The sequence below is a fragment of the Protopterus annectens genome, chromosome 11.part0 (assembly GCF_019279795.1).
Source record: "Protopterus annectens isolate FY-2018-M chromosome 11.part0, PAN1.0, whole genome shotgun sequence".
NCBI lineage: Eukaryota > Metazoa > Chordata > Ceratodontiformes > Protopteridae > Protopterus > Protopterus annectens.
The window spans coordinates 472,857,248-473,001,426 of record NC_056745.1 but is presented as its reverse complement, the minus strand read 5'-3'; positions in this window follow the sequence as shown (position 1 = coordinate 473,001,426).

The window sequence follows — 144,179 nt, the reverse complement described above, 5'->3', positions numbered from 1 at the left end:
GAGAGGTGCCTTACTGAGTTATCTTATGGGTTTTCTGGAAAAAGCTTTGCACTATTTTGTTTTTGTTTTAATAAACTGTTGGAGCATTTCTGCATTTAGTTACTTTTTGCATTTTCTGGATATATAGCAGCACAGATTCATCAAAGGAAGATCTACTCTTACAAATCTATTAGAGTTTTACAATCAAATTAGTATGGCAAATAACTGATATTTTTCAACAGGTGTGATCTTTTTAGATGCTACCATGGCTTTTGATTGTCTGTCTTTTCCTGCTATATCTCTCTCACTGCCCCCCCCCTCTATATATATATATATATATATATATATATATATATATATATATATATATATATATATATAGCCATGCACATTAACAAAGTAAATGCTTATATAATAAAATGGATCATGTCATGACTCTCAGGAGGATCTCAAGCTGTGATTATCCATGGGCATAAATCTAATTATCTGAAAATTAATTCATGAGTACCATAGGGATCAGTTTTGGGCCCTTTATTGTTTAATATGGTATTCTCAACAATTCCAAAAGATCAGAAATGTTGGTAAAGTGAAGACGCTGACAACAGCAAGCTAGGGTTTATTATTACAGACAGTAATGATTACAACACTATAAACTTGTATATGTTCAAAACTTTACTTGGGCTAATAATGTTGGACTATGGTTCAGTCCTGATAAGTGAAATGTTATGTATTTTAAAATTCCATCTATACTAAAACCAATTCATATATCTATCTCTCTCTCTCTCTATATATATATATATATATATATATATATATATATATATATATATATATATACACCAAGGGAATTACAGGTATTGAAACATTATAAGCATCTTGGGATAAATATAATTAATAGCTTTTCTTCAACAGTAATGCTGATACAATCAACATGAAACAATTGGGTATTATCATTAAGAATGTGAAGCCTTGCTTCTTGCTATAAGCTCTACATATAACAATTTTAATTCTCTTAAACAGTTCTTAAACTAGTAGAAACTTTAACAAACTTTGTAAAATTCTCCTTTAGTCATTTTTTTCAAGATAAGTTTATTTGTATTAGTGTTTTCATCTTACAAACTTCATCAGGTAGAAAAAGTTAGCTAATCCCTTTAGTTTTTTGTTGTTCATCCTGATGGTGGTCTCTAAACTACACAAGGTTGGCTTAACTTGCTTTAACTACCACTTCATGTTAACTGTAATTACATTTAAGAAATTGGTAATAAGGAATCAATTTATTATAACTTTACTATATGAATATTATTGTAGACCTATACTGAAGTACAATAATATTTTTGTTTTTATACAAAGTAAATTTACAAAGAGAATTTGGCAGCCCATAAGTATGACATGTAATGAACAGTGTAAACATATTAATTTATATTCATTGATAGATATATCAGGAGCAACTTTATTTCTACCTGAAAGTTACTTCATAATAAATATTTACAATCTTTGCTGGCTATTGGAATATGTCATAGTAAACCCAAAATTACATTCAGTAAGTTAACATCCAATATATCCAGATACAATACCACTTTAATTTTATTGTTCCTATCAATTAGAACTGCCGTTATTTGGAATAAACTGGCAATTGTTATAAGCCAACAGATAATATAATAAAATTTAATTTGAATTTAGACAATTGGGTAGGTGACATAGTATATGATTCTTGTATATCTGAATGAATATTCCTTGATGGTTGTATGATGTAAACAATGTAAATCAACTTATGAACTTAAGTCAAGGTTGCAGTAGCCTAAGCTATTTGAGTTCTACCCTAGTGACCTGCCAACTTTCAAAGCTTAAGGTTATTTCGCACATGCCCTAAGAGTCAGGAGCTTGAGGGAGCTCCAATAGAAAGTCAGTTAGAGCACCAAATCAGTAAGAGTTTTTTTTCCCTACTTTTCTTTGGCAGGCCCCATGGAACTGTTGATAAGCTAGCAATCATTCATGGCTGGGCAGATAAGTCTGTTGTTGGGGAAAATCTTTCAGTACAATTCTTTTTTTGTAGAAAACTTTTTTTCCTGATTAAAATGTGTTTGCTAGGAAACTGGATCCTTATGAGACTTTCAATTAATTTCTGAGGGAGTTATAAATACAGAAAAGAAAGAAATGAAGGAAGAAAAATAAAGAAGAAAGTGTGAGCATGGCATACAAGATGATACAGAAACAAAAAGAAATGAAATTTATTTAGAAAGGGTATTTTGGGTTATGAATTATGGTGGCCGCGTTGGTGCAGTGGTTAGCGTTGTCACCTCGCAGCAAGAGGTTCTCCGGTTTGATCCTCGGCTGGGGTGCCTTCTGTGCGGAGTCTGCATGTCCTCCCTGTGGTTGCGTGGGTTTCCTCCAGGTGCTCCGGTTTCCTCCCACATCCCAAAGACATGCTGTAGGTGGATTGGACACTCTAAATTGGCCCTAGGCATGAGTGTGTGCATGTGTGTACCTTCTGTGGAAGGTTGGGCGCTGGGCTGGCAACTCGACACTGTAAAACTTCACTGCCAATCATGAGCGGACAGGTGATCCGCTGTGGCGACCCCTAACCAGGAAAAGCCGAAAGAAGAAGAAGAATTTTGGGTTATGAATTAAAGCTGGCATATCTTCTGAATAGGGACTTGTTCCATTGTGATAAATATTAAATGATTTGCTGCATCTCTTATAGTTACACTTGATTTTACAACATACCACTTCAGAATCAGTGAAAATGGACTGAGCATGGACATGAAACATGATTCACCACTGAAGAGGCATAAAGCTACAAATCTTTTTGTTGCCATCGCTAAAAACTCTTAAGATAAGTCAAAAGACAGATAACTATTTGAGTAGTTGTCATTGCAAAGATAACATGAGATCAGTGGAAGTATACCAGAGTTGTACACTGTGTAATTAACCAGTTTCACATGTACTGGTGTTTCTAACAGAAGTGCCTTCACACTTATCAGACACAATAGGTTTCTGTTCTTATTGGTGGCTACATTATAGTTTACGTGGCTTGAACTCTAATAGCACATGAAACTGACTACCACAACATACAGCTCAATCTCTCTGGTGTCCCACATCCACATCTCCGTCTTTGCTCCATTACCAGAAGTATTACTTTATCCCTAACCTTAGCAGCTGAAAGAAAGGTGTTACTGCAAAACTATAAAGGAGATAATTAGTTCTTGTTACAGTTCACATGCTCACCCCAAAGCCATATTGGTGTTAAACTTGGTAGAGCTAATGGGAATGTTTACAACCATTTGTAACATGACATGGGGAGTACAAGTATAAAAGACTAAAAAGGCTACAAGTATGCAAGTGTACCTACAGTGAGGTTGCAGGCATTTGAAGTTGTGTGCTATTGTTGCCCTTCTCAGAAAAAGTAACAAATGTATGACAACTACCCTAGCATTGTCATCTTTCTGCCCTGCCTCTGTAAAAGTCACACTACAGGCCTATCAAAGCCCTCTGCAAGCGATCTTTATTTTGGAGCAGACTACATAAACCAGGGTTATAGTAACTATGAATACATTGCACTAATAAGCACAGTGCACATTAAACTGGAAGAGTCAGGGGGTGAGGGTTCAGATCTCACATCCACTGTTATCTTTTTCATAGTGAACTGGACTGTATTATCCCCACTGTGTAATGACATTTATAGAAAAATGTGTATAAATATACTTAAATAGTTATGGCTGGTAGTAGGCATAATTCAGTATTAGAAGCAGCATGAGGAATAAACCAACGGGGTAGGAAAGTAATGCAAATGCAGTATCCTGTTGAACCTGTTGTACTGATTTGTTAATTATATAGTGTAAATTACATTGGTGTACATAAGAAAAATAGCATCAGCTGATAACTTTGGGATCATTGCTTTAGGCCTGTACTGGACAACTGTATGATAGAAAAGTATAAAATATATTTATGAATTTGCTCCAAATTCACTCTTTTAGCATGTGCTAATCATGATGTCAAGTAGACAAGTACAGTTTTCTGCATGAGAGATGTTTATCTAAGAAACAGAACAAAACCAAATTGTATGGCTGAAACAAGTTTCCAGAAGGGCTGTATTTAATTTTACTACATTTGCTCTTCTGAATAATCTGATACAAAATATATGACTAGAAGTGAACCCTTTGCCATTGAAAGATTCAGAAGTACACCATAAGGCTTATCTCAGCTCATGAGAATAGTAAACTGCATCTCTAAGTGTCAGTGTGCCAATTCTACTTCAATTATGTGAGAAAACAAACAAGACTTAATCAGGGTATATATATCATTTACAAATATTTCAGGATTTCACATCTGTCATATATGCTTAGCAGCAATTAAATTAAGTGGAACTTACTTTTTTAATAAATTACTTTTCAGATTATACTTCTGCAACTTCCGAAAAAGAAATGTTTTTTTCATAAGCTTCTTTTCTTCTCTTCTCTTAGCCAGATACAATCCTTTTAATAAGACATTTATTTTTTTTAATGATGACCTAAGAATTCTAACCTGGTTAATAACTTTGCTGTTTGAAGATGAGGAAATCAAACCATTTGTTATTGGGACACTCACTAAACTATTACATAAATAAAAAGCTACTGTTAATTGCAGGATTTATATGACAATACTGTACTATAATGGTGGTTCATTTTTTCAAATATTTAGAAGCAGAACTTGACTGGTATCATTGAAGCAGAAATGAGAACTGTCAGATCAATGCTTATCCCCAGGTCTGTAAAAAACAGAAACAAGCCATGCATGCCCCTAGACCTGAAGGCCTTAGCTACTCAACCATTCACTGTTAAAATTTTTCATAGAGAAATGTGGCAGTAAAAATGCCTTAAAGGACTGTTTCTCAGATGAAGAATATCAAACTGATATGGTAAGAGAAATTCATAGCAATAATGCTAGCCTAGCAAAATATATCATCTCTAAGCAGTCAGCCTCAGCCTAAGTAGAATTTCTGTGCTATCACTGCAACTGTATAGGAGGTGCTCCCGTTTCCTTAACAGTTCCACATGCATGTGTTCAGTTTGACTGGCTTCTCTAATATTGCCCCAGGTTTTACATTCTGATTTTACTTGGGATTATACCTATAAGTTTTTTTTTTCTGTCTCTGACTGATCTAATTAACAAAATGAAAAAAACAAACAAATAAGAAAACCCATACACACAAATCAGTGTAGACAAGTACAGTGCACTGCACGAGAAGGTGATACATTTTTAGAATATGTAAAAAAAGGTGAAAGCCAAAGCTGTGAAGAAGGTGTCAAAATAAAATTTCTCATTCTTGGCTTATAGGGCACTAAGATGGATCAAGCAGTCATCTATGCTCTGTCATTTTTAAAGCCCAGCCATTTTCTCAGGGTTATATTTGTGATGTCAAACATGTACACATTACCCTCTGATGACTGCTTGCAGTAAAAAAAAAACACAATCAAAGCTTTTCATCCTCAAGCACCTATATTAGGTACACAGGCAACATATTCAAAAGAAAATAGTTAAGTAACCAAGCCAAAGCAGAGAATGGGAAGATAGCTTAATCAGAAATAATATAGCATCTATGTGCTCTTATTAGAGAGAGAGAGAGAGAGAAAGAGAGACAGAGATGCATGGGATTCCACAGAGTATTACCATGTCAATCATATCTTTACTCTCTTTCAGAATGATTTACCTGATAGTCTTCAACATGAAAATGGTGAAAGAATGAATCAATGCATTTTAGCTATACAAGTAAAAGAAATCATATCTGTTGGGTTGCCTGCTTTACTTGAAATAAAGTGAGTACAGCCTGGAAATTTATGGCCATAATAATTACTCTTGAGTGCAGTGAGTATGGGGAAGTGTTCAGTTTTATATACAGGCAAGATCTGTTATTGAAATGGTATGATTGTTTCCTAATATGTACCAGGTATCTTGCTTATAGGAGAAAGGATGAGATGCTACATATCCTCCATTGTGGAACTGGTGTGGCAGTCTTTAACCAGGTTGAAGTGAATGCATACTATAGTATTTGCAATTGCCATTTTCTATAATGTGATATTCAGTTAGTAGGACTGTAGAACTAAGAATATTCAGCATGCCTTTATCATGTATTCTACAACTATAAGAACTAGTGAACACGTTTCTTGGTCCTTGTCTATCACAGAAGACTATAGGAGGTGCATGCTCCTTTGATACAGTGGACCTTATGGTTTTAATCTATTACTGCTAGCACAACAGTTCCAGAATATGAAATAATAGTTTGTGTTCCAATGTTGTATAGGCTCTTTTATTCTTAAAAACAGTGTGAGTTTTTTTTTCTCAAATATTTTTTTTATTTTCAATTAAAACAACATTTACATAATATTTTTAAATACCATTTTAAACAACTATATACAATATTTACAATAGCCTGACTTTCAATTATATACACTGTATATTATTAACTATAGAATTAACAGATCAGTTATTAGAGATGCAATATTGATTATTGCGGAGTGTCCAACAACGATATAACTTTCTTCCAAGGATTATTTACAAATGGCCTGGGATAGATTCGTAGTTCTTTGATTTTTATTTCCATCAATGCAGTTGTCTTCAGTAAAGTGTAGAATCGGTCGGGAGTGTATTTGAATTCCACCTTCTGGTTACGCATTTCCTAGATATAGCAAGTATTGTCCATAACAAATACATATTTGTCTTATTCAGGTAGGGACCTTCATTTACATTTAGAATTATCAATACTTTAGTTAAGGTAAAGGATTCATTAAATAAGGCGTGTAAAAAATTATTGATTCCATTCCAATATGATTTAATTGTATTACATTCATTAAAAATATGAATACAGTCTGCTTTATTTGACTTTTCACATCTCCAGAAAAAAACATTTGTAGTAGTACTGATCTTTTTAATTCTATCTGGTGTTAAAAATGCTCTATGTAAGTATTTCCAGTTAAATATTTTCCTGTACTATGTGTTAGAGGTGTAATTAACTGATAGCAAGATGTTAGTTTTAATTTCTTCTGTTAACTGCAATGACTGACCTTTTGTTAAGAACTGCCAGTATGATGGTTTGGGAATTGTTTTATATGTTATTAACTCTTCATATAGATTTGAAATTGATTTTTTCTTTTCACAACTATTATATATAAATTCACACAGAGAACTGATTAGATTTGGAATATCTTTAAATGAGGAATTGCTAATTAATCTGCATAAATATTGAGTGTCCGTTAGAATGCTTTGTAAGGTTAACCAGTCCTGTGTTGGAATATTATAAGCAGTTTTTTTCATATGTATATCTAAAACATTTAATTTATTTACATATTGAAACCAGCATAAGAATCCATTTTGTTCCCAGGAGGTTATTGTTTCCCTATGTATTTTGTGAGGAAAGTTCTTAGTGATGATAAATGGGGTTAAAAGTCAAACCAAAGTTTTAGATCTATGTTTGTAGTGATAAGTTTCCTAAAGGAATTGATGTAACAATTAAAAAGTATTGTTTTGTTATATTATATTGTATACTTATGCATAGTATGTACAGGGTTTGTTTGATTTGTCTACTATTAAATTTTTTTAACAGATTAAATTCCTTTGTTAATATAGCCATTGTTAATTCTTTCCAGTTGGCAAAATAATTTGGGTTTATCCAGTCTATTGTAGTTTTAAGCACAGATGCTTTTATATATGTTTCTATTTCTGGGAAGTTCAGTCCTCCTTGTTTCCAGGGTCTAATGTGATGAGTTAGAGCAACTCTATTCTTTTTGGGATACCATAAAATGTTATTAAACATAAGTTTATTTCTTTAAGAATGCATCTTTCAGGAATTAACTGTATTGCTAATGCTACATATAGTATTTTGGCAATAAGACCATTTTTATTAATTGCATCTGTCTTCAAAAGTTAATATAATTTTGTTCCACTTTTCTATATTTTTTTATTATTTCAATAATGTTTTTATGATTTATTAATATTGTTTTGTTTATATTTTTGCATAACACTATTCCTAAATAATTTAGCATAAGTTCTTGTTTTCCTATGATGGATTTATCTGTAACTTGTAGTTTTTTTTTCTTATTTAAAAATATAAATTTTGATTTTGATCTATTAAAGTGTAGACCTGAAATCCTATAAAATTTCTCCATTATTTCTTCTAGCTCTCCTAATGACTCTCTGGGGTTTGATAGGGTTAATAAAATATCATCAGCAAAAAGCATTATTTTAGATATGTACTGGTCATAGACTTCTATTCCTTTTATTCTTGGATTATTGTGTATTATTTCTGCAAGTATTTCTATAGCCAAAGCAAATAAAATAGGAGAAAGGGGGCATCCTTGTATAGTACCTTTTGTTATATGGATAGATTCTGAGGTGAAAGGACCTAATGTAATGTTGGCTAAGTTATCAATGTATATGTTTTTTAGTAATAAGATGAAGGGAGGAGGAAATTCAAATAATGCTAAAGTTTTAAATAGATATTCCCAGTTGAGGGAATCAAAGGCTTTTTCTGTGTCTAATCCTATTTTAAGTGTTTCTCTATCTTCTTTTAATATTATCATGTGTATGCCTGTTATATAAAAATCCAGTCTGATCATTATTAATTGTCTTTGAAAGTGGGATTTTCATTCTGTTAGCTAGTATTGACATGAATATTTTGTAATCATTATTCAGTAATTATATAGGTCTGTATGAGGTGCAAAGGTCTGATGGTTTATTATCTTTTAGAATTGGTGTTATGAGAGAATATTTCCATGACGATGGTATTTTTGCTTCTGTCTGGACTTCTAGCAAAGTTTTATGAAAAAGAGAGATTACTGTTGAAGAGAAGAGTTTGTAAATTTCCGTAATTATACCATCTATCCCTGGAGCTTTGTTAGATTTACTTTATTTTATCTTGCCAACAATTTCTTTGTAGGATATAGGTTTTTGTAGGTCTAGTTTTAAGTTTTTGGGATTTTTTTTATATTGATAAGGTTTATATCTAAGTTTATTTGGTTGGTATCTAAATCTTCTGTTTTGAAGTGTTCCATATAATGGAACCAAAATGCTTCAAGGATGTCTCCGATATCTGATACTTTTTCCCCTTTCTTTTCATGATATATACTACTAATGTTATTTGCTTTAGATTGTATTTTAATTCTTATAGATAAGTTATGCAGATATCTGGGGGGGGGGGCTAATGAGTTTATTTTTAATTTTTCCAAGGCTAGACAAGTTTTTTTGTGTTAAAATGTCATTATATATTTTTTATTTAATTCCTCTATTTCTTTGTTGACTTCTGGACAATTCTGAATTTTTTAGATTTTGCTGTCAAGAGTCTGGTTTGCAAGTCTAATGATTCAGATTCCAACTCTCTAACTTTGTTTTTGTACCAGCTAAGGGTCTTACCAAATAAATACGCTTTTAATGAGTCCCAAACCATGACTCTACTGATTTCTGTTGTATTATTAATTTCAAGAAATAATTGTAGTTCTGACAACATCCAGGGTCTGAATTCTTTAATTTTTGTGATATATGTTGAAATTCTATTTAAGAGGATTAAAGGTTTAAACTCTATTTGGAGCTTCATTATCAGAGAGTCATGATCTGAGAAGGGGCATGGAACTATTGAGAAGTTGAGGATTTTTGTTTGGAAATCTTGAACTACGAATAATTTGTCTTTTTTGGATTGTGTTCCAAATCTATGGTCTTTATGGGAAAATAACAAGGATTTATCATCTTTTACTTTAAAAGTGACAATTAAATGAAATGAATCAATCCATTTTTTTAAGGATTTTGAAATAGTTGCTATGCAAAAAAACTTCATGGTGGTTTCAGAAGCTTCTAAGGTACAATTAAAGTCTCCTCACAGTATAAGATTTCCTTTATAATTGTTGGAAATAAAAATCTAGGTGTTTTTAACCGTTCCTGCTCCAATTCTTGGGAACCAATAAAGATTAGCTAAGGTCAATATTCTGTTATTAAATTTAATTATAACAAATGCTAGTAGACCTTCTTTGTCTTCATAATTATAAATAACTTTTGGAGTGATTATGTTTTTCTTCCAGAGAATTGATACTCCTTTTGTCTTTGTTCTATAGGAGGATTGAGCTAAGACTGTATAGTCCTTAGGGTTCAAAATAAAGCTATCATTAGTCTTAAAATTAATTTCCTGGAAAAATACCACTTGCGCCTTATTTAGATTTAAATATTTTAGTAAGATTGATCTTTTATTTGCATTATTTAAGCCATTAGTATTTAATGATAAGAATGTTAAATCCATTTCAAGTTATTGTTGGAAGAAACTTTTTGCTTCTTTTTTTATTTTAATTATAGTAGTTATATCATATTCTCTGATAACATTGGATGTTATTTTTATGTGTGTAAACTTGGGAGTATAATTTAATGTTCTTTTTTCTTTAAATATAAGTAGGGTAAAATTCTGGTCAGGCTTTAAAAAAGTACTTCTATAAAACATTAATTCTAAAGCATCAGATACAAGTAAATATGCATTTCCCCATTAAACATGGAATTAAAATCATTCCTAATCCAATAGATAAAGATAGAGCTATTGGATTATCACTCATACCTTTAACCAACAATATCAACTGAGCTCCATAGGTTAAATTGTTATATGGAGAATTTTCTTAAAAGAGAGATGAAATTCTATATTATTCTATTAATTTTCTATAGAATTTTATATATCAGGATGGAATGTTAGTAGTGTAAACAATTATTATGTTGACTTAGAAAATATCCAATATTTAGTTACCCTTAAGAGATCCCAAACATGTCAGACATGTCATTTTGGATAAATTAAATGCAACAGAGGAGCATACACTAAATAAGCCAACAACAAATAGATTATTACTAAAGTAATTTGACTAAAATGACTCTACAGGAGACAATGAGTAATTACCAATGAAATATGAATTTACTGTAGGTGTACTGTCTTCCTTTACTTTCCCACTCTTCAGCTCACCAACTTCAACTTACACTTATGAAAAGACATGGCTTATCAGTGGTATCCTGACTCAAAGTAGAGGCACCCTACATTCTAGTGTGCAGTGCTTTTACATATTTATAGATTTACAAAGCAGAGTCTAAGAATGAACTATGATCACCCTGACAATTCCCATCCTGCATAGGACACCTCCTGCTTCCAGAATGGGTAATCACATCAAGTCTAGAATGAATGTGAAGGTACCTATAGGTAATCAAGACTTACCTTAGGTAAGTATTAATCAAATAATATTTAGGGCATCTTAGAGAGTTCTCGGGGCAGTTAGAATACTCTTAAGCCTCTCCTCCCTTGACGAAAAACAGAGATTTCCCTTCCCTTGTTTTAAATCAGTACTAATAAAAGAAATTCAGCAAACACAGGTAAACAGAAATAACATTCAGTAGTCCATTTTATAATAGAAAAAAAAAGAAAAAAATTCAATGTTAAAAGCCAGAAATCCACCAATGAAATGACCATGATTCCTGTATAAAATTCAAACTTCTTTATTGCTTCACAAACCATGTTAAGCGCCTTCACCCACTGAATGTGGGCTTCTTCAGAACAATTGGCTGATGAAAATTACCATTTAAATAGTGAATTAGGTGCCAAGAAATGACTGTGTAATCCACCCTTAATGTGAAAACACTCATTTCAAATGCCATTCCAAACTTAAAAATACATTTCATAAACCTAATAACAAAAACTTGTAAAATGATCATATTTATAAATATAAAACATTTACATAATGTATGTATCAAAAAGCTTTTTTTTTAAAACTTTTATTTGTTTAAAATAAATATTCTCTAAAAAACTTTTACCTAAAATAAAACCACCCATAAATAAATAAACTCTATACACAAAAACATACTTGATGTTGACTAGTGTGATACATACTACTCAAACAACTAAACAGTTACAGCGAAATTATTGTTTTATAACTAAAATTGGTTTGATTGTTATATGATCATTCAAACCTGGTGGTGTTGAAGCATGCATAAAGAGTTGCCACCACACTTCTTTATATCCGAGAGTGGCCTTATAATTGCCTCCCCTCGGATTGAGTTTGAAACAGGAGAGCCATCACCTGTGACATCCATGGCTGACAACAACAGAATGTGAAAAACATTGAAAAAGCAACAATGTAATAGAAAAAAAAGAGAAAAATGCAACGTTAGTAGCCACAACTCCGCCAATGAAATGACCAAGATTCCTGTATAAAATCCAAACTTCTTTATTGCTTCACAAACAACTTTAAGCGCTTTCACCCACTGAATGTGGGCTTCTTCAGAACAATTGGCTGATAAAAATTATCATTTAAATAGTGAATTAGATGCCAAGAAATGACTGTGCAATCCACCCTTAAAGTGAAAACACTCATTCCAAATGCCATTCCAAACTTAAAAATACATTTCATAAACCTAATAACAAAAACTTGTAAAATGGTCATATTTATAAATATAAAACCTATTTACATAATGTATGTATCAAAAATTTAAAAAAAAAAAAATTTTTTTTAATTTGTTTAAAATAAATATTCTCTAAAAAACTTTTACCTAAAATAAAACCAGCCATAAATAAATAAACTCTATACACAAAAAAATACTTGATGTTGACTAGTGTGATACATACTACTCAAACTACCAGTTAGAGCAAAATTATTGTTTTATAACTAAAATTGGTTTGATTGTTATATGATCATTCAAACCTGGTGGTGTTGAAGCATTTGTAAAGAGTTGCCACCACACTTCCTTATATCCCAGTTGTAGAGATTATGACAGACAACTATCAGTGTGCATGTATTCTTGAATATGGTCCTCAGGTACACAAAATTAAGAGAATAATAATCAACAATTGGAATATACTATTGGCGGACCAAGATATAATAGATACTGTGGGTACAAAGCCAACATTTGTGTATAAAATGGGTTGTAATTTAAAGAAGCATTTAGAACAAGGTAGTGTAAGAAGGGATTTGAATATTATTAACAATAATAAACACACCACTAAGTGTGGGGCTTGCAGACAATGCTATCTCATAATGGAAGCTGAAACTATTATATTGGATAATGTTAATAATATCATTATTAGGTTTAGACAAAGCAATTGTAACTCTAAATTGGTGATATATTTGGCAAAGTGCACTGCATGTTCTGGATACTATATAGGTAAGACAGAAAGATGCTTTAAAAAATGCATCTATGATCACCTATATAGTATAAAAAGGAAAGATTCCAACAATGCTTTGTACAGGCATATAGATAAATGTGGTGAGATGCACACCTTTAGGTTTGCCATTTTAGAAAATATTAAACTCGATCGGGGGGGGGGGGCAATTATAAGGCCACTCTTGGATATAGGGAAGTGTGGTGGCAACTCTTTATGGATGCTTCAACACCACTGGGTTTGAATGATCATACAACAATCAAACAAATTTTAGTTATAAAACAATAATTTTGCTGTAACTGCTTGGTTGTTTGAGTAGTATGTATCACACTAGTCAACATCAAGTATTTTTTTGTGTATAGAGTTTATTTATTCATGGATGGTTTTATTTTAGGTAAAAGTTTTTTAGAGAATATTTATTTTAAACAAATAAAAAAAAGTTTTTTTAAAAAAAACATTTTTGATACATTATGTAAATAGGTTTTAGATGTATAAATATGATCATTTTACAAGGTTTTGTTATTAGGTTTATGAAATGTATTTTTAAGTTCAGAATGGCATTTAGAATGAGTGTTTTCATGGATTACACAGTCATTTCTTAGCACCTAATTCACTATTTAAATGGTCATTTTTATCAGCCAATTGTTCTGAAGAAGCCCACATTCAGTGGGTGAAAGCGCTTAACGTTGTTTGTAAAGCAATAAAGAAGTTTGGATTTTATACAGGAATCTTGGTCATTTCATCAGCTGATTTGTGGCTTCTAACATTGAATTTTCTCTTTTTTTTTTCTATTACACTGTTGCTTTTTCAACGTTTTTCGTAGTGTTTTGTACATGACTCGCAATCCATTAAACAAGTCAGTGACTAACATCACTTTAGTAAACATTATAAAGTCAAATTAGAAATAATTTCCTAGCTCTTTAAATTTTCTGATAAAGCAAAAAGTTAACAATAAGCTATTTTAACTAAAAGTATAAAGCATTCCATTTTTTTCCTTGCATGCATACATTTCTACTTATACTGTAGTGTCAGTAGCTGTCTTTGAAATCTGTACAATACTTCACTTCTTCAAATCATTCCTTTTTCAATTCAGGTTTTGTTTTGTCAAAATGGCAACAATACTTCAAGAACACAATTAATATTTAGACTGATGTTTCAAATAAATAACTTGTCAGTTGCCAATTGAGTTAGTTTAGAATGTATGAGTGCAAATATAGCATGTTGCAAAAATAATATGTATTTGTTCGTGTGCTCTAGAGACTGTCATATGCAAGTGACATATATAATGTAGCATATATAGAGCAGATAGCTTATGGATTCAGGTTGTTAAAGTAAATTATGGTTATTAATCAGGCAGTTTCATTTAAACTCACAAGTAATTTGGGAACATTTCAGTTGAGTTTCCAGGAATGTGTAGTCCAATATGAGTAATTGAGTCCACTTTTCCTCCTAAACGTATGTCATAATTCATTAAACTAAGCAGAGTCTAACATCTGTCTAATAATCATTATAAAGACAAATTCTAGCTCTTCAAACTTTCTGATATCGCAAAATGTTGACAGTAAGCTATTTTTAACTGGAAGACTAAAAAATTTCAATACTTCCTTGTGAATATATATTTTTACTTTTACTGTAGTGTCAAGAACTGTCTTTGAAATCTATGCATTACTTCACTTCTTTCAAGTCATTCATTTTACAGTTCATATTTTGTCAAAATGTCAATAGCATTTCAAGGGTACATTTAATATTTAAACTGATATTTTAAACAAATAGCTATCAGTTACCAAGTGAGTTTGTACAGAGTGTGAGGTAACTGCAAAGATAACATGTTGCAAAAAGTAATATGCATCTTTTCATGTGCTCTAGAGACTGACAATTTCAAGTAACACATAAAATGTAACCTTTACAGTGCGGACAGCTTGTGAAATCAGCATGTTGAAGTGAGTAATACTTTTTAATTAAGCAGCTACATTTCAGTGAACATGTAGTTTGGGAACATTTCAGTTGTGTTTCCAGGAATATGTAATCCTGTGAGGATAAATCATAAAATATTTACAAATAATCCTATTATGTATTTATTTTACCTTGTTTAGGTTGTTTTTCATTTTAATAACTAAACAACATTACTTTTTCTTATTATTTGTTATCTGTGAAGCTAAATGCACTTCGCAGATTGACAGTGTCCTTAGAAACTGCAGCAATTGTTTACTGTTGCTATGGCAACACACATAGAATGCGAAGAAAGCTTCACTTCTCTAAACCAACAGTACATTTTTCCCCTCCTTTTTTTTATTTGTTAATACTAAAAGGAAATAATTCAAAGGACATATGTACATGAATGGAACATTTCAGAATTAATCACAAACATGTCCCCAATCCCAGTAAGCATAACAGTGACTATCATTAATCTAATAAATACTTGTAATAACAATTAATTAAGTTCACTATTCCAATTAGTCTACCTTAAAACTAGATTATTTTAGACTATTATTCATCTATGTATAATAGTGAGTTATTAAATATATACAGACTATATTAGTATAGTAAATAGGAGAGAATTTAGAAAGGGAGACAAGATGCAGTTAAAATAAATAATGAGAAAAGAGAGAAGAGAGAAAGAAAAGAGAAAATTAAGATAAAATACACATATACTATGTATGTTGATTTACAGTATAAATATTGTATGTGCTATATAACCCTCCTTCTGTGAAAGAAAAGTACCCTGTTTTACATACCTGAGGTAATGTGAAAACTCTCGTGTCATCTATTTTCAAAAAATATAGATAAAGATTCCAGTAGTTAGTTACCTTTGTTTTAAAATTCCAAGCAGTAAAATTGGTCCTTTAAAGTAATGTTAAAACATTTCATATCATAGTAGATGCTTTGAGAGATTTGGCTGTAACAGTATCAGTCTTTTGCTTCTTCTTTTTGACATCTGTCCAGACATTTGTTTCTTTTGTTCTCTTGAGAGAAGGTGACATCCAATCCATATCTTCTGGTAAAGTAATCACATTATTAGTTTTAATAAATGAAGAGGCTTCCTCTAAGTCAATAAAAGGGGTCTATATTAGATCACCAAATGCTTAGGTTAGCGAACGGGGATTAATCAACCCCATGTAAGCGAAAGCTTACAAAACCGAACTGTCAGAACAGCAATTTTTTTCCAAGGAAAAAAAATCGCTGTTCCAACAAAAAAAAAAAAAAAAAAAAAAAAAGAAAGAAAAAAAAAAAGAAAACACTTTAATACATGATATTAAGTGGGGGGCTTTGCCCCCTAGACCCCCCTACTTAAACATACCAACTCCAAGACCGCACTACAGTGCTGAAAATGGCAAACTACTGAAAAGGCCAAGCAAATTCTTTCCCAGGGAAAGAATTTGCTTACATGCCGCTTCAATATTTTGCCATTTCGCATTTACAGCTCGACCAAGTCACATTCGCTAAGCTGCGTCTTTGGTCAGGTGATAGGAACCCCAATAAAAGTCCTCATCTCATTGGCATACAGTATTCTCATTTTAGCTGGATATGCAAGTTGTGCCTTGATGTTATTTTGTTTCAGAAACGTTATCATTGGCCACACTTTTTTCCTTTGTTCCATTATTCTAAATGAATAGTCGTTATTAAATCTTATTAGGCTCTGTTTATATTTTAGAGGTGCCTTCCTCCAAGCAGATCTTAAAATCAGTTCCTTGTCCAAGTATGAAAGAAATTTGATAATTATTGACCTAGGAGGAGAGTTTGAGTTAGTGGCAGGTTTCCCAAGAGCTATGTGTGCCCTTTCAATGCCAAAGGAAAGTCCTTCTTTTAAATTTAAAAAGTCAGGGATCCAGCTTGATAAAAAGGAAATAATATTCTCACCTTCTGTGTTTTCAGGTAATCCAAAAATCCTGATGTTATTTCTCCTCTCCCTATTTTCCAAGTCATCTACTTTATTAACCAACCATGTGTTTTGTTTAAGAAGCAGTTATTTCTGTGTTTCCTCTTCCTTAAGTCTGATTTCTAAGTCATTTAGAGAAACCTCTATTCCTGTTATCCTTGTCTGGTGTTGTAATATTTCCTTGAGGGTGTCAGCCTGTTTTTGTCCGCTTGTTTTAAGATTTTCCAGGTTCTCTTTAAAATCATCCATCTTCAAAGGCAACTCCTGCAGGGTAGATGCCATCTGTTGTAATTCCTTCTTTAAGGCAGCATCCTGGTGAGAATTCTTTGAGTTGCTCATTTTAACAAGTGAATATATCTCCAAGCTTTTTGGCAGGAAATTATTTGTAAAACTTCACCAATGTTTCTAATTATGTAAATCAGTCCTTTATCTATAAGATTTTATACTTTGAAGAAAAAAAATAATATTTTTTCCTGTCTTATTTAACTAGTTATATGGAGGTCTAAAATACTGCTGCTTTCAGTTAGCCATTCAGGCTCGGCCCCCATGAGTTTTTCTTGTATACTTGTTGACTACTTTGTGGACCAGTTTTTTTGTTACTCATGGGAAAATGTAATAAAAAGAAAGCTGACAAAAGAAGATTTAGGTCTGTTCCTTTAATTTACGATTTGATATCTGGGTGATTTGACTGAACAAGATGGTCTATTTTCCTGGGCTATGGGAAAAGATATAAATAAAGAGCATGAGCAGTATATCACAAAGCATTCTTCACAAGGAAATAAAAATACAGAAAAAAAGTATACAAGCACTGGTGCCGATCCTCAGAATCCTTATTTTAGCAAATATATTCATACTTACAAAATACTTATTTTAACTAGAAAAAAACAATTTTGGTAACTTGGCAGCTGTAGACAGCATTTTGCAACTGGTTCCATAGTTTTATAACATGGATCCCGTTGTGGGTGGTTGATTCAGAGTTATTGTGCTGCATGAAGAACAAAAAACTAAGAAAAAGGCAATACAGATGGTGAAGGAAACTTTAATCACAAACAAAGACTTAATACTTTCGCCCTTAACATTACATAGGGCTTCTTCAGAGTAAAAAACAAAAACTACACAGTTTAATATAATTGCATCAATTATATAGCAGCCAACCAAATGTCTTAATCAATTAACTTAATCAAGAATTATTGTTTCAAATTTTAAAACAACACATGGCTGTAGTAAAATTCACGAACATATTTTAACACAAAAGATAGATATTAAAAACATCAAAAACGATACATGTTCTTTTAAAAGGAAAAACAATTAAAATCAAATTGGCATTGTTCACAATTTTAAAATCCCTGTAAAAGAACAACATGTTTGGGCAAAACTGTTAGGAGACTGAAGGAGTGTATTGGAAAATATATTAGGGACATCAAAAATAAAAAAAGACAGTACTGTTTTATATAGACATTCATAGAGATGTGATTGTTTCAAAAGGTTTTAATTCTTTGTCACTGACAAAATTGAAAGTAATGACAGAGGTGGGGACAGTGGCAGATTACCTGAATACAGGGGAATGCTATGGCAACTGAGGCTAAATGCTATAGTTAAACCAGGAATCAATGATTGTTATTTTCTTACAGGGATTTTAAAATTGCGAGCAAAGCTAATTTGATTTTAACTGTTTTTTTTTCCTTTTACAAGAACGTGTATAATTTTTGGTGTTTTTAATATGTTTTTTTTGTGTTAAAATATGTTTGTGAATTTTATTACATTGTGTGTTGTTTTAACATTTTAAACAATAATACTTGATTAAGTTATTTGATCAAGACATTCAGTTGGCTGCTATATAATTCATGCAATTATATTAAACTGCGTAGTTTTTGTTTTTACTCTGAAGAAGCCCTATGTAATGTTAAGGGCAAAAGTGCTAAATCTTTGTGATTAAAGTTTCCTTCACTCTCTGTATTGCCTTTTTCTTAGTTTTTTGTTTTTGAGTTGTTGGTAGCTTGACCTTCATGTCAGGTACTGGTGGTTACATCGTGCAGCATGGCACAATGGAAATGTGACAGGAGCTACTCTGCATAAAGCACAGAATGGCCATGACCACATAAAGAGAGAAAGGGGAAATGAGGTCAACCAAAAGCATATTGTATATAAGAAAAATGGGGAACTAAGGCAACAATCCAAAGTATAGGCAGCCAGGCAACGTGGGGAGTAAGCTATACATGAGCTAATATAGTTCATAATTCACATACCTAATAAGAGATGAAGTAATATCCAGTACTATTCACCAGAAGCCACAGCTATAGCAATGTAATACTACTATGTGTAGACTGTCTATTACAGGCATCACAGCAAATGTAAGTGTTACACATGTGAAAAAAACAGGAAATCAGAACTCAGTATGAGCCAGACCTAAAAGAGACATATATGTAGAAGCATATTGTTTTAATGGAACTCCACTGTAATATGTATATACACAGTTACACTCTAATCCATATTGTCATGAAAGAAATCACAGCAGCACAATTAAAATTTGCAAGTGAAAAGAACAGCATAGCATTTTGTGAAACCAAGTCAGATACAAAGGCAAGCATAGGCACACAATCAGACATCGCCACATTGCCACCATCAAGGAGCAATCAAGCAATCAAGCAGTCAAAGCACACAGCCAGTTTAGATGCACAAGCATTATGCAGTATTACAACAGGGGTACAAAACAAAAATAGACTGGAGCACACCATGCAGCAATGGCATGCAGCAATGCAAGATAAAATGTGCAGCAATGGCATACAACATTGCTATGTGTTAGGTATTCTGCCAAATATGCAGTCTCTGTACCATTCCTTCCACATCCTTTAGGACACACTACATAGCCAAATAAAGACATGGAATGGAGCAGTTGCAGTGTACAGGATCATATACTGTCATGGTGTTTGTTATATAGACTGTTCAGCAGGCATGGAGTGCCAGTGTGCATATGACAGATAGAGGACTCCTAAAGGATGTAGAAGTAGTGCTACAGAGACTGCATCCACAAACTCCTGGAAGTTAACTGAAGATAGCCTTCTGTGACATAAAAAGTGCTACAAAGTTGAGGAAACTGAGCAGCCCTATGCAATGGACACAGTCACAGTGAGGAGTGGGACACAGCAGTAAAGTTTATGGAAAGCAGGATACATGTCTGATACTACAAAACTTGCAGTGGCATCAGGGCACAATCTTCTATCAGTAGCAGAAGCCAATTAAAATAATAAGTGTTAGGATATTAGAACAAACTCTGCAGAAAGACTGGAAAACCTAGAATGTTATAGACATTTATAATTAGAATTTACTATTCAGTTTTATTTACATTACAAGGAATGTATCAGTTTATTCTGTTAGCATTGGCTTACACCCCTGATGTACCTTTTTAACTATTAAAGTTGACAGAAAGAAGAAGAACTTAGAAGTGTGAACCTCTTTGATATGAAGATTAATAAAACAAGGTCTACAATTACTTCTAATAGTGATATAGAATAATATAGTTATAAAATTGGACATAATGGAAATGATGTAATCCATGGGTTTGCTTTGCTAACAAAAGCAGGAGGTTCAGTGAATGATCATTTTAGAATAACAAAGGAGTTAAGTAAGGTATGTGATTCAGAGGAAAAAGTAAGGCCAGAGAATGAAGATTACCATCAATCTTGGGTATTAAATGTAGGAAAGCATAGTTTCCGTAGTATTATGAGACATACATGCAAACAGTAAAGATGTTGAAAATACCTGAAGCAGATAGATTTACTGTATAAATAGATTGTCCAGGTATGCAACTGTACCTGTGTGGATAGAAGACCAAAAGGAAGTCAATGTTGGTGTTATGTGTTGAGAAAAAAAATGAATACAGTAGGTACATTAAAAATTGGATTAAAATAGAATTCACCGGAATTACAATTTGATGATAATACCAAAGCTATCTTACAGATGAATGGTAAAAGCTGGAGGAAAGTAAGAGCTGTATCACAGTTTTTGCTGATTACTACATAAAAGGTATGTACGCATAATGGTTTCTGGTGGAAAGACTCCATGGAGTGTTTTAGTGCTGTTGGTGATGGGTGTAATCATGACTGTTTTGTAATTAGTGCATCGACATATTGGTTTTCCAGTAAAGATCTATTTATCTATCCATCTATTTAGCTAGCTATAATTTATTTTTATTTTTATTTAATTTTATTTAGGATTTTTTTACTGAGAAAGTTTGACTGGGCAGTTAAAGCCTATCCTTTTTAGTGGAGGCCAGGAGAGAAAAGCTCCACACATTACGATATGATACAGTCAAAAGAAAATGACAGTTAACATCATTAATCACAGACACAAGAAGCCCCTTACATTAAGATATGATACAATAAATATGTATGCTTATAGGCAGCTTATACCTATGTATATGCATACCTACTGTATATATATATATATATACACACACACACACACACACACACACACACACACACACACACACACACACACACACACACACACACACACACACACACACGCACACACACACACACATATATATCTCAGACCTCTGAAAGCCCAAACACAACAAGACCACATTTTTGAAGGAAGCAATCCCCCCTGCACTCTCCATGTTAGCTGCTGTGCCCCCTTACCCACTGCTAATTATATATACCTACTCTAGGATCTTACTACAGCCATGAAAGGGCAAAACCCCAATCCTCACTGTACCATAATCTCACACAACCAGCCACTGCCATGCGCTATTTTGCCATTTAACAATATGATTTCTCTGTTGGGAATTTCGCTCTTGTGCACTGTTGATCATATATATATGTGTGTGTAGGTATGTGTGTGTATGATTCACTTCATAACACTGAAAGCTCAAAACACTGAAACTCAAAACACTGATACCAAAACACTGAAACTTCAAAATCTTGAAAACTCAAAACACTGAAACTCAAAACACTGAAAACACATATACAAATATTGAGTTTAAACAACATAAATCATAGCACTTTCCACCAAGTGTAAGCAGGGGGGCAACTAAACTAAGTGCAACCTTGGAGTTGATATATTTAAGTAGCAGGGGGTGTGGGGGGTGCAGGGGGGCTTGCCCCCCTACTTATACTTGGTGGAAAGTGCTGCGATTTATGTTGTTTAAACTCAGTATATGTATGATATGTGTTTTCAGTGTTTTGAGTTTCATTGTTTTGAGTTTTCAGTGTTTTGAAGTTTCAGTGTTTTGGTCTTCTATATTATGAAGCTTTCTCATTTTCAATGTTTTGAGTTTTCAGTGTTATGAAGTCAATATATATATATATATATATATATATATATATATATATATATACATAGAGAGAGAGAGAGAGACATATCTATAGCTATATCTATATTGTAATACACAGACACACACACACGCACACACACACACACACACACACACACACACACACACACACACACACGCACACACACACACACACACACACATACACGCACACACATACACACATATGACATAGATGCACTTACATAGAAATAATAGTTAAGGAAAGGCAGCCAGTCATACTACTGATTGCCTTTGCATTAAATATAATTTATCTACCCTAAAAGAATTATTTACAACACTAACTACATAACTGATGCATTAATGGCCAGAGCTGCTGCCAAAAGGGCTGTTTCCACCATTGTGAAAAGTATAGCTCAAATACAAATTAGCTGCAATGAAGAAACACCTCATTATCAGCTAATTCACATGTCACTAAATCTTGTGGCATTACCTCCTGTACTAATCAGCACTTTACTATGGTAATTACCTCTGGTGACCCATTAATCATGTTGGCACAGGCATCCTGCTCATTCACTCTGCCACACACATAACACATTTAAACACACACACACACACACACACACACACACACACACACACACACACACACACACACACACACACACACACACATATACATACACACACACACACACACACACACACACACACACACACACACACACACACACACACACACACACACACACACACAGATATATCCCACATACCTCCAACTGTCCCTTAGTTTACAGAGTAGCCCTGCTGTACCCTCTTATTATTTCCCTGTTCCTTATAAATCATGGCTGATAACAGTCAGACAGTAATCCCAGCTATTAGAACTACATGCTTCTTAGTGTTAAGAAAATGCATCATGATAGAAGACCTGTAGCTTTATTAACTTTTTAGATTACTCAGAATAATGTATAAAATGTCTCCTTGCTTTTATCTATTATTCCTTCCAACTTTGTTCAGTTGCCATATAGAGATATGTCAGCCCCCCACATGGACAGCCCCCATCATTCTCAACTGTTTCTGATTTTACAGAATGCTCATGATTTTGCCTCTTATACCTGCCCTGTCGCTCTTAACTCACAGATCATTATGGTCAGTCAATAATACCTAACATAATTTCAAATATATTACCATTCAGAAAATACTTCAGGATGCATGATGTAGCCTTTAGCAAAGTCTTTAGCAGGTGCAGTGGACTACATATAATTTATCTAAACATGTTTTTACATCATGTGAACTTAAAGTCTTGTCAAAGGGTTTTACATTTATTCCTTGTCATAGAGCCTCTTATACTAACCTGATTGTTGATTGATGTTAATTTACCACATGAAGAAAATGAAATTAAAAAACAAGTCTTTATAATCCTCTTTTAAATAACACTTTAAGCATATTTCCTAAGTCCTGTGAATTTGAGTTTAATAATTTAATGAATGGAAAACCCAGACAACTTAGATTTTAATGAACAGACAGCCCTTAAGCAGCTTCACCAGTACAAGGATTTAAGGTATATGAAAGCTGACAAAGGGTGTAGTATTGTTATAGTTGAACAGGATGATTATGTCAAAGAGATGTATTTTCTGTTGTCAAACAGAAAGCACTATTGGATTGTCAGCAAAGACTTTGTTAAAAATGTTATAATGCAATAGATCAGGGGTACATTAAATTAAGAACATATGAATTTTTAACAGTTGATGAACCAGAATTTGGGAAGATTTTTGGGATTCCAAAAATCCATAAGAATAAAGTGAGACCTTCATATAGACCAATTGTTTCTTCCCCAAGAAACAAAACAGTATGTATTTCAGTATTTTTAGATCACTTACTTAACCTTATAGTACAAGCCAGTAAGTATTTTCTTAAGGATTCATCATCCTTTTTGAACAGTCTAAGGGAATATACATTTACAGGTGGGGAGACCATGCTTGCCACAATAGATGTGAATTTGTTATATATGACCATTGACCAAGAAAAACGGTCACAGTTTGTAAGAAAGTATTTTGAAAATTATTGTCAAATGGAACAGGTTGATATTACTGTTATAATAGTGTTGATGGATATGGTACTTAAAAATAATTTCTTTTTATTTAACCATCACATTTACCAGCAATTAACTGGAGTGGCCATGGGGGCCAAAATTGCCCTAACTTTTGGGAAGAAAGTATGCTTAAGAATGTTCCTTTGCTCCAATATGTGAAATACTATAAGAGATACATTGATCATTTAATTTTTATTTGGGGAAATAATGAAGAATTATTTTATGAATTTGTTGATCAACTCAATAACAGTGTCCCTTGGTTAAAATTTACTATTAGTGGAATTGATTCTACTATTAATTATTTGGATGTTAGAGTTACTATGGATTCCAAAAATTCTAAGTTTGACAGTGGTTTAAATAGGAAGGATAATTTTATAAATAATTATCTCCACTATTGTAGCCACGATCCAAAGAAAATGAAATTGAACATTTTCCGTGGGCAACTTATTAAATTATATCACTTGATTAGCAATGAAAATGAGTTATATAGGGAAGTTGAAGTTTTAATCAGTTTCCTTTTAGAAAGAGGCTACCTTATTCAAGAACTTCACAAAATTAAAAATTAAGTCCTTAGTAAAGGGAGTCTTCTTTTCATTCAGTTTTGGCTAAGGGAATTTTGATAAAGCAATCAAATTATGTTAAAGTGAATGATGAAATGAGAACCAAAAAAACAGACTGGAAGATGCAGAAGAACAGAGTAAAATCCATACAATGTTAGCTTAATGAAAACTTTTAATCCACGCTTTTGTAACCAAACTTCTTCAGAATACAATGTACATTCTCAACATCACATTTAAAAGCAGTTTTGAAAAAAGTCTGCACCAATAAACACATCTTTCCACTTAAACAATTATACTATTAATCAGCAAAATTTCAAAACTCAGGAAGTTATTTCCTTATATAGACTCTACGGTCTTTCAAAAAACATTTAATGTTGACAGCATCATTTATACCAGGTTTTTTATCTGAATTTAATCTGATTTGCCATAAAGCCTCCTTTTTGTTCAAGATTTGTTTTGTAATTGCCACCCCTAAAATCATGACTTCCTTGCTCCAGCAGAGAAAACAATTTTTTTTGTACATAGGACAGATGATAGAATGCTTATAAAAAGCATTTGTCTTATCATGTTTTCTAATATTGTAATAATGTTATTTTATTCTGGTGCATAGGGCTCTGGTAGCTATACCAATGTAGAATGCACTACAATATGCACACATACCAATGTATACAACTCCTTTACTCTTACATTTAAAATGTCCTGGAACTGTCAAAGTATAAGGCACATGTTCTAAATTAACTAAGGGACCTTCAGAAATGTATCTACATATATTACAGTTTCCATACTTATACATGCCCCACCTTTTCTGTGTGATGTTAGACAAATATACACATTTGTTTCTCTCTCTTTTTAAAATATTTTTTAAATTATTTTGATTTTCGTATACAAACCTTGGTTGGTTCCCCACTATAGACTGTAAGTCTTTGTTTCCCTCTATAATTTTCCATTTATCAGAAATAATATTTCTGATAATACAACTGTCTACTGACATGTCCAAGCAAAAGAAATTACCAACATCAAATGTGATCCTGTCATGGTTCTGTTTTGTATTGATGTTGGAAAACCCATGCTCAAGGATGGCTGGAAAGAGACTGTCCCTTTTCTGTATAACATATTCAGCCTGCTCTTTCAACAGGATCACATTTGTTGTTGGTAATTTCTTTTGCTTGGACATGTCAGTAATCAGTGGTATTATCAGAAATATTATTTCTGATAACTGGAAAATTCTAGAGGGAAACAAAGACTTACAATCTATAGTGGGGACTCAACCAAGGTTTGTATACAAAAATCAATATATATATATATATATATATATATATATATATATATATATATATATATATATATATATATAGTGGATAGGGACCTCCTACAGCAAATTGTTGAGCTGTTCTGGCCACACCTCACACATAGAACCAACAGAGGGGAACCCATCCCCGTGGATACCAAGGTATGTGTAGGCCTAAGAATACTAGCCACAGGTACCTTCCAAAGGCCAACTGGGGATATCATGGAGATCTCACAGGCATCGGCATCCAGGGTACTCCACCATTTCCTGGATGCCATGTCAGCACATGCCGGTGAGCATGTATATATCCACAACAGCCATGATGCATTGACCAGCAATATGCGTCTCTTCCACCAAATAGCAGAATATCCTGAGGTAGTGGGTGCTATAGACTGCATGCACATATGCATCAAAGCACCACCTGGTGAGCAGGGTAGGGTCTACATCAACTCCAAGGGCTTCCCCTCCATCAACTGCCAGGTCATGTGCAATTTATAATGAATGTGTGTACTGGCTGCCCTGGAAGCTATCATGACTCCCACATCTGGCATATGACGCAGCTGTACCAGAGATTTGCCAATGGGGACATCACTTATGGCCACCTAGAGGGGGATGCTGGTTACGCACTGGAGCCGTGGCTGATGACACCCATCAGAAATGCACATACACCCGAACAAGTACTCCATAATGAGGCACACACACAGACCAGAATTATAATAGAGTGTGTGTTTGGGATGCTCAAGTCATGGTTCTGGTGCCTGGACACATCCTGTGGAGCCTTGCAGTACTCACCAGCTACATGTAGCCAAATTCTCATCGTATATGCCGTGCTACACAATATGATCCTGCAGAAACAGCTGCAGCAGGAACAGCATGGGGCAGAACCACACAGCCCCCCACCATTGCCAAGGCCTGCACAGGCACAGAGTGAATCATAGGAGGAACAACCTGAGCCTGCCCCAGTAGGCAGAAGGAGGCATGCCCAGTATGCCCAGGCCATGACAAAGAGGTAACGCATAGCACATACTCTGACACGGTAGGAACCCATGGAATGACACCTCTCTCTGACTCACGCATACAGTAAAAGGGATGCCAAACATGACACTACCTGTGCTTAACCATGTATAGGGAGTGTACTATGTGCATCGGACATAGTCAGACATCCAGCACCATCCTCAATACTTGTACAACCACAAGGTAAGTCACTCTCCCTATCAATTGCTGATTGGAGTAGTATGCTTTGTTACTTGTATCTATGGTATGGATGTGAGCATGCAAGGGAATCGGGTGGCTGAATGGGATGCCAGCAGATAGTATACACCTATAGTGGCAGCATGAGATCTGTAATAAATACTGGTGTCACCACAGTAGCCAGTACTAGACAAGGTAACAAAACTCACTGCAGGAAATGTGGTGGGCCACATGTGTGTCCATAGGACACACACATGCCAGTCAGGGAGGCTCACATACCCAACAACAGTCTCTGCCAGCAGGGCAGGTGTAGACAAACACAAACAAAGGCTGTGCTAAGGCCTCTGATTGATGGCTATGGAGTACAGCCCCCCTCCAGACCTACACAAACAGACTACAACAGGGCAGGCAGTGGGATGTCAGTTCTGAAGGGTAAGAAGTTAGAAACTGAAATGTAGGTCAGTCAAACCTAAGACCTGTAGTACACTGATATGCCTCTAGTCAGCATGATAGGTCAGAATGCAGAATGAAATGGAGTATCTGAAATACCAGTACAGTCATAGCAAATGTGTACAAGTGTCAGGTGTGCCCCCCCCAATCCTATGTAGAAATGTAGCAACAGTCAGGTGTGCCCCCCCCAATCCTATGTAGAAATGTAGTAGCAGTCAGGTGTGCCCCCCCAATCATATGTAGAAATGCAGTAACATGTATGTGTAGGTATAATAACATTGGAGCACAGATTGCCTGAGCTGGCCAAGGAAGCAGGATAGATTGTAGCATGTGTACAATATGCCGAGCTGTGTGTGTTAGATTAGTGTGTGTTGTATATTATGTGAGAGTGGTCAGTATGAATAGATGGTGAGGTTTGTCCTGGTGGCCATTGGCCTGTACTGCCGATGACAGGGCCAAGTTCTCACAACTGCAGTGCCAAAAACAATGCTTCCCAGCAAAACATATTCCAGCAGTAAGCCATAGTAAATGTTTGGAAGTAATATGTGTCACCATCTGAAAGATGGACATGGCATGAATGTGGGTCCAGACATACAAGCAGTACACAGGGGGAAGTACCCCAGACAGACAGTGTATAATATGTAACTGTCAAATGGACACACCTTTGGGATTGTACATACAGGTTATCAGCACATTATTTGGGCTTGTAGTAGGGAATACCGATGTCGTCTGGCCAAACACTGGCAGACCACAAAGGTCACAGGTATGAAGCATCGAGAAACAGCTGATGTCCCTGCACAAGCCAGCATAAGTGGAATGCCCCATGCATATCTGCGAGTCAGATGCAAGTAGTGTCCATAGCACACATGCACCCAGCTCACCCCACCATCACCCACAGGTACCTCTCAGGTCTTATCCCTGCTGTTGGGAATGAGTACAATATGACCCCCACCTCTCTATGGCAATAGCTAAAGAATGCAGCATGCACAACCGGTGTCCCATGCAGGTGTGTCCCTAGCTGTAAACAGCAGCCTGCCAGCATCTACACCACTGGATCAATAATGACAGAAAGTATTGGCATGAACACCTTGCACACCTACACTGTCACCTCAGGGGAATATAGTGTATTGCAGTCTGGGACTGTAGGAGTGACAGAATGCAACGGCCTGCTACAGCTGGCCTGCATCACTACCAAATGGCGTACAGTCCTCTGCCATTTACAGTCTACTGCCAATGTATGTTATGTCATGGACTCCCAAATAACAACATAACACAGTCCACAGAACCCAAATGTAAGGCCATGTGGACAAATCCCAGTAACACGTCCACAGTATCCTACTGCATGAACTGTGAACGAACACCAAATTACTGCTGGGATGAGGTGATAACTGTAGGGAACATATCAGATAATGTTTGCATAATGTTTGGAAGAGGATAGAATAATAGGGTGGTAGGAGCATGGGTGGCATGGAGTGTGTGAAGTCCAAAACTCAGCCATGTGCATATACTATCCCTGGTTGCAAACACAGGGATGGGTGGCTACAAACCTGCTCGTAAATCACAATGTGAAGGAGTAATGTCCAGAATTATGACTCCTGCCTCTGATTAACCTGTGTGAATCTGTACAGCTGTGAGATATGTCCACAGCAGGATATGGCCATACTGTCACGTCGATGGATGTACAAGCATGGGATCCTCAGCCACCACTGTACCAAGGTTCTGAACCATTTACACAGACACAGCATCAAGTGTCTGCAGCTTCCCCTCCAGAATGGCATAATTGTGCAAGAATATGTAGGCTGCTGACCACAATACTGGACATAGCTGCATTCACCATGTGTTCCCCAGGACATCACTGCAAGCAAATATGTATACCTGACAGTACTTGATGACATAAAACATCACAGTGTAAAACAGTACATATGTCTGAATATCTGTGCTAACACCAAGACCATGTAGCAGAAGCAACACAGACACAGTTACCTACAGTACCCACTATCCTTTGCCCATTTTGACCCCATATTGTCAACCTGCAGAAACAGGTTGCTAGCTGTAGGCGTAGAACACAAACGTCTGCACTGGAGTACAATCTACCTGGAATGGATTCACAAATTCAATACAGAAGGTCATACTGGGCATGCTCCCACACTTAGAGAAATGAAGGCCATGTCAGACAACAAAATACTGAAAGGTCATACTGGGCATGCTCACACACTTACAGAAATGAAGCCCATGTCTGGCAACAGCAGTAGACCATAGATATCTGACAGTTGCAGATGTTAGTGCACACACACTCCTCAGTACACACCAGTCATGCTTTGCACACACATTGGATAGGAATACACACATATATCCAAGGACAACACACTATAATAGGCCAAAATTACACATACATAGATGTGTGGAAGAGAGTGACAGACAGTGACAAAGAGCCTTACATCATGAGGCCTGTCCCACCCAGCACACATCCAGTTGGCTAAAACCACATGATGTGCAAATATCAATTACTGTAGACATTTGCCTCTGGTATCCCTCAGCACTATAGTGTCTGGTGCTTGTACTAACTGCGCAACATGACTGTATAAGTCAATAGTCATCTAGCAGTTGTATACACATACCTGTGGAATATAAACCTGTGTGTGTCTGAGTGTTGTGTGTCTGCCTCTAGATGAAAGGGATATGGCCCATGCACACACACTGCACTCCCCATTGCCCTACTTTGGCAGGGCTGCTGATGTCTTCACCGTGAAATACACCTTTGGGGAAGTAGTAGCCCAGTAATCTCTGTGGCATGCCCTATAACTGCATAATGCTGTAGTGTGATGTACTAGTTAGGTAGGAGTTCTAATCCCACACATGGCAACTGTGTGTGTGTTTGTCTGTGTAGGGATCAGTGCTTTTGAGGCCATTCACACTTACTACAATTTCAAATGCCCTACTTTGGCAGAGCTGCTGATGTCATTCACTTTGAAATACACCTTTGGGGAAGAAGTAGCTCACTAATCTCTGTGGTGCACCCTATAACTGTGTAATGCTATATTGTGATGTACTAGTTAGGTAGGAGCTCTAATCCCAGACATGGCAAATGTGTGTGTTTTTCTAGGTTCATAGGTTCATACTAGGTTATCTGCCCTAGGGCATTTATAAGCCTAGCCAGAGTATGTTTGGCTTTTGCCACCCATTTTAAATTAATTTTGCTATGCCCTTTTTAGAGGTTAGTGTACTGTGCCTCTGTCTAACAGTGACACAGAAGTGATACCTGGGGTAAACCTACGATCTCCCATCCACTCATCAAGATTCCTCTTGAAGAGAGTCAATGAGGGACTCTGCCTAACCTGGACTGGGATTTTATTCCAGAGTGAAGGGAGCCTCTGGGTTATGAATCTGTCCCTCCAGCATGTCCTATTTATTTCAGTGCTGAGGTGCAAGTCTCTCAAGCATGTAGCTCGATGGGATTTGGATTTTCTGAGGTGCAGCATGTCCATTAATTCTGGGTTGGACATGGCTTTATATGTCAGGCATAGATCGCCTCTGAGCAGGCGGTATGCCACTGAGTAGAGCTGGAGTTTCTTTAACCGGGCAGCATATGGCATCTGTTTGAGCCCTTTGATCCTCTTGGTGAGGTACTTTTGGGGTCTTTCCAGTTGCTGCAGGTGTCTGGTAAGGTACATCCCAAAAGGGGCATTGTACTCAATTATGGGCCTGATGAGGGATGAGTAAAGAGGCACGATGACCTCCCCTGATCTAGATGTGAATCCCTTCATGATTAGGTGGGCTATATAAAATGTTTTTCTAACCACTTTGGCCACGTGGTTGTCAAATGAGAGATTGCTATCAACTTGGGTCCCCAGGTCCCTAATTACTTCTTCTGTACTTAATGGATTACCACCTATGTAGTAATTTGTGGGCACTTTGTTTTTGCCAAAGGGGATGACTATACACTTTTTTGACGTTTAGCTTGAGGCCATGGCTCTGGCACCAGTTGTCTGTTTCTATGAGGCCCTTTTGGAGGATGCTTGTGTCGGTTGGAGAGTCGATTATGGTGCCCAGTTTGCAGTCATCTGCGAACTTGGTCAGCCACAGTCTTTCCGTGTTGGCCTGTACCTCCAAGAAATATATACCGAACAAGAGAGGTCCCAGGACTGAGCCTTGTGGGATGCCACTTGTAACTGGTTTGGAGTCTGACATGGCTCCCGCAATTCTAACCATGTAGGTTCTGTCCTTGAGCCAGTTTGCAACCCATCTAGTGACATAGGGGTTTATATTTAAGCTGGTGAGCTTATCTATAATGCCCGAGTGGGGTACTGTATCAAAGGCTCTTGCGAGGTCCAGGTAGGCTGTGTGGACCACCTTCCCCTCGTCAATGGCCTTGGTGACTGTTTCAGAGAAATCGACCAGGTTTAAGAGGCAGGATCTGCCCTTAACAAAGCTGAACTGGGTAGGATCCAGTGTCTGTAGGTCCCCAATATCTTTATTTATGAGGTCCATGATGATCCTTTCCATAGCTTTGCAGACCAAGCTAGTCAGGCTTATGGGGCGATAGTTTCCAGGATCTGTTGAGGCACCACCTTTGTGGAGAGGGACCACTGTTGCTGTACGCCACTCTTTGGGTACATATCCTGTAGTAAGGCTGAAATTAAACAGTAGTTTTATGTTTGGGTTTAGCTCTTCTTGGAGTTCATGTAGGACGCAGCCCGGGACACCGTCTGGTCCCATTAATGCTGTGTTTTTTGCTTTGGAGAGGGCGGCTCTTACCTGAGCATCTGAGATGTCAAGGGGGCAGCACTCTGCTGGGATAGATATTTGCCCTTTTGGTGGGAGGGGGGGGGAGAAGTTTGCGCTGAACCTGTCAGCTAGGATGTTGGCAATGTCTGTGGGTTCGGTGTATTTTTTGTCATTTTGGACTAATTCTGAGCATATCTGGGAATTCCCACCCAGGTTCCTAATATAACTAAAGAAAGCCTTTTGATTATCCTTAGTGTCCTGCGCAATTTTTCTCTCAAAGCTGGCCTTAGACGATTTTATGAGTGCCCGTAGTTTTTTGCTAATACTGATCAGAGATGCCTTCCCTTTTTGGAATTTTGCTCTATTATGTAGTAGCTTCCTCCTTCTATTGTATAGTTTGTTTATGGCTGGGGTCCACCCGACAGGACGTCTGCCTTTGGAGGATTGGGTCTTGGTTTTATTTGGGATTGCATGATCCATGCATTCCTGAAGGTGTTCATAGAATGCATTTATAAGGGATTCTGTGGTCTGGGCCCTATTTTCCACAGGCCTGGGGCTTTGAAGGATTCCACCTCGGTTTTGAGGAGTGTGAAATTTGCTTTAGGGAAGTTTTTCACTGTGGTTTTCTGGGCAGGGGGTGGGGTCCGGATGTGAATATCCAGTGAGATTAGTTTATGGTCTGATCTTACCAGTGAGGGATACACTTCTGGTCTGGAGCATAGAGTCCCCATGTTGGTGATGATCAGGTCCAGTATGTTTTCCCCTCTTGTGGGAGTGGTAACAATTTGTTCCATAGCATTTGAGTTTATAAATTCTAGGAACCTTTGGGCTAGGGTGTTGGAGCTAGAGTAATGCTCCCAGTCTATGTTTGGGTAGTTGAAGTCGCCCAATATAATGGTGTTTGGAGAGACCTTCATATTTTCCAGTATTCTCAGGAAGGCCGAGTGGGGTTCCTGGGCTTGGGAGGGTGGTCTGTAGTAGGTATAAACTGGAAGGCAGTTTTACCCACTGTTAGTTGCACATGGATAGTCTCTGATGCTACGTGCTGTGCCACCAACCTGGAGGTGTGGGTATCTTTGATGAATGTTGATACTCCCCCTCCTTTTGTGGTTCAGTCCAAGTTTTGGGGCCAAAAAGCATGGTATGAGGTATAACCTGGTAGTGCTGGGGTGCTCTCGGTAGCCTTGAACCAGGTTTCTGTTACTACACAGATATCGATGTTCTCCATGCTAAGGAGAGTTTTGAGTGCGTGCATCTTGAGGTTTAGACTTCTGGCGTTGAGTAGCATTACTCTTAGTTTCTTATCCCTTGTGATACCTATGGTGGTGGATTTGTCTTTTGAGCCTTGCCTAAAAAAGGCACTATGGGGGTAGCAAGAGCCTTTGCCAATATCCGAAAGCCCAGGGGTGACAGGTGCAAGCCATCCCTAGCGTAGCTTCGTGGCTTGTCGAGCATGTCATCCCAGGCTGACAGGCATTGGCTCCCCTTTGAATGACACCAATACTTAAGCCAATTGTTGAAATTGATCATCTTGTCTTCATATTGTGGCATCATTCTTGGTGAGGGTAAGATGTTACTCAAGGTCAGGGTCATACCGGCCTGGGCTACATGCTCAGAGAGCTCCTCTATGTCTCTTTTCATGTAGTCCAGGGAGGTACGTCTCAGGCCATTCACACCAGCATGGACAATGACTGAGTCATATTTGTACTTGCCTTGGAGTGACCTGAGTGCTTGTGTTATGTGGTGGATCCTAGCGCCCGACAGGCAGCTCACCATGACCTTCTCCTTGTTCAGCCTGGTGAGTGGGACATCAGTGTGCCTGACGATAGAGTCACCTATTACAAGTGTATCAGGTGTGTTGTTTAGCCTTAAGGGCTGTGACTGTTCGGCACACTGGCTTTGTGAGCTATGTGTTTCACGTGTTTTGTTTTGGGGTAGTGGTTGTTTGGGTGTCTGCTTTGGAGGTCTCTGCTGCTCAGGCAGATTTTTATTTAGAGCCTCCGAGTATGTTTTTGTGTGTTTATGTGTTTGGTTTGCTGTCGTGGTAGGTCTATGTGAGACTGGAATTGTAGTGAGTGTGGTTTCCTTCTCCTCCTGACTGGTTACGCCAGTACTGAGTTGAGAGAGCTTAGCCTCCAGTTTGGCTATATGGTTGCATCTCTCACATGTGTTGGAATTTGTTGGGAGGAGGAGAGTGTTGTCTGTGTACATGAGGCAGTTGTAACATTGCCTCAAGATTCCCAGATTCACCAGCTGGACCGGAGAGGAGATTGACAACTGACCTTTGGACATGCTAGAATAGTATTGGGAATTCCTTTATAATTGAAAAAAAGGGCCAATGGGGAACAAGGTACTTAAGGGGAGTTTGTGAGGGTGTAGTGCTTTTAATTTTTTAGTGCTGACTTAGTGAGCAAGTGCCAGGTAACTTAAATGCAATGTGTTACAGGTAACTTAAATGCAAAAACGACAAACAGTAACTTTCTTTCAAGTGAAACAAGGAAATAAATACAGTAAGCAATGCAGATATCACTAGGGATCCACAGAAGCACTGAAAAGCCGCGTTTTAGGTGGAATTAGTGTTTCAGGGAAATAAGCAAACAAACAACAAGCATACAAACAAAGCTAGATTCAGCAGGCCTTGATCTAGTCTATGCTACAGCAAACAAGGTGTACCAATTTCAGTAAGAAACAGTTCAAATATGCAGGCACTATAAGCCTTTAACCAGAAATTCCCAGCTCAGAAGAGCAGAGTCCAGCCTCTCCTCCCACAAGAGTGCAGACCACGAACCCTCTTAATGTAAAATAACTGGCCTGAAGCCCAAGTGCATAAACCAGAACTAATACACTTTTAGAATAACAGACACTGAGCCCTCAATCAGCAGTTCCCAACTTAGAAGGATGTAAGCTACCTGTCCTGCCACCATAGTGCAGGCCACAAACCTTCCTAATGTAAAACAACTGGTCTGAAGCCCAAGTGCTTAATCCAAAAGACTTAGAATGATAGCTACTCTTTAATGAAGTTACTACCAAGCAGTAATAAATACAATGGAATACTTTAAAGAATGCCTGGATCTATGTATGGATCAATGCTTTTTAGACCATTCACACTCATTACAATTTCAAATGCCCTACTTTGGCAGGGCTGCTGATGTCATTCACTTTGAAATACACCTTTGGGAAGGAATATCCCAGTAAGCTCTGTGGCGCATGCTATAACTGTGTAATGCTTTAGTGTGATATGCTACTTAGGTAGGAGTTCTATTCACAGACATGGCAATTTTGAAACTCTGTGTGTGTGTAGGGATCAATTGTTTTGGCCATTCACAGTCACTACACACACATAAAAATGGAGAACATTGATAACAATGTAACAGTAATAGAGACCTGATTCAAGGCTCCAGAGAACACCCCTGCAATACCAGGTACAGCTCTCACCACACCTATTGGCCAACAAACCAGGACCAAAACAATAAAGGTGGAGGAATGTCCATATTCACCAAGGATATTCACACCACCAGGCTACTTGCCCAACAGAATGTGTCTGAAATACCCCTGGTGCAACTAACAGTAGGTTAGACTGTATTCCAAATTGTATAGCTTGCTACAGATCCCCCACCATGCCCTATGATTCCCACTACAGTTTTTGAAACATACTGTGAAATATTATGATACAAGCAAACACCCTAATACTGGGTGACTTACACAACCCTGCCATTAACTGGGAAAACTACTTGTGTACCAATACATGTGCCCAATGGTTCTTGGAAGTCATAATTCCCAATGCCCTGGATCAAGTAACCCATAGTCCCACCAGGGGCTCAAATATCCTAGACCTGGTTATTACCAACATGGGAAATCAATGCTCCACACCTATGGTCACCCCATCGGTGGTCAGGTCTGCCCATGAGCTAATCACCCTTAACATCAACATCCCACCCCCACACCTCAGTAAGGAAACCTCCATAACACACATTACCAAAGCCAATGTCATGCTACACATGTCAGATGTGACTAACGTCATGACACCCATGCAGATGGGAACTGAAAGGATGACTGCTGAATCCGACATGAAGGCAATGTATGAGCACATCCCCTAGTGCATGAATTGTGTCATCCAATATAGAACCAAGATGCTCCTCACCAAGAAAAGGAAGCCAATGTGGTGGCCCCCTGCCATAAACATACTGTAAAACAAAAGGAGGAAACTGTTGCAGAAATGGGGGAATTTCCAGGATGCAAAATACTCCCTTATCAGCCACAGTAAGAAGCAGAGATCCCTCATAACATCTACCAAAGCTAGTTACGAACATATTATAGCCAAAGATGTCAAAGATAACTGCAAGCCATTCCATAGTTATGTGAAGAATCTAAATGGCAATGTTCAGATCTGCTCTGAGCTACAACAGGATGGTATTAAATATAATGCTCCCAGGGATATTGCCAATATCCTGGAAGATCAATTTAGTGCCAACTGCACCCTCCCCCCCAAAGGGCCCATCTCAACATGGAAAGATTGCCAGATTCTGGTAATAACGGCCACATAGGTAGAAACCACACTCTCCAGAGCTATGACAACAGCAGCCATGGGACCAGTCAACATCCCTGACTGTGTACTACATGAGCTACTAACTGAACTGGCACCTCACCTACATGTCATGTTTAATCATAGCCACACCCCAGGCTTCATGCCCACTATGTGGTGCACAGCTACAGTTATCCCAGTCAACAAGGGGGGATCCACAGCTACAGTTATCCCAGTCAACAAGGGGGGATCCACCTTAGATCCTGGGAACTACAGCCCCAGCAGTATGACAAGGCCATGGAATGTATTATCATGGAAATTAAAACAAAGACATTGGCAACCTGGAAACACTGGACCCCAACCATGTTGGGTTTGTGAAGGGCTGATCATGTCACCTCAACCTGATTGACAACTGTGAATCCATCTCCAGAGCTATTGATGAGGGTAAGGTGGTTCACACAGCCTATCCGGACCTCGTCAAGGCCTTCAACACCATCCCCCAGTCTGGAATCATAGATAAATGTATCAAGCTGGCCATTAATCCCTATGTCACCTGATGGGCTGCCAACGTACTGACAGAACCCACACTGTAAATGTAGGTGACACCAACCCCAGTCCCAGACAAGTGACAGTTGGAGTACCTTAGGGTTCCGTTCTGGCACTGCCCTTGTTTGGCATCTACTGCTCTTAAGTACAGTCCAACAGTAAGGGACTCTGGCAAACAAAGGTTGCAGATGACTGCACACTGGGAGCCAATATTGAATCCCCACATGATGTGGATATTCTACAGAAGGGCCTTACAGAAAGATATACTTGGTGCCTGAGCCATTGCCTCAAGATCAATGCCAAGGAATATATAGTTATCCCCTTTGGGAAGGGACATGCACCTGTGATGTGAAGTGCCACATAGGTGGCAGTACACTAAACACCTAAAGTATGATAACAGACTTAGGGACACAGGTGGACAGTGTTCTCACCTTTGATAACCACATCGCCACAACAGTCAGGAAAACCACCTATGCAGCACACCTCACCACTAAGGGCTTTACATCGAGGAAAAGGAGGCCATTGTCCCACTGTAGTCATCTCTCAGTAGACTCAGTACAGACTACAGTGGCCCATTATGTATGTACCTCACAAGACATCTGCAACAACTAGAAAGGCTGCAGACCTACCTCATGAAATGAATCACAGGCCTAAACCAGATGCCCTATGCTGACTGTCTGAAAATCATCCAGCTATACTCTGTCACATATTGTGTTCTCAGAGGTGATCTCTGCTTAGCATACCATACCATGTCAAACCCACAGCTGTTGGACATGCTACACTTAAAGAATTCCAAACCCTCACAGCCACATGCTCCAGGGATTGAACTCTTGTCATCACAATGAACAATATATGCTGTTCCTGACCCAGAGACTCCCCAGACTCTGGAATAGACTGCCCATACATGTCAAGCAGAGTGCCTCTTTGGCCTTCTTCAAAAGGAACCTGGATGATTGGATGGGAGATAGGAAATTGACCCCGGGGATCATGTCAGCTGCCCTGCTAGACAGGGGTCCAGAGAAGTAAATATTGTGGGAAGACATAGCTAGGGAATTGTCATGTCTAGGAATGTATAGGCCCTAGGTCCGATAGCCTAGTATCAACCTATGAACCTATGAACCTATGAACTACACTTTCCATTGCCCAACCTTGGCAAGGTTGCTGTTGTCATTCACTTTGAAATACACCTTTAGGTAAGAACTAGCCCAGTAATCTCCATGACACACACTATAACTGCATAATGCTGTAGTGTGATGTACTAGTTAAGTTGGAGTTCTATTCCCAGACACGGCAAGTGTAAGAGTTTGCGTGGGTGTGTTAGTTTGTCTGTATAAGGATCAATGCTTTTGAGGCCATTCACAGTCACTACAACTTCCATTGCCCTACTTTGGCAAGCCTGCTGATGTCATTCACTTTAGGGAAAGAGTAGCCGAGTAATCTCCATGGCGTGTTCTATAACTGTGTAATGCTGTAGCATGATATATTAGTTAGGTAGGAGTTCTATTCCCAGACATATCAAGTATAAAAGTTTGTGTGTGTTTGTTTGTCTGTGTAGGGATCAATGATTTTGAGGCCATTCACAGTCACTACAACTTCCATTGCCCTAATTTGGCAAGCCTGCTGATGTCATTCACTTTGAAATACACCTTTGGGGAGGAAGTAGCCCAGTAATCTCTGTGGTGCATTCTATAACTGCATAATGCTGTAGTGCGATATACTAGTTAGGTGGGAGTTCTATTCCCAGACATGGCAAGTCTAAAATTTTGTGTGTATTTGTTTGTCTGTGTAGGGATCAATGCTTTTGAGGCCATTCACAGTCACTACAACTTCCATTGCCCTACATTGGCAAGCCTGCTAATGTCATTCACTTTGAAATACATCTTTGGGGGAGGAGTAGGCCAGTAATCTCCGTGGCATGTCCTATAACTGCGTACTGCTATAGTGTGATATACTAGTTAAGTATGAGTTCTCTTCCCAGACATAACAAGTGTAAAACTTTGTGTGTTTGTTTGCCTGTGTAGAGATTGATGTTTTTGAGGCAATTCACAGTCACTACAACTTCCATTGCCCTACTTTGGCAAGCCTGCTGATGTCATTCACTTTGAAATACACCTTTGGTGAAGAAGTAGCCCAATAATCTCCGAGGAGTGTGCTATAACTGCATAATGATGTAGTGGGATGTACTAGTTAGGTAGGAATTCTAATCCCAGACACAGCAATTGTGAGACTTGGTGTGTGTGTGTGTGTGTGTGTGTGTGTGTGTGTGTGTGTGTGTGTGTGTGTGTGTGTGTGTCTGTGTGTGTGTGTGTGTGTGCATATGCTTGTCATTCGTATCCTGTGTGGAGGTAGCTGTAAGTGTGTAACAACTGGACTCATTGTAGAGTGGCTTTTACAGATTACCTATATGGTGGTCCTATTATATGTCACAATGTCCACCTTATAAGGATAACAGATGTCAAACAGCAGAGAGGCTGGGGTAGACAATCCATACCCCTACATGTGACATCATGGCTTGGCGAACAATATAGGCAACCTTTGTATTATCCACAGAACACACTCCACCCATGTCTCATACACAAAAACACTTGGCTAGGCAACAACCACTATGTTGGTAGTTCCCTGCATATTGCCCACAGATAGTAACCATGGTGTGATTGCAGTGGACTACAGAGGGCATGGCACCCTGTCCCATCCCTACAATAGGCAAATCATTTCATACAGTGTTCCTTCACTATGTTCCCCACTGGATGCCTGCAACAACTGTAGAGCCAGCAAATGTAACCCACAAAGGACATACCATGCTTTATAGACATGCTCTGTATGGACAGATGCCACTGACACCAGGGAATACCTGTTTTATGCTGTCAATGTAGGCGCAGGGTCAACCTGGTGTCCATTGCCAGTTCTCACCACATGAGGCAGGGAATGGCACATCTGATGATAATCTGTTTACACAACATGCCCCAGACACCCCAGGTACACTTCCACATGTCACAGAACATGCAGGTGGGAAGTGTGCACATCCCAGACACTGTCCATGTCATGGACTATAGGACACATACATGGCAAGCATTGCACAGCACTGGCCACCCACAATAGTAAACCAGATGACTGGATGGTAAATGGTGAATACAATACCCACCTGTGTGGGGCAATCCAGACACTGCACCCCTGAGCCACACTGCAGACCATTGGCATGTGGCCTGATGCCAATGTATACCCTTTACCTAGCCTTGTACAGCCTTCTGGCCCAGTCAACCACTAAACACCTGTGAAGCAATGCACCTATGCATGTCAGTACTGGCAACCTGTGTCTATGTGTGTGTGGAGTATAAAGATTTGGAAGCCATTCACACTCACTACGCCTCCCATTGGCCTACTGAAGCATGCATTCTGATGTCAGACACTTTGACATACCCTTTGCCCATATATCATCCTGATAACCTTTGTGGTGCATGTGATACCTGCATATTACTGTATTGTGGCAAACTAGCTAGTTAGGAAGTCTAATCCTGACCCTGCCAACTGTGATAATGTGTGTGAGTCCCTGAGAGAGTGTGGCTGTGTCAACAGTGACACCTGTTCATGTGGACAGGCACGTGTACTACACCTACCTTATCCCTCCTTTATCACTGTTGCAGATGTCACTCACCATCGAATATACCTTTGGACACCTCTCCACCATGTAAGCTCAGTGGCGCATGCAATAACTGCATAGACATGTAATAGCAGTACATAGTCAAGCAGGGGTTTGGAACCCTGTACTGGAAAGTGTGTGGCACAAACATGCTTAGGTTTTACTCTCCCACCCCCTCCCTGTCTTACATTGTCTCTGTCTGTCTCTCTCACTCCCTCTCTGGTGGATGTGGAGAAGTACACCTGCTTTGCTTAGGCAGCAGCTTGCATTTTGTAAGTGATGTTCATTATCAGCTAATGGCCTCTGCACGAATTGCAGTCCCGCACTAGCTGATTGCATGTGGAACAGCTAAGGTAACATTCTCATAGCCAATTGCATGGAAACACATTCTTATAACTAGGAACATCATGTGGGCGTTGGCCCTTTTTTTCATTGTGAGCAGTACTTCATGTCGGTGTTTGGCAAACAGCATCAAAGATGGTAATGGAATATACCTCGAACAACATACACTGTGGAGACAGGCCAACAAAAAGGAGGGATATGTTCCAGACATGACTACAGAATGTAAGTGTGGCTCTTCTGCATTTGGAGTAATGTTGGTTTAACAGGGTTTGTGTGGATATGGCTGGTCTACATGATTTAATACCTGTCATGACAGTGTTATGTGTTTGGGGAAACTCCGACCTGTAGGGTTATCGGCTAACTGGCCAGTGTTTGGAGTCTTATGTTTCTTGTGTTACTCACAGATCACCTATCTTAGAACTTCAGAAGCATAGTCTGATGATTGCAGTCAGTACATGGTGATAGCCATGAGAGTTATTGACTTCATATCCCTCATAAGACATATGTCACAACAAATTGTAAATGTATGAGGGTATCACAGCAACATGCCAATATTGGCCCAGTGTTTGTGGCTCCAGCCACAAGTCTGTCAACCTTTGTACATATGTCATGCAGTAAGAGGTGCATATGTTCTGTACACCATTATTTATTGACATCATACCTGATAACAAGCCAGTCAGAAATCAGACTGCTAGACATGTTATGTAAAGTAGGGTTTATTTCTGAGGACATAACCTGGGCATTCTGTGGTTGGGTGTACAGTAGTGTGGTCTGTGTACTACTGGGTAGTATGTGGTCATGTCACCTCTGCACCACCAGTTATTATGTGTCAATACAGACAGGAGTGTGTGAATGCATAAACTGTGTAGGCATATGTAGTCCAGTATTTATGTAATATACCCATGTACATGGCTGTTAACATCCACATTGTCAAGCTTGGACCACATGTTTCACACTAAGGGGATCTGTGTATACCTCTGGACTGACCAGAGTGTGCTAGACTGTCCACATATATTGGTCATATATCTGATGTAGTCCACAGGATCATTAATGTGCTATCAGTGGTACTGTACTATGATGTCCTTAGGATGTCTGTCAGTAATTGATGACATACATGTCAATAGCAGATGTGACCTCCCACTCACAACATGTCTGTTAAGACAACCCCTGTTACAGTAGCAACAGTCTATGTTTATACCTGCAATACATACATAACATCCCCTTGCACTAAGAGGTTGAGACTATTGGTGCTGAGGTATGACTCCACTCCATGTTCTGGACATATGGTAAACATATATGTATATATATATATATATATATATATATATATATATATATATATATATATATAGATATAGATATCCATATATCTATATAGATAAATACACATATACATATCTATATACATATATAGATATATGTGTGTGTATATATATATATATATATATATATATATATATATATATATATATATATAGATATACATACACATATACATATACACATCTATATATGTCTACACACACACACACATATATATATATATATATATATATATATATATATATATATATATACACATATAGTTATAGATATCTGCGTATATAACTGATATATATATATATATATATATATATATATACATAAATATATATATATATATATATATATATATATATATATATATACAGAGGGATCTATATATGGCCATATATATGATGCACTATACAGATGTGTATAAATACATATATATGACTATATATGTGTAAGTACATGTAGACATATATCTACATATGTATATGTATATATCCATATCATTGTCATGTGTAAACATTACTGTTGTGTATACCTTCCCAGATGTATCACACCATATGTATCTGATATATGTATATTTAGATATAACAACATATGTAATGCAACAGTAATATCACTAACAAGTACTATACAATTGTAAGAGTCACAGCAATTGTTCAATAGTATTCAATATGTGTACTGACAGATATATTGGAAAAACAACAACTGTCTTCACAGCTGTTATGATATAGTGATTAACTGTTGTGACTATAATGTACAGTGTCCTGGGTTCAAGACCTGCAAGGGCTGTTTATTTTGTTGTTGGGCAGAACAAGGGCTGTGGGATACAGAGTGGTTAAGGCAGTTTTGAGCAGCTTTGAGCGCGTTTGCGTGGGTTTGCATGAAGCTAAGCGGTTCTAATGTACGGTTAAATGTATGGGAGCTTACACCTTGTAGGCTTTGCTTACCAGTACACAAATGTGCTTAGCTGTAGTATTGCAGCAACACTGAAACCTGCTAAGCATGGCTCAGCCCTGGTAACCAGTGCTCACATCCCAGTCTGATAACACAGCTGACATTTGTAATAAGTGTATGTAATGCCATGTACATAACATGCATCTATGTGCTGTCATTACAGTAGCATGGGGTGTGAGTCTACTGTCTGGGACACTTGAATATATATGTCTTGTACAACACTCTTATCCATGTGAATGTGTTGCATACAAGGGCAGTATCCCAGGTTATATACAGTCACACTGGCATGTAGTGTATCATTATATTACTACTGTTGACAGTGCTTTCCCAAGCAAGAGTAGATTGATAATTGTAGTACTGGAAACAAACACCCCTACATGCAGAGATGGATTCTGAGTCCTCACTGTCATGTTCCTGGTGTGTGACCTATGTCACATTATATATTTCCTACTAGATAATGATCTGAAATATGGAAAATAACTGTAGACTACTGTCCATATAGCTCATGTCAGTGAGGGCTGCCATCATGTAGTGATGGCATACCTATTGCTGTGAGACATCTATCTGTCAACACATTCATCCTACTGCATAGCTAGTTGGTGAGCAGATGTCTGTCAGTCCCTGTACAGATGTGCAGATGTCAGGTATCTATCTTGGATATGTACAGGTAATCTATGCTTCCATGACACTGACATGTCTGCCCAGCTGTGTTATACATGGCACAGATAGGACTCAACACCCTGTATGCACCACATGCCATGGATACCTCCACTACACTACCACAGTCAACAGAACATTCTTGGGTACAGGTCAAGAAGGCAGACACTAACCATGTTATGTAATACATGTTGCATACTGTCAACTGGAGCACCTCACCAGCCCTCTGCAGAAGGCACCCAGAGGATGGGCTGATGCATGCCACTCTTACCCTGAGGGTCACCACAGTGGTGTCTGTAGAGAGATGGCCTGCTGGCACATGGCAGGTGGCATGATACTACTGTACACACATCCCCTACACTTCCAATCTCTCCATGGACAATAGCCAGGTACACACCTATGAACACCTGCACCAATGCACCCCAGTACTGACAAATGTGTACATGTACATTACTGAGAATATCAATGTCTGTGTGTTAGTAGACCTGTAGTTAGGAATACCCTGAGGCCCTTCACACCTACCGCACCACCCATTGCCATAGTTAGATGTGGCTGCTGCTGTACAAGACATTAAATGTACCTTGTTATGCTCCTGTTCCTAAGGGATACCTGGGCCTTGCAGTACCAGCACAACACTGTTGTACAAATGGGTTGATAGGCATGGGATACCTACTGAGTTCTGGCAAGTGTGTGTATGTGTGCATGCGTGTATATATATATATATATATATATATATATATATATATATATATATGTAGGGTACAGCATTCCGAGGCCATATACTCCTATTACAATACGCATTGCCACACAGTATTAGGGATAGGGATGTTGCTGCCCATAGGAGAGACATGACAATGCATCACCGTACTATGCCTGTGGCATGTGCATTAGATGCATATCCCTGTAGTAGCACTGTTGGGATAGACAAGGGGTTGTATTGCAGTCCTGATTAATGTGTGATGGTTGGTATGTCCAAGTGTCATCATGGGTTCCAGTGCATACAATATCCACAGTGGGGTGTGGGTGCTGGGTATACTGTCATTGCACCATGGTACCCCCGTTACATGTCCCATGTACCTCTGTATGGTGACCAATGTCACCATCAACCATACAGGTAACTGACAACACTATCCAGCCCAGTTATGCATGTGCTGTGTGCAGCCTACCTGTAACACATTGGACACACTGACAAGGTAGTTAGCACTGATAGGCCCAGGTCTCTAGGATGTGTGTCTGACTGTTATGTGTTTGTCAATGTGTATAAGATGGTATGTCACACTATGTATTGTCCATATGCAACCATTACATTCCCCCATTACCATACTGTACATACCTGGGGATGTTCTGCATAGAACATGTAACCTGGAACAAACCTCATCCTAAAAGCTGTGTGGTGTGTGCAATTACAGCCACACACATCAGTAACACTACATACCTAGGTAGGGGTCTAGTCCCAGTGTTGCCAAGTAAGAGTGTGCATGTATGTGGAGGGATCTACTTCAGGTTGCTGAATATACATGTTCCAGGGAGTCATCTATCCAAGAACTGTGTGGCATATGCTAACATGTCACAGGTATCATCCTGTGGACATACATTCCATCACAACTACTGTTAGCTGTGTAAATGGTCTCCTCCTCACTGTATAGGTGTGCAGCAATGCTGGGGTTGATATATATAGCTAGGTGTGGATGTTGTGGACACAGCCAACATCATTGCGGTTACTGTTGAGTGTACCCCCCCCCCCCATGTAGATGGCTGTAATACTGTACAGTTTATGTTAACAGGTTATGTATTTGTCTATCACACTATCTGTGGTTCTACAGCACCTCTCACCCTCCAAAAGGTAGGGGTGTGCCACCCACACCAGCAGACATATGTTTACCGTGTTGAGGATTGTACTACATTGGGGCAGGGGACATATACCCTGCTGGTACCATCATCAATTACCTCAAACTAGAGGACTGTTTATTCCACAATGTGTTGTTCTGCATAGTCTGGCTTGCTGGAATTACATAGGCTATGATGGGTTCCTTGCACAGGTACATACATCAATGTGTGCAGTATTTTCTGTGTAGTGCATCAACACCTATGCCTCTGTGTGTGTTATACACAAACATGTGGTGTGTACCATCCAGTACAACTACCATTGTCCACTGTAGAAGGGCTGCTAACAGCAGCCACCATGCACTCACCTGTATACACCCCCCAGACCTATCGGCCATGTGGCACAGGCAGTAACTGTTATACAGACCTGTGACATGTGTTTAATCGTACCCAGGATATGGCACAGCCATGGTGTCACCACAGTGCCATACCCCTTGTGAGATATGACAGCAGACCATCCTCCTGCTGACACATAGACACCTACAACACAAATGGATAACATTATGGGGATCACAATCACTCAGTGTTACTAACAGCTATAATACATCATGGCTAGACAGCTGCACTACCTGACATGCAAGCATTAAACATTACTGCTAACAACATGTTACAAAGCAGTACATTGGTACACTGTAGTACAGTCACCGTGTGCATCAGAACCATATTAGCCTGTCCCTGAATTGATGTTATGGATGACAGGGATGTGGCACAGGTATCTTCATATGCACAGGGTGTGTTGTTGGTTTGCCAGAGACCTAGGGTGGGCCATACGTTTGATACCATGTGTGTGAGTGAGGGGTTTAAATTACTGATATGGCCGTGGTGATGTGGTGTGTGTAGGTATGGGGTTGCCCTTGGTGTGTTTGTATTGGGTGTGGGTATGCATGCACACAGTTCTGCCATGTGGCTGCCCTATACAGGTGCTTGTTGGACAGCTGCAGACCATACCAGGGTGTGTAGTTCACCACCTCCAGCCACGGACACAAGAACTGTGCCTGCCAGGGGTTCCATGGGCATGTCCAGGTACAAGCCTCGATATGCTACTCTCCCCTGATGATGACATATGTCCGCTGGAACCAAGTCCCTGCTGTGACTGGCCAGGGCCATGTGCATGTGGCCTGCTTTGGTGTGGTGTGGCTAGCACTCCCCCTGCCATGCTGGGGCTGGTATTGCCACAACAGGAGTGGCTTGGTGTCCTTGCACATCCACGTCGTCCTCCAGATGTTGGTGTTGCTGGTCTATGTCCACATGGCCATCGCACCACTCCCACCACATGCTCTAGCATGTACAATCCACAGTTGCGGAGACCCACTATGTCACCCCACTGTCTATCCATGACCTCTGTATAATAACGGAGGGAACCTGCAAGATCATGGATGTTGTCACAGTGAAAAAGCAGCATTCTGCAGCCTTAGACCATGTCTGGTGTACCGTTCCATACGTGCCTGTGCCTCCATGACAGCCTGAAACATGCATCTGGTGGTACCAGATGTGGCACTTCTGCCAAGGGCATGATGACCAGTGGCCCTCCCACAAACACCCCTGTACATCTGCCTATGTGGTACCCTGCCGGACACTCGGCTATGGCTGCTGTGTCCAGACAGAGCAGCCATAGATGCCACACTGTCCTGTACACTGCCACCAACCACCAACTGTCCCTCTGCTATGGCCACTGGTGATAGGGTATTTATAGGCACTGTGACTGTGTGCGGGGATGGGGTGGATAACAGGGGGATGTCAAAAGATGGAGCAGTTTCGGCCTCTGACAACCCCACCTGTGCCTCAACACACCTATCATCATTTTCTGTGTCTATATGGACACCAACATCAGATTACATGCAGGAGGGACCCTGACCCACCTCACCACCTGTGAGGGGAAAGCAAGAAATGCACTTTAAGACCTGTACATCATTGCTTAACAGTACACACACACATATATATATATATATATATATATATATATATATATATATATATACACACACACACACACACACACACACACACACACACACACACACACACACACACTGACATTCCACCATAATACCTACCTGTCCCTGAGTTTACAGACTGTCCCAGGTTTATTCTCTTAAGTTCCCCATCCTGCATCACACTTGGAAACTTACACTCATTAATACCAATCATTAATGTATCATTCATCTAATTGCCTAGACAAGTGACCACAAAACATGACCTGCTACTCCATTACCTCTTTGACTTGATTGGAGTCAGTTTTACAAGGACTCACTTCTGTCATCCAGTGTTCACCCTGGGTTTGTCCAGACATCATGAGCATGGCCCCCATATGTTAGGGGCTACTACAGTCACTCAATAATGTCACGCACTGGTGTTGTCTAGTAATTCCCCAATGCATCTGTAGTGCTGCATACGTGGGTATTCATTCACCTTTCTGCTGACTGCAGTTTTAATAGTATAACTGGTGTCTAGTTTCCCTCCCAATGCATATTCCATGCTACAGACCTTATTATACTATCAGCTGTCCTGCGATTACATATCAGACAAGTATTCCTGGTGTCTCATGTGTTAGTCCATGTCCATGTAGTGCAAGATTCCGAAGGGAAGTTGAGACGTATGAACAACCCCACATTCACACATGTGCATACATGGACACACACACACACACACACACACATCCTGCCTGCATCAACCCCCTCCACTCCACCAGATTGCGCTTACAGACAGAATAACCCCCCACACACACACACTTACAGGTGAGGTTGCACGAAGATATTACACTCAGACCTCCCATTACCCATCTGTCAATATGCATAACATATGGTAATCAACAGCATGCAGTGCAGGTAGAGTAAATCCATGCTAGCAACAGTATATGTGTGTGTGGTGCATGGGCTGTGTTAGTAGGTGATGGTCCTTATCTGGAAAACACTGCACCCATATACACAGTATTGCTGTGCACCTGTTCAGCACCCTGCCATGTACTGTGCACCATACCTCACAGGTGTACACACCATTGCTGAATGTGTATTACTGTGTTAGTTATGTCTGCTCTGCTGCTCACAGCCCTTATGTGTTTGTGTGACACATACCTGGGATGATATGTGGACAGATGTCATTTGTGAATGCCTGCTGTTTGATTTACAGATGTAATGTAAGTGCTTTCGCTGGAAAAATGTTCCAGCTTCTTCAGACTGCAAACAGTAAAATACTTAGAAAACACACCTTTTAAAACAATTCAAAAAACAAACTGCCAATAGAGTTCGTTACCCCTCCTGATGTCGTACACAAGCATTTAAGAATTAAAGCTACAGGGGGTTACTCAAACGTAAAACACACTAGGATGCTTAAGCAACCTCACAGCACCATCATTAAAGAAAATAATGAATTTTTTTAAAAATACATTTTTTAAAAAATAAAAATAATAATGACAATACTGAATTTGTGTACTATAAATAACACCTTAAAATTATATTCTTTACATGGTCGAGATACGGCTATGTTAAGTCGCTCACAGATCTAATATACTATATTTTTATGAAGTAGACTATGATATGTGAGACCAACAACTTGGTCTTTAAAATAATTTTTTGAAGAACTACTAGAACAATAACAAAGGCTTTGCCAATGTATACAAACCATACCCACTTAAAGACCTCATTACAACACAGTTTAAATCACCAACATTTAGGCACATATGAGATATTACACATTGTTGATACTGTGGACTAAGCAGGTAATATTAACAGACTACAAACCTACGTGATGGATCATGTATGCTTTAAGTCCACCTATTCTCCTAACACTAAACTATTCACCTAGCCAAAGCCTTCTTTTTAAGCAGGCACTTAATGGACAGGGCTTCATTTAACCCCGGTAGGGTGTGCTCACCTGTCCGAATTTGCCAGGTAAGTTCAGCATCTTCTAATGCCAGCTCCCAGGGGCCCCCTCTTAAATTTCTTTTTATTTTTTCTAACACTAAAAACAAAAGCCTATGTGTTGGGCAATCCATGATATGTTTAGCTAGGGCATTCGTGATGACAGAATTATTGATACTATATACATATTCATAGATTCTTTGTTTAATTTTCCTTTCGGTTTTCTCCATATAGAAAGCCTCACAGTGGTCACAGACAGCTGCGTAGACCACCCCTTGAGAATTACAATTGAATTTAGCATCCAATATATATTCTCTATCTCTAATAATTATCTTTCTTGTAACTTTAACATAGTTACATTGATGGCATCTACCACATTTAAACATGCCTGTGTGTATACCTTCACTATTTTTTGGGATTCTCTACTAAATTTTTCAAGTTTAAACCTCTTCTATAAGTAAAATGGGGTACTTTACCAAAAGGTCTTCTTAATGAATGGTCATCTAAAATAAACCCCCAGTTTTTAATTATGATTTCCTTGATAAAATGAGAATCCAAAGAGAAGGTTGTCAAGAATCTAATGACCTGCCTATCAGTGGGAACTTAGGAAGAATTAATCTCCATCTCCAATTGTGGCTCATCAAAACGGACATCATAACCTTTCGAAACCAAAGGGGAAAAGTAGCCTGTGCGTCTTTTGTTAATAACTTTATTGAAAATGAGTTCAGTGAACGTCTGAGGGTAACCCCTTTTGTTAAACATAGATTTTAACAAATCACATTCCTTAATGAAATCATCAAAATTAGAAACCATTCTTGCTGCCCTTACTGCTTTCCCCTTGACTACTGCTTTCTTTTGATGCAAGGGGTGGCAGCTTGAAAAATGTAGGAATGCATTAGAATAGGTGGGCTTACGGAAAATGGTGGTGCTAAATCTGTTATTCAGGGTATCTTTGGAAAGGTGGATGTCGAGATAATCTATCTCATTATAACCTATTTGATAGGTGAATTCAAGAAAATTTGTAAACTTTGTGATCTCATCTATAAATACTTGAATTAAAACTGCTTCACCTTTCCAAATGAGGAACATGTCATCGTGTTAACAGTATTGGTTCTTGACTCAATTTTACCTCCACAAATATACCTGATATCCTTCCCCAAATTCCCAATCCCACCTTTACAAACAAGGGCAATGTGTTCCCAACATGAGCTTCACATGTGGCATAACCGTCCATGTTGCACACACTTACTGCTCTATATACATATATATGTGTGTGTGTGTGTGTGTGTGTGTGTGTGTGTGTGTGTGTGTGTGTGTGTGTGTGTGTGTGTGTGTGTGTGTATTGATATGTGTGATGTTCCCTTACACATAGCATGCAGCACTGTGATGCAAAACTAGGGGACATGTATTTATATACATATGTGTGTGCGTGTTTGTATATATGTAGACATACACACATTTTATATATATATATATATATATATATATATATATATGTGTGTGTGTGTGTGTGTGTGTGTGTGTGTGTGTGTGTGTGTGTGTAGATATTTATTATGAGTTGTGTGTGTGTGTGTGTATATATATATATATATATATATATATATATATGTGTGTGTATATATATATATATATATATATATGTGTGTGTGTGTGTGTGTGTGTGTGTATATATATATATATATATATATATATATATATATATATATATATATATATACATATATATATATATATATATATATATATATATATATATATATATATGTACACACACACACACACACACACACACCTATATATATATATATATATATATATATATATATATATATATATATATATATATATATATATATATATATAGGGTGCATTCAGACATCAGGTCCATACTCTCTTACTCTCCTTCCTGCACAGCTGTACTGTTCTACCTTGCTACAACACAGACAGGTGCCACATGTGGACACAGCCTAACATTAGGGGGTTATATATAGGGACAGATTGCAGGTAAGCCTATTACACTCCTATGGCATTTCTGCATGCTACATTACATGCTAACTTGACTGTCCTGCAATTGGTGGGCTCTGGCACCCATGTGTCCATCATAATGGCATTACTTCCACCACCAGCTATCGACCACATTAATATACATGTTCTGCATGACACAACACACACTATGATGTCTTACATCTTGTCAGTCATTGCTGATCTGCACAGTTGATGGGTATGGCTCACTACCCACAGGGACAGATTCTATTGTCCATAGTGGTTGCTCAGCTGGACATCATTACAACAACAACACCCAGTGGCACATATAAATCATTCCACATCATCTATCCCTTTATTATGGACCAAGTACTAAATTCAGTTACATGCATATATACTTCACATACCTGTTGTGGGAATGATGTCTGTTCTGGATAGTTTGCTGGATGGATGTTTTTTTTGTTGTGTTTTGTTTTTGGCTTTGGCTTTCACTCTCTCTCTCTCTCTCTCTCTCTCTCTCTCTCTATCTATCTTGGTTTCTCTCCAGTAAATTGATTGAGCTGCTTTGAATAGATTGTAGCATGGATTTTGTAGGTGATGCACATTATCAGGTGATGGCCTCTGCACCAATCAGTGTCCTCCACTTGCTACCTGCATGCAGCATGCTGTGCAGTACTTCCAATTACAACTGTCATGGCAACCAACTACTATAAATCCCTACATCATGTGAGCATGGTCCCTTTACCTTTCCTGTATGGAGGACATCATTCCTGTGTGTAGGCAGCAGTGTTACAGACAGCAGGTAGCAATACCTCTTACAAGAGGACTTGCAGACTCAGGCCAGCTACATATTTGTATAAGGTTCCTGAGCTACAGACACTGTGAGTAGTGGTGCTATATGCATTGTGTAGCACCAGTGTTACAGGGTTTGTGTGTACATACTAGTTTAACATGGAATGCAGTCTGTCTGCATAGCTCTCAACTGTTGGCCTATCCACATGATGGCCAGAGGTGTGCTTGTTATGTTTTGTCTGTCCATCACACAGGTCTTGTGTCAGATATATCACTGGCATTGTGTGTGTTGAGTGCTATCAGTACATGGCTACATCCATTTGTGTTTTTGACTTCATATTCCTGACTAAGGGTATGTTGCAGAGTATCCTGTAACACCAGCAACTTACTCAGTGTATGACAACACTATTTCACATATGGGCCTGTGTTCCAGCCTCTGTCCTCCACCTACATACCAGGCTTTGTCCATATGACATGCAATAAGGGGTTGTTATGTAGTGGCTTGTGATGATGTCCTGCTGCCATTCCTGCCATCATTCCGGTGCTGTTGTGGCCCCCACACATATTGTGGGTAGTGTCCATATATATGTGGGCTTCAGATGCACAAAACATGTGTGCCCTTCTGCAGTCCAGAGGTCAGTGTATGTAACAGTGTTATATGCCCCTGTAAGTCAGTCTATAGGGGAGGGGTATGCACCATATATAACCTAGGTTGTTACAACATGTGAGGGATATCAGTAGTAAGCCACCTTAAGGTATATGGCTGTACTTTACCATAAATTTCACCTTGGGAACATTGGTGGCCTAGTGCTTACTGCCATACAGACTGCTCTGTTTGTCAGTGATTGTGATGTTTTCAGTTATGCATTGTTATGTAACAGATACATCCCATTGTGTCACCTTAAGTCTTTTCCCTATAGGGATTGAGTAGAATGTGTAATTAAAGGCTGCTGGACTATACATTTGCATTACTTATTGTTGATTGATTGTTATCCTCTGGCTCAGTCTGTCTTTACTGTTGTACTACTTGAAGGCCTTGGCCTGGACAGCGACATATGGTATGCTTTCAGTTTACTGTATAAAATTATCTGCTTTAGAGTTGCTTTAATCAGTATGTATTTCAAAGTCTTAACAGCTATATGACATGGCATATACAACTGAAATAGTACACAAATAAAACTTTCTTATGTATGCAGACCTGTGTGTGGTGTCATATCTGTTTGACTTCTCTGTGTGTATATGTTTCAGGCAACAATTGTCTTTTGTATGAGTGACTGATACACTATCCATTTGAAAAGGTGGCAACTGTAGGAATACTGGCTGTTCAATATGCTGTGCACCCTAAATATGTATCTTCCTATACATATCTATGTGTGTGTATGTGTAGTTACATATATATATATATATATATATATATATATATATATATATATATATATATGTATCTATATATATTCTATGAACCTATGAACCTATCTATGCATTTGCATATATGTGTTTGTGTGCATGTATCTTTGGAATGTTTATTGCTTCCACATTGTACATTCCCTATGGTAGCCAGACTGTACTGCATGATATGTTATTGATACCATCCTAACATCATACAGGTGTGATGGATTGCTGTTAACGTCTTGTGGCCATGTTGTGTAGGGTTCTGGGTATGTGACTTGCAACAGTTGGTATTGTGTTGCAGGGCAGATCTGTTTGGCTGTTAGGGAGGGGGTGATATCAAGACTTGCAAGACATATTTAGCTTGGGCCCCCTCACCCCCCCATTAACGGTGCCTTTGGTCATATAAGTATTTATTTTCTCTTTTGTATCTATAGATATATATCTGTGTGTATATATATATATATATATATATATATATATATATATATATATATATATATACATACATACATACACACACACATACATCTACATGTATAAATACATTTCCTTTACTGTTGAATGACTGCGCTGGATGATATGTTTGTGAAAACATCAGGGTTATGTATATTTGACATGGCTTAGTGGTTAATCATTTTGGCTATGGTGTGCAGGGTACTGGATATGAGCCTTGCAAAGGCTGTTTATTTTGTTGCTGGGCAGAACAAGGGCCACTGGATACAGAGTGATTAAGGCACTTTTAAGCAGTTGTAAGTGGGTTTGTGCAGGTTTGCGAGGAGGTAAGCACTGCTAACTTCCTGTTACAGTTTCTTATACTCAGCTTCTCAATTGCTTAACCTGTGTAGGCATTTCTGACCTCTGCACAAACAAGCTTAAACCCACTTACTGCTGCTTAAAATTGCTTACTCCCTCTTACCCCCACGCTAATTTCTTTAAAAGAAATGAAAAAGAGTTGATAGAAAAGTGGTGAAAAAGGGGCAAAAAGAGGGACAGACAGTAGGGAAAATAGATAGGGATGTGCAGGACGGGTGTAGGAAAGGTCCATAACTGCCCATTTTTTCTACAGCAACAGGTGTGCATATGCACTGATTTGGAGGTAGATTTGGACACTCATACCCCTGAGAGAGGGGTGAGGACAACAATAATATGTTGTGAAGCCAATTTGACCAGATTACATGTGTCCAATGGACACATGTGCAAAATGGACAGCTATGTATGGGGTGAGATTTTTTTTTGGGAACAGATTGCCCTTTTTTTAAGGTGAGAGTGGGATGTTGGGGAGGGATAGTAGGTATATTTGAGGAGGTAAGTTAGGTAGGATAACAGACAAGACAGAATACAGGGGTGGTATATGACATGTGGGGGTAAACACCTTGGATGGGGAGGGGTGTTTGGAAGTCGGAAGCCCATTAGCCCCCTAGTGGAACAGTGGGACTGAGGTCCCCACCCGTGGGCAGTCACCCCTGCACCTTCACAGCCCCAAAGGTGGCTGTGCTGGGGCTGAGGAGGAGGGCCAGGCCGACCCTCTAGTTGTGCCATGAGGCCTCAAGCTGGTGTAGCAGATCTCCAAACTCCCTGCACAGCTCACTAAGCACCAGATCCCGGACCTGGCAAAAGGTGACAGTGTCCTGTCCACTCCTGCTCCCAGGGGGCGAGCCCCATCCCCTGAGGCAGCTTTACCCGAAGGTGGTGCAGGACCAGCAGATGAGGATGTCCCAGGGTGGGCCCCAGATGTGCTGGTGCCCAGTGCCACGGCCAGATGAGGTGGGAGAGGTGGGTCCGCTGGGAGCGACCTTCCCAAAAGTGCTATGGTGTTTCAGTTTTATAACATATGTGTGTTAGTATTAGTCAACACATTCCAGGATTAGGTATAACAGCATGCATAGATATTCCCATTAACCCAAAACACCAGATATGGAACAGTTGTATAGCAAACAGAACACATGCATATATGGAACCACAGTGGGCATTACAACAGCATACAGGTACATTTGGCAGCATGCCACCAATGTGGGAGTATTTCAACATGGCACATGTATAGAAACAAATGTAAATATTTATCAAACAATAGGACATATGTCCCAGCAGTAGATTTAATAGAGCACATACCGATTGAGTTGTGTATTTAGTTTATTGTTGCAGATATGGTGGGGGGGAGAGCAAGATGTCAATTAACAACTTGCATATCCCTGTAGTTCTCATTACTTTCCTAGTCAGTGCTGTGATCTGTACCTTACAGGTATTATTACACTACCCTATGGCCTTAGTTTGGACAGTGGTATGAATGTAGACAACTATATACATGAACTAAGGTTTACCTGCAGTATATACCTCTTACCTGGTATACCTGTGGAGGTATTGTTTGTTAACGCTACCTGACTGTTTCTACAGATATTCCCAGATTCCAGGTTGATGTTATGCACATACCTGTCCATCTCTTATCGCACACACTCTGGGCATGTCTTGACATGCAGGTGAAACCGGGACATATTTTGACTATTGCCCTCATAAACCTTTGATGAGTTGTACAATGACAGGTTTGTTTTCATAGACATTTTCCAAATATGTACAGGCCTGACAGTCAGTTATATGACATTAAATGCTGCCTACATGTCAGAGATTAGCACGCTGATATGCCAGGGGGACAGGGTAACAGCCAGCAGATATGGGCCAATTAACTGGACATTCTGGACAAATCTGTACACTTGTGGGGTATGATTCTGCATACAGCTTACTACCACTCCCAGGATTCGAACCATGTCTGTGTCTGCTAAAAACAAAACATTGTACATCACAGTTGAGTGTGCTATATAGATATTGCGGTGTATCTCTTCTCTAATTTCTGTCTATAAGTCTCCCGTGGTTTTACAATCTGACCTTGTAATTACAACATTCTTATACAGGGTTTCCTAGACAGTTTTATTATGTAGCACAGTGTGGATGACAGTGATGAGCAATACCTTATTATTCAGAGCAACTGCTACACTAACAATGCCATACAATACAAGAGTAAACAGTACCACTCCAGGATTTCAATCTTTTATTTCTAGGCATAGTTTTCGTATTTGACAGACCTGTGGGGGGAATGTTTGTTAACACTACCTGAATGTTGCCACACATATTACTAGATTCCACATTATTATTATGCGCATAAGTCTCTCTCTGTTATTAAGTCTCACTCTGTTATTGAACACACTCTGGTCACAGCTTCACAACATGGGGTGGAGATGGGACATACTTTGCTTATTACTCTCATAACATTTTGAGGAGCTGTTGTGACAGGTTTGTTCTTATAGATATATTTCTGACAGTTATGATGTCTGACAATCAGTTGTATGTCATTATTTGCTGCCTAAATGTCTGGGATCATCCCACTGATTTGCCAGGGGGACAGGGTGACAGGCAGCAGATATGGGCCAATTAACTGGACATTCTGGACATATCTGTACAGTTGTGGGGTATGATTCTGCATTCAGCTTACTACCACTCCCAGGATTCGAACCATGGCTATGTATGCTCAAAATACAACAGTTCACATCTCAGTTGAGTGTGCTATTTGGATTATGTTGTCTATCTTTTCACTGTTTTCTGTATAAGTCTCTCTCAGTTGTACACTATGATCTCTTGTGATTACAACAGTCATATACAGACATTCCTACACATTTTATTTATGTAGCACAGTGTGGGTAACAGTGCTTAATACAACAGTACTATTAAGAGATTGCAACACTACATTACCATATGATACCAGAGTAAACACAGGGCAGTCCAGCAGTTAGACCTTTATTGTCAGGCTGTTAACCTTTTATTTGCATACAACCTATATGAGACTCTTCCTGCCATATTGTCTGGTGTATTCGGTACATGCCTTAAACAATACAGGTTTTATACTGGCAATTAACTTTCTATTACTTTTAGATTTATTTTTTATGACAATACATGCAAGAGTATTACTAACCTGCCTCGGGATGCAACCTCTGCAATCTACAGGCATGGGCTTCCCGATTCACAGCCTACTCGTCTGCTGCTGTCAAAGACATAAGATGAATATTTAGCCATACCTATCCATAATATACATGAGCTGGAAATTATTAAACAGGTAGTGAACTGATACTTACACACAGCTGGGACATCCCCCATCCACCTAGCCTCTTGGATCCACTGATCCAAGAACTCCCTCTTTCTCCGCTTCAGGTTGGCATAGTGATGCCTGACCTGCTCACCAGTTTCAGGTATGTTAGTGGCACTGGTGAGGTCATGGGTGAGATGGTCCCAGGTTTCCGCTTTGTATTGGGAACCCTGCTACTGGCCCTGCAGCAGTCTTTGGTCATGGTCTTTAACAAGGAGTCCTGCCATGACTTTGGACTCCTGGATGCCCCAGTGCTGTGCCCAAAAGCGCATTCCTTCTCTCACACCAGTTATAGTGCCTACAGGAAGAAGCTGCAACCAGTTATAAGATGTATTCCTGCCTGTTGGGTTTAAACAGTACCGATTTCCTGCACTTTGCCATGATTGGATGGTTTTGAAAATGCTAAGCTATGGGCAAACCTGCTTAACTAAGGTTGGCATTACTTAAAGGGGTATACCAATAGGCAAACTGATTTAGCTGGCCTACACATTGCATACACCTAGTAATCAGGGCTGTGCAAAGCTTAGCATTGCTTAATTTTTAATTTGCATACTATTTGCTGTTTGGCATTGATTTATTATTCATTACATGTTATATATGTATTTGGTATCAATGATTCATGTGTACATACACTGTTTGGGGTCCTTGTGTTTATTAGGGGATTTCAACACTTTATTACAATGACACCTCACATCTGGACTTAATACAGTACTCCACTTCACATATTTATGTTATGTAGTAGGTTATACAACATAAAACTATATATAGATTCCTTTCACATGTTAAGTTTAATATTCCTATAGTGAGGATCTGTTTGGTGATAACTCATTCTTATGTACTGCTGTGATGGCTTACTGGTTAACTACTGTGACTATAGTGTGCAGGGTCCTGGGTTCAAGCCCTGGTAGGGCTATTTATTTTGTTGCTGGGCAGAACAGCAGCTGTTGCATATAGAGTGGTTAAGGCACTTTTAAGCAATTGTAAGTGGGTTTTCATGGGTTTGCGTGATGGTAAGCAATGCTAACTTTCAGTAAAATATGCTTACAGAAAGTTAGCTTCAATATTGCTTAACCTATGTGAGCATTGCTTACCCCCACACAAACGGGCTTAAATCTGTTTACTACTGCTTAAATATGCTTACTCCCTCTTACTACTGCTTAATAGTGCTTACTCCCACTTATCCCTGCACTAATTAGACAGAAATGTAAAATGGTTCTTGGGAAGGTGGTGGATTTGGACACTCTATAGATTTATCATTCACTACACATTATACCTTTGATTTTTATCCCTGATTCATGTGTACATATACTGTATGGGGCACTTGGGTTTATCTGTGGATTTTACAACATTATTACAATGACACCTCACATCTGCATTTAATGCAGTACTCCAGTTCACAAATATATATTTAGTAGGTTATACAACAAAAATAATTGTTCGTAAAGTGATTTGACATGGAAAATGAAATGCACTGGAGTGAGACTCGAACCAGGAATGACTGCTCATAAGACAAATGTTCTGACCACTACACTATTGCCGTACTGCTTCAGTTGCATATATCTTGATATATGTTTATCTTCTTGTGCCATTTAAGCTGCAATATACCTAGCTAAGCAATGGGAAAACCCGCACATCTACGGTTAAATTTTTATCTGTTTGATAAAATAAATAAATTGTTTATATTATGATATTTTAAATATTGCTCTTATAAAGTTGGGGGGGGATGTTCTGGGGGTATGCAACACCCTATGAGCGGTCTCGCTCATTGTACTAGCTAAACTGTATTTCTTGACTGCAGGGGCATGTATATTGTGAGAGCTCTGCTTTCAGAATAGCCCCCTGCACTTGTCCATGCTCCATGTCCGTTTAGGAGCTCAGGCAGTGTGCCTTCATTAATATGCATGGCGCACTGCTGTACTGCTCCTAAATGGTCGCTTCCATGCAGGACTAAGCTAGTCCTGCACGGAAGATTACTGAATCTGGGGAATGATATTTTGTAGTTTGCTTAGCAGTGCATTCACTCTTATTTGACCTTATTTATGCTATTTCACCCTTTTGTGTTCTCTCTTTTTTGAATTCATCTTTTGCTGATATACTCATATATGGATGGACACACACACATCTATGTACACACACACACACACACACACACACATATATATATATATATATATATATATATATATATATATGGGTCTACTTTAGTAGACCGAAAGACCACAACACCGAAAATCAGAACGAGAATAAAATCACGAATGTTCACAAGCACGAAATCCCATAACAACAAATCCCATAATAACGACACTCAGAACACCAACAATGACTTCTTAACAGTATCGGAACTGGATATGTAAATAGCCTGATATGCAGAAGTAGCTGTCATTTGTATACTGGCATGTTCATAGCTGTGGAATACTATACAGCTATAATGTAGTGTAAATCAAACACACAGCCCCTTAATAGAACTTGTATGGCATGCAAATAAATATACTTCTCAGTAGCAATCCCACTCTGTAATAACCAACATTGAAAAGCAAACCTTTGTCGTGCACTGTACATTTTATCAACATGGCAGACTATATTCTGTTCACTGCCAACACTTCACAACCCACTATTAGCATGGAATGTCTTTAAACCGGGATTACATTTTCAGTATTCTAGCGATAGGCTTCACAAATTCAAGAGCTGAATATTCTGCATGTCAAAAGAAAAATATACTTTAAAAATGATCAAAACATGGTAGGTTCAGGTTAAGGCACTTTAATCTTGCAGCAAGGAGGCAAAAACGTGCTAATACAGAGTTTGTCTAACCAGAAACAGGAAATACTTTCATTTTTATACATTCTTAAACTGATCATGTCCTACCATGCTGACATAACAGATTACCACCTTTTTCATCATCATCTGCTGACCATCTTTCCCATGAATTTCTGCTGATTTATCATTTTTTATGTGAAACTTCCTGAGGAAAAACCTGGCCTTGGTTACTCTCAGTTCGATACATGTTATGTTACACTCAAGATACTACGGCTAAATCAAGCACAATGCCAGCAGTTCATTTCTCTAATAATCCTTTGTCTACTCTATCTCCAAATTACTACAGCTGCAGAGATTCCCATCCTCTGGACAGAGCTGTTTGTCTAAAATCATTACATTTATAACATAAGGCATTGTTCATTCATTCACTTCTGACCTAGCAGATAAACACCTGCTTTTCAAGTACATTTCCACAAGGCATAAACATGAATATTGCTATGCTAGTCGTTACTAGGTCAGAGGGCAACTTGCAAGTTTCAGAAAGCATACTGTAGTTTTCAAAAAGCATCTTTTTCAGTCTCATATGAAACTCAATTTATATAAAACACAGTGCATGAAAAATAGAATGAAAAGCGTATTAAAATACTTGCTTATTAATTGGCATTAAGCATACACACATTAATACATATTTTTCTAACATTTCCCTCCTGTTAATACTTTTTTATTCTATTTTCAAAAAAGAATAAACAGCTTACTTCTTTTCCTAACCTTTTCCATTCAGGATTTGCAGTTAAGAAAGTCATTCAGTTTAAACTTTTATGAAAGTGTTTCGCATTCTAACAGCTCTTCAAATTCAGTACTTTGATACATAGTCTCAGATACGGATATATCTATGAATTCTTTAACTAATCTTTTCATGCAGGGGATTCCACAACAAATGCAAACTCCTATTAGGAGTAATCCTACCCCAATAGCAATCAATATGTTCATAAAAATGGAGCCCCACCCCCCAAAGGCATTCTGGAAAAAGTCTGTCAGAGGGTTTGGGCCTGGCTTGGTCATGTCCGACACTTGCTGAATCACCTCGAGATGATCGTTAATCTCATGCTGATGGTCAGGAATAAACGCACAGCATTCTTCTTTGATTAAAGCGCAAGTTCCACCTCTCGCCGCTAGGGTGAAGTCAAGAGCCATTCGGTTTTGGAGCACTACAGTTCTCATGGCATTCAGTTCATCAGTTATCAGTTCAAGAGCAGAAAAAGTCACATTACTCATTACTTCGAGAAGTTTGGACAGTTTTCGCAGCTCCCATATTGATTTAACTCCGCCATACATAGGTGATATACCTGCCCAGTATAAGACAGCATCACTCAAGTCCATGTGCGCAAGTTTGGCTCTCACATCACGATGGTCTTTCCAGCTCGCTTTGATCCGTCCCACTGGATTCTCGGGTTTCTTTTTGGTTACGTCTCGAGTATTTCGAATATTCCCTTGAGGCAAAACTGCAGTGTGTCGGATGGCCGGAACCAGGTACCCCAAAAAACAACTGCCAGACCAATTCTCAGGTAACCATTTATATGCTTTTTTACCACACACAAAATAACAGTCCTCTACCTTAGTTATTACTTTGTTACGAAATGACTGCCCTGCATGAAACATTTTCTTGTCTATTACAGATAACTGTTTAAAAAGTACAGGATTGCATTGTACCTGGTCAAGAGTCTTATGCATAGATTTCAAAAATGAGTCATAATCTGTACTACAAGATCCACTCAAATCATTTGATTTTCTATAACATTTATATTGTACTGTAACATTACACTCACTCCATCCCACTTGGATGGTAAAATTTTTATAGAAACATACAATTCCTTTTTGTGTCACAGGCAAATACAGTGCTACCTTATCATGTGCTTTAATAGTAACTGTGTCAAAAACCAGATTTTCCCAGGTCTCATTGACCCCTAGGGGGATAGCAGTCATTAATAAACCCCCGTATGCTGTTTGTATGGCCGTACAGACCCAGCAGTTCGTAACATTAAAAGTCTCAGCGTACACGTGTAATTGCCTGATAAGTGTTAAAGTTCGGATGCCAGTCTATGTTTGGTTCATTACGTCTAATCAGTTCAACCTTTGTGGCAGGAAAAAGGAGTGGCCACAACAAAAAGAACAATGTGATCAATATTGCAATAAAAATGATCATACAAGTTTTCTGAGGTTGCTCAATGTCTCTATTCACTCTGTACCTGGCCATTTTGTTCTTGTTGTGCAATAGTAACAAAGTCTTTGTCCAGTTCAAAATTTTTAACCAGTTTACAGTGCGTCAAATGAATCCAGGAAGCTCGCTCTGTGATCTTGACTGCAGTGGGTGTCGACAGTAGTACCTGGTACTGCCCTTCCCACTTCGGAGAACTCCAATTCTTTCGCTTCACAATCTTCACCCAGACCCAGGTGCCTGGGGCTACTGGTGCTTCCAATTTCGGTTGCTCTTTATCTGAAACAGAATTTAACTGCAAAAGTTTGTTATTCAAAAATCGCCTAATATACCTTGCAAGTGAACTGTCAGCCTCCTGCTCTGTAGACATGAGAGGTTTCCACTGAGGTGTATAATATGCCCTCCCAAGCAAAGTTTCAAAAGGAGTTAATCCCTTCGCATTTGGAACAGTTCTCATACTCAGCAGTGCTAAAGGCAAACAGTGCACCCAGTTTTTCTGTGTCTCTGCTATCAACTTCCTAAGTTTATTCTTCAGCACCCCATTATGCCTCTCTACTAGCCCTGCAGATTGGGGGTGATAAGCACAGTGGTTCTTTAATGATATCCCAAAATAGCGACTAAGTTGCTGAATCGTTTGGTTCACAAAATGTGTCCCATTATCACTATAAATCTTTTCCGGTATACCAAATCTGGGTATAATCTCTTTAACAAGGCCCTTTGCAACAGTAGCTGCATCTGGATTTTTAGTTGGAAACACTTCTACCCATTTGGAAAACATGTCTATAATAACAAGGCAATACTTCTTATTCTCACATTTGTTCAATTCTATGAAATCCATACAAATAGTATGGAACGGATACGGTGGTGTAGGAAAATTACCTTGCTTAGGCTTTAATGCCCCTTGTGCATGATGTTTGTTACAAACATGGCATGCTGCACAAAAATTTTTTGTATAATTGGTAAATCCATAGGTTGTAAATACTCGATTCACTAACTGTACCATCCCCCCTGTTAAGACATGGCTCTGCCGATGGCTCAACAACGCTGCATATCTAAACAAATCAGATGGCAAAATCAGTTTCTTCTCCTTGGAGATGTACAGTCCCTTTTCGAGGATTGCTCCTCGTTTTATCCACTTCTGTTTCTCTATATTTGTAGTAAGTGTCTGCATTGTTTTTAACATTTCTAAATCTAAAATCTCAGAGGGTTGTAATTCCTCACTCAAATGAAAAGTTTCTGTGGCTGAAGCTGCCTGTTTCGCAGCTGTATCAGCCCATGCATTACCTTTCGAAATCCTGTCCTGTTGTTTCGTATGACCTACGCATTTGCAAATAGCTACTTTTTTAGGTAACTGAATTGAATCTAATAAGTCTAAAATGAATTGCGCATGATTAATCGGTTTACCAGTAGATGTTATCATTCCTCTATTTTTCCACTGCTGGCAAAAACATGTACAGTAGAAAAAGCATACTGACTGTCAGTATAAATATTCACATTCTTACCTTCTGCTAAGGTACATGCCCTTGTTAAGGCAATCAATTCTACCGCTTGTGCAGATAAGTTGTGTGGTAAAGATTTTGCTTCTAAAGTTTCATTATCAGAAACGACTGCATACCCCACTAGGTTCTGTCCTGTAGGGCCCCACCTGCATGAGCTGTCCACATAGTATTTCACCTCGGCATCATCCAAGGGAACATCCGTAAGGTCTTGTCTAGGTAATCTCTTTTGCTTGATCTCCTGCAGGCAGCAGTTTGGTTTGCCGTCTGCAGGGGTTGGAAGCAAAGTTGATGGATTCAAAGTTGTGCATCATTCAATTGTCATATGAGGTTGGCTCAACAGTATGGTCATACAGGAAAGATGCCTAGCTGGAGAAAGATATGCTTCTTTTAATGATTGCGACTGCATGAGGCACTCTCAATGTGAGAGGGTGGAATAGCACTACTGAGGCCGAAGCCTGCACTGCCATTGCAGCTGCAACTACTGCTTGTACACAGTGGGGCAGGGATCATGCCACTGGGTCTAACTGTGATGAATAATAAGCTATGGGGCGTTGTTTGTCCCCATGTTGCTGTGTCAATACTGATGTCATATAACCTTGCTTACAGTCTAAGGTTTGAATAAACTGTTTGTGATAGTTTGGTAATCCTAAAACCAAGGATGATGCTATCAGTTGTTTCAGCTTACAGAAAGCTGTTTCTGCTTCAGGTGTCCATTGTAATAAATCCTGTGCTGCCATCGGCTTTTTAAATATTAAATCGGCCAGTGGAGCGGATTCCAAAGCATAGTTCAGTATCCAACTCCGACAAAAATTAGTAGTTCCCAGGAAGGACATCATTTCCTTCTTGGTAGTTGGTCTAGGTGCTTGTAAGATGGTTGTTTTTCTATCTTCATCTAATATTCTACCTTCTTTGGATATTACATATCCCAAGTACTTAACTTGTTTTCTCCAAAGCTGTAGCTTGTCTTTGTTTACTTTGTGACCTTGAGTAGCTAAAAATTGTAGTAAAGCTCTTCTTCTATGTCCGTGAATTCATGTACATCCTCTACTCCTTGTGTCACATCCTCTACTCCTGCTATCATATTTGCACTTACCTTTCCCTACTTATTCTCATCCAATGATTCCTGACTATCATATAGTCATTCCTCATCCTCCTTATTTTCTGTAATCACCTTCTTGTTTAGCCTGCAATCCCTTGCTAAATGTCCTTTTTTTCCGCACTTAAAACATTCACCTTTTTTCTTTCTTTCTTCAAAATCTTCTGATCGTTTGTCAGATTGTTTGTTTCCCTGGACATTTTTCTTACCCTTTTTCCCAGTTTGTACTACAAATACTTCTGACCCATCTTCTGCCGAAAGTACTTGAGTTTTCTTTTTCTTTTTACTATTAAAATGTCTTTCTGCATGTCTAGCATATTCAAGTAATGGCTGTAGTCTACTTGTTCGATGATCTACCATATGCTTTGTAATAAAGCTGCTAATGGGAGTTATACTACCCTTTAAGAATGCATTCTTTAACTGTTGTTCATATGAGGAATATTGTGTCTGGTTCTCTGGTATCTGCATTCCGCAATGATTTTTAAAACACTCTAACAGTCTAGCATAATATCTATCAACTGTTTCCCCTTCCTGTTGAATGCATTGATTTATGCAAGTCTAATCAGCCCTAGGCTTCCACTTTTCAGAGATTCGGTCTGTCAGACCTTTTACTCTGCCATCCAGTTCTGCATTAGTATGTGGGAGTGGTCTAAGTTGTGCGTCATGAGGATTCTAGTCACCACTGATCATGTGCTAATCTGGACCCACAATTTGTCTAACTACTTTTTCTACTTCCTCTCCATTTAAATGGTAACTTAATCTCATTCCCTGTAAGTCTTCTAAAAACTTTCTAAAATTCACTTTTGGGTGGGGGAATTCCCTCCGTGGCTTTCCGGATATCTTCCGGTGTCCACAGTCTATAAACTAAAAGAGTCGGATCCTGTCCTGCCTGTCCTGCCTGAGGATTTGGTACTTCTATGAGCAGACATATCTCTTCTTCACTCATAGCCTGTGATTTTCTATTTAATTCATCTAATTCAATTTCTCTCCTCAAGTCGCGTGTTCGAGACCTGGTCTCGATAGGATCCCTGACAAACGGTTGTGATTTTGCAGGAACAGCTGGATATAGCGTAGGTGGATTAGCTTGTCCACTTGATTCATAACTTTGTAACGGAAGCAGAGGGGGTGGAGGAGGGGCTGTTGCTATTACCAAGTTATTGTCTTCTTTGTCTAAGAACATTGTCTTTGAATTTTTAATTCTCTGCTCCCTGCGATTTGCTTCCTCAAGCCACCTATGCACCTGAGGGACTCCTAATTGTCTTTGCTTTTTTAGTTGACCTTTCGCGTCTATTTTTAACTGTTTAACAAGTTTCATAAGTGCAAGTTTATCTAAATTACCCTCAAATTTATACTTATCAACCCATTTGGTGTCGTACTTAACATTATCAGCATGCTGTAATTGCATATACTTCGCGTCTTCAGTTAGGGGCAGGCCTTGGGAACTTTTTGTGCACTGATTTCCCATTGCTGTCTTAGCTTTAGCTGTAAATTATTATGTAACCCTTTCTATCACGTGGTACCACAAATATATGCCTCTTCAGAGTTTATCTAGAATAACTGCCTATCTATTCTGTTTCCCTGATCTATGACAAAAACAGTAACCTCGTTTTCTGTCCCTGATCTGCACATGCAAATCTACCTAACAAAAAAACAGTTCTGTACTTAGTCCCTGATCTTAAAACAGAAATAAGGTAATTCCTCCTTACCTGACCCTCCGTGAGTTGATCCACCGGATCATTGACTCGTCCTCCAATCCGAGATCAGAAACAGTAGCTGGCCTCTTTCGAACGACAATTCAGTTGGAGGTCTTTCAAAACAGAAGAGCCAATTTGGCCTCTTCTCCGTACGGATGCATGCCACCAGGCCCAATTCTGACCTAGGCCTAGAGCGAGAGGTACGTTCCGGTCCGAAGGACCAAACTGTCAAAAGAAAAATATACTTTAAAAATGATCAAAACACGGTAGGTTCAGGTTAAGGTACTTTAATCTTGTAGCAAGGAGACAAAAACGTGCTAATACAGAGTTTGTCTAACCAGAAACAGGAAATACTTTCATTTGTATACATTCTTAAACTGATCATGTCCTACCATGCTGACGTAACAGATTACCACCTTTTTCATCATCATCTGCTGACCATCTTTCCCATGAATTTCTGCTGCTTTATCAATTTTTATGTGAAACTTCCTGAGGAAAACAACATGGCCTTGGTTACTTTCAGTTAGATACATGTTATGTTACACTCAAGATACTACGGCTAAATCAAGCACAATGCTAGCAGTTCATTTCTCTAATAATCCTTTGTCTACTCTATCTCCAAATTACTACAGCTGCAAAGATTCCCATCCTCTGGACAGAGCTGTTTGTCTAAAATCATTACTTTTATAACATAAGGCATTGTTCATTCATTCACTTCTGACCTAGCAGATAAACACCTGCTTTTCAAGTACATTTCCACAAGGCATAAACATGAATATTGCTGTGCTAGCAGTTACTAGGTCAGAGGGCAACTTGCAAGTTTCAGAAAGCATACTGTAATTTTCAAAAAGCATCTTTTTCAGTCTCATATGAAACTCAATTTGTATAAAACAGTGCATGAAAAATAGAATGAAAAGCGTATTAAAATACTTGCTTATTAATTGGCATTAAGCATACACACATTAATACATATTTTTCTAACACTGCTCTATTAGCCAACACATTCTGAAACTGCTTATGTCTTTCAATAAGCTTCCATTTCTAGCAAAAGATGAAATTTTCCCAGGGTAAGTAAACACTCCCCCAACATGCCCTTTTCTACATTGTAGTGTGATCCTGGAGTTGGTATATATAGTTGGGGGGTGGGGGGCATAGCTCCTCAGCTACATGGGATTTACTTACCTTAGTGTGTATTTAATTTATGTTTGGGTAAGTGTTTACTTACCCTGGGAAAATTTTGCCATTCTAGTATTTCATTTTTTGCTGTTTTCGTCTTGTGTAAATGAATGTCGGTTATATGGGTGTTGGGAATTCAATGTAGATCCATATATATATATATATATATATATATATATATATATATATATATATATACACATATATATATATATATATATATATATATATATATACACATATATATATATATATATATATATATATATATGGTTCCCTATCAGAAGCCTGAAACACTATAAGCTTGAAAATCAAAATCCTGAAACCAAAAGCCTGAAAACTCAAAATCCTGAAAACTCAAAATCCTGAAAACTCAAAATCCTGAAAACCCAAAATCCTGAAACTCAAAATCCTGAAAACACAAATATTGCTAATATGCCAATACAAAGACACTAATATCTACCAACTGACCTTGACCCTAACCCTAACCCTAAGGTCCGTCACTGTCGCACACTCACTTGACCCGCGCCCTAACCCTAACTCACTTAAACCACCCCTAACCCTAATTTCTGTCACTATTGCATACATGCCTAACCTGCGCCCTAACCCTAACTCACTTAAACCGCCCCTAACCCTAACATAAAACCAATCAGACACTTACCTGAACCCAGCATGACCTAACACCACAGGGCTAACAATAGCAAAGCCACAATGATGTCAGTATGTCTATTTTGTGTTTTCAGGATTTTGAGTTTCAGGATTTTGGGTTTTCAGGATTTTGAGTTTTCAGGCTTTTGGTTTCAGGATTTTGATTTTCAAGCTTATAGTGTTTCAGGCTTCTGATAGGGAACCATATATACATATATATATATATATATATATATATATATATATATATATATATATCACACATACATACACACACACACACACTCACACACGTACATAAATAAGAATGACATAGAGACACTTTATAGCTAAAGTTCAGCTTCAAGAAGTCTTAGGAAAACTTTTAGGGATTTGGTACTCAGATAGTAACAAATTATATTAATGACATAATTTCATTTATTTATAGGTTCATAGGTTCATAGGTGAGTACTAGGCTAATGGCCCTTGAGCCTTTACAAGCCTAGCCCATAGGATTACCTTGGCATCATGCCACCCGACCTTAGTTCCCAGTGCATCTGTCAAGTAGAGCCACTGGAGTAATCCCCAGGGTGAATTTTCTATTTCCCATCCACTCATCAAGATTTTTCTTGAAGAAGGCCAGTGTGGTGTTCTGTTTGACATGTATGGGAAGTCTATTCCATAGCGTGGGCAGTCTCTGGGCTATGAACCTGTCCCTCCAGGTTGTTCTGTTGATTGTGGTAATGAGGTTGAGGTCGCTGGAGCGTGTGGTGCAGATAGATTGGGATTTCTTTAGATGCAGCATTTGTAACAGAGCTGGGTCAGACAAGGCTTTGTAAGTCAAGCAGAGATTGCCTCTAAGTAGGCGATATGAGACAGAAACTAGTTGGAGTTTTTTGAGTCTGCCCATGTAGGACAAATGTTTAAGGCCTAGAATCCTCTTTTGTGGCCTCTCTAGTTGCTGCAGGTGTCTAGTGAGGTACATGCCAAATGAGGCGTACTCAATGACTGGCCTAATGAGGCAAGAGTGGATGGAGACAATGTCCTCTTTTTTCCTGGATGCAAAACCCTTAGTAATGAGATGTGTCATATAGAAGGACTTTCTGACCACAGTGGCAGTGTGGTGGTCAAAAGAGAGGTTGTGGTCAACTTGTGTTCTCAGATATCTTATAACTCCTTCTGATCTGCCTTTGTTTACTGGGAAAGTCTGATTGGACAAAGCTAGTTTTCAGTGGACCCCTGGGAAGTGAATCTCTGTCATATGTTCATTTTTACAGTCAGCTTGGGTTAACAACACAAATATACATTTTAACACTGAAGTCAATGCTTTCTAACCTACAAACTCCTTATCACATATACTACATGTATCATTTGGCATGTTTTAATTAAGCATACATAGGTAGAACATTCACAGTGAATTAGCAGTACATTGAGAACATTTTAAGATATTAAGTAGCAATTTATATACCTTTAGTGTAGATCAGTTGGCTTGTTTTAATGGCATATATGCACAGTTTTAATATTTCATCTAATTTGTTTATTTTTGAATATTATAGCACCTACATAACAGACTAACTTTTATGAATTCAGTAGTATATGTTACAGAGTAATAAAGTATACAAATCTGTATAAGAAACAAAATTTCGAGTTATAGATGCATGCCATTTATACACTGAGACAGCAATTTATGCATGTGCATATTTTATCTAAACAGTAACATACTCACCTGCAAGATATATCCAGGGTATTATAAGATAGAAATGAGATATTTTTCAGATTTTTTTATTTGAATTGCGAAGAAGATCATATAGTGTTATGGTCTATTACAATGGAAGGGGAATTTTGTTGCAAGTTATGTTTTTACTGCATTTTTACATTGCAAGTGTGGTGATTTTTTTCTGGTATTTGCTGGAAATGATATAATGTATTTAAGATTAAACATTAAAAAAGATAAACGCTTACTAGATGTAAGTCTAAATATATTCCTAGGATCTGACACCTAATTAGAACCTATGATTAGCACAGGAAACTGTTCTAAGGTGCACATTAGTTAAACTGATGAAACATTTCAGCTGGCTGCAGATAGGGGTGCACAGCCAAAGAGGTGATTCATCATCCACAGATGGATTAAATGCTGAAGAATGTATAACAGCTACACTTATTAGTTTAAGTCAAGATGTAATGATCATTGCCATAATGAAACTGCAAGGCATATGGAATTGTAAGAAAATAAAACTAGGAAGATACTTTTAGGTGATGGGTACAGTGCCTTCTGTTGAGACAGAATTGTTCCTGTACTATGTATTCAGGCTTTTGACAGATAGACAGACTAGCTATTAAAATAATAAAAAAGGCTTATACGGGACTTTTATTGATTTTACTAGTAACATTTTCAAAGATGTGATAAAGACTGTAGGCACTCGGTACCCTTGCTTATTATACACAAAAGTGGATGATACATGAAGAATCATTGTTTTACATACGTAGCCTGCCAGTGACTGTTGGAAAGCTTGCCATTAAGAATCACATGCTGCAACAGAGATACTATCCGTTTAAAGAGAAGGACATATAGATCAAACGAAGCAATGAGGCACACTGATTAGTTAAATAGCCAGTGAGGTCTAGAACATATTCCTCACAATAAAGTCAGAGTATGTTTAAACATGCATTGTTTAATTTTAAAGGGTCCCTTTCTCTGGAACACATATCTTTTTTTAACTAATGCATGCTACTAATTAAAATGAGACTTGCTCTAAATTATGCAGACTAAACCACTAGACTGTAGAACAGACTAATGGCAATATTATGCAAAATAACATTTTAACATGTTTTTGTTTATTTAATTTTTTGACCAGCTGGATCGTATTGAGCCTGTGGTCCTTCCTCAGGGAAAACCCACACTGGTATTACTACTTACTGGGAGAGAAATCTGGACAGGACACTGGGAATCACACTCTTTCTTTATCAAGAATGAGCATTCTAAAACATTGGGAATATTTTATTGAATTAATTTGCTGGCCTGCTGGATACGACTTTTGAGTCATTCATCAAGGGAGGCAGAAGCTGATATTTGTACTAAATAGGGAGATAGGATCAAACCACTTAGGAAGCACCTCTTTTATTAATCTGCAAGTACTATAAGTTTTTTCATCATTTACTTATACTGCCAGCACTTCAAACAGATAAGTATAAAGAATAATTGTGTAAAATCTTGCCATAATGGTAGATGTCCTTCTCTTCTCTGTTGCAGTATTCTTAATATGAGGGAGTTCTCCACTGTAGGTGACCTGACATCGGCCAGTTTGCAAAAGTCTTTCACTACTGTAGGATCATGGTATGTCGCATGTCGGCTGCTCTCATACGTTGGCCATAAAAGTGACGTACGCATGCATCTACCTCAGAACTGAATGCCCCAGTAGGAAAGACAGCCTTAGGAAAGTAATGTATGATCATCCAAGAAAAGAACTAAACCACCTGGGGGAAGGAGGGAGGGACTGGAATACTGCAACAGAGAAGAAAAGGACTTCTATCATTGTGGTAAGATTTTACACAACTATTCTATGTCCTTCTGTTCATGTGTTGCAGTATTTTTAACATGAGGGAGAGTAAAAAAGCTCATGAGTAGAGGGTGGAAGAAGTAGCAGTTGCGCTCTCCAGAAAGCCATGGAGTATGGCCCTGACAAACCCTGACCTAGACTCAGAAATGCCATCCAGTTTATAATGTTTAGTGAAGGTATGCACAGAAGTCCATGTAGCCAATTCAAGAGTAGAACTAGTGTCTAATCCCTTGAAGAAAGCACATGATGAAGCTACCACCCTAGTAGAATAGGCCTTTATAGGGTCTTAACATGCTTCACATAACAGAATGAAATAGCCTTTGAAATCCAAGTAGAAACAGTCTGCTTGGAAACAGGCAACCCCAGAGCCCTGGGATGATAGGAGATAACAAGCTGGTCTGATTTCCTGATAGATTTGGTCTTGTTTAAGTAAAATCTAAGTTGCCTATGCACATCCAGGGTGTGCAGCACTTTCTCACTATAATTTTGTGGAGAAGGAAAGAAGTTAGGTAAGCGAATGGATTAGCTGAGTGACAATTTCTTAACTACCTTAGACATAAAAGAAGGGTTGGTACTCAAGGACATACTGTCTTTATGCAAACCAAAAAGGGATGACAGACCATTAGAGCCTGGAGCTCAGACACACATCTGGCTGGAGTTATAGCTAGGAGAAGTACAGTTTTCCAGGAGTAGTGTTGTAAGGATGTTGATGAAGCTGTCTTGAAAGGAGGGAGAGTCAGTTGTTTGCGTACAAAATTAAGATCCCAGGGAGGAGGGATAGGGTTCCTGACAGGTCTAATATGAAGAACGCCTTTAAGAAATTGTTTAGCCTCAAATCTGATAACTAGAGGAGGGGAGTAGAGGCAGACAGACAGAAATAGCTTGGACCTTCACAAGAATAGGCCAAGCCAGTGCTGAGCAATTCACACAAATAGGATAGAACCAAAGGGACTTCCACTGATAGTATATCCTGGTTTCGTGAGAGACACCAAAGTGCAAATCTCTTCCACTTGGATAGGTAAGATTTTCTGGTATTGGGTTTCCTGGCCAACTGCAGGACCCTTACCATGTCCTCAGAGAACAGGTGTCTAAAAGGAATTAAAACCCTATCAGCCACAGAATCAAGTGGAGGGTAGACAAGTGTGGATGGATGATATTTTCTTTGTCTTGTGTGAGAAGGTCCACCCTGTGAGGTAACTTGTCGTGATTGCCCTTGGCTAAATGCAGGAGAAGAGGGAACCAGTGCTGTCTTGGCCAAAATGGAGTTACCAGCAAGATTTTTGTTTTGTCCTGCTGAATTTTGAACAGAACATTCAGAATGATCAGAAAGTGAGGATGCATACAGAAACATCCCCTTCCAATAGAATGAAGGGACATCCACCTTCCAGACCAGAGAGTGTGGCACTCTGGCACAAAATTGTGGAAGTTGTCTGCTCATGGGAGAGGTAAGTAGATCAACTTGGGGTATACCCGACCATTGGACAATGTCCAGAAACACATCCCTTTGAAGCATCCGTCCATGGGACTGTGTTAGGGACCTTCTCAAAGTGTCTGCCACGCAATTTTGGTTGGCTGGAATGTACACTGCCTGAAGGGTGACCCAATATTGGACTGCCAGCTCCAAAACCTGGAGTGCCAGCCTGTGTAGTAGGTAGGATTTGGTTCCCCCTGCTTGTTCACATACCAGAGGACCATCACATTGTCTGTGAACAGCTTTAAAGGTCATATGAGGAAGAGAGGACGAAAGGTCTGAATAGCTAGCATCAGCACCCTCATCTCCCTTACACTGATTTGCTCCCTTTGTTGAGAGGGGGACCATCCTCCTTCTGAAAAGCTGCCACCTAGCCTACATCCAAAGTGTCTGTGAACAGCTCTTGGACTGGTGGCAAAGGCTGCAAGGGGAGTCCTGGATTGAGGGACCTCTTCAGACAGGGGATGAGAGGAACTGAAAATTCCAGAAGATGTGAATGTTGTATCTAAACTAACTTTAGGAACCAGTGGAGTTTTCTCATGTGAAGTTTTGCCAAAGGTAGCATTGGAATAGTGGATGCCATGAATCCCAAAACCCTGAAGAACTCTCTAGCTGAGAAGTGGTGAAGAAGTAGAAGGTTTTTGAAATAGAACATGAAGTCCTGTGCCTTCTGAGGAGGAAGAGAGACTCTCATGAGGTCTGTCTGAGTCCTGCACCCCAGGAAGAGGTGATCCTGAGAGGGGAAGAGAATGGAGTTTTTGTATTTTATGGTAAATCCCAGACGTTGTAGAAGAGAAATGGCAAAAAGGATGTTTTGCTCTAGGCTCTCTGGGGAGTTTACCATAAAGAGGAGATCGCCCAGCTAAGGGAAAATGTGGATGCCTTGAAGCATACAGTAGACAATCACAGGGGCTAAACATTTTGTAAATCCTCTTGGTGCAGTAGAAAGTCCAAAGGACAAGACAGAGAACTAAAAATGCCAGGAAGCCACAGAGAAATGTAAAAACTTCCTGCATTTGGGGTGGATGGGACTGTATATGTATGTATCTTTGCTATCCAAGGAAGCCAAGAAGGCTTGTGGCAGAAGAAGAGGGAACAAGGTTTGAAGAGTTAACACATGGAAGGTGGGTACCTCCAGGAAGGTGTTGAAATGAGACAGATCCAAAATGGGTCTCAGAGGACCATCCTTTCTCGGCACTTAGCAACATTCTGGAGTAGAAACCTCTTCCTTTTTGGTCTTGAGGAACTTCCTGAATGGTCCCTTGTCCCCATAGGTCTACAAGTACCTCCGGAAAGGAGGATAGTTGTTCCTTTGCTGGTTGAGGGGTGCCCCTGAAGAAAGGCAGGGAATCCCATACCAGAAAGTATTCTTTCTGAATGATAGAGAGAACCCAGGAGTCTTGAGTTATGCTTTCCCAGACTGACAGAGACAGGCACTGGGAAAGGAGGATGTGAGTGAGGTGAGTTGGGCAGGCAGAGGGAAGCCGGTTTGCCTGAAAGGGCCGCTTTTGAGCCAGAGTTGCAGGGGCAGCCCTGAATTGCTGAGGCATCCTACCATCCTTTTTTATTTTAGGTGGATGAGGGTGGAAGTGGCTATGTACAAAAGCAGTTTTTCCTGGGTAATTAGTCAATGAGTTTAGGTACTGGAGTGTCAAAGATGTGTTTTCAGTTCTTGCAATTCCTTCCCCTTTTCCTGTAGAGATTTAAATAATTTAGCAGCTGCAGGATCAAACAATGCAGATTTGTCCAAAGGGCATTCATAAGCTTAGATTTAATGTCCTCTGATAATGGCTGGAGTTTTAACCAGGAGAATCTCCTTAAGACAGAGCCAGAAGCAGCTGCTCTGGCAGAAGCATCTGCAGCATCGTAGCTACATTTGATGGAGTGGTGGGCTACTTGTGAATAGACTCCAAGCAAGGAAGCAGCCAAGGTTTTATTCTCTGAGTCAGGCAAATCAGAAATGACCTGAGAAAGTTGAGACAGAAGCTCTAGGGCAAATTTGGTCATGTGTTTGGTAATCAATGGCTCTAAATCCCAAGGTGGCTGAAGTGTCCACATTTCTCTTTAGCCTTTCCAGGATCCTGCAGTCCTTATCTGAAGAAAGGAGAGAGGTTGAAGGCAGTAACCTGGATGGTCTGTCTGAAGTCATTGAAATAACTGATGGATCTGCTGAAGGACATTTAAACAGGAGCTTACAGTCCTCAGAGACCTTGTAAAATTGGTCAGACTTCTTAGGCACAGGAGGCTGGGAATTGGGGGTCTTGCAGGCAGAGACAAAGGCATCTAGGAAAGCAGGCAACACAGGAGAAATAGCTGAAGGGCTGGGTGATTCCACCTGCAGAAGGTCGTAGTATCTCTTTTGTACTTCAGATACCTGAGTGCTATCCCATTTGAAATTATCTCTCATTTTGACTAGGGTCTTACCAAAAGAGAGTTCTTCCATGGGGGAGTCAGTTCCTTTGGAGTCCTCCTCTAGGGAAACATAGTCCAGAGGGGAGGGGATCTGTGAAGAATAGGCCAAAGATTCCTCTTCTGAGGATGCCTGTTTATCTGAAGGAACCTCTTCCCTAACTCTTTTATATAGAGATGCTGTGCAGGATGGAGTAGGGAATGAAACATCTGAGGGGGGCTTAAGGGCCATAAGGGCCTTAAAAAGGCATTGGGTGAATTGTTGCCAGTCACAGTGAGGTTCCTCTGGAAGGGGACAAATGTTTAGTTTTCTGCTTCTTCTTTTGATGCAGGTCTATCCTATGTAACATAGGAAGCCCAGATATAGGCTTACATTCAATAATATCTGAGTGAATTTCCTCCTGCACCAGGATCTGAGGTATCTCCTTATGACCTTGGGTTATCATGAGACTCAGTTCACCCTGCACATCTGAAACAGATGCCTGCTCACCCTCTGAGGACATGCCTGTGGTCAGATTCAAGGTGGCCTCAACATTGGGCTTGGCCTGTGATCCAGAACCAGGAACCATACATATCTCATGGCTCTCTTATTGTGGATGTGTCTTCTGAGGTGGATGATAGCCACGAGATATGTACGGTTCCTGGTTCTGTGATCCAGAAGCAGGAACCGTACATATCTCATGGCTCTCATCCACCTCAGAAGACCCATCCACAATAAGAGATACAGCAGAAGCTACAGGCCTTTGCATTTTGGCCTTCCACTTAGCAATCGACTCAGCCTCGGGCCCTGAGGATCCATCTATTGAGCTTTTATCTAATAACTTTAAGCACTGGTTTTCCAAGTAAACGACTAAGGAGGAAAGCCTACTTCTTGGGGTCTTGGGCACAAAGGCCTGGCAAATGGGACAGGATCTGTGGTCATGGGTAGGCCCCAGGCAGAACAAACACTGAAGATGGCTATGTTTATGTGGAATTTGTCTTCCACACTGGCATTTGCCTTTCTTGGATTACATGAACCCTAACACAAAACAGTAGCAAAAGAAACAAGATTTCTCCAATGGGGCACTTATCTGAGAATTTGCTGCAACACAGCTAATGGCTTGGTGAGCAGACCGATGTTCGAAGGTGGCATTCCGACTGGTGGCAGAGAAGGTCTGAAGTAGATGCATGCGTACGTCACTTTTATGGCCGATATACGAGAGTGGCCTATGTGCAATGTAAAACACATCCTACAGTAGTGAAAGACTTTTGTATACTGGCTAACATTGGGTCGCCTACAGCAGAGAACTCCCTCATGTTAAGAATACTGTAAATGATGAATAGAAGGAAGGACATCATCTAATCTGATACATGTCACCTCAGGAGTACAGTTTCTCAATTAAACTACACTTGTAGTGTCACTGCTAGAACACAAATTCAAGTAAATGGTCTGGCTCAACCTATTAATCATTGACAAATACCCATTAATGTCCATTTTTGGCAACATTAGTCACCTTGACCAAATCATCTAGAGACATTTTTTACACTATGTAGCTAGCCCTGAAATGGCATGCAGCTTGTGATCCATGTTCTCCTGTCTAGAGGATACTGTACACCACAATTGATGCCCAAAGCAGTTAGCCTATTTAACTCTACACTCGATAGGCAGCATCTAGAGTCTGTGCTGTTGCCCACAACTTCATTCTTACTTGAGTTTGAGGTGGAAATACCCAACATGTTTTTATTTATTTATTTATTTCTTTGGAAGGTGGGAGGAATGCTAAAGAAACACAGGGAGAACATGGAAACTCCAAACAGAGATTGGTTAGTGGTCAGGATTCAACTTTGCACCTCAGGTGGGAGGCAAAGCAATACATAATGTAGATCATAGTATAAAATGTGCGCTATGTCTTTAAGAAGCATGCAAGGCTGTACATGCATGCATATATATTCCACACGTGCAAATACCTAGTGCCATTTTGAAGGAGCAGCTAGGGAGTGAGCATGCAAGATCTTAGTCAATAGTTGTATATAAGTTATTTAAGTTAGAGTCAATAGTCAACAGTAGTAATGTGTTTGTATGAAATAAAGCTGCTTGAACAGAACCCAAGAAGACTTGTTTATTCTTGTCCTAGACACGAAAGTGACATGGTGTCAGAACCAGGATCGAAAAGAGAAGTATATTTGGAGCCATGAGGTGCAAAGACGACAGTGAATGTAAAACCGAGAGAAAAGTGCACAAACATAGCCAGAAAGAAACTTAATGAGAAATAACACAAACTATTTACTCGATACGAAAGACAATAAAGGGGCATTACAAGGGCACAAACTGCATTATCAGGCAAGCGAAAGTACAAAAAGTTTGTTAACTAAAGAAAATATTTAAGATAAAAGTATTCGATAGAATGACTAACTGTATAGCAAAAACAAATGTGTTTAGAGCAAAATGAGTGTGTTCAAGACAAAGCTGGGCATGTTTAGAGTAAAACGAGCATAAGAAAAGTATATTGGATGTAAAAGAGCTTAAATGAGCAAAACAAATATAATAAAGAAAAATAAAGGGCACATTGAGCAAAATAAAGCAAGGTGACTGTAAATGTTTTGGCAAAGTGCTGTATTTGGGCATTGTATTTGTATTGTATCAAGGGCATAGTTATCTGCACTTTGAGAGTGACCACCCCTTTTGGCAAAAAAGAAATTTGGTAAAGGGCCAAATGATTAGAATATCAAGACTAACAACAGATGACAACAGGTTTAAAGAACAAATGGTAGAGTTAAAGGCTATGCTGGCAATAAGGGGTTACCCAACTAGTGTCCTAGAGGGACAGGAGAGTTATGTAACAAGCAGGACAGAAGATTTTTATCCCCCATTATTGAAAAAACCTGAGAGTTTGTTGATTGTTAAGAAGACAGAAGAGGTAACTACTTGCTGTGTGCTAAAATATAATAAGAATAGTGTAGAGGTCCGTAAAATGGTGGAAAAGAACTGGAATTGTGTTTTTTCCGGCATATGGATTAACTAAAAAACTGGGTAATAAACCAAAAATAGTTTTCAGAAGAGGACCCAACATTAAGAATTTATTTGAAAGGAAGAAAGACAAAGATAGGATTCCATTAGGTAATATGAGGAAATGCAATGGCTGCAGGGAATGTAGGTACATCTATGAACGCAGGAATATAGTGATAGAGGGTCACAATAGAATAATTCCAGTGACAGGGAATTATAACTGTAATACAAAAGGAGTTGTCTATGTGGCCTTGTGCCAGTCATGCTGTGCATATTATACAGGAAAAACAGAAAACAAGTTAAAAAAGCGAATTTACCAACACATTTATGCAATTAAGAGACAAGGCAAAACAAATGCCTTATTTAGACACAGCATAAACTGTAAGGATTTTAAAAAAATCCTCTTCTGTGTATTGGAAAAGGTAGTTAAACAGGAGGGGGGGGGGGTAATTGGCCCTGTTTTTTAGAATACAGGGAAACACACTGGCAGGTTTTGTTGAATGCCACAGTTTTTTCCTGGTATCAATGACAGGATTTTTCTAAGGAGCTTGCTTCATTTAAAGGCAGGTGAGATTAGATAAAAATGGTTTAAGTGGTTGAACATAGAAGTAATTAAGTTAGTATCTAATATATGTATTGTTATTTATAAATATATTTTCTTAGCATATGAAATGTTTATTATTTATGTGTTTTTATAGGAGAATTATTCATGTATTATACACAGCTATATATTTTTAAAGAACATATTAATGTGTTTTTAACTTGAGAGCACACTTAACTAATTAATTCATTTAAGTTAATTGATTGTGATTAATCAATTGAATTGTATATAAAAAAGGGGGGAAGTGTGTAAGGTTTTGTATCTGATGAAGTTCCATTTGTATTGAGTGTGAATAAAGGGAACAAAAGTGCTTATAACCTTACCCTGACTGGTGTCTGGTTCTTTTCAAGGAGAAGTTATCCTGTGACATTTTTGTTGGATTATTTGCTTTTATGTGTTTTACTATTGTGATATTGATCAGAATATTGCAGAGAACTGGACAATATTTGAGCAAGAGTATGATATTTTTATACAAGCAGGTTATACAGATAGAGATGCACACACCAAGGCACTCATTTTGCTAAACTTAGCTGGGTCAGAGGCCACAGAAAGAGAGCGTTCATTTGTGTATGCACCAGCAGTGTATGAAGGAGAAGGTGCAGACTGCCATATTATTGTACAAGCTGAATCAAGGGAAGACCATGAGTGTTTAAAGTGCATGTTCAGAGAAATGTGCAACCCCCAGATGAATATTACATTAGAGAGGCATTTATTTTACACAAGAGATCAGAAACCAGGGGAAGCATTTTTCAGGTTATATAATTGATTTGAGAAACAGAGCTAAGATGTGTCGGTTTGGTGATTTAAAAGATGAGCTGAAAAAGGACAGGCTTGTATATAGTATTAACAGTGCTGCTGTGAGAGAGATTTTACTTTGTGACAGTGAACAAGGCCATAGAGATTTGTCAAATCTATGGGGTGACAGAAACACACACAAGTATGCTTGTGAGTGACAAGAGCATGGTTTCAGTTGGCTCCAGAGCACATGTAGATAGTATGCAATGAGTGGCAAGCAAGAGCAGACCTAAGCATGTGGCAGCTACAGGGTTTCCAAAGAAGGCACTCAGCTTTCCAGAAAGTTCTAAGAAAGATATAAGCTCCAACACCAGCTTGGTGCAGTATAAGCATGAATCAGCAAAACCCAAATCTAGCTTTATTGTTAACTGTTGCAATTGTGGTGTGAATCATGAGTCTAAAAGAGAGACGTGCTTAGCATATGGTCATCAATGCCACAAGTATAAAAAAATGGGACCATTTCCAAAAGTTTTGTAAATCAAGTAAGCCTCACACAGTTGTAAAGAAAGGTCACACAAAGAAGGAAGTAGATCAAGTAGAGCCGAACCAGTCAGCTTTTTATGTGGATAGTGTATCAGTGCTTGGTGAAAGAGTTGATACAGTGAACTTATTAAGAAGAATTGAAGTATATTCTACTGTTCGGATTAATGGAAAATCCACAGAGCTCAAAGTAGACACTGGTTCAAAGTGTAATGTTATATCAGCAGACACATTTGCTAGAGTGAGAACTAACAACCAACTCAATGTAACCAGTAGTGAGAGACTTATTGCTTATAGAGGTGAAGAAATTCAATCCAAAGGTTCAGTGGTGCTTTCATGTTATTTGGCTTAAAACTGTTACAACTTGTTATTCTATGTAGTCTGAAGACCAGCGCAATCTTTATTGGGTCTCAAAGATAGTTTAAGAATGAATCTGCTTTCTTTTGCTAAAGAAATCCATCATATAAGTGCATTTCCGAGTTCAAATTTTTCAGAAGCCATTTTCTCACAGTATGTTGATGTTTTCGATGACAAATTAGGCAAACTTCCAGTTGTGTTTTCCATGAAGTTAGACCCAGAGGTCACTCCAGTAGTCAGACCAGCAAGAAGAGCTCCAATAGTGATGAAAGTTAAAGTTAAAGCTCAGTTGGATAAAATAGTGCAGCATGGTGTGATTTGTCTGGTCACAGAACCAACGGAATGGGTATCGTCCAGGTTCAGACAAAATCAGAATATGCATTGACCCAAGAGATCTGAACAAAGCGTTAAAAAGACCATATCATTCAATATGTACAGTTGAAGAGGTTGCAACTCTAATACCAAATGCCACTGTATTTTCTGTTTTGACTGCAGAGTTCATTTTGTCAAGTGATACTTAGATCGCAAATCCTCATTTCTAACTACTTTTGGTACTCCGTTTGGCAGATACAGATTCCTAAGGATGCCATTTCTGATAAATTCTGCAAGTGAAGTCTTCCAGCGTACAATGGAGCAAATTATTTTGGGTTATCCATGTGTCATAATAGTAGATGATCTATTGGTTGGAAGCAATGGCGAAGCAGAGCATGACAGAAGGTTCTAGACAGAGCATGTGAAGTAAACTTGAAGCTCAATCCTCAGAAGTGCAAATTCAGACATCCAGAAGTTACATATGTAGGGCATTTGTACAGGCTTGAGACCAGACCTGACCAAACAATCAGCTATTCTTGAAATGTCAGCACCAGATAATGTGCAAGCTCTACAGCGTTTTCTGGGCATGGTCAAATATTTAGGCAAATTTATACCAGACTTCAGTGAGTTGACAGCATCTTTAAGAGAGGTCACAGGTAAAAATATTGCTTGGTCATGGTTAGAACATCATCAGAAGGCATTTGAAGACCTTAAGCAGAAAATTGCCACCCCATCTATGTTAAGATATTATGATGTGAACAAGCCAGTTACTCTTTCCTGTGATGCTTCAAAATTTGGTCTTGGCACAGTTCTACTTCAAGAGGGCAGACCAGTAGTCTATGCATCTAGAACACTTACTCAAACTGAGATGCAGTATGCTCAAATTGAAAAGGAACAGTTGGCAATAGTATTTGCATATTCCAAGTTTCATGATTATATTTATGGTCGAGATATTCAGATTGAAACTGATCATCAACCTCTAGTTACTATTCTAAAAAAAGCCTATGCATTCTGCTCCAGTGAGATTACAAAGAATGATGCTCAGATTGCAAAAGTACAATTTCAAAATGGTGTACACTAAAATTGCTTTATCTGGCCGATACTTTATCTAGCTCTCCCTGGATTATGACAGAACAGTTTAACGCAGAAACTTTTGACTTTGATGTGATGTCAGTGCATAAGTTTTCCACCACTAGACTTGATGAGTTAAGAGATCATACTCAGACTGATCTGATTTTGCAGAAGCCCAATCACTATATTAATGTCAGATGGTCACCAAATCAATCTAGTGTATCACCTGAAGTGCAAACATATTTTCCTTACAGAAATGAATTGTTGATGGAAGATGGCATTATTTTCAAAGGTCCTAAAATTATTGTTCCTGCTTCCTTACAACAAGAATACATCCAGATGTTGCATCGTGGTCACACAGAAACCACATCCACTAACATATTTTGGCCTTCATTACTGAAAGACATTGATAGAGTTCTTTCTACTTGTTCAGTATGCAATAGTACCAGATTGCATTTGCAAAAAGAACCGCTTCAGATAAGTCAAATTCCTGAACTAGCTTGGTCTACTGTAGCAACTGATATCTTTGAGTGTAACAATCAACACTACTTAGTTTTGGTAGACTCTTATTCAAATTGGTGTGAGATTGATCTACTATCTAACCTAACCCCTACTGCTGTTATTACCAAGTTGAAACGTCATTTCTCATTTCATGGTAGTCTACACAAACTTTTTTCTGACAATGGTACTCAATTTGTTTCAGAATTTTACAAAAGAATGGGACTTTGTACATGTCACTTCTTCTTTTGGCTTTTTCCCGGTTAGGGGGTCGCCACAGCGGATCACCTGTCCGCTCATGATTGGCAGTGGAGTTTTATGATGTCGAGTTGCCAGCCCAGCGCCCAACCTTCCACAGAAGGCACACACACGCACTCACACCTAGGGCTAATTTAGCGTGTCCAATCCACCTACAGCATGTCTTTGGGATGTGGGAGGAAACCGGAGCACCCGGAGGAAACCCACGCGACCACAGGGAGGATATGCAGACTCCACAGAGAAGGCACCCCAGCCAAGGATCGAACCAGAGAACCTCTTGCTGTGAGGTGACAACGCTAACCACTGCACCACCATGGCCGCCCGGACTTTGTACATGTCACTAGTAGTCCTGAATATACTCAGTCCAATGGTCTAGCTGAAAGAGCAGCGCAGAGTGCATAGCAATTACTTGAAAGGTCAAAGCGTGACAATACTGATATGATCTTGAATTTGCTTAATCTCAGAAACATACCTTGTGATGATATTCTTGGCTCACCTGCTCAAAGACTACTTTCCAGACAAACTAGAAGTATGCTACCTATTTCTTCAAATTTGTTGCAGCCTAAGTCAAAGAACACTAAAACTATCAAGGGTCAATTGTTTAAAAAGCATAATATCCGGAAATCTAGTTAAAACCGATCAAGCAGATTACTTCATCTGTTGAGGTTAGGAGATATGGTACGAATTCAGACAACACAAGTATTTGATGGAATAGGACAGATTACAGGCATCTGTGCCGAGCCGAGATCTTGGGTAAATTCCAAAGGCATGGAGTATAGGACAAATTGCAAACATCTTCTTCCTGTACCAGAATCATCATCATCACTGCAATAACAACATTATATCTGTGATGCTGGCTCTAAATCGAAGAGTGAGTCAGACACTATTTCCAACCAGAATATGTTCAGAATTCTGACTCCATTCCAGAAGGTGATTCGAACATTCCACAGATTAATCACTTTACAGAAACTGTTCCATTTGCTAAAGTTAACACTCCATTTTATGTCACACGATATGGATGGATATCGAAACCAACTATGAAATATGCAGCAACGTGGACTTGATTGTACATACCTATATCTTTGAATATTGTATAATGCATAACTAAAAAGATACATGTGATTTTTGCAGGCCAAACAGTCTCATTACAATTGCATGGTCTATTTCTCAAAGAGGGAGGATGTAGATCAGAGTATAAAATGTGTGCTATGTCTTTAAGAAGCATGCGAGGCTTACATGCACGTATATATATCTATATCTATATATATATATATATATATATATATATATATATATATATATATATATTCCACATGTGCAAATACCTAGTGCCATTTTGAAGGAACAGCTAGGGAGTGAGCATGCAAGATCTTAGTCATTAATTGTATAGAAGTTATTTAAGTGTGAGTCAATAGTCAACAGTAATAATGTGTTTGTATGAAATAAAGCTGCTTGAACAGAACCCATGAAGACTCATTTATTCGTGTCCTAGACACAAAAGTGACACATACCTTTCTTATGAAAGAAAAACAATAGTTTTATGTACTTCTGGTTTTAAGATCAAAATTAATATAATGTTTGAATTGTGTACAAAATGCCACTCAGATGAATTACACAGACATTTTATTTTTTGCTTATAGCCTCCATGTTGATGTTTTTACTGACTGTTAACAGCTGTCAAAAATTGTAAAGCAAAGAATAATGGTTCTAATGGCATAATATCAATAAAAAGGTGGAATAAGGTACTTGGTGCTGAGTGATCCCGAGATTATGACTGAAAATTCAGAGACAACCATCTCTCTGTTGGAAAAAAGGGATAAAGCACTGACTTTTGTATCAGCAAATTCTGTTTGACTAGTGAGGGTGGTGCAGTGGCGCAGTGGCGCAGTGGCGCAGTAGTTAATGTTGCTGCCTCACAGCAAGAGATTCTCTAGTTCAACTGTAAGCTGTGGTGCTGTCTGTGTAGAGTCTACATGTCCTTTCTGAATTTGTGTGAGACCCTTCTGGGTGCTATGATTTCCTCCCACATTCCAAACTCATGTCTGCAGTTTTTCTCCCTGGACCTCCAATGAAAATGGGCTCCATCTCAGTCAGACTTTCCTGGTAAACAAATGTTAAATAAATAAAATAAATAGTGGCCAAGGTGATAGATGATCTGGTGGGGTGAGAGGTATCAAGAACACTCCACTTGGGTGAGAGGCCACGGTTGATCCACTAACGGGACCCTGGAAACCACTTTTGCGTCAGCGACGCACGTCACACTGATGTATAGGCATGTGTGGAAGTACTCATGCTTCAGTTTTGAGCTAGAACTGTTAGAATTCAGGCGATGTCAATGGGACAGAGTTAGGCCCATAATCAAAAAAAAACTGCACCAGATGATGGCACCATTCTGTGCTCTCAGCTCTTGCCTTTCAGGTTAACAAATGGGCCACATGTAAGGAAAAAAGGGATCAGTGGAGGCTTAACGGTCCCTGTAGGAGATACTAAACCAAAAATAAAAGCATGGAGATAGACCTCTCAACTAGCCAGATTTTCACAGAATGTTGAGATTTTTGCCTCTTACTTTTGGTCTATTTCTCATAAAATTTGTAGTTTTCTGACAAATCACTGAAGATTGAAGTCACTAAATAATAACAGACATTTGGGTTTCAGGCTTCATATCTTTCAGAGAATGCATGCTAGCACAAATCCTGTTATTCTAGCAATTTTCTAAGTTTATAAGAGCAGTATTTAAAATCTGCCCCTATTTTTGGACTGTGCCCTCCACCATTATTTTAGACTTTATCCAGATTTCTTACATTAAGAGGTTGAGAGGTAAGCATGGAGACCCTGAAAAGTACCTAAAAGCATACCTCTCAGCTACTCATGATTTTGCATAATGTCCCTGATTTTATTTCGTATTTTCGCCCCATTTCTCATAAAATTTTTGATGTTCTGGCAGATCACTTATTACAGCCAGTCAGTGAGTAATGCCATACATTCATGTGAAATACTTTTTATTATACAATGGCCGTCCATTAATATTCTATAACAAGCATGCTGATTGGTAAGCCAAACCAGTGTGCCCATTGCAAATCGAGCATATAACAACAGGAAAAATCTGGCTGCTTAAGTATCATTGAGCAGCCACACTTTCCTATCAGCATATGCAACAATCTTGTACATGGTGAACGTATTGGTAAGCTGCAAAGTTAGTCACAATGTTCTTTGTACAAGAAAAAACAAATAACTATAAAAAACAGAACATTGGTGCTGACACATTAGCTTATGAACACTTTCCCCATGTGCAACAATTCAAACCAGACAACCTGTTACAGCATAAAAGGAAATGCTTTGCACAAAACAGTTCCTTAAAGCTGCAACCTATTACTGTGTATGCAGCTTTGTGTGTGAATGAACTACCATGGCAGGAATAGCCACCCAGTGATGTAAACCTTGGCTTTAAATGACACAAAATGGTTTCATTAAAGAATGGAGCAAGGAGTTAGTGTGCCTGTGTGATTTTGTGGTGTGAATAAACTATTGTGGCAGGAATAGCCACCTGATGTAAACCCTGGCTCTAGATGATGTAAAATGGTTCCTTAACAGAAAGCTGCAAGGAGTTAGTGTGCATGCGAGTTTGTGGTGTGAATGAACTACTGTGGCAGAAATAGCCACCCAGCGATATAAACCTTGGCTCAATATGATTATCATTGTAGAAGTGACACCCCAACCGCCTGTGCAAAAATGGAAAAAAAGGAGTTGTAGTTAGATGGATGGATTATTACACATGGTCTCTAACCTCTAGGGAATTCAGTCCCAAAACTACACAACCACCTCAGAAACAGAAACATGCCATGAAAACTTCTTGCTAAAACACGAAGTTAATTGAGTCCAACCACAGCAATTACCCCACAAGCTCCTACCAAAAATTGCATCATAGCATTATTTAGTCAAGTACTTTTAAGTGCGAAGCCTGACAGACCATAACAATTGTTATTTAGGTTTCTGTTTTGTTTTATATTCTTCCACTTTTTCTGAGATAGTTTAAAATAATATATAAATTTGAACTAAAAGCCTGGGACTATTTTATCTCAGAAAAAGTGGAAGAATGCACAATAAAACAAACAGAAACCTAAATGACAACATAAACACAACACAACACAAAACTAACACCATGGTATAACAGCAATAATCCAGGGCTTCACCCTCATGACAAAACAACACCAACCTTGGGTAAATCTAGCATTACCCACAACCAGCTGTGGTTATTGCTATATTGCTATATTGTTCTGAAGCAAAACCTGCTGTTCTATTACTTTATTAAGTTACTTAGAGCAATATTTTGAAACCATCCCTGCTTTTGATCTTTGTATTCACAATAGTTTAGGATTTGTCTAGAATTCTTGAAGTCTAGAGTTATGGCTAAAAAGCCCTAGTCTTGAAAGTTCAAAGGTGCAACCATGAAGGACCTGGAACCCACACAAGGACCAAAATGTTTCTCAGTAACAGTACAAGACATAGATGAAAACTTCTATTAGGGCAACGTCTTAGCCCCTTCTTTCAGAAAAATCCCTTTGTCCTGCTAAACATGGGCAATATCAAGAAATTTTTAGGATAAGAAACACTTTCTGGCTTTCATTTACTTGGCTTTGTGTTCAAAAAATCTGATTATACACTTAAATCATCATTATATAACAGGGAGCAATGGAAACAAAATTTCTCAAAAGCATATCTCTCAAGTCTACCTCATTACAAACAATGTTCCTTATTTGGGGGTCTTAAAAAGTTCATGTTCCTTGAAATTCCTCATTGAAAGGGTCTGTCACATGTTCAGTGTTACCAACTTTTTTAATTGATATCCATGGTAAATAGAACTGAATCATATTAATTCATTAAAAGAACTATTATATAGGTAAAAAATACAAACTTTAACCATCCTATGAGCTTCCTAGTTGAAGTTGTTAGTGAGCTGTCATTAAGTGTTTCATGTTTTGCCCATTTCTTCACATAATGAGAAGCAGTGTACCTCATTTTGGAGATGGATGGTTGAGAGGTATGTTCAAAAATGACTCATACCTCTCAACCACTAAGCTCTAGAAATCTGGACAAAATGAAAAAAATAATTAAGGGCATACCTCTCAACCCTACAGAATTCCTTGGTGTTTCCCAGTTTTGAGAGCAATATAATGGGGTGCCATGAATTCCAGAGTGGCTCTTTCAAATCCTGATTTTTTTTTAGGTGAGTGAATATTAGTAATGATACTATTGTTATCATCATCATTTGTACAATACGAAATACAGACTGAATATATGCTACTCTCTGTAACCTTTTAATTCGACCAAATCTGTGTAGATAAGAAGACCCTCCATCCACCTATGTCTCTTTATTTGTTAAAGAACTTCAGCTCTGCATGAACATATTATCTGAACTGTGTGGCAATAGAATGATGCATGTTGCTGGTATCAATAAATGTACTTAGTTCACCTTCAGTGAAAAAACTAGTAAGGGCTTGTCTTGTTCTTTTTCAACCGTGAAAGGATCAGAGACACTGCCTGGCATTTACTTTTCCACAGCTGAGATGGACTTTGCCAGATGAAGTTGTTTGCTGGGGTCTGCTGTTATGGACAAACCTATTGGATATGGGCTGATCTAAACAAGGCTGGAAGTGTAGACTATGCGGAGAAGGCTGTAGATCAATTCTGGCTCAGGTGGTGCATTCTGAAATATGGAAATCAATTTCTAAGGCGTGAATACACCTAAGCAATTAAGACTTTATACCTGATTGCTCACCAAGCAACCTAACTATCCATTTAATGTCCCATTCAGAATAAAAAGAAATAGTACTCCAAATGGGTCAGCACAAAAATATAGGGTGCTGCTCGTGTCTCCTATACATCAATTGCCTTTTACTATGATCAGAAAACTGGGAAGAGACATTTGTCCAAAATTTATGTTTTATGTAGAATAAACTCCAACAACATACCTGTCAACCACAAGAAATCTGGACATTGTCTAAAATAATGGGGGCGGGGGGGGGGGCAAAGGCCCACAAGTAGGGACAGCTTCTATATATTGTGCTTATAAACCTAGAAAGTTGCTGGAATAATATAATTTGTGTTACCATGCATTTTTTGAAGGATATGACATCTGAAACTCAAATGTATGCCATTATTTAGTGACTTCAATCCTCAGTGAAAAGCACACATTTTATGAGGCAAAAATCTGGACACTTGAGAGGTATGTACCACACCCCCAAACACTTTCACATGATTTATTGTTGTCACTGTCGATTAATGCAAGATTATTGTGTTCAGCATAGAAGATCGTATGTTTGGGTTCTTCCTTTCTTCAGGAAATTTAGCAAAAACTGCCAAATGGATTCCATTCCAAGTATGCTCAGCATATGTCTCAACTCTCCAGACTTTCGCAGAATGTCCAGCTTTATGCCTCATATTTTAATCTGTTCCTTGTAAAATTTCCTGTTTTCTGGTAAATCACTCAGGACTGAAAGAGATCACAGAGGTTTCTCACCAGGAGAATCCAGGGCCTCAAAAATCTACCATACACAGATAGGCAAAAAGCCCTATCCCTCTACTCAGTTTCATACAGACTCCTCAGAGGTGACCTCTGTCTGGCATATAAGGTGATCTCGGACCCCAACTTGATGGGACTGCTGCATATCTGCAAGTCAGGCTCCACTCGAGTAACCTGCACGTGCGGCCTCAACCTGGTCTGTGACATCAATAAGACTTGTTGGCGGGACAGATTTGTGTCCCAGAGACACTCCCATCTGTGAAATAGACTCCCTCTCCACATCAAGCAGAGTACCTATTATCCCATGTGTGTCCTGGAAAAACTGTCTGGGATTTACGGAACCACATCTTCCCCCCTTCTGGTCTTTTGGATAAGGTGTAGAAGGTATGGAAAAGCAGACTCCGATGGCAGAGAGAGTCTTTCCTTCTTGTTCATACCTGGTTAACATCCCCTTAACTTTTGGCCTGAACAAGGACGAGCTGATGAATGGGGTATCGATAAAGGAAGATTTGAAAAGTACTGCAAAGTTGCATAAGCGTATCCAGGAATGTCGCCTTAGGGATATTCCTAAACCCGCTGCTCTGCTCTCTCTATCTGCGGCATAAGAAATGAGCCTCATGGAGGAGTTGACCACAGAATTTAAGGTGGAGAGCTAAGAGGAAACATTTTCTGACACCCCTGCAGCTACTGAACCTTGTAGAGTATCTCCTAGCTCCTTTAGTAAATCTCTTTGTAGCCTTGTAAAATATGTCAGATAGTTCAGCGATCTGAGTGCAAAAGTCACTGAAGTAAATGTGCGCTTCCCATATCTGTCCATCGTATGGGACTCCTTGTTCGGTGGATGGACAGTAGAAGATGTTTCAGAAAGTTCCTTTTAGGTGGCAGCTGCCACCACCATAGCATCTACAGGGATACCCTTGGTCAAGAAGTTTTTATCTGAGGGGCTGTGATAAACTTATTTGGCCTCCTAGGGACAGGCTCCGCAGCATCTTGAGACTCCCACACCTTCCAACTAACTAGTTCCATACGTTCGTCAAAAGGTGGAGACACCCAAGTGGCTGAAGGGTGAGACCCAAAGGCCTTCAGGTAAACAGACTCCTCATCAAAAGGGTTGATGGGCTTCCAGCTGCCTGTCTGTTTAAGGATTTCTAGGATGTCTGTGAAAGAGACATCCTCTGAGGTCGACCGTGGGGACCCCTACGACTCATTGAGGTCTATGTCCAAGGTGACTAACTCATCAGGGGAGTCCAAGTACTTCCTCTTGGAAAGTCTCTTTTGAGGGATCACTTCAGAAGGGTATTCTGGAGAGGTTTCAGAAGAGAGGGGCTCACCTGATGGGATGCCCTGAGGCCTAGGGTCTCCTCTGGTCTGTGGATGGTGTGGTACTGGGACAGATGCCAGTTCCTTAGGGGGAGGAATGTTGGAACTATTGAGTGGGGCTGTCTGAGGAGACAGCACCTTTCTCATCAGCTCAAAAGCCCCCCCTCCCCTGATCCAATGATACTTCCGGCTCTGAGGAGCCAGAAGAAATCCCCAGAACCAAGGGGGTCAGCTCCAAAGCCGATGTAGGAGTCGAGCTCATCCACGCTAAAGCCCCAAGAGGCAGGGTCAGATCCGATAACTGTCCAATCTGAACACCCTCCCCGGACTAGACCAGAGAGCGTCAGCTCCTAGATTCCTTGGATGGACCTGGGGATGTCGGAGTAGATGTCAGTTCCAAAGAGACCAAGATGGCTGTCGGCACTGATGGAGTCACATCAGTCGGTTCCACGCATTCTGGCTCCAAAGACTGGGGATGGCTCAGAGGAGGAATAGAATTAGGTGGAATGGTTATGGTTGGCTCAGAATCCTTGGGTGTTGAAGCAGAGAGGAGTTTAGCCAGCGTCGGAGTCTTCAGAAGTCTATGCACCAGCGTATCCACATCATCATCCAAAAAGCTCCTGGATGACTTAGAGGAAACGGTAGGAGATCTTACTGATTGTAAAATAGGTGATCTCAGTACAGGAGTAACTGGCTCCAATTCTGGGAACTGGCTCCTGAGTTCAACCTCCATTGGCACCAACAAAGGTGGAGCTGATGAAGCAGTTTTTGTTGGTTCCAAAGTAGTTTTAGCTGGAGATGAAATTTTACTCAACTTTTTAGCCAGCTCTGATTGTCCTGAAGAGGGAGAAGATCTTTTTATGGACTTGTCTGATTTGGATGAAGGAGATTTCACTGATCCTGAAGTACCCTGACCTTCTTCTAGAGCTTCTTAGAAGGGGACTTCAACAAACCTCTCACAATCAATTTATTTTTATGCTCTGACTGCACTCTAGAGCTAAAAGAGTGACAGACTGAGCAAGACTCTTGAAGATGTACTGCTCCCAAGCGGTAAACACAAATGGTATGAGAATCAGAAATAGGTATCTTCTGGTTGCATCTAGTACATTTTTAAAACTCGAAGGCCTGGTTTCTTTATGCTCCTTAGACATGCTTAAAACTAAGAGCACACACACACACTATAACTACAGGAAAAAAAAAAAACTTTTTTTTACAGAAATCCAGTAAAAGAGAGAAAAACTATTAGTATAAAGAACAATAAGATGCCCTCTAAGTAAAACGGGCAGTAAAAATCCTCTAACTTAAACAGATTGATGCTGTTTCTTCAACAGTGGGAAGGAGAAACTAAAACAATTCACAACAACAACAACAAGATGCCTTTAGCTAAAAAGGGGCCACTGCAGCCTTCTAACTTAAAAGGGCTGATGCCTTTCAAACTTTATTTATTTATTTATAACAGATACAGAAATTAAATGGGATAGGGAAAAAACAATGCCAAATGAGAAAAACGATGGCTTTAAGCAATAAACAGCAATGAACTAGCTAATAACTAGAAGAAAGCTAAAACTAACTAAATATAAGTAAAAATAGAATTATTTCCTAACAATAAGGTAAAATGTAGAACACTTAGTCAGAGCCAAAATGGAAGCCTCCATCTCTTTAGTGGCAAACGAGATCTGGGGATCTTCACTTCAGCATGAGGGGATAGGGATACAGCTATGAGCCAGAGGAAGACCTTGCGCTTTTGTATGCGGCCGATTCGAAAATGAGGATCAGTTCTGAACCCAACCAGTAAGAATGAAGGTGAGATAGGACAACATAACATCTATACTAGTAACTACATTAGAGCGCAAACAAAGCTTATTCCTTATATGTCAATTACCCAATTGCATTAACCTTGAGGTTGTAATCCATATCTTTAGAAGAAAGAATTTACTTAGTGTGTTTCCTTTCGGCATGTTCTAGCAAATATGATTTACTTTAAGTAATCAAAAGGAGGAAACAATGCATTCTAAGTTTTTATTTATTTAGTTACTTGTTTATTTATTTTGCATTTGTTTATGGTGGAAGTTTAACTGGCTGCAAGAGCCTTTTTCAGCTGAGCCTCTGGGAGAAAATCTCTGATATAGCAAAAGAGAGATCCAGATTGCATTTAATATTGAACAGTTAAACACTGAACAACTTGATCAATTACAAAATCAAATTACTATGGTACATTGCTGAAATACATGAAAACACTATAAAAACATCTAGTACATGATAGGAAGAATTATGAATTTTGGCAAAGTCACAGTGTGAAAGAAGTCAGTACCAAGGAGAGTTGCAAATGTCAGTGTCAGAGTAGTTACGGTAATATTATATGTTAGAATATATGTGAAGTTTGTTAGAATGCTACTCAGCACAATTGGGCAATAGAAAGAAAGTTGAAAATTATCATATTAGTGGAGGACTGTAAGTCACTTTCCTTGTAATTTGTTAGAGGAGGAAATGGTTTATAGATGATAAAAGGTAAGTGGAGTAAGCAGGAGAGGTGGCTGTTAGAGTTTAAGGAGAGATGGTTGATAGAGTTTAAAGAATTTTATTTGGTAGAAAAGAGAGAGAGAGAAAATAACAAGAGATGATCCAGGAATTTAACCAGGAGACATACAACTACATAACTAGGGTGACTGAAGGTATCGTTTTAGATGAATTTTGAAACATTAAGTTTTCATCCTGTTTGACAGAGGATGGGAGAGTGCTCCAAAACTGAGAAGCACTATTAGAGTACAGAAAAATTTCTGATGCATTTAGGGGTTTAATGATGGTTAGCATGAGCTTGTCTTTTGAGTGAAGGGTTCTGTTAGGTTGATATTGTTGAATCTCATGTTTCAGTGTGGGATTCCTGATGGGGTTATATATTAAGGAATGTGTGATTAGGAGCTGAGTGTGATGTAGGTAATGTGGGAGTTACAAACCACTGGAGACATTTAAGGGCTAGACAGTTGTGGGCTCTATAAGGGGTGTTTTACTGTAACATTGTTGTAGTTTTGTTTGTATATTAGTTTGTAACTTTGTGTAAAGAAAAGCAGCATGCATAAGAGTAGGCAGGAGGTAGGTTTTAGCTATAGTTTCTCTTGTGCTATCAGTGAGGAATGGTTTAGCTCTGTATAACAGACTTTGCTTTTGGTAGTTATTTTTAATTACAGTTTGGAAGTTAAGGTCAAACTTTATATTACTGTCGAGTGTTACTCCAAGTAAGTTTGTGTGGTCAGCCTGTTCAAGGATTGTATAATTTAATGAGGTTATTTTTATGGGGTTTAGTTCTTGGGGTAAATAGCAAGTTTTTGGGGGGGTCAATAGGAGTTCAGAGTTATCTAGCCACGAAATGATAGATATGAAGGATTCTTGGGTAATTAATTGGAATTGCTGTAGGTTGGAGGCAGTGCAGATTAAGGTAGAGTCATCTGCATATTGTGTGAGTGTGGCATATTTCGTGGCAGAATGTACGTAGTTTATAAATATATTGAACAAAAGAGGCTCTGGTATGGATCCCTGAGGTATGCCTGCTGTTATGGGTAGGAAAGTAGAGCATTCATTGTGTTTGTTAAGTAACTTTGGAATTAAGATGCAGGGGTAGGAGAGAGACATAAGGTCATGAGTTTCTGTAGCAGCTTGTGATGAGAGACTGCATCAAATGCTTTTGACAAGTCAAGCAATAAAGAAGAAACTATCTTGCCAGCATTTCTATTTTTGTTAATTATGGCAGGAAACTGGAATAGAGCTGTTGTGGTACTATGATTACATCAGAAAACATGTTGAACGGGGGAGAGTAAATTATTAATGGTCAGGTGTTGAAGAAGTTAAGAATGAATACACTTTTTGAGTATTTTGGATAGTGGTGAGACGACTGTGGTGGGGTGGTAGTTACAGTAGTCTGTTAATGTGCCGCCTTTATGTAGGGGGAGGATATATACATGGTAGGAACATAGCATTCTAAAATGTATCTGTTTATAAGTATGGCCATAAGGAATGATATGGCTTTGTTTGCTAATTTCAGATATTCAGGTGGGTCAATGGCTAAGGTTGTGTACTTTAGTTTTGAGCAGGTGTTTTTTAATTGAGGAGACAGCAATGAGCTTAAAGGTGAAATTATGTGAGTTATGGTTAGCTGGGTGGAGGGGTTGATGGTTGGAGGCATGGTTGTCTTTAATTAGGGATCTTATGGCTTGTAATCATATGTCTCAACCTCTTAGCACAAAAAAGTCTGTACAAATCCTAAAATAGTGAGGGACAAAGGCCCAGAAATATGGATACATTTTAAATTATGCTCTTATAAACTTAAACAGTTACTAGAAGGCAGGATTTGTGTTAGTATGCATTTTCTGAAGGATATGAAGTTTGAAACTCAAATGACTGTCAAAATGGCTATTGATATTTAGTGACTTCAGTCGTCAGCAATTTGTCAGAAAACCACAAATTTTATGAGGAACAGACCAAAACTATTGATAAAAATCTGGACGTTTTGCAAAGTTGGAGGCATCTGTGACATATTCAAGTTTGGTAGCGGGACTGGGTTGAGGGGCATGGCCTGAGTTGATTAAGTTTTGGATAGATGACCAAAATAATTTTGGATTATTTTGATGATTTTATTGTAAGTTAGAGTAGTGATTTCTTTTGTTTTGTCTAATGTTAAATTTAATTTTATTTTGTAACTGCTTATACTTTATGGGAGTTTCTGGGGTACTATTGCTGAGATGTATTTTCCAGGATTTGTCTCAATTTTTCATAAGTTGCCTACTTTTGTGAGACAGCCAGAGTGCAGGATTGCTTTTATCCCATTTATTCTTAAAGGAGTATGCTGATTCGGTAGGATTGCAAAGATTTTATTAAACTGTATAGTGGACTATTCAAGGGAAATTTTGGGTTTTAGTATATTCTAGTTGTGTTGTTTTAGTGTAGAGATAATATTTTCAGTATTAAAGGTAGAAAGGTTATGCATTGTCTTGTAGAGGCATTATTTAGCTGACTGGTTAGATAATCTATTAATAACATGGCAAATCTTCACTTAAATTGTCTTATAATATACTAGCATTAGAGCTGTTACTGGGTTTTGTTGTTAAAATCCACTGTAGGATAGAGGCTTTGGTGGAGGATTTCTTATACCTGGTTGGATAGTCAATAAGCCGAGAGAAGAGTTTTATGGAAATTGATGGAGTGTGGACTTTTGTTGGGGTCCAGTCAATATTGAGGTCCCCAAGAATGAGGATTTTTTATGGTATAGTGGTAGATGCCAAAGATAGAATTTCCTGTGCTGTAGTGACATCATTTCCTGATGGGATATATATATATAGGGCTATGATACATATGGACTTGAAAGGGTTGAGTGTTAAGGCAGAGACAAGGATTTCAGCATTGTTAAAAACTGGCATGTGTTGCTGATATAATGATAGCTGAAGGTTATTTGGGTATATGATTGCAACACTGCATGCTTTTATTGTTTTGTAATCTGCTCTGAGGATATGTAACCAGGTGGGAGGATTTCTTTATCTCTAATAGTATATTTTAGACACGTTTCTGTAAGCATGAGGATATCAGAACTGTGATTGATATAAATGCAAGCTGTTCAGCTAAGGCTGGGCAGATTAAGTATTAAAGAGTCCATACAAAATAATGGAATCCCTTCTTGTAATTTAAAATGTAAAATCATTTGCTGAAGTGCCCTATTAATAACACATAGTTCTGGTATTTAAGAATAAGTATGATGTGCTCTTTGATTTTTGGACTACACTGCTTATTTTGGATGATAGATTTTTGGCTTAGATAATATATTTCGTAGCAGCCAGTGGAGTGATATTGTTAGACTTTTGGGCCTTTGGCAGAGGTTGTGCTGTGTGCCAGTTATGACAGAAACATGTCTTTTGTACAAGATGATGTGTGCCATTTTGTGGGAAGGTTTGATCATTGTTGACTCTTTGAGCAAACAATGTGGTGATGGCTGCAGAACTCTGACCTGTTAGATTTGTAGGCTGAACTGTTTCACCTGCTATTTTTTGTCAGGATTCTTGGCCTAAGTAACATTGCTATTTGTTTTTTTTTTTGTGAACTTGAACTGCTGGTAATTGACCTGAAATCATACAATATCTGGATCTTAGTTGTTGATATTTTTATAACACAGAGCTTAATTAATACTTAGTCTATAGAAATTTTCATCAACAGTTAGCATGGATAACATCATTATTATCATCTTCTGTTATGCACAGCAGAAGGAGTCAGGATACCTGCTGATCTAATATAAGCACTACATGTAAGTATGATTCAAGGTTTGTATATCTGAGGTTTAATCCAAATTGTTAAATAAAAACAATGATAACAACACAGGAGGCTCAGATGCAAAAGTTTACTAGTGTACACCAGGAGGCAAAAAAACATACAAGTACAGAGTTTTGTCTGACATGATGCAGGAAGTACACAATTTTATATAGGTTTAACACTCAAGCTGTGCCCACCTTACTGACGTGGTTAGTCACGGGCACCTACATCATTATGGTCTATAATATTCTATTCGTAAGAAAAAGCTGATGTTATACATTTTAAAAGTTTTCCCATGGGAATAATACAGCCTTGCAAAGCACCTGGTTAGTTATAATGTCTTTCTGTAAATGTTACTCCTTCAAGGTTTCAGGCCTGTTCGAATACAATAGTTGGTTCAGTCTTGTAATATACTTCTTTGTTCTTCTTGCAACATTACTTTAGCAGCTGTGTCTTATCTTGGTAACATTCACAAGGCCAATTATCCCAGAGGAAGGAAGAAGATTTTCAATGCTTTATACATTTAATTTCCTGACCCAGCAGATAATCATTAGTGAAAAACATAAGCTTGCTGAGCTGGCTACTGCCAGGGTCAGAGTTCAAATACACTGCAGCTCTAAAGCTTCAAGCAATTACATGTAAAATCATTCTTATTGCCATATTGTAAATAGAATAAAATGCATTATATACTATTTGCTTTTAAACTAGCACTTTATACATGTTCAAATACATATTTTTCTAACATTTTCCTCCATTTTAATACTTTTTATTCTATTCAGAAATATAAACAATGTTTTATCGTCCCCTAGCCTTCTCCCTTAAGGACTTTCAACTAGGCAAGTCATTTAGTTTATATTTCGGAAAGAGTTTCGTCTGGAATTAATAGTTCCAATTCAATGTCTTGGTACAAAGTTTCAGTTACAGATATATCAACAAAATCTTTGACTAATCTTTTCATGCAGGGGATCCCACAACAGACACATGCTCCCAATAGGAGCAGACCAACACAAATAGCAATCAAAATATTCATTAGGATAGAACCCCACCCACCAAACAGACTCTGGAAAAAGTTCGTCAGTGGGTTTGGGCCTGGTTCAGTCATGGCCGATACCTGCTGTATTACCTCTAGGTGGTCATTAATCTCATGTCGATTGTCTGGTATGAACGCACAGCATTCTTCTTTGATAAGCGCACACGTACCACCTCTCACCGCTAGGGTGAAGTCAAGAACCATTCGATTTTGTAGCACAACAGTTCTCATTGCATTCAGTTCATCAGTCACTAGTTCGAGAGCAGAAAAAGTTGCGTTACTCATTACTTCGAGAAGTTTTTTTTTTTTTTCAAAACAAGTTTATTGTTTTAACATATAAGAGAAATATCATAACAATTTTATACAAATAATTAAAAATAGGTATTATTATAATATTCAACAAAACAACTAAAGTATTTACAAAGACATCCACTACAATCAGATCAATTAATTAAACTAAAATACTGTGCTATTGAAATTAGAATTTTTTTAACAAATTTTGTAAATTATCCCATACAATAAAATGTGATGTTTTTCTAGTTGTTCTCATTCTAATTGTGCTTATTTCCATATGACACATTATATTCATAACATTTTTAAATTCATTGAACGAAGGAGGTGTATCTGAAATCCAATTTCTAGTTATTATTTTCCTAGCCACTGCTAGGATAGACCATAACAAGGGAAGCTTAATCTTTTAACACATTGAGGTACAGGTGTGTTGAATAATATAAGAGACTTAGAAATAATGAAATTATCTGTAAAAAGAGCCTGCAAAATTCATTAATTGACTTCCAGTATTCTTTCAACTTCATACAGTCATAAAACATATGAGCCCAGTCAGCATTAATTTCTACATTACATTTCTTACATAGATTATCTTTATTATTAATTTTATTCATCATCAAAGGTGTATAAAAAGATCTATGTAAAAATTTCCATGTATAAAGTCTCCAGACAATGGAAGATGTAGTTCTATAAGCAGATTCCAATATATATTGTTTATCTTGTTGAGTTGGTGGGTCCCCATTAATAGAGGTGAAATAATTCCAGTATGAATCTACATTGTAAAAAGTTTCTTGTCTGATAATTTTATGTATATATGAAAGTTTACCTTTATCAGAAACTTTATGCTGTAAATTTATTATCAAGTAATCAATCAGTTTTGGAATAGATTCTTTAACTGTTATAGACATTAGATCTATTCTATCAATGAGATGTTGTCTAAAGATCTGAACCTCTAACCAGCAAGTTTCTCTTAGATCAAATTCTTGTTTTAAGAAATCTAGATTTTTAACTTTATAATCAGATATCAGCTGATACCAGTACTTTAGATTATTATCTATAGCTAAATGAGCTCCTTCAGAAGTAGATGACATAAGCATACCCTGAGTATAAATTATAGGAATACAATAAAATTCCATTCCCTATACTTAGGGTGCATGAATATAAAGTTACGATAACTAATAATAATATTTAATGGGTAACAGACCATATGTTTAGGTGTAATAGGTGAAGTACAAAATTCCTTTAGCAACCACAACATGGAGTTATTTATAATCATATTTTTATGTGTTAAGGAGATTTTCATGAAGTGCATACTAATTAGCTCCCAATAATCTTTCCATTTTGCGACATATGACCGATCAATTAATAAAGTAATAACTTTTATAATAGAAGAGATAATATATAAATTAAAGTCTGGAAAAGAAATACCCCCTTGAGACCAGCTATTAGCATGTTTCTTTAATGCAATCCTAGGTCTATTAGGTGCCCATAAGAAATTTAACATTAGTGTATTCAGTTTCTTGATAGTTATTTTTGTGGGTGAAAGTATTATTGATTGTATTAAGTATAAAATCTTGGGGAATATTATCATTTTAATAATTGTAAGTCTCTCCTCCATAGTAAAAAACATATTATTCCAGGTATTTAAAAGATTTTGTATATTAAGAAAACAGGTATTATAGTTATTATATATAATAGATTTAATATCTTTAGATAGTATTATACCTAAATAAGTTATCTGACCTGAGTTGGGTACATATTTAGTAAAATCACTAATGAGAGTATTTTTTCGTGTATATATAGGTAGTATTTTAGTTTTTCTTCATTGAATATTAAACCAGAAATACTTTTAAAATTCATCATTTTATCAAATAAAGACTGCATAGAAGAATTAGATCCTGCTGATGTAATTAGAACATCATCTGCAAAAGTTGAATTTTGATGTTGTATTTTCTTCTATTTCAAAACCCTCTATGTCAGTACTGTTTCTAATCAAATTAGCCCAAGGCTCCATTACTAAAGTGAATAATAGTGGAGAAAGTGGACATCCTTGCTTTGTACCTTTAAGAATGGGTATTTTTTGTGAAACATATGTTCCTACCTTAATATAAGCCAGCGTTCCTTTGTATAAATGCTCAATTAAATTTACAAATGCATCAGAGAAATTTGTGCATTTCAGTAAGGTAAACAGATAGTCCCAACTTACTGAATCAAATGCTGAACCTATATCAAGACTAAGTGTTAAATCTTTCTTTTTCCTATTTGCAAAATCAATTAATGTTAAAGTTCTTCTTATATTATCAAAAGTATTTCTATTTACAATGAAGCCCGTCTGATCTATGTCTATAATGCCGGGGATAATTGTCTTCAATCTATCAGCAAAAATACTCATAAACATTTTATAATCAACATTAAGTAATGAGATGGGCCGATATGAAGAACATCTAGTTGGATCTTTATTAGGTTTTAAAATTGGTGAAATAAATGTATATTGCCAAGATGGGGGTTATTAACTCAGTTTGGGCCAGAATAAGAACCTTATGTATTAATGAATATGTAGTTTTAGAAAGGATTTTATATATCTCTGGTATAATACCATCATTACCCGGTGCTTTGTTTGATTTAAGCTTATTTATTTGTGTAATAACTTCTGTATATGAAATACTCTTGTCCAATAGTTTAATCTGTTGTTTATTAAGCTTTTTATTCATGTTTGTGGTTATAAACTCCTTTATTTTATCTTTAGGTTCCATGTTAATGTTGTTATGGTTAATCTTGTGAAAGTGATTTCTAAATTCATCCAGTATTTCTGGTATACTAGAAACATTCTTCTTTTTCCTTAGAGAAAAGATTTCTTTGATATAGTTTTGTTTATTCAATCTTTTTGTTTTATTTGTAAGTCTATGTAAGTATTTGGGGCTTATTGAGTAAGACAAAAACTTGTATTTCTCTAAAGTTATTTTAACTTTATGAGTTAAAATTTCTTTGTATTTCTCATTTAGTTTGTTTATTTCTTCAATAACTTTCTTGTCCATAATATTTTCTTTATTATTATGTTTATAAGAGTCTAGTTTACTTTGAATATCTAACAATTCCTTGTCCCAAGATTTCCTTTTGTTATTATACCATCTGATACTTTGTCCATATAGATATGATTTTAAGGCATCCCAAACATAGACAATGGAGACTTCAGGAGTATTATTTATGTCTAGAAAATGTTGTACTTCTGAAAGTATATATTCTTTATAGTCTTTTAGCTGAGTTAAGTATGCTGGTATCCTTTTGATCTGAACATTATGAGTATTTTTATCATGAATTCAAAAACAATTGAGTTATGATCAGATATAGGACATGAAATGATTTTGGAATTAATTAAATCTGTTACCATCTGGTTAGAAATAAAGACCCTATCTATTTTTGAATAAGTTTTGTATCTGTTAGAAAAAAGGTGTATGGTAATGATTTTGACTCTATCTGATTATTAATATCATTCAAATGATAAGAATTAGCAAAATCATTTAAATGTTTTGCATTAGATGTAATTCTTCTTTTCTTTATAGTGGTAGTATCACTTTCATGTAGTATACAATTAAAATCACCAGCTAAAATAATATCCCCTACAGAGAATGATATGATCTTATCAATATGATGTTTCACTGTATTAATACCAATTCCAGGTATCCAATATACATTAATTAAAGTGTAAGTCTTCCCATTAATTTGTATTGTAACCATACAAAACATTCCTTTGTCATCCTGATAAGACTTAATGGTTTTAGGAATGGGCATACTTTTATTCCATAAAATAGCCACTCCTCTTTTTTCTGAGTGTGCTCTGAACTAACCAATACTGTATACTTATTAGTGGCTAGTTTATCAATATCTTTTTTCAAGAGATGGGTTTCTTGCAGGAAGACTAGATTGGCCTTGTGTAGATTAATGTATCTTATTAGGCTTGCCCTTTTACACGGATTATTCAATCCATTAATGTTTAAAGAAATTCCTTTTAAAGATGTCATTTGGCATTTTTAAAACTCAAGAATCTTATGATCGAAATAACAAATAACAAGATAAATAATGTTACATCTCCTCTTTTAGGTGTACCTTTAAATATAGCTGTATTTATTAAATCTCTTATGGGATTTTGTATAGGATTCAATTTTGTTTGTAGTGACAATGAGTGTACAAAATATATTGTGGATGTCAAAACTATATACATATAACAATGAACAAGTGAAAATAATGTAAGGATTAAACCTTGCATCCTGCCTGGAGTTGAAAACTCCAACTTAGAGCTGTATTTACTACTCAAGTTAACCCCCTACCCTAAGCAGCAGTACCTCAGCTACCACCTTATCAATTTAATACTAGTTATATTTAACTGAGGTTAACAGTTTTCAATTCAATTATCTATCAAGACAAAACTACACATTTGGTAAAACAGCATCATATAAACTAAAATAAACTTTTTTTTTTTTTTTTTTTTAAACTGTTCATACTATTATATAGATCTATGTAATATATAACACTTGTATTCTAATAGCATTCAAATAATCTTAATGTTAGAAATCAAGAGGAGAGAAAATTATGTTCTAACATTCATTTAAATCAAAAACTTTGGCTAATATGATTCAGACATTACATGCATTAAGATGCATCTATTTTCTGTCATGTGAATTCTATCAACAGCTTCCAAACAAATCTTGAATTGTTTGTATATGAGCATTTACTTAAACTCATTATTGTCAATAGAGTAAAATATTGTATTCATAAAAATTATTATAAATCATATTGCATAGTTATGCAGATTCTCAGAAACACCTGCGTTATTACCTAAAAAAGCCATCACACACATAAACACAGACACACACACATACATATACACACACACATATACACACACACACATACCCCCCCCCACACACACACACATACATATACACATACACATATATACATACATACACACACACACACACACACACACACACACACACACACACACACACACTCATACATATATATATATATATATATATATATATATATATATATATATATATATCTGATCTCACTGAGTTGTGTCTTTGTAGAGCACTGTCCTACTTGCTGTCCCTAGAATAAATCTGTCTGCTTTATACAAAATAATGCACAGCAAACACATATTAGTAACCAGATTTACAATCATGCTAACCTACTGCTTTAAAATATATCACATGACATTTCTTCCAGAATAGAGTTATAAGATTATTTATGCTTGTCAATCAGATGAATTAAATGAGTTATAGTAAAGTATATGTTTGGGACACAAGTTTTTAACACAGATTATTATGCTACTGTTAAGTTGATTTTCAAAAACATTTAAATAAATGTTTCATTTTCTATGCCTTCTAAAATAAGATATTTACTTGCTACAAGAAACTACATCATCTAAACTCATCATAACTGACATATTTTATGAATAGAGTATTTTTCCTGAATCTGTGGTGTGTCAGTGTGATAACCTTGTCAATGTTTATACTAACTGCTTTCAGTTTCTCTGTGAAAATTCTGTGAGTGAAGCTTCTGTAGAAACTCATGGACACTGTGCATGAGACAGCCCACATCCCAGATTGTCTCCCTTAACATTTTGGCGGGAAACTTATTAAAACTTGTGGCAAACATTCATTTTGTCAATAGAGTAAAATATTGTATTCATAGAAATTATTATAAATCATATTGGATAGTTATGCAGATTCTCAGAAAAAAAGCCATCACACTCACACACACACACACATACATACACACACACACACACACACACACACACACACACACACACACACACACACACACACACATATATATATATATATATATATATATATATATATATATATATATATATATATATATATATATATATATATATATCTGATCTCACTGAGTTGTGTCTTTGTAGAGCACTATCTTACTTGTTGTCCCTAGAATAAATCTGTCTGCTTTATACAAAATAATGCACAGCAAACACATATTGGTAACCAGATTTTACAATCATGCTAACCTACTGCTTTAAAATATATCACATGACATTTCTTACAGAATAGAGTTATAAGATTATTTATGTTTGTCAATCAGATGAATTAAATGAGTTATAGTAAAGTATATGTTTGGAACACAAATTTTTAACACAGATTATTATGCTGCTGTTAAGTAGATTTTCAAAAACATTTAAATAAATGTTTCATTTTTATGCCTTCTAAAATAAGACATTTACTTACTACAAGAAACTACATCATTTAAACTCATTATAACTGACATATTTTATGAACAGAGTATTTTTCCTGAATCTGTGGTGTGTCAGTGTGATAACCTTGTCAATGTTTATACTAACTGCTTTCAGTTTCTCTGTGAGAATTCTGTGATTTGAAGATTCTGAGGTAACTCAAGGACATTGTGCATAAGACAGCCCACATCCCAGATTGTCTCTCTTAACATTTTGGCGCGAAACTTATTAAAAACTAGTGACAAACATTCATTTACCAGTGTAAATGCATCTAAACATGACAGAACCTCCACAATGTATTCCACAGATCATCACAGCATCTATGCAAGTGAAATTAAACTCAAAATTACCAACAAGCAATAAAACTCAGCATTCTTCTCCCAACTCAATTTTCATACAAATCCTATTATTCACTGTGCCCACACAGTCAAAAGCATTTCTATATATTAATAAAGAAAAGAAAAAGAGAGTAGAAAATAAAAGGGAGTGAGGCAGAAATAAAAAATGTAAGAGAAAGCTGTAAGAAGTATATACAATGGAATGTTACTTACTGTTTATATTAATAGAGTTAAAAATAAAACATATTATTTACTCTTATTTAGTTCTGATTATTATTAGTTAAAGCATGACAGATTATTTACAAACAAGCATAAGCAGTATAATCAAGAAAGTATAATTAGAAATAGCATTTGAAGAACTTATAAACTTTTACAAGAAATAAATATGTTATTATTCTATTAATGATATTTTCATTACTGTTCTCTCCCTGCCCTCCCCCACCCTTTACCCACTACATAATCTAAATAGAATGTCATTGTTTAAACAAAGAAAATAATAAAAGAAGAAGGAAAAAAAAAAGATAAAAAAATGTATCAAATTACTAACCTTACTTTTTTCAGAAAGAAAAACAAATCGGGTCACAGCCTGCCATTAAATCCTCAGGCATTTTGACTGGTTATGAAACAAAACATTTCTTTGCACATAGAGAATAACTTTGATTAAATCTTTTCCAAAATATTTGTGGCTTTCTGGAAATGCAGGAACTATATTCAAAAAGATTAATAATGAACTAAAATGATGAGAGAGAAAAAAAACATATAACAAATCATTTGTTTTTTAGTCTCTTCTTCTTCTCTGAAGTCTTCCAGGAAGCTTCAGTTGCCAATCTCTTTAATGAAGAACTAGCCCATTCCATTTCTTCTATTTTATCCAAAATCCTTTTTCTTTGACAAACAGTAAAGCAGAGTCTAAATCATCAAGACCTTAGGACCATCAGGAAGGAAGATTTTAAGCTTGGCAGGAAACAGAAGGTATGTTTTAAACTGTGCTTTTTAAGCTCCCTTATTAGTGGCAGAAAAACTTTTCTTTTAGCAATTACCATGGAAGAATAGTCATTGTCAAAACGCACAGTTGTCTCATTAAACTTAACAGGAGCTTTAGCCCAAGCAGATTTAAGAACCATCTCTTTATCAAAAGATGATAGAAATCTAACTATAACTGATCTAGGATAGTTTTTGTTAGAGTTAGTATTAGCTATAGATCTATGTGCTCTTCGATACCAAAAGAGAATGCTTCTGGTAAATCTAAAGTTTTAGGGAGCCATGTTGTTAAAAAGAAGTAATATTGTTACCTTCAATATTTTCTGGCAGTCCAAAAATCCTAATGTTATTGCGCCTAGATCTATTTTCCAGGTCATCCAGCTTTGTTTGTAAATGTGTATTTTGTTTCAGCAGAAACTCAATGTTGATTTCCTCTTCTTGTATTTTATTTTCCATGTCATTCACAGCTTCTTCTATGCCTGTCATCTGGATCTTCTGTTGTTGCAGGTCCATATGTAACAAGTCTATTTGTTTTGTAGTTTTTCTATGAAAGTGTCTATTTTAGTATCCATTTTATCCATCTTAGCAGTAAGTTGCTGGACTATAATTATCAGAGACTGAAGTTCTTTCTTGATGCTGGAGTCTTGAGAATTTGTCTTACTGGAACTCATTTCAGACTGATAAACTGACAGGAAAATTTCCAAAGTAATTTCTGACAGGAATATTATTAAGATTTCCTTTCTTTTTTAGATATAGTTCAAGAACTATATAAAACAAACATATTTAGAAAGAAAATTACTTCAAGAATTAATTTTTTAAGTAATTAATTCCTGTCAATGTAATGAAATTGGTGGAGCTGAAGAAATCTGCTGCTATCCTGTGTTCATCCTTGGCCACGCCCCTACTTCGAGAAGTTTTGACAGCTTTCTCAACTCCCAGATCGATTTGACTGCTCCATATGCTGGAAGTATTCCAGCCCAGGATATAACACTGTCACTCAAGTCCATATGAGTCAATTTTTCTTTATCTTTTACGGAATGATGGTCCGTCCAACCAGCTTCGATTTTTCCCACTGGATTTACAGGTTTTCCAAATGGATCTTCAGGTTTTTGGGCTACATCTCTTACATTTCGTATCTTACCTAGAGGTAATTCTGCAGTATGCCTTATGGCCGGAACCAGATAACCCAAAAAACAACTGCCGGACCAATTCTCAGGTAGCCATTTGTATGCCTTTTTCCCACAAACAAAATAACAGTTTTCTACTTTAGTACTGATGCGGGTTAATTCTGAATGAAACATTTTCTTATCTATAACAGACAAGTGTTTATGTAAAACAGGATTTCTCTGCACATCTTTTAATGTTGTTTTCATTGAGCTCAAATATGAATCATAATTTGTATTACAAACGGTGCCTTTATCTTTAGCTTTAATATAGCATTTATAAGATATAGTTATGTTACAGTTACTCCAACCCACTTGGAGTGTATCATTCTTGTAAAAACATACAATTCCCTTCTGTGTAATAGGCAAATACAATGCAATTTTGTCCTGTGATCTTACAGAACCTGTATCAAAAAGTAAATTTTCCCAAGTCTCATTTATCCCCAAGGGGACAGCGGACATCAGCAGTCCTCCATATGCTGTTGGTATAGCAGTACAAACCCAGCAATTTGAAATGTTCATAGTTTCTACATATACACGCTTCATAGCTAAGGTATGTGTTAAAGTTTGGATGCCAGTCTATAGACAGTTCATCACGTCTCTCCACTTTCACTTGTGTGGTTATATGTAGGAAGAACCACAACAAAAGGAAGGTCATCACAATCATAGTCAATAAATGCATAGTCAGCAAGATGATTAAACAACATCTTTGGGGTTAATCTGTGTTTTTACTCGTTTTGCTCTTGGCCATCCTGCCTTTGTTGTGTGTCAGTCACAAAATGTTTATCAAGCTGAAAATTCTTTACCGGTTTACAGTGCGTCAGATGGACCCAGGACGACCTCTCAGCAACTTTGACTGCAGTAGGCGTCGCCAACAGCACCTGGTACGGTCCTTCCCACTTTGGACTCGCCCAATTCTTCCTCTTCGTGACCTTCAACCACACCCAGGACCCCGGAGTCAGCACTGCTTCCAACGGTCTGGTCTGTCTTTTATCTGAAAAAGAGTTCAACTGCAAAACAGTTTTATTTGTTAACAGTTTCCTCATATAGCTAGCTAATGAGCTGTCAGCCTCTAGTTCTGCAGGCATGAGAGCTTTCCATTGTGGCACATAATATGCCCTTCCAAATATCACTTCAAAGGGGGTCAAACCCTTTACATTTGGAACTGTTCTCATGCTCAGCAGTGCCAAAGGCAAACAGCAAATCCAATTCTTCTGTGTCTTGTTTACTAACTTCCTCAACTTGCTTTTTAAAATTCCATTGTACCTTTCCACCAGTCCTGCAGACTGTGGGTGGTAAGCACAATGATTCTTCAAGGAGATCCCAAAGAATCTCCCAAGTTGGTGAATCATCTGATTAACAAAATGTGTCCCATTGTCACTATAGATTCTTTCCTGTATGCCAAATCTAGGAATTATTTCTTTTATTAGGGCCTTTGCCACTGTTGCTGCATCCGGATTTTTAGTTGGAAAAGCTTCTACCCATTTGGAAAACATGTCTATAATTACTAAACAGTATTTTTCCCTTCACATTTGTTCAGTTCTATGAAATCCATACAGATAGTATGGAACGGATATGGTGGTATAGGAAAACTCCCTTGCTTGGGTTTGAATGCCCCTTGTGCATGATGTTTGTTACAGATATGACATGCTGCACAAAATTTTTGTGTAAAGTTTGTGAATCCATATGTTTGGAATATTCGATTTACTAACTGTACCATCCCCCCTGTTGAGACATGGCACTGCCCATGGCTCAACAAAGCTGCATATCTAAATAAATTAGATGGCAATATTGTTTTTTTCTCTTTGGAGACATACAGTCCATCTTCGAGGATTGCACCTCGTTTCTCCCATTTTTGTTTCTCTGCTTTTGTAGTTAATGTCTGCATCGTTTTTAACATTTCTAGATCTAAAATCTCAGAGGGTTGTAATTCCTCGGTTAAAAGTAAAGTTTCTGAGTCTGAGGCTGCTTGCTTTGCAGCTGCATCAGCTTTTGCATTTCCTTTTGAAATTGTATCCTGTTGTTTTGTATGAGCTAAACATTTACAAATAGCTACTTTAGTAGGTAACTGAATGGAATCTAACAAGTTCAAAATAAGTTGCGCATGATTAATCGGTTTACCATTAGATGTTATCATTCCTCTATTTTTCCATTGCTGTGCAAAAACATGCACTGTAGAGAAAGCATACTGACTGTCAGTATATATGTTCACACATTTATCTTTCGCTAGAGTGCAAGCCCGTGTTAAGGCTATCAGTTCTGCTGCTTGAGCAGACAGGTTATGCTGTAAGGGTTGGGCTTCTAAAATCTCTGTATCTGTGACTACTGCATATCCTACTAGATTTTTCCCTGTAGGACCCTTTCTGCATGAGCCATCCACATAAAATGTCACCTCGGCATCATCCAAGGGCATATCAGTGAGGTCTTGTCTGGGCAAAGTTATTTGCTTAATTTCCTTCAGGCAGCTGTGCGGTGTGCCATCCACAGGAGTCGGAAGTAACGTCGATGGGTTTAATGTTGTACAACGTTCAATTACCATATGAGGTTGGCTCAGCAGTATGGTCATACATGAAAGATGTCTAGCAGGAGATAGATATGCTATTTTTTCTTGCAGTAAAATTATCGCGACTGCATGAGGCACTCTCAATGTGAGAGGGTGGAACAACACGACTGAGGCCAAAGCCTGTACTGCCATTGCAGCTGCGACTACTGCTTGCACACAGTGAGGCAACGATCGTGCCACTGGGTCTAACTGTGATGAATAATAAGCTATGGGGCATTGCTTATCCCCATGCTGTTGCGTCAAAACTGACGTCATGTATCCCTGTTTACAATCTACGGTCTGAAAAAATCTTTTGTGGTAATTTGGAAGTCCTAAAACTAATGATGAAGCTATCAATTGTTTTAGTCTGCAGAAAGTTGTTTCTGCTTCAGGTGTCCATTGTAATACATCTTGTGCTGCCATTGGTGTTTTATATATTAAATCAGCCAGTGGAGCGGATTCTAAAGCATAGTTTGATATCCAGCTTCGACAAAAATTAGTCGTTCCCAAGAAGGACATAATTTCCTTCTTGGTTGCTGGTTTAGGTGCCTGTAAAATCGCTGTTTTTCTGTCTTCGTCTAATATTCTACCTTCATTGGATATTACATATCCTAGGTATCTAACTTGTTTTCTCCAAAGTTGTAACTTACTTTTGTTTACTTTGTGTCCTTGTGCTGCTAAAAATTTCAATAATGCTATCGTATCCTCCCTGCATTGATGCTGGGTAGGGGCTGCTAGCAAGATGTCATCTACATAAAGTAGAATCTGACTACCTCCTGGTGGGGTAAACCCTGCCAGGTTGCTTGCCATTTCTTGTGCAAATATCGTTGGACTTTCACAATATCCCTGCGGTAGCCGAGTATAGGTATATCTTTTACCCTGAAATGTAAATGCAAACCAATACTGGCTATCAGGATGTATAGGTATTGAAAAGAAAGCATTGCTTATATCTACCACAGTGAAATATTTTTGTTGTGGTTTCAAATCATTCAACAAGGTGTGTGGGTCTGGCACCATAGGTGCTCTGGGTATTATTGCATTGTTTACAGCTTGTAAATCCTGTACCATCCGCCATTCCCCATTTGCTTTTTTAACAGGAAATAGAGGGGTGTTACATGGTGAATCAAGAGATTCTACCAGTACTCCTTCCTTGAGTAATGCTGCTATTATAGGCTTGATTCCTTGCTCTGCATCTTTCCTCAAGGGGTATTGTCTTTTCTGTGGTCTAAATGCTGATTTTGGTGTAATAGTTACTGGTCCTGCTGTTTGAATAAGTCCTACATCTGATTTGCCTGTTGACCAAAGAATTTTTGGTATGTCACACAAGGCTTTTTCTTCTTCTTCTAATAAGAATGCTAATCAGCTGTCTTCACTAGTTTGTAAGTGTACAGCTGGATGCGTCTGTGTTAGCCAATTCAATTTCTGTTTTTGTATTCCCTGCTCTGATAATTCTAACTCAGTTTGTTTTTCCCATCTTGTTACTTTTTCTCCTAAGTCCGCCCATTTCACACTCTTGTTTTTTGTCAAGCTGACATGTGGTAGTCGATTAGATTTATACAGTGTCATAAATTCCTGAGGTAATGAACAGCTTACCACACTGTTTCCCTCAGTATCCCAATAGAAGGTTCATAATACTAATCTGTTAGCAGGATTTTTGAATAACTCTTGCTCATATTCTTTATCAGGTCCTGGCATGCTACAGTAGTATAGAGTACAATGTAACAAATGCTGTTGGTCAATGTCAAGGGAGGGGGCCTTACTGATGGCTACATTCATCAGTTCCTCGGTTACTGCCCCTGGACCAGTCGTAACTAGGTCCTGGCTGTACCAGTAATAAGTTTCACCCTCCGGTCGCACCACAAAAGTATCCATTTGTCTTTGTGCCTCCATACCCTGCATAGTGGGAACTACCGCTATGCCAAATATCTGCATAAGATCTCTTCCCAGTAAGTTTACTGGACATTTTGCAGAAACTACAATTTTACTTTTCTGAGTCATACCCGAAACAGGGTCAGTTGTTGCTATATCATGGGAGAGTGGCTCCCTATATAGCTGTCCATTTGCTGCTTTCACTAATATATAATCAGGTGATTCGGAATACTCTGGTAACTTTGAGGGGTGTATCAAAGTCCGTGACGCTCCTGAGTCACACAGGAATTTAACTTCCCTTCCTTCCACCAGAAGTGTAACTTCCGGTTTTGTGTCTGCCAGATAGAGCTCCAAGCTCAGTAATGCCAAATCTAAAATTTCACTTTCTTCATCCTCTACATCTGCTTGCACTTCCTCTGTCCCTTCCACTACATTTACATTTGTCCTTTGTTTGTTTGCCTTTCCTGATGATTTCTGGCTTTCATCACTATCATATAGTCAGTCCTCATCACCTTTATTTTCTGTAGTCACCTTTTTATTTAGCCTGCAATCCCTTGCTAAATGTCCTTTCTTTCCGCACTTAAAGCACTCACCTTTCTTTTTTCTCTCTTCAAAATCTTCTGACCTTTTGTCAGATTGTCTATTTCCCTGGGCATTTTTCTTACCCTTTTTTCCTGACTGTACTACAAAGACCTCAGCTCCGTCTTCAGCTGTGAAGACCTGTGTCTTCTTTTTATTTTTACTATTAAAGTGTCTTTCAGCATGCCTAGCATATTCAAGTAAGGCTTGTAGCCTACTTGTTCGATGATCTATCATATGCTTTGTAATAAAGCTACTGATAGGTGCAATGCAACCTTTCAAAAACGCATTTTTCAGTTGCTGTTCATACGAGGTATCATGTGTCTGATTTTCAGGAATAGCCATACCACTATGGTTATTGAAACATTCCAATAATCTACCATAGTAGCCATCTACAGTTTCATTCTCCTGTTGTATGCATTGATTAATGCAAGTCCAATCTGCTCTAGGTTTCCATTTTTCAGAAATTCGGTCTGTAAGACCTTTCACTCTGTTGTCTAGTTCTGCGTCACTATGTGGGAGTGGTTTAAGCTCTGCATTACGAGGATTCCAGGTGCCACAAATCATGTGCCAGTCTGGACCCACAATCTGTCTAACTACCTTTTCTACTTCTTCCCCATTCAAGTGGTAACTTAGTCTCATACCTTGTAAATCTTGTAAAAACTTTGTGTAATTAACTTTTGGATGAGGGATTCCCTCTGTAGCTTTCCGAATGTCTTCCGGTGTCCATGGTCTATATACTAGAAGAGTTGGGTCCTGCCCTTCCTGTCCTGCTTGAGGATTTGGTACCTCGATTAGTGGACAGATTTCTTCCTCACTCTCTTCTAGTGTGTTTCTCCCTATTTGATATAAGTCTGTGTCCCCAAGTGTTTTACGTGTCCGGGACCTAGTTTCAATAGGATCTCTAACAAATGGTTTTAGTGCTCTTGTGACTTCAGGATAACGTGGAGGTGGACCAGCTTGTCCTCCTGCTTCATATCCTGAAAAAGGCATTGGAGGGGGCGGAGGAGGAGGAGCCGTTGCTATTACTGTATTATTATCCTCTTTGTCTAAAAATAACGTTTTAGCATTTTTAGTTTTTTGTTCCCTTCGGTTTACTTCCTCAATCCACTTGTGTGCCTGAGGAATGCCTAATCGCTGCTGTTTTTTTGCCTGACCTTCTGCGTCAGATTTAAGCTGTTTTAAAAGTTTAACTAATGAAATTTTATTCAATTTACCGTCAAATCCGTATTTATTAACCCATTTTGTATAATACCTTACATTATCAGCCCGTTGTAATTGCATATATTTTGCGTCTTCAGTTAGGGGCGGATCTCGCGAGTTTTTAGTGCACTGATTTCCCATTCTGAAAGAAAATGTTACGTAACCCTTTTCACCACGTGGTATTTTAGTTCCTTACACAGTTTATCTAGAATAACTGCCTACCTTATTCTGTTTCCCTGATCTCTGACAAAATATACAATAATTTCCTTTTGTCCCTGATCTGTATAACAAATCTCTGACAATGACATTTACTGTAACCTAGTCCCTGATCTAAAACAGAAAAAAGGCAAATATCTTCCTACCTGAGCCTCCTGGGTCGACCAGTTCGAGACCGCTCTTCGGCCGCAGATCAGAAAGTGGCCATCCTCTCAAAACGACAATTCAGTCGGAGGTCTTTGTATTTCAAGAAGAACCGTTTCGGTAGCTTCTCCTGCGCAGTGTTCGACCACCGGTACACTCTGATCTGTAGCTGTCTGAGGGCTTCCGTTTACCGAAGGACCAAACTGTTAAATAAAAACAATGATAACAACACAGGAGGCTCAGATGCAAAAGTTTACTAGTGTACACCAGGAGGCAAAAAACCATACAAGTACAGAGTTTTGTCTGACATGATGCAGGAAGTACACAATTTTATATAGGTTTAACACTCAAGCTGTGCCCACCTTACTGACGTGGTTAGTCACAGGGCACCTACATCATTATGGTCTATAATATTCTATTCATAAGAAAAAGCTGATGTTATACATTTTAAAAGTTTTCCCATGGGAATAATACAGCCTTGCAAAGCACCTGGTTAGTTATAATGTCTTTCTGTAAATGTTACTCCTTCAAGGTTTTAGGCCTGTTCGAATACAATAGTTGGTTCAGTCTTGTAATATACTTCTTTGTTCTTCTTGCAACATTACTTTAGCAGCTGTGTCATATCTTGGTAACATTCACAAGGCCAATTATCCCAGAGGAAGGAAGAAGATTTTCAATGCTTTATACATTTAATTTCCTGACCCAGCAAATAATCATTAGTGAAAAACATAAGCTTGCTGAGCTGGCTACTGCCAGGGTCAGAGTTCAAATACACTGCAGCTCTAAAGCTTCAAGCAATTACATGTAAAATCATTCTTATTGCCATATTGTAAATAGAATAAAATGCATTATATACTATTTGCTTTTAAACTAGCACTTTATACATGTTCAAATACATATTTTTCTAACACAAAGGAATGCTCATTTATTTTTTTTGCATGTTGCAATGTTTTTGTGACTAAAATATTATCTGCCAGTAGCATTTTGATCTATTTTCACTAGATTAAGACTTTTATATATTGCAAAGTGTGCTGGTTTAATTATATTTAGAGGGTATAACAACGTTTCTTTTGCCATTTTGATTTTTTTCACATTGTAAATAACATTACTTTTTTATTAGTACATTATTTCTTATAGTACCAGTTGTGTGATGTCTGTTACATTTCAGACTGGATTCCAAAAAGATCGGGTTAGCATAGTAGGGAGCATCCATCATCCAGCAACATAAACGCGAGTCCAAACTACAACCCTGCTACCCAACATAGTATCTTGCAATTACACTGGTGCTTCAAGCATTGAACCTCTGCTGTACTAATGATGGTTTGCCTGAATTCTTTTCTTTGGTTTGACCTCTGCTTTGCCCACCATTTGAACTGTTGGATGTGGTTGTTATTATTCCTTCCTAGATGGGATTTTTTTATGAAGCAAACCTCCTTATTATCTTCAGACATTTTATTTTTCTTTGTGTCATATCAGTATTGACTTTGCAATACCCATCATATACTGTTATTACAATGTGCTATCAGTTTTGGGGTGATTTACTTGGTCAATGTGTGTGGGAGGAGCACATCTTATTAAGGATTACCATTTGCAACCATAGGTTAAAATCCTGCTTTGGAAAAAAATGTTTCCTGCATATGATTGCCTATGACTGATACCTATTCAGCTGATTTACCATTATCAGCAAAATGGTAGGATCTGTATCTCAAGTAACCGGTCTTCAGTACTTACTTAATGTTAGGTCATTTTACAACAAGCTGAGATGAAGATGACATGGCTGTTATGACAAAAACCTGGCTGCATAAGTATTTTGATCCTCATTTGGTTATGATCGTAATACCACAATAAACAGAACATGTTGGAGGGATAGATTCCTGTCCCAGAGACTTCCCATACTCTGGAACAGATTACCTTTCTATGTCAAACAGAGCTCCTCATTAGCACTCTTCAAGAAAAATCTTGATGATTGGATGGGTAATAGGAAATTCACCCCAGAGATCACTTCTGTGGCTCTGCTTGACAGGGGCACAGGAAAATAATTTTCTTGGGTGGCGAAAGCCAGGGTACCTTTTTGGCTAGGCTTGTATAGGCCCTAGGGCCAATAGCCTAGTACCTACCTATGAACCTATGAACCTATGAAAGTGTCCAGGTTATACAAACCCATTTGCTATAGATCCAGTTTTAAAATACAGACAGGTAATGACCTTAATGACTCTTTTAAATATATTGCTTGGGTAGGAACAATTTGTAACGTCTTTATTTCTTTTTGAATACCATCTACCCAGCTGTGCAAAGCCCTTTCTGTAGCATTTTTGGAATATCCGTGTTCATGGTTCTTATTGATCATCCAAGATGGCTGATTTTTGGGAGATTTTAAAGTCTAGGTTAACAGTGGCCCCCCTGGCCTTACTTATGAGTTCTTTCAGCTTAGACAGAAACCAAGTTTTGCTCAGAAAGTTTCTGCTGTCCATTTTAGAGGGCATATTTTAGACTTAGTGATCTCCTTGGATGTAATCAAATTGAATGTAGGAGGATCCACTTTCATGGTCTGTCTATTGTTTGCTCCATTTCAGTGTGAGGCTGTCCCTGATTTAGACTCCTGATATCAAGCTGATATATTTTAGGGATTTAAAAACTGTTCATAAGTTCATTAATAGGCTATTGATCTATGAGGATGTTTAGAAGCCTAGCCCTGCATTCCCATGAAGTTTTTAGCTCTTGTAATTTAAGTACAAATAAGCCAGGGCAAGGTAGAACATTTACATATTACTCCTATCCATAAGGGAGAAGGGTGCTAAACCATTGTGAATATGCAGTTTAAGATTTCTTGAGTGAGTGTTTATGTCACCCTCCTAGACTTACAGATGTGCAGTACACCTGAGAGGATAGGGTCTGTTGAGGCTTTGTATGTAAGGTAAAATTTACCCCACAGTAGCCTGTATGATACTGAGAAGAGAAACAAGGCTTTGAGATGGGCAGTGTAATTTTTATGATTTAGGCCCTTGATTTTAATTGGTGAGAAAGCATTGTGGTTATTCAGGTTGTGTTAAGTGTTTGAAAAAGTACATACTGAAGGGGAATACTCACATCCCTGGATCTAGCTCAATAAAAAAGGACTTTCCTGTAATAGTGGATATGTGATTATTAAATGGCAGTTTGTTATCCACATAAGTTCCCAGGTCACTAACTACTGCATCGATTTTCAGGGAGTTTTGTTGATGTAATATTTACAGGGGACATGAGGCTTGCCAAAGGACACTGACATACATTTTTTGACATTTAGTTTTAGTCCATGGTTATGACACCAGCTATTTGTTTGGGAAAGGCCCTCTTGTAGGATTTTATTATCCTATGGAACATTTATATTTAATTCAACTTCTAATAACCTGATTCTCTGATTGGATTCACTCTTGCTAGACTGTAGTTCTAAATAAGAATAGTGGCTTGATCACAACTGTCTCTTTTTATGAAGATGGGGCAAATTTGTAAGTGCAAATGGAGATGCTTTCTTGAGGAAGAGCTTAATCTGGATATTCATTATCCTGAATACCATACAGCAATGCTGTAAGAAAAGGCAAATCTTTTGTGTCATGTGATCTCTGTTGTATCAGATACTTCTGCACTCTCTGGATAGTTGGCAGACTGCGCTGTTGAACCTGCCTAACTATTCAGTTGGCTTTTATTTCTGCTGAGCATAAGGTACATGCATGACTTTTTTTTGAAAAGTATGTGGACTGAGTGAGATATGCCCTACTTCAGGTAGCTAACAGTGTGTTAAGTGCTTCATCCTTTAATTTTTTTTTTTTTTTGTTTTGTTTTTAGTTACAGTGGCTGTGAAGTGGATATGAAGTAGGTTTAAACTACATATCAAACCTGTTAAGTGGTGCACTTGGGTCTACTTATTTTCAAGACTGTCTGACCTGTATGAGAACACGGATTTGTCCATATTTGTTAAAAGAGAAATTGATAAACACATTTCAAAAATCCGTCTCTTGATCTGGATAACCAGAAAAATCACTATCCTCTTTCTCAAGTTTAATTTTAGTAAGGAAATCAAGAGGTCTGTATACATTCATTCTCCTTTAACTTCTCATGGTCTACGTGATCCATGACAATTTGCTTTAGATCCAGATAAAACATTGGGACAGCCTTAACCAAACTTATAGAAGACCTATCTGTAATATGGGATCAATGATTGTATTCCATGTTGGCCCTCTCTGATCTCTTAGCAGTAGTTAACACAGCAGACCATGAGATTTTGATCAAGCATCAAACATCTGTGAACCGTCTGTGGGCTTACTTCCACAGTCCTCCGTTGGTTTGCCATTTAACATTAGGGTGCTCTCAATGGGTTGCTTCTGCATTTTTCCTTTGTATTGTTGGGGTATGGGGTGCTATAGAGCTCCTTGTTGGTTCTGTCACTGTTCACTACATATAGATGGGGAACCTGATCCTTTTCTTAGAATCATATGCCTTACTTCATCACTTTTGAAGACGATTCCTCTCTTTTTTGCATGGTGGATAGCTGATTGAGGTTAAATCCAGGAAATACTGATGTTATACTGGTGCCTGACTGGCAACAAATGGTGCTTGAATCAAAACAGAGTACAAGGCGTGCAGCATATATATCTATATAAAAGCTGAAAACATGTTTATGGAAAAGAAAACATTAGTAGTAAACACAAGTACACTAAATCAATTCACCCTAGAAACAGGGCTTCCTTCACAGTCCAAAGACAGTTCCTTGAAAACATTACCTTTATATAATGAAATCAGTAGTGATTGGTGAGTTCAAAACAATCAGATAAGAGAATTTAAACTGTTTGTATAGAAAAAGAAATTATTTTGCTGCCACACAAACATATAATAAATAAATTCAGCCATCCTAATATGAAGTCCGATATTATTCTTGTATTCTGAAATATTGCAATGTTAGTGGGTTGTTCTCAAAATCCTTTTCATCCATGACTTCGACCACATGACAGAAATAGTAAAAGGAGGAGTAGTTCAGCCATAAATTTCCAAGTTACACAAGAGCTGGCACAAACACTTTGTCCACCAAAACAAAATGCAGACATCTACAAATTGCAGCTATTTAATTACAAGGCTGTTTATATAAATAATACTATGCTCTGCATTCAAGCTCTTGCCATATGTATGTATGTGTGCAGCATACAATATATTTTTTTGTTCACTTTTGTGGAGCACGTCTCCTTCATTAATGTCCATTTAGTTATTTATCACTCTGTTTATTGGTTAATTGGGTAGGTAGACTAATAGAACAAAGATTGTATTTGGCTATGACTTTAGCTCAAGGCAGAAAATAATGCATAATGCATTAAATGCAGTGAGTGCGACAGCATGAACAGGTAGCAAATAATACAGGACAGCAATATATAGACAGAATTGAAAAAAGAATAAATACAGAAAAATATATGAACTACTCAGATTAAAAAAACTTGTACTCAAGACATATTCCAGTGCTGTCTGAGCATATAATAGCAACAACCTGTATCATAAAGGTGTTTCAAATACTCTTATATAATTATCCTGAAAGCTTATAATGAAAAATCAATAAAACATTAAAAAAGATGCTGTGGTATGCAGTCATTGGATTGCAGGAAGCAAAAATAATTTGGTAAACTAAAGAGCACGTATGGAGATTATTTTTCATCACACATCTCACAAGCACTTTTACTTTCAAACTCCACGGTAAGGCAGTCTTTCAGTTTTGATTGAACGCTAGATTATGTATGTGTGTGTGTTGTTTATAGTCAGCCTGAGGTAGTTCCAGTAGGCAGTAACAATTTCAGAGAAGGTTTATTTTGCCCATAAAAAGGCCAAATGTGGTATCCTAAGTTTGGCTGACTATTTGTTTTCGTACCGAGTAGGTGTAAGACTTTATGGAAAACACAAGTACTGGGAAAGCAGTAATCTAAGTTAACCAGCTTATAGGTGAAAAAAAACTCTTAATAATTTATTCTAAGGATAGGTTGCATTTTTCCCAGAAGTTAAAAAATAATGAGATAGTCTATGTATATAGTTATGCTAGCTTTATCTAAGCTAACCTGTTCAGCAACAAGGAGAACATACTTTGTCCTGAACTAATTTTTGGGAAATACCTCTAATAAAGGTAAATATTTCCAAGAGGGAAAACTAGTGGATACCTGGAAGGTTCATTCTGAGTGCTAGCTCTAGGGCCATTTGAAGTCTTAATTTATACTTGACTGTAGCAGTGCTGAAACTATTGTATATTTAATTCTGGGCATTATACTTAAGAATCTGAGTACAGACAAGTTAAGTTTTTCAAAGAGTTTAGTAATAGGACAGATAGTGAAGATGGTATAGAAGTTTTCAGGTTAGTAAGAGAAGGAAACTTTAGGAAGGGGAACAATGAAAGCATGCTCATTACACTCGAGTGCGCCTCCAGGCATTTCTGCAGTTATTGCCTACAGTCCCTCTAGGTGTCAAATATTGCTTATTCATATTTGTATTAATAATTCCAAAATTGTGTTGCATACAAGGTTTCAGAATATTTTATCTTGAAGCATACATGATGGCAAACACAACAGTATTGATATTTGACCTCTGTCTAATGCAGCTAATCAGATATTGACTATTATTTTGATACTGTTTACTTGTATTGTAATAATTTTCACATTTCTCTAAATAGCTCAACATTTAGGTAACACAGATAGAACTGCATAACTTCATATGAAAGCTCACAGTTAGATGAATAAATTCCTGCTGGCAATATGTGTTGGGTCTATATTAGATGAACGAATGCTTAAAATGTCGAGTACAACATGCCTGACAGCTTTTAAGTGAACGTTCCTCTAAGCGAAACCCCAGAATATAAAAATAAGGAGTTTCGTAAAGTTATAGTTGGCCAGCCATCAGGAAGCCAACGGCTGACAGCTACAATGTACTGTACACCACTACAACCTCCCCCAAAAAAAAAAAAAAAACAAATTGACAAACAAAATAAAGTGGGGCCCAACATGGGGGGCTGTGCCCCCCTACATAAATATACCAACTCCGAGATTGTACCACAGTGGAGGACTTCCATAACATTACACAGGGTGAAAGTCGAGACCGCACCACAGTGGAGGACTGTAAGAACGGCGAGACAGGGTGAATGTTCTGACGTCAGCCTTTGGGTTCCTCATGGCTGGCCAACTGTAACTTTTCGAAAATCCTTGTTTCGACATTCTCGGGTTTTGCTTAGATAAACATTCGCTTAAAAGTTGTCGAGCATGTCGTCCTCGACATTTTAAGCATTCAATCATCTAATAAGGAACATATGTGTCTTGCCTGAATGGTAAATGAGACATCATAATCTTTATATACAACATTACAAAATTAATTTTCACTGCTTTTATTTTGACTTATAAAATCCAGTTTAAAGCATTGAACTGAATGACTGCCACTAATGTAAAGATTAGTTTATCCTGAATAGTTTGCCATTTACAGTTTCCTGTTAACACTTATGGTTCTAGAGACATAAATATTTGTTTGAATTGTAAAGTGATAACTTCATTTTTAAAGGCTCAAGCCACACTCACTGGGAGTTAAAGGTACATACTTAAAAGAGCTGTACTGGAAGGAATGAGTTAAATGTGAGGGAAGAATTCCAGAGGAGGTGTGATAGCTCAAAGGTGAAGGCAAGAGGTTTATCTATAATTAATGCTGCTATCTCTAGGAAAGAATGGTGAAAGATCAAGAAAGTAGTTCCTCTGCTTTTAGGCAAGTTTACTAGACATTTGCTATCTTCACAGGATACATTTCTTTAACATAGAAATCAGGGTTGAGGGGAAAAGGAAGAATGTTCAAAAGAAAGAGAATGTGTAAATCAGCTAGGGTATAAAGGGTTACAGGGACTGCAACAGAAAAATAAAGTTTAAAACTGTTAGCAAATGAGCTGTTTTGGGGTGGTTCCATGGGGTGACTTCTGTGTTTTAAGCAACCAATTTCATAATTCTCCTTAATTGTCCACCAAACATAATGTGACAATGGGAGATACTGCCAGCACAGCTATCTGGCATTTTGTAAATAATTATATGTCATTTGTGAATATCAACATGATTCATATAAGATAATTGTGTTACCAATGTGTTAGAACTGTATGTCAGGTGTATATCAAACTGCTGGTATAGAACTGTGTGTTGAAAAGGTTTTGCAAAGTGCTTAAATTGTAACCACAGCATGCCCTTCTGAAATAAAACGGAAATGTACTGTACCTGCATTATTGTAACTGTTTAGATGTATATATTTTAATAGTGGAAACTGGAATACAGAAGGTTGACTTCAGAAAAATAGCTGAAATTAAATTACTTTACTTTATGGCCATGCAATAAAACGTTGTTATCTTTCAGTTTCAGTGCAGCAGGAGACATAATGTCTGTACTAGAGAAATTTTCTGAATTGTCCTTAAATGTGGAGGAATGTAAATCATTTTATGACTTTCACCATTTGCCATAGATCTGAGGATCTATGTATTTTCACAGGTGGATGCTAAATACTGCTAGCTTTCAGCAGTGGGGGGGGGGGTTACCTGGGATAGTCAGATGACAAGAAATTATGTCATTCTGCAAGCTATCCCACAAGTAATATTTGAGATCTTAATTTAAGAACTCTTAGAGACAAACTCTGTATTCTGTATTCTGTCTTTGAACTAACATCAGCTAGAGAATCTATTCACCACGTCTGCCTTGCTGCTCTAATTAAGCAAGTATACTAGGGTATAGTAATTATCTTAGACTGTCCTGCAATGCTGTTTTAAATATTTCCGGTGATTTTGAACTCTGATGTTACTGTATATATATATATATATATATATATATATATATATATATATGGGTCTAATGGAAAACACTGAAAATCCACTTGTTCGAAAATGAACAGTGGATTTTCTGTTTCGCGAAAGTGCACTTAAGTGAAAGTGCACTTCCGCGAAGAACGGTTCAACAAACCATTAAAGAATATGGGTGCTGAAGCACACTACAGTGGGGAAAGGGATTTTAAGTGTTTCCCCAATGTAGTGCGATCTTGGAGTTGGTATATTTAAGTAGGGAGGATGTGGGGGCACAGCCCCCCACATGGGGGGTGCAGGAGGGCTTGCCCCCCTGCAAATACAATGTTTTATAGATTTTTTATCGGTTTGTTGAACTGATGTTCGTGGAAGTGCACTTTCGCTTAAGTGCACTTTCACGGAGGTGTGGGTCTACTATCTAATTTTGAAGATGTGTGTTTTCGAAGTTATAAAGTAGACCCATATATATATATATATATATATATATATATATATATATATATATAGTATTGTCCTATTCTTTTATCATTTATTAAATATATTTAAACCTTTCATTGTGGCTGATCTGTCTAGAAATATTTAAGTACTGAGACTACTTGCATATTTATTTGCTGATATTGTGGGCCATTCCTAATAGCCTTGCTCTTGGTCAAACTACCATTTGTATTGATAGTAACATTACACAGTAAGATTGGACACTCTTTGTTAATGGCCTTAAAGTAGCTGACAAAGAGGTGGCTGGTGGCAGTAATAACTACTTTATAGTCTGGGCAGATGGGTGCATAGCTAGTAAACCTGTGCTAGCCTTTCTCAGGTGTGTGTGTGTGTGTGTGTGTGTGTGTGTGTGTGTATAAATCAAACCTCAAAGAGTGTGTATCAGCTACTTAGGGAGGGACACAAAGCACTGGTTGAACAGAAAGGGTGATGGAGGTTTTGGCTTGTCCACTCAGCTGAGATCTCAACCCTATAGCTGTGCCAGTGGGGAGTTTTCTTGGGTATCTGGAGAAAGAGGGAGAAACCAGCCCCATACTGACTGTGGTCTCTGTGTGCTGTTAAGGGAAATTGCACTTGATGCCAAAAGTTGCATCTGGAAATACTGTGTGTGTACCTGTCATCTTCCCAATGCACGTCCCCCACTACTGTCAGTGGTGAAGATTTAGGCTCCTTGATTACTGGTCCAGTGATGGGGCATCACACATAATATGAAGTGTGAGGCAAGGATATATATATTTTTTCTGGACATTTTACACAAATTTTTAGTCCAAGAAAGCTTCGGCATGGTGGTGCAGTGGTTAGTATTGTCACCTCACAGTAAGAGGTTCTCTGGTTTTAGCTGGAGTACCTTCTGTGTGGAGTCTGCATTTCCTTCCTGTGGTTGAGTGAGTTATAAAGACCTGCAGATAGGTGCATGTGTGTGCCTGTGCCTTCTGTGAAGGCTGGGCACTGGGCTGGTAACTCAAGATCATAAAATCTCCACTCCATCAATCTGTGGACCAGTGATTCACTGTGGTGGCCCCCTAAATGGGAGGACCCAAAAGACATTGCATTGCTTTTTAGCCCAGGAAAGACTTGGTGCAGAACTCTGTTCAATGGCTCTCAGTTCCCTCTTTCTCAGAAGGACCTTGATGTTAAATGTGAGCTATAGACAGATCTGTGCCTCAGGTGACAACATTTAATAGGAAAAAGCTTGTCTTGGAGTCTCCTGTCTTGTTGCTTGAAAAAGGACAGACCTGTCTCCAGATTGACTAGTGAGAGAACCCAACTCTGTATTACTGAGCTCAGTTAACAAGTCTGATTCACTTTTCATGAATGCCTCTACCAATAACATAATGGGGGGGGGGGGGTTTGCTTCTTGAAAGGCTAGAATGAAAGAGTAGGGCGTTGTTTACCGAAAATGATGTTCTGAATGCTGTTACTGATGCAGTAATGTTGAATGCTGGTTATTATAGCATCTTGAAGTGAGTCAGTGTCTGGTCAGCACTTGGTCTACCAGGTTCTATGACTACTCGGCTGAGACCAGCCTGATAGACTATGATTTATTGTAGCTTAAAGTATCCTGTTTGAAAACATTTAGTATAATGGAATTCTTTAAGATCCCATCTAGATACATATAATTCAGGCCATCTTTGAGCAAACTGGGATATGATGGGGGAGGTATATTATCCATGCATAGCAGTAACTTGGTATGGTTACCAGGGATTAAGTTAGCAAGGACCCAGATTGGGGCATTGCCATTGGACTGTCTCTACTTTAATATTACACTTTGTTCCCTCAGAAAGATGACTCCTCCCCCTAACCCTATCATTTTTGTCTGTTAACCCTAAATTAAGAGAAAATTTCTAGGATGAATGTAGAATCATAGGATAGGTGGTGGTATTATATTACCAGTCAAACAACTACATACATTGGAAGATTCATTCAGATTCTCATCACCATAAGCATAGGAAATAAAATGAAAATTGTATAGATCAAATACCAAATCTGAGAAACACACACTACTTGACTTACTTATAATCAGTATCCCAAATAGGATACAAAACATAAAATGCTTACCAAACAACCAAAGTGGGCATATTCCAATTGAGCCAGTTATCTTGTGAAGAAATCATAACCCATCTGTCTTCATTTATATCCAGAACTATTGGAGAAACCAAAAAACATGAAGTTCTTACAGAACTCTACCATGGTGAAAGGTCTCTCCTATATAGTGCAATTGACCCAGCCATTACTTTGCAAAATTTAAATTCCATTGCCAAAGGAGTACATCGCAAGTACTTATCTGAGACCAAAAATGGGGTATAGTCCTAACACTACCCATGATTAGCCTTTATAAAAGATAGAGATAATACTTGGAAACAGTGGAAAACTAGAAATAACCCATTCCCATGTAATAACTATTTATCCCTCAGAAAATATGTAAACTTGGAAAAAAAAGCAACTCAGCATACTTAAGGACACAGATATTTTGGTAGTTAATAAAAGATATATTCTACTTAGATTTCCCAACACATTCTAACTCAACCATTTCTGTGTGCTGGAATGTAATGATGATCAGTAGTCCTGTACAACCACCTGCAGTTCTCCGTACCACAGCTGTCTCCACTAGAAATACAATCCCATCTTAACAAAATACAACCCCACTTTCTCCTGTGATTTATTTTCAAGAATTAACTGACAAGGAGGTAAGAAAGTGCCTTGAGAAACTGGATAGGCGAAACAACCAAAACAGCACACTTGCTGACATTCTGAAACTATGCACCAAACCTCTAGCTAAGTCCTTGGTCCATATTGTTAATTTAATGCTGTTTTAGGAAAGATATCCTCTCAGTTTAACCATCCCCTAATAATACCCATCCTCAAAATTTCCACTCCTTCCTCCCCTCTAAGGTTCACTCCATCTCTATATTATGGCCCATCACAAAATAATAATAATAATAATAATAATATTAATAATAATAATAATAATAATAATAATAATAAAAACATCTATATAACCAGATACAAGAATTACTAAACAAATACTGCCATATAACAAACTCAAAATGTGGTTTCAGGACTTTGTATAACACCCTCACAGCCATATACTCAGTCACAGATAGAACCATCTCTGAAATAGAGTTCAGTTGGACGTTTTAAAGTGTTAACTACCAAATTATATTATAAAAGCTACACTTACTGAATTTCAGACAAAAAATAATAACCTGGTATTATAACTACCTACACAACTGAACACTCAAAGTCAGGGCAGGCAACCTTACTTCTCCAGAAGGGTACTTTACAGAAGGCGTTCCAGAGAGTTCAGTCTTTATCCAGTACTATTCTCCATATTTATTAATGACATCAATATAGTCATCCTGCGCTCAGAAATCACCCTCTATGCAGATGATGTCATACTTCACGATACCTGTAAGTGCCAGAAAAATCTCAGCAAAAAGACTTGACTACTATATCACTCCGCCTGACAGAAAATGTTCTAACAGTCAATGACAATAAGATTGACATTATGACTTTATTACTTATTATGACTTGATTGCTGTATCACTCCGCCTGACAGAAAATGTTCTAACAGTCAATGACAATAAAATTGACATTATGACTTTTGCATAAAACAATAAAGTCATATCCTCAGACCCTTGAAAAATTGCCAGCCCCAGTAATATCATTGAAAAATTAATACAATAATATAAATACCTTGGGCATACACTAGATCCTACCCTCTCTCTCAAACTTCATACCGAGAACATTATTAAGAAAGTAGTTGTATAACTTAGAGTTATTGACTCTATCGCTAACAATTTTAACACTGAAGCCAGGGCAGCCATAGTAAAGAATGTAGTTATCCAAAACTTGAATATGGCCTGCCCACACATATCAGGACATCTATCTCATGCAAACCACTATCAATGCCATCTGCAGACTAATGAAACTAGCACTCTGTAATGAGCATCACTGCCTCTCACTATAAAACAATAACTACCTCCCTATTCCAGCTAGATCCCCACTCCTCCTGTTATGGCTGACCTTCAAAATCCTGAACATTACTGTCTTTCCCTGGGAGCTAAAGTAGAAGTGAAGCACTCACAATACTTCCAATGAAGCCAAAAAGGTAGTGCTATGACTGTAGATATGCCCCCATTTAATCTTTTATTTGGTGAAAGCAGCCTTCAGAAAAGTGTTCCCACCACTTGGAACAGAATTCATCAGTAAATTAGACAGTTTACAGATTAAAAAATCATTCTGCACAAAACTTTGCAAATAGGTAAATGACTTCTACAAATGCTCCTATTTATTAGATAAAGGAACAGTCTTCTATGCCTTCTACCACAAAACTCTAGCAAGCAACTTGTCTAATTGGCCTGAAGCCTAACATAGAAATCAGAATCTGTAAGTGTAATAAAACCAGGGTACCATAGAGTTTTCTTTTTGTTCCTTACCTTCTTCTCCTTTGCTTTCTACTTGCTTAAAACAAATGACAGCTTATCTCTGTCATTTCCTCCCATAATACTCACACTTAGTTCTCTTTACTTAGAATGTTGTTATACTGACACATAAGACAAAGCAGTATTTTACTCCCCTTCATGTCAGACATTGTATTGCAACATAAGGAACCTGATGTTATTTAACATGTAGGGCTGTAATGCTAAACTTCATAATTTGATACTGAAAATTATAACTAAGCAAATATTCTACTTTGCCTCTGTTACAAATCATATTAGCTTGGTATTTCAGAGAACTTTGAGGTATGTTCCACTCTTACATCAGTCTAGTGATATGGTTATTAAAAGAATTCCTACTAACAATGACAATTTATCACGAGCATTGGTTTTAGAATATAACAGGGATGTACATTCATTGAAAAAGATGATCAGAACTCATTAGGGCACTGTTTTTGGTACATTTAGTTTATTGGACAGATTAGGTCAGCAACCAAGATATGCATTTAAGAACAATAGGAATTTAAAAACTATTTTGGAACAGAATCATACTAGGGGTGAGAATTCTATAAAAAATTTAAGTATGAAAAGTTGTGGAACATGTAAACAGTGTACATTTTTTTTCTTGGTACACACTTTTCTGTTCTTGGATATTGTAAATTAATTTCTATTAAGGGGTGTTATGATAGCAATACTAAGGATGTAGTATACATTGTCTTATGATCTTCTTGTCCAGCATTTTATACTGGGAAGACAGAGTGTCCTTTGAAAACAATATATCCACACAAATATGCTATTTGGAGAAGAATAATTTTAACGCTCTATACAAAGACTTGATTCAATGTAAAGATTTTAGATCATTTTTCTTTTACTTTGTTAGATAAGGTTGTTCACTCTATTAGAGGTGGTGATTGGGGGTTACTACTGGAACAGAGAGAGCTTTATTTGGAACTGTTGTTTAATGCTGATGGTTTACGTGGCATTAATGACTTAATTTCTATTAAGTGAATTTTAAAAGCAAAAGCTGAATGCCAATGACCTACTCGAGAATTCTCTCACTGTACTGCAATCTCCATTCAAAAGCTTTGAGTTTTCGGAAAATTGATCATATTGTCTTGCCGATATGAATTTCAGGTTTCTAAAAACTCAGTCAACTGATAGGGATCCATGTACACACACACACACACACACACACACACACACACACACACACACACACACACACACACACACACACACACATGCGTATGTATATATATATATATATATATATACTTGAGTGGCATTGTGTGGGGAGAAGGGAAAGAAGAACAAAAAGTGTGCCCTTCATGAGGTAGAAAATGATCACGCGGTAGTTATTACTACTGCAGGCAAGGGTAGGTCATTGACAATTTGGGATAAAACTAGTTATGACTGTGAAGTTTTTAGACAGCTAGGAGATTCTAATTATTATTGTAAGTTACCTTATGGCCTGCCCTACACCTAGGATTCTTAGCTAAAATTCATAAGAATTTGAATTCCCCCCCAAGACCTATTGTCTCTGGAAATGGATCCTTTTCAGAATCTTTAGCAATGTTTCTCAGAAAAAGTTTTAAATTATTACTGGCAGATGTTACATCCAGAATTAAGGACACCGCCCACATTATTCAGCTCATTAGTAAGATACAGGTGGAACAGACTTGTCTTTTATAGGTTCATGGGTGTGTACTAGGCTAATGACCCTGGAGCCTTTACAAACCTAGCCCATAGAAGTGCCCTGCATTGTGCTGCCCAACGTTAGTTTCTAGTGCCTCTATCAAGTAAAGCCACTGGAGTGATCCTGGGGTAAACTTTCTATTTCCCATCCACTCATCAAGATTTCTCTTGAAGAAGACCAGTGAGGTGCTTTGCTTGACATGTATGGGAAGTCTATTCCAGAGCATGGGCAGTCTCTGGGTTATGAACCTGTCCCTCCAGCATGTTCTGTTGATTGTGGTAATGAGGTTGAGGTCTCTGGAGCGTGTGGTGCGGAGGGATTGCGATTTCTTTAGATGTAGCATTTCTAACAGAGCTGGGTCAGACATGGCTTTGTAAGTCAAGCAGAGATTGCCTCTTAGTAGATGATATGAGACAGAGAATAGCTGGAGTTTTTTGAGTCTGTCCATGTAGGACATGTGTTTAAGGCCTAGGATCCTCTTCGTGAGGTACTTTTGTGGCCTTTCCAGCTGTTGCAGGTGTCTAGTGAGGTACATGCCAAATGGGGGCTTATACTCGATGACTGGTCAAATGAGGGAAGAGTAAAGAGAGATGATGACCTCTTTCTTCCTGTATGCAAAACCCTTGATAATGTGATGTGCCACATAGAAGGACTTTCTGACCAGAGTGGCAATATGGTGGTCGATGGAAAGGTTGCTGTCAACCTGTGTCCCCAGATCTCTTATAATGCCTTAAGTGTTCAGTGGGTTCCCATCAATGTGGTAATTAGTGGGAATTGAGTTTTTCCAAAAGGGGATGACGACGCATATTTTGGCATTAAGCTTAAGGCCATGGTGTTTTCACCAGTCATTGGTTTCAGTAAGGCCTTTCTGTAGAATGTCTGCATCACTTGGGGAGTTAATAATGGCTCCCAGCTTGCAGTTGTCTGCGAACTTGGTCAGCCAGAGTTCCTCCATGTTGGCATGGACTTCTGAGAAGTAGATGCCAAACAGGAGAGGATCCAGGAACGATTCCTCTGGGTCTCCACTTGTGACTGTCGGCAGTCTGACTTGGAGTCCGCTACTTTCACACTGGGTTCTATCTGTGAGCCAATTTGCAACCCACCTAATGATGCAGGGGTTGATGCCTAGTTTGGTGAGTTTATCAATAATTCCTGAATGGTGAGGAATGGTATCAAAGGCCTTGGCCAGATTGAGGTAGGCTGTATGAACTGCCTTACCCTCATCCACAGCTCTGATGACTGACTCTTAGAAGTCAACCAGGTTGAGCAGACATGATCTACCTTTCACAAAACCAAATTGCATGGGATCTAGAGTTTGGTACTTCCCTATATCCTTGTTAATTAGGTCCATGATGATGCGCTCCATAGCCTTACATATCAGATTCATCAGGCTAATGGGCCGATAATTTCCAGGGTCTGTAGTTGCTCCTCTTGTATGGAAAGGGATGACTGTAGCAGTGCACCATTCAGTAGGGTCAAAGCCTGAGGTGAGCCTGTGAGTGAACAGGGCACACAGATGTGGTGCCAGTTCACTTTGTAATTCATGTAGAACACAGCCAGGGATAGTGTCAGGTCCCATGGAAGCTGTATTCTTGGCCTTGGATAATGCAGCTTTAACCTGTGCTGCAGTAATGCTGGGTGCCTTGCATTCCTCCGGTATTGAGATTGGTCCTTTAGGGGGGGAGAGAGAGGTAAAGATGGCACTGAATCTTTCGGCCAGCATGTTGGCAATATCTGTTGGCTCAGTATAGGAGGTACCATTGTGCAGTAACTCAGAGCAAATCTGGGTATTGCCGTGGAGATTCTTGATATAACTTTAGAAGGCTTTGTGGTTGTTTTTAGTGTCTGCCGCAATTCTGCCTTCATAACTGGCTTTGGTTTTGATGAGGGATCTCAACTTTGTGTTGAGGCTAATAAGGGAATTTTTCCAGTCTTGGGACTTCACCTTTTTCTGCAAAAGTTTCCTCCTTCTGTTGTAGAGCCTATTAATGGCAGGGGACCACCAGATTGGCTTACATTTTTGGATGAGAGCGTCTTGGTTGTGTTGGGTATGGCTAGCTCCATGCACTTATGTAAGTGTTTGTACAGTGCATTGGTGTATGATTTGGCAGTCATACATCTATTTTCCATTGGCATGGATGCCATGAAGTTAGCCACCTTTGTTTTTAGGAGTCCAAAGTCAGCTGGTGGATACCTTTGCGGGGGCTGTGGGTGAGATGTGGATTTCTGTGGAGATTAGTTTGTGGTTGGATCTAACCAGGGAGGAATTAACTATTGGTGTAGAGCAACAGTTGCTCATGTTAGTAATAACCAGGTCAAGGATATTGCTTCCTCTAGTGGGGGTAAGAATGAGCTGGTCCAGGGCATTGGAATTGATGAATTCCAGGAAGCATTGGGCCAGTGCATTGGTGCATGAGTAGTTTTCCCAGTTGATGGAGGGGTAGTTGAAATCACCTTGTATGAGAGTGTTGGGTTGGATCTTAATAGTTTCCAGAGTGCTTAGGAATGTGGAGTAAGAGTCTTGGGACATGGTTGGGGACCTATAGCAGGCTATGACCTAAACTGCCGTCTTACCCAATGTTAGCTGCACCTGGAGTATCTCAGATGCGTTATGCTGGCCTGCTAGTCTGGAGGTATGCATATCCTTTATGAATATGGAGATACCACCACCTTTGGAGCTTTGGTCCATGTTCTGGGGCCGAAAGGTGTGGAATGAGTTATAGCCTGGTAGCACAGGGGTGCTTTCTGCTGCTTTAAACCAGGTCTCTGTTACAGCACAAATGTCATTCTCCATTTTGAGGAGTGCTTCTAACGAGTGCATCTTGAGATTTAGACTTCTAGTGTTGAGCAGCATGACCCTCAGATTGCATTTATTTATAGCTGTTACAGTGGTAATTTGGTCTTTGGGACACCGCCTAAAAAGGCACTATAGAGGTGGCAAGAGCCTTAGCCAGTACCCGGAAACCCAGGGGTGACAGATGCAGACCATCTCTGGCAAAGCATCCTGGTCTGTCAATCATGTCATCCAAGCAGACAGATACTGGATACCCTTAGAATGACACCAGAAACGTAGCCAATTGTTGAAGTCAATCTTTTTTTTTTTGTTTGTACTGTGGTATCATTCTGGGCAATTGTAGGATGCTGCTCAGGACTAGGGTCATACTTGCCTGGGCCGCATAATCCAAGAGCTCCACCATGTCTCTTTTCATGTAGTCTACGAAGGTGCATCTCAGGTCATTCACACCCACATGAACAATGACAGAGTCATACTTGTACTTGTTGTGGACTGCACCTTGAATTTTTTTTTTATTTTTTATTTTTATTTTACATTTGTTAACCAGGAAAGTCCGACTGGACACATAGACATTTTCAGCAGAGGCCCGGGGAGAAAAGCTCCAGTGGCATGTCATACAAGTATTTTAACAGAATACATTACAGAGATATAAGTTCAATGGTAACAAAAAATCATGAATAGTTTAACAAATCATTTAGTAGTATATTATAAACTCTAGACATAAAGACATTAATTCAATTCATGAGTGAAATTATCTTTTTTTTTTCCTAAATTGTGAGTACTCTCAATGTTTCATAACAAGAATAGCTGATGTCAACAAACTTTACAGAGAAAGGTAATTAGGGAGATGTAATGGAGATTTTGAACTAGGTATTGGTGCAGATTAGCCTGGGGAGTAGCATGAACATAGCCAATTGTTTGACAAGTGGGTTCTCAGGAGTTTCTTAAATTGAGAAGTGGAGGTAGTGGAGGTTATATGGTTGGGTAGAGAGTTCCAGGTTTTGGCAATAGTGGAGGCAAAGAGAGATTTGCCAGCCTTATTTTTGTGTCTGATAATGCTTATTAGGTTCTGGGAGCCAGATCATAAGGGTCTAGTAGGGATGTGGGGTTAATTAGATATTGTAGAGCAGGGTTTTTTCAGGAAGGTAGAAGAGATTATGTGCTATTGTGAGTTAATTGAATAGAAGTAGTTGAGGTAGCTTGAGCCAGTTAAGTTGGTTAAGGGCAAGGCAGTGGTGGGATTTGTAAGAGGCTTCAGTTGTGAATTTGGCTATCTTGTTATAACAAAATTCCATTTTGTGCAGATCGCTTTGGCAGAGATTGGTAAGGATGGGAGAGGCGTAGAGAAGGATGGATAAGAGATGAGTTCTTGCAATAGTAGCTTTGGTTTGTTTTGTGATAAACTATTTGTTTCTATAATGAAGTTCTAGCTTTTTATTCACTTTCTTAATGGTTTGTGCTATGTGGATGTCAAATTTGAGGTTACTGTCTATCTCTACACCTAACAGTTTAGTGTGTGCAGTAGAAGTGATTTGAATGTTATCTGTTGAGTGGATGGTGAAACTGTTGTTTGGGGGGGGGGGGGCATGACCTGGGCCGAAAATAATTAGTTTCGTTTTTTGGAGGTTAAGAATAAGTTTGATATTTGAGAACCATGTTTCAGCTAGAGTAAAAGTGTGCTGGGTGAGGGTTTGTAGTTCACTTAGGGTGGGGGCAGCACTTATAAGGGTGGTGTCATCTGCATATTGTACTACTGATGCTGTAAGTGAGGGGGGATTGATTTGGTTGGTGAACAGTGAGAACAGCAGTGGGCCAAGGATGGATCCTTGAGGGACACCTATTGATAATGGTAGCAGGGGGGGACAGCTGGTCATGCCATAGGACAGCCTGCTGCCGGTCAGATAAGTAGCTAGTAAACCATGATACAGTGGAGGGGCTGAGGTTTAGGGTAGATAGGGTTTGGAGAAGAATATTGTGGTCAACCATGTCAAAGGCTTTAGATAAGTCTAGGAAAATGGAAGATACAAAGAGTCCCTTGTTTCTGTTGTGGTTAACTATATCTGTAAATGATAGTAGTGCTGGGGTGGTGCTGTGGCATGGTCTAAAGCCATATTGAGCTTTGTAGATTAGTTTGTTTTGTAAGAGGTACTGAAGTAGTTGAGAAAGGACCACTCTTTCTAATATCTTGGATAGAGGTGAGAGTATTGCGATTGGGCGGTAGTTGGTGAGTTCTAAGGAGTTACCCCCATTTGTGTATTGGAATAATATGCAATGTTTTCCACAAGGTGGGGACTTTGAACTTCTTGAGTGATCTGTTTATAAGGATGGACACAGGATAGGCTATGGTGTCTGCTGCTATCTGGAGAAATTCAGCTGGTAGGGTGAATGTGCTCTGGTTAGCATGTTGTGTAGCATGGCACACACCGTTATCATCTGTGATGCCTTCTCAGGTGTGTATTACAGAAGTGTTAAGTTTTGGTTAACAGAACTGGATAAATATTCTTTTGAGTATTATGATATGATTTTTTTGGTTTCTTTAATTGAATTGGTGTTGATAAAAAATGATTTCTTCTGCTATCAGGAATGCTATTTAGAGCTAAAATGTACTGTCATGGGTGTGACTTTCACACCAATATATGCAGATTTGTTTATAGGTTATTTTGAAAACAAGTATATATGTGACAGGGAAAATATTTTTGCTGTAGATGGCATCGTTTTCTAGATGACCTTTGTCTGCTATGGCAGTGGGACAAAGACAACTTACAAAACTTTGTGCTGCATCTAAATTCTAATGACATTGGTATAACCCTTTCTGTACAAGTTGATTCCACTTCCATCAGCTTTTTGGATGTATTTGCAACAAAACTGGATAAGGAATCATTTAGTACATCCATTTATAGGAAGCCATTTTCAAAAAAACATTTGTCTAATATCAGATAGCCGCCACCTACCACACATGATTCAGAATATACTGAAAGCACAGTTTATGCATGGTAAACAGAGGGCTGGATTACGTAAAGTTTGGCGAAGCTATTTGCAGACAGTGCAGCACACCAAAGGAAGACTTCAGTGCACCTGTTGCAGACATGATTTCAGAAGGTACGCTGAAGGCAGACTGACTACTTAAGTATTCAGCGTAGGATAATTAGGGATTCTACACACACAGATCTGATTCTAAAACACATTGTGCACATACAACGCAGCTCAAATGTGACAAACAGCCACACTGACTCCATTTCTAAAATCCTTGGCACATATTTTCCATACACCAAGGAGAATACTAAGGAGTCTGGCAAATCCATAGCAAAACTGAAAAAAAAATCATATAAAAATGCAACTGGCTGGTAATATACTGCAACAGGCTACAGTGATGAAAGCTATAAATAAGACTGTGGCTGCGCATCATAGAAGGCAGCCATGTCCTCATTTATAGTTTGCATCACTGCAGCCATTTGCAGGATATTACCAGCCAGTTGCAGTGATGCAAGCTATAAAGACAGCCAGTTAGAGTCAGAGCAAGGCTGCAACTAAACCAGTTGTCAGACCAGCAAATAATCAACAGAACCCAGCTAGACAGACAACTGGTGCAGGCTGTTTGCAACATGTGTACCCCATACATGTCTGTGCAGACCCTGTGAGGAAACCCCATCCCCCTTGAAACCAAAGGGTGTCTCAACCTGGGTGAACTTGCATCTGGGACATTTCAGAGACACATGGGGGATGCTGTGGGAGTATCATAGACAGCTGCCAGTCATATCCTGGCAAAAATCCTGGAAGCAATGTGTAGTAAAGTGGATGACTATATACATTTTTCATCCACCACCATGGAGTGGAGAAATGTAATGCACCAGTTCTATAACACTACAAACTTCCCACATGTACTCGGTGCAATAGATTGCACGCACATACCTATCAAGACATCATTACATTCAGAAACAGAGTGATACATAAACTGAAAGGGATGGCCATCCATCAACTGCCAAGTTGTGCGTGCAGCAGATGGCGGTATATCATGGCAACACCGTGGAAGTTTCTATGATGCTGCAATTTGAAGAGAAAGTGGACTCAGGACTGCATTCCAGCAAGGTGAAATACCTGAGGGACTGCTACTAGGTAAGTTCAGGAACATATCTAGGATGGAAGTTAAAGATACCCCTCTCAACAATATTCATTTTGACCAAAAGTATTTTTATTCCCCACAACAGGTGACTGTGGTTATCCACTTGAGTCATGGCTAATGATCCCATACCATGAACCATCAAATCCTGCACAGGAGACCTATAATAGAGCACACATAACAACCAGAAACACCACAGAGCATGTTCTTGGTGTATTGAAAGCTCAGCTCAGATGTCTGGCTACATCAGGGGCTGTACTGCAATACACACCTGAGAAGGCAGCAGAGATGATAACAATGTGTGCCATGCTGCACAACATGCTAACTTGAGCACATGGCAGTCTTCCAGGTGCAGGTGTGTGTAAACTACCCCAAGAACCCCAAATGTCTGAAGAGGACATCCCCACAGGTATTGGAGGAGCAACAAGTGGACATAGGGGACAGAAGTCACAGGCGTAGGCAATGTAGGATGAAATCATAAGTGCAAGCCAGGCATCATGGCAGAGTCTGACCCAAATATCTGAGTCATGACAAGCCACATGTACATAGACTGAACACTGATGTTCAGGTGTTGCCCCACCACAGAAACACAGATTGCAAATAATGTCAAGTACCCACTAGATGTACACACTGAGCATTACACATAACATAAGGATTACATATTCCAACATGAATATATGCAAATGTGTCAAAACACAGATCATCAACTCAGTGCCAAACTGACACAGGTATGCATACACACTCAGTTTGTTGTGTCACTGTATGGTAAACAATAAGGAACACAAATCAGTGCTACACATACATATCTGTACTATATGATAACATGAAAAAAGAGAAATCATGCAGGACATAATGCAGAAATTATAATTTCAGAAAAAACATATCACAGCACAGTGGTATTGCAATGATATGAGCCAGCTATGTGTGCTGCACTGTTGGACACATTCTAACACAGTCTCGGGTGACCTCATGACTTCTCACATCATGGTCCGCCCTGCCCCAAACAGACACATCTTGCTCTGATTGCTGCACAACAAAGATGTCTGGGGTACAGCTACAGCACCATGTTGAGATGAAGGAGCATGACTGTAAGTTGAGGGCCTTGTGACTGGAGGGACCTCAGCAGATGGGTCAGCAGTTGAACTCTGTGCAAATTGCAGCACAGACATTGATTCTCGATGGTCAATGGTTGTTCTGCAGACAGGTGATCTGCCTCTCACAGGTTGCAATCAGCTGAGCACAGTCATGGAACGCACAACCTTGCTAGTAGTATGACACTGCTACAGCACCATAGAGGCTAGAGTTTTTCACCAACCATGCCACAGCTAGCAGACTCTCATTCTGAGCAACTAATGCAGCCAAAATCTCACAGTGTCTGCACTCTTGTTCTTCATGCATGACACGTAGCCAGTGTGGCACCTAATCTGTGGCACTGGAAAATGCATGGACACCTGAACGATGTTGTTGCTGTGACCACTCATTTTTCTGCAGCAGGAGGGGGACACTGTCTGACACCTGGCCACGTACAACATCTGCTTGCCTATGTCTACAGCAATGCCCTGTTTGTAGTTGTTGTGTGGAACTGCCAGCAGCAGTGCTCTCATCAGTGATGTGTTAGTCAATGGCCTCATCATCCTGTTCAAAATTCACTGTGGCAGCATTATCTGTATATCTAGACAAGTGGACCTTCACATCTGAGGCTACATCTGCTGCAACATCATGTCACAATCATGGATAGACTCTAGAAACAACTCATGTTCCTCTGTTCCAGGGCCATAATAACATGCTGAGACACATCTTGAACAACATCATGATCATTAGATGATACAGATAATTGATATGCTACAAGATACAAAGACACAGATCAAGCCAATGCGCTATCATCACATGACAGATATCAAAGACATATGGCATATATATCTCAATGCAATGTTACACATACTAACGTCTTCACTTGCAGTCTACTGTATGTATGTTTCACAGAACGTGTATAAAATAACTATATAATCTTTTTACTTGGACAACATACAGACATATATGATTCATAAAAAAACACACCTGGCAAACACTGATTGGAAAATAGTGGTGTTGCACTGTAATAAACTTCAACTAGTGTAGGGGAAAAAACATTACTGACCACATCAATTACAACATTAACCAGGTAAGGACAGTTAAAACATACAGAATGGGTGACATACACATACCATTAATACATGCACTTGAGGACTTAGGAATGGTAAGAAGGACACAGTATTAATGGAGGTCCACTACAGGATTAACAGCAAGGACAGGTATGACACATACTTAATAACATACCACTGACAGACACCTGCTGTAGAGAGGTTGTGGGTTGTACTGTGGATCCTGCAGTGGGAAAGTAAAGAGCAAGACAGCATGGTCATGTATTTAACAAAACAAACACTGAAAACACAGCAATAATGGATGCTAATACTCACATGTTGTTCGTTGCAGCTGTACACCAGATGGGCCCGTATTGACAAACACTGACAAAAATGGAAGTTATCAAGTGGGCTAAACATTGTTGAAAGCTATAACAATTTTGCTATAATATACTTGATCTGTCTGCACTTGAAAATGCATGGCTTGACCCTCCACTGGATGTACCTGTAGTGTACAATGGTGGGACACAACAATATGACAGTAAACAACAGTGCCATGAAATGAAATGTAAGCACTAACAAGGTAGTGTTCACAGTAACAGTATAGAGACACTCACCTGCCAATCCGTAGACTCGAAGTAGATGGACCTGTGAATATTGATGCAAACAGCATTACAAATCTTGTTTGGACTGCTCTGTCTGTAACTCATATGTACCATCAGATGTAATTATACTTACATTCATCATCCTCTCCCTGTGTGGAAGTGTGTTCACAGTTCAAGTCTACTGCTATAAATCAAAAACAGCAATAGATGAATATGCGTGCTACAGCAATATGCACTGGTTTTATAATATGCATCCCTGTAATGGAAATAAATACATACATGTCTGTGCTGAAACCCCGGCTTCAATAACATCACCAGGAATGCATCACTCTCCACTTGCTGTATGCAGCGAGGCCAGAAATAATGTGATGTCATCGGGGGGGGGGTCATTGCATCCCTCGATCTCTCATAATGTGTCACTCTGTTGGCTACATGAAGAATCATGCCCAAGCAATGTCATCTATGGGCCTCGTGGGACTGGTTTTGGCTTCCAACTGCATTGATCATGTTGATGAGGTCTGCCTAGATTTAATTTCTCCAAAAGTATCACCTGAATTGCCTAGGAGTCTCCTTCCATGTTGGTGGAGAGCATCAATTATGATGTCATTTTCCTGGGGGAAGACGTTGTCACCCCTAGGATGGTTGGCTTTCTTTAAGAAAGTGATACGCACATAATATTATTCATGTTTGAGCCCATTTATGCATTTCATTCTGCGAACAGCATATGTCAACATAAACATTACACATTTCAGTGCATTTAAAATGTCTGTATAACACTGTGTGCGTGTGATGAATACCATTGTGACTTATTACAAGTAATAACAATGCCTTCATACATAACATTGGTAAAATCAACATAACATGTAATATATTTATAGTTTGTAAGTGGAATTAGAATCCCTGACAATGCAGCCCAAAGGTAACAACATTATGCTACATGAGTTTGCTTGCATAGTCCATTCAAATACTACAACAAATAACAGTCTGAAGAACTTACAGAATGTGTGGGTAAACCTCAGGATCTGTAGATAGACTACAGACAGTCTGGATATGTAGTGTATTGAGACTGTACTGATAACACCTTTGTAAAGCAACATCATTGAAGCCATATCCATAACAGCAACAGCACATGTTTATAACAGTTTTATTAGGAGACATGAAATAAGAAATATCTGTAATATCAACATCACATACTAAATACAGATAGTGTCGGAATCTATAGCTTTCTGCAATTACACTGCAGAGTGAAAGGAATTACCAGTAAGAATTGTGGATGATCCATAAATCATCCTTCATATACTGTTAACATTTGCAATGGAAGCCTGTCTATACAACTGCATATGGGACTGAAATAAACTATTTAGAAAGACAACACCTGTATGCCTAAAGTTCAAGACAACATCACTTCAGTAACTTATGACAACTTCTGTTAAAATTGCCATTTTGAATAAATATGAATTTAAAAATGTATCTTTTGAAATGTGTAACTTTAAACAGATGTACTAATCACCACAACTGAAATTCTACCGATTGCCAATGTACCTCTCACTCAGAATCATAGAATCAAAGTGCACCTTGTGTGCACCCAACTTTATGTGCTGTTTGCTCCATACATAATTAATGAGGTTAATTAAAATGCAAGTTTTTGGAATCCCATTCATGCACATCCATGTAAATTGCCATTATGCTCCAAAACATGCAGTTGTACCGTGTAAACACCCAATATGTATCGATAAATGGTACCACGTGTGGCACGTGCCCATTATCTTCCAATGATCATATAACATGACATCAGCATCACTTTTAAATGCTGATTTTGAAACATTTACTAATCAGACCATTGCTAACTGCAAACTGAGTGGTACCTCAGTGAGCATTTCTCTGGTTTTGTATTTTTCAGATATCTTCTACTTGAGGATCGTAATGGCTACTTTGAGCAGGCTGAGATGTGGCTGTGCACCCAAATGGACTGAGGAGGAGATGACCCAGATGTTCACTGTGTACACCAGACTGGAGCAGAGGATATCAGCCAGACTCAGGAACTTTGCTATGATCGATGTATGTAACCATATCACGAGGGAGCACTGAAGGAGGATAGACATCTACCGCACTGGAGTGCAGGTTCATCACTGCTGTGATGACCTGCATCAGAAGGATTCTAAGGAGTTTCCAAGTAGAGTCGCCAAAGTACAGAGGTAGCCTGTGGAGCCATAAAGTAAGAACCAATAGTCTACATATACCTGAGCACTGCTACAGATTTACAGATATATCTCTGTACCATATATATCATATAGATGTTTTTATAACCACGTATTACTTGCTGTGATACTTTGCTTGTGAGGATAATTAAATGTTCTCTTAACTATGAGTTCGATATCCATGTTGTTGTTTTATGTAATAATGTGTATAATATCCATATATAAATATATATATATATATATATATATATATATATATATATATATATATATATATATATATATATATTGTAAATGTACGCATGTTTTACAACACCTAAGTTCATAATTTCACATAGCCTCTGACCTCATGTATCACTAACACCTACAGTGTCTAGGATATGGATGACTGTGCATTTTGTAGTTTTCCATTATAGTCCCACTGTATCACCTATTGGACCATTACAACCATACCTCTCAACCTCTTAGTGCAAAAAGTCTAGACAAAGCCTGACAGAATGAGGGACAAAGACCCAAAAATAGGGACAGATTTTGAATATTGCTCTTATAAACATAAAGTTGCTAGAATAACAGGATTTGTCTTAGCATGCATTTTTCTGAAGGATATGAAGTCTGAAACACAAATGTATATCATTATTTAGTGACTTCAGTCCTCAGGTTATTATAGTGATTTGCCAGAAAATCACAAATTTATGAGGAACAGATAAAAAATATGATGCAAAAATATGGACATTCTGCAAAAATCTGTACACTTGAGAGGTATGATTACAACTTGGAATACCAACACTATATAACTTCCTTACATCATTTTCCTAAACAATTACACACTTACTTAATTTAAAAAGTAATGCCTATCTCATTGCTTACACGTTTTTAGTTATGTGTTGATAGCCAATATTTCTTTGCTATGAAAGGTCCAACAATTGTATGCATTTTCCATAGCCATCTGTTTATCACATAATTTCTAATAAACACCTGCAGTAGCTGTTTTCTAGACTGGACCCTTTGCTGAATGTTAGCTTGACCTGTAAAGTGCCTATCCAACATGTCTAAATTTTGTTGTATTGTGGTTCCATATCTCATAGGGGAAACATGTCTGAAACTGTTACCTTGGTTAACTTTACCCATAGCATTTTTTTGAAGAACTGTATTGCAATAGTATATATTAAGGTTTAAGTAGTGGCTCTCTGATACAGTCTTTGAATTTCTAGGAATATGGCTATAATTCGTAATGTTCTGATAACATCAGTTTTCTAATAAAAGGGTTTGTAGACCAGTACCTGTTAGCTTAAAAATAATGTGCTGAGTGTTAGCGCAGCTTGTAAAACAACTGTCGAGAATGTCTAAGTTTTGGCATATTGAGGGTTCCAAACCACATAGGCGAAACATATGCCTGTAACTGTTACATTGATTAACTTTACCCACAGTATTTTTTTGAAGAACCATATTGAAATAGTTTATATTATGGTTTATGTAGCGCATGGTAATGACTCACTGATATAATCTTTACATTTATATGAATATAGCCATAATCTGTAATGCTCTGATAACGTCAGCTGTTGAACAAACAGTGTTTGGAGGGGCTGTACCTGTTTGTTTAAGAGTAGTATGGGCTGAATGTTAGTTGAGCTTGTAAGGCAGCAGGCCACCATACCAATATTTTGGTGTGCTGTGTGTTCAAATCTGGAAAGGGGACACATATCTGAAA